Source organism: Prionailurus bengalensis, chromosome E2, assembly GCF_016509475.1.
Source record: "Prionailurus bengalensis isolate Pbe53 chromosome E2, Fcat_Pben_1.1_paternal_pri, whole genome shotgun sequence".
NCBI classification, from domain to species: Eukaryota; Metazoa; Chordata; class Mammalia; order Carnivora; family Felidae; genus Prionailurus; species Prionailurus bengalensis.
This window is the reverse complement of record NC_057352.1, coordinates 44,540,757-44,652,495: the sequence shown is the minus strand read 5'-3', so window position 1 is coordinate 44,652,495 and position 111,739 is coordinate 44,540,757. Positions and strand designations below refer to the sequence as shown.

At 44.8% G+C, this 111,739-nt stretch overlaps 1 protein-coding gene and 1 pseudogene across 1 annotated transcript; one reads left to right on the top strand and one right to left on the bottom strand.

The window, feature by feature from the left end:
* Nucleotides 1–948: 948 nt before the first annotated feature.
* CDH1 (cadherin 1) lies at nucleotides 949–82,986 on the bottom strand. The gene is made up of 16 exons (XM_043600934.1): nucleotides 82,817–82,986; nucleotides 81,817–81,931; nucleotides 24,327–24,544; nucleotides 22,566–22,709; nucleotides 22,311–22,466; nucleotides 21,410–21,554; nucleotides 19,880–20,055; nucleotides 19,491–19,619; nucleotides 17,300–17,482; nucleotides 15,781–16,025; nucleotides 11,652–11,797; nucleotides 8,415–8,639; nucleotides 7,870–8,100; nucleotides 5,204–5,334; nucleotides 3,458–3,601; nucleotides 949–2,530 (listed from the first exon to the last, which is right to left on the bottom strand). Exons 1-16 carry the CDS (start codon nucleotides 82,862–82,864, stop codon nucleotides 2,321–2,323), a joined length of 2,646 nt encoding a protein of 881 aa, XP_043456869.1. The 5' UTR covers nucleotides 82,865–82,986; the 3' UTR covers nucleotides 949–2,320.
* Nucleotides 82,987–92,276: 9,290 nt separating this feature from the next.
* LOC122495149 lies at nucleotides 92,277–93,041 on the top strand (annotated as a pseudogene).
* Nucleotides 93,042–111,739: the final 18,698 nt, after the last annotated feature.

The following is a 111,739-nucleotide window of genomic DNA, read 5'->3' as shown; positions in this document are numbered from 1 at the left end:
ATTTTACTAAACTATAGGCTAATGTTAAGTATTCTGAGCACATTTAAAGTGGGTTACGATCTCATGTCTGGTGCCTTAGGCAAATTAAATGCACTTTTGACATATTCTCAACTTATGATGGTTTATTGGGATATAACCACATAAGTCAAGATCTGTATATTTATTTGACCACCACTTAAAAAAATTTATATATCTATCTCAAGTCCTACACTCCAGCAGAGGAAAGTGACAGAACTGTAAGAGGGTTTCTCAACAGCAGCACTACTGACATTTTGAACCTGATGATTCTTTGTTGCACATGGCTGTCCTGTGCATTGCCGGATGGTCAGCAGCGTCCTTGGCCTTGACTTGATGTCATCACAATCAAAGTATCTCCAGAAATTGCACAAAGTCCTCCGGGAGAGGGAGCCATACTCTCCCCCAGTGGTGAACCACTGGACTACACAAACCTTTTGCTGACTGACTGAATTTGTCTGAAGCTCTACTAGGTCCCTCAGCAATGTGCACAGTAGTTTTTCCATTAAGAAGAGAATGTTAATGGCTCCTCCACATACCATATGGATAGTTTTCAAGTAAAGTGAATTTGTAAATGCAGTTTCCCACACTCTGCCCGCAATAGAAGGACACAAAGTTCTGGAGGAGTCATTTCAACATGAAGCTTCCTTCTCCATGTTTTGAGTAAGCCCAAGTATCACTGGTCTTGCATGGAATTGTGGCTAACCAAATAAAACATGTGTCTGACAATGTTTAACAAAATTCTTTAATAAAATTTATAAAAATGAATATTTAAGAATTCTCTCCGCTTGAATTGTTTTCCTTTTCCACTCCCAAAGAAAATACAAAATTATCAACACCCACACACATATATACTCAAAACTATAGTGACATTCTCTATACAGGACTACATTCGAGTTTAAATTGTTGAAAAATCAAGACAATTCCAAGATGTGATTGCAGGGATGATTTTCTTTTTCTTCAAAAAACACCTGACAGACAGTAAAGCAACTTAGATAAGATTATTTTCCATGGTTGTCAAAAGGTTCTTGAAGTTCACATTTCAACTAAAAGAAGATCCAAATCAGAGTTCTCCCCACACTCCCCTTACTGACACATTTTAGGGCCATATTTTCTTCCTGCTCCTAAGGAAAATAAATTGGATTTCCTGATATTGTTTTCTATGCATGCTTGGAATTTGGGGCAGATGTTTCCAGATCAGCCAGCATATCCTGTGGACATGAACAACAGCAGGCACTTGGGGGGTTCTGGGCTGTCAGGAAGAAACTCTGGTAGCAGGATCCTGATTGGAGTCACATGTTAAGATTCTTCCATTCTTTTTCAGGACTAGAGGCAGAGCCACCTCAACCATCCTCAGCCTCAGTTTCCTAAATTGCCAGGCTCCACAACTTGTCTCCTGCCACCTTCAAACCCATTTTTCATGTTGCTCTCCGCTGGGACAAACACCTTTTGTCTTTGGCTGCAGCACTCGAGGCACTACCGTAAGTGTTGGAACAGATCACTCTCTTGTTTGAGTGTTAGATGAACATTAGATGTGGAGTGGCACCTGAAAACTCACCACCCTTTCTGGTCAAGGCTTCCTGTTTAGAACCAGATCACCCCAGTAATGACATACACATAACAAACATTCTTATGCACAACAAGTAAGTGGATGGATACCTATTCAAGTTATATACTCAGAAGATTAAAGGTCTTAAGAGTAAATAATACCCAGTCACACTATGGCCAGACTAAGACCACACTTATCCTGAAAGGGCCCCCAAATTTCTGCATCAGAGAACCCCTGTCTGGGGCAATGTAGGTTCAGGAGTAAGAGTGGATAGTAGAACAAGGGGCACTGTGCAGTGATAGGATGAAAAAAGTACACAAATTAAAAATAATTACACACACACACACACACACACACACATACATACATACACGCACAAAATAATAGGGCAGTTGACCCCTCCCTTCCCTTAAAAAATGAGACGAAAACCCTTAAGGAAATCTGCAAGTTGCTACCAGAACCTTTTGAGGCTGAAGCTATTGTTCTGAAGTATTAACATATGGGGGTCTTTGGGACAGCATCACCACTTAAAGAGTGAGGAAAGAAAAAAAGATTCAAAAATTAGGGCGAAATCATTCAAACACACACAGATTAGATCTATAAAGTGGAAATCCCAACTATCCTAACTGCCATCACTGAGCAGACTCTCTTCTCCAGAAAGTCATCTCAAGTGAAGGGAGCTGAGAAACCATGAGCCCAGCATTTTCTATCACACGATGTAGGGGCCCATCTCCTTCCCCATTTGTCTCGAGTCCCCTAGTCATCCTCACCACCTCCGTACATGTCTGCCAGCTTCTTGAAGCGATTGCCCCATTCATTCAGGTAGTCATAGTCCTGATCTCGGTCTGATTCCGAGGAGTTTAAGGAGCTCAGACTAGCAGCTTCAGAACCGCTTCCTTCATAGTCAAACACAAGCAAAGAGTCGTAAGGAGGAGCAGTGGGGTCACTGTCTGCTGCCTTCAGGTTCTAAAGAAGAAGGAAGATGATAAGATCTTTCAATGCAAGGAATCGCAAACCGGTCATCTGAGGCAAGATGCCTCCTCCAGGTGCCTCGAGCAACAAGTCACACATGACCATGCAACCATCCTGTGACACCAATAAGGTAAATTTATACAAACAGTCAAGGAAGACAAATCTAATATATATTTCATGAAAAGAGAACATTACAGGTAAATTGCAGAATCTTTTCCTCTATACTAATGATAAGTTATATGTAGGCAGGAGACAAACAAGCCCGTCAGGATGGACAGAGGCTGAAAACAGTCATATTATAACATATAGAATAAACTCCCTACTTGGCAGTAACAGTTTGCTTGAATGAAAATTTTTGGCTTCTACCCTACCCTTCCTACTTCTTCTTGACTGGAATACACAGACCCAAGGCCTGGAAGTGTGGCAGCCATCTTGTGCTCATGAGGTAACAAGCACAAAAACAAGGTACCCTCTGTTATATGTGTTTAAGCTCCTGGAATTTAAAGCTGAATGCATTTCTGACATATACAAAGGGATGCTATTTTTCTGGCCCTTAGGTAGACTTATGATACACATTTAATATCACATCCCAACCAGGAATGGGATGCAGGGGCAAAAAGACTCATTAGTGAAACCAAACTGGATCTACTTTGAATTCCTTTAGCTTCATGTCTACTTTTACTAAATCCTTTCAAGTCATTCTTGGTTTTGCCATATGGACTTTGCAAATTCGCTAGGAACAATTTGAAGTGCTCTAAGTTCTGAAATTCAGATGAGACACAAATAAAAAATAGCAGTCAGGGATCAGACAAGGAGAAAAACATAAAGCAAAGTATCTAAAGACTTTTTCCTGACTTTCAACACAACTGTTCCTGAGTTTAGAGATGAATGGCACCATGCCTTTTGATTTTGCTAACTTACTTCATCAATAAAGTTTCCAATTTCATCAGGATTGGCAGGGCGGGGCCGGTACTGGGGCATGCTCAGGAGGGTTGGTGCCACATCATTGCGAGTCACTTCAGGCCGAGCATCCAGGCCCCTGTGCAACTGGCTCAAGTCAAAGTCCTTTGGAGAAAAAGGTAAAAATAGACCCCAGAGTAAAAAGAAACAGTCACAAATAAGGGGATATATTTGGATTATAGATTCTGGAATCAGAAAATACCCCGTCAACTGCATAATAGTTGCAAGCATTTGCCGGTGTAAACTAAAATGACAATTTTCAACCTAAGAGTTTTCACAATAGCCCTAGAAGGAAAGACATCAGGGGTGCCTGGGTGGCTCAGTCGGTTGAGCGTCCGACTTCAGCTCAGGTCATGATCTCAATGGTTTGTGAGTTCAAGTCTCACATCAGGCTCTGTGCTGACAGCTCAGAGCCTGGAACCTGCTTCAAATTCTGTGCCTCCCTCTCTCTCTGCTCCTACCCCACTCACACTCTGTCTCTTTCTCAAAAATAAACATTAAAAAAAAAAAAAAAAAAAGGAAAGACATCAAATGATCATGAGGAGCACCTGTGGTAAGGATGTAGGCTGTTATACCTTATTAACTAAGTCCTAGCCGATCCACAGATTCTTGTGAGCCTAGCTGCCATATACTCAATACCTGTGTCCTTCACAAAATTCACACGTTGAAACCTAATGCTCAAGGTGGTGGTATTTGAAGGTGGGACTTTTGGGAAGTGATTATGTCAGGAGGGTAGATGGAGCTGTCGGGAAGAGGACTGGTGCCCTAATAAGACACCCTGGAGATTCCTTTCTGCCGTGCGAGTACATTATGGCTGATTATGAAGGAGGAAGCAAGCCACCACCAAACACCACATCTGCTGGTGCCTTGATTTTAAACAACCCAGCCTCCAGAACTGTGAGAGTTGAATTTCTGTGGTTTTTAAGCAATGTCTATGGTATCCTGTTATAGAAGTCCACACAGACTAAGACAGTAGCTGAGACCAGCAGGTGTCCCACAAATGCCTGAAGGACATTTCTCTGTACCCCTTAATATGTTGTGCAAAACGGGCATTGAAATTCTAATCAATGGCTATTCTTCCAGACCACATCGCTCAGCAAATGTGCTCATGCATGGCGGGAGTCAAAAGCAGAACTCCGAGATGGGGCCCAAGGTTCCCTTTCTAGATAGAATACACTTTCAAAAACTCTCCAGAAAGGTGCCCGGCTGGCTCAGTCAGTAGAGCATGCGACTCTTGATCTCGGGTCCCTGAGTTTGAGCTTCACGTTGGGCATTAAGGTTACTTTAAAAAACAAAAACAAAACAAAACAAAAAAACTCCGGGGCAAGGTAAGATCATCTCCAAAATCAGGGAAAATAAAGAAGGCCTGAAGATTTAACATCTACAAAAAGAAAAGCAAAAGTTTAGCATACCTATAAACTCAAGGGACAAAATATCACAACAGATTAAGTGCTTTATGTCTAAATAATTTGAAGTTCATGTCCTGAGAACAGCCATGAGGAGAACAGGCTTGAGTCAGACTACTTGGTTTGACTGCTTCCTACCTGTGTGACTTTGGGCAAGTTATTTAACTGCCCCTTTGCATCTGTCCGTTCATCTGGGCGCTGAACAGAACAACGGTATTTTAAATGCCTACCTTCTCCTAATCATTGCTTCTTCCAAACAGAGATCACCACATAGCTTTTTGCCACAGTTTTAAAAAGGTACCTGATCCTCTTCTCCACCTCCTTCTTCATCATAGTAATAAACATTGTCCCTGGTGTCATCTTCTGGGGGTAGTAAGGGCTCTTTGACCACCCCTCTCCTCCGAACAAACAGCAAAAGCAGCAGAATCAGGACTGGTGTGGGGAAGAGAGAACAAGGAGAGCCACAGGTCAGGAAGGCCATAAAAAGCAGCTGTCACACAGCACCACTGCCTCGCCTTCCAGACAGATGGCTGTCAGACAACCCACATGGCAATGCTCACATACCTGAAGTTAACATATACAGTATAACATAGTGGACAATTACATGGGAATTCACGTGTGTCTTCAACTGGACTGTTTATCGTTTTTAATGTTTAGGGTGAGTGAGGGGGAAAGAAGCAAACAGAGGGGTGGCAGGGATATGTCAACTACTAGAAGGACTTTGGCTTTGATTCTGAGTTGGAACCATTAGAGGTTTGTGAACAGGGCTGAGTCACCCTAAATGTGATTGACAGGTGCACATTATTTTTAATCAGTTCAGAGGAATGGGACACAGACCATATAATCGCCTGGTATATTCCCTTATCTTAAGATAAAAATCATGTGGGCAAGCTCTACGATCTGTTTAATTTCCAAAGTTTTCATCTGATCATGGGATGTTTCTAGGGTATATATGATTAACAGCTGTTAAAAACTTTTAAACTACTTATTGTGAATGAAAAAATTATGATTCAATGTGTTTTCTTCATAGATGCTTGTGCCCAAGTACCTCTAAAGGACACCCTACAGGGGGAGGGAGGAGGGAAAGGACATCCTACTGAAACAGTATTATTGGACTGAAACAGGAGGTTGCATAGACTTGGGGAAAAGATTTCTTAGAAGTACCCAAACTCCCTATTGTTTCTGAAATCAGCAAGTTTCCAAGACTTTATTCAGATAAGCAAACTTCCTTGATCACAATCCATAAACAGGAACAGTGAGCACTTGCTGGGTCGGCCTAGACCTGCCTTGGCACCGAGGACACGGCCCTGAAGACCATATAAGATGCCAACAGTCACCATCCACGTGGAGCGTAGAGCAAGTAAAAGCAAGGAGCAGGTTATCATCTCCAAGAAGATGTTACTGATCAAACGTTACTCAAATGTTATACCTTTAGAAAAGTAACTACATATTTTTACTGCTTCAGGAAGTACCACCCCATACACTGTACCAAAACCTCAGTAATCCCAGTGGGATGCTCAAAAAGCCTGGCACAAAGCAAGCAATCAAATATTGAGGGATTACATGAACATCCACATGTCCCGGCATCTTTGTAGAATCACCTTTAGAAGGCTAAGTTCTATGTTTGCCCACAAGGAACAAGAAGCTAGAAGTGTGGATCCTGGCATTGCTTCTGCTTTCAATGTTGTTCCACCTTTAAGCTTTCTGCCATGTTGTCCTTGGCCTCTGTGTCTAATAAAATATACCCCAAACAAATTGAGGTAAGGCTATTACTAAAAAAATCGGTATATTAAGGGTAAACTGCAGTCTTGAACATTTTCCTCAGAATGAAAGTACTAGTTTGTAACTGCTGTCCCCAGAGCAGACTGGCCCGTTCAAATGTAATTGGAATGGGAATGAAGTGGGCAGGCAGGGCTTGTACTGTCACGCCTGTGCTGGTGACACAGGAAGGTGAATTAACCTCACCCCACGGTGGCAATAAAGCCATGTGAATTCTGAGGAACACAAGTCCAGAAAGCTCACTGAATTCTAAACAACACTCTCCTTCCTTCTGAGTTTTGAGACGACACAAGCAGCAAAGGGCAGGAGCAAATGAATATGTTGGAGCAGCAAGCGGCAGGGCAAAGAACACCTGTGCTGAGTCGAACTTGAAACCCCAGAGGTGGCCCCACTGCTCCCTCTAAGAACTTCCTTCTACTCCAGCCACGTTGGTATCCTCCCTGCCTCCCCTTCCTCTCTGTGCCTTCACTGGTGTGGGAACCGTCACGAATGCCACCAGTCCCCGTCCCAACAATCCTACATCTTCCACCAAACCTTCCTTGAGGCTCCCTCAAGAGGCCCCCTCTTCTGAATGCAAAGGCATTCATGACCTGGACCGCCCTTTTCAGCCCCTAATTATACACAGTCTTTCCCCCACTCTGTCCTGATAGTCATTGATACTCACTATTCACCCTACACTCCACCCCCACTCTCTGCCAAGTGTTAAATGGGCACATGGCCACTCAGTTAGGGTGGGACATTCTAGGTGTGGCTATGTTTGAGCCATTGGAATGGGAGTGAAGGTGCACTTTCCAGATACGTGCCTTCCACTTCCTCTCTCATCCCTTCTCCAGGACGGAAGGTGGGGGTGGTGAGCTGGTAGCTCCGACCATGCTGATGAGAATAGTACCCTAAAGACTTGCTGCTCCAGGTTGCTCTAAGAACCTCCAACATTTGCACCCCCTGGGAGCTGGTGACAAAGGTGGAATGTGAGGTCCCACCCCAGATCAGAATTCTCATGCAGGCGATTTGTATGCACTGCCCTGAAGGATTCAAAGAACAACAAAATAGACGGACTGGGCTCCTGTTGATTTAATGGAACAATGCTCCCTTCCAGTCCTGGCGAACTCAACTTTAAAATGCTCAGTAACAGATAAACCTCCCCCAGTTTAGAAGCCAAAGACTGAAACGCTTGCCAGGCATACTTACTTAGTAAGGCGAGGATTCCTCCGAGAATGCCCAGAATGGCAGGAACTTGCAACCCTGCTTCAGCGTAAGGCATGGTCCTCTTGCAGTTGTTGACGACCCCTTCGCAGTCACAAACGTACACATCTAGGGTGGTCACCTGGTCCTTGTTCTGGTTATCCACGAGTTTGAGATTTATCTTGTAGTCGCCCAACTCTAAGGTTTTCTTTGGCTTCAAAATTAGAGATTCACGGGCTGGAGGAAGCAACAAAAATAAATGATGGGACCAGGAGAAAAAGAACAAACAAACAAAACAACCTCATTCTAGAATTATTAGGGTAAAGAAAATGGAGCTGCTTGGGTGGAAGATCACTGTGCAGTATGTTACAGAGTCAGACACCAGGAAAGGAAAGGGGCCTTTGGGGGAATGCCTCAAATGCAGATGGGGCAAATAAACAAGCGTCAGACAAAAGAGGTGACATCTGAGAAGCTGAGAAGGGACTTTCAGAAGTGGGTGGGGGGCAGGAGCAGGGAAAAGCAAGGGGTCAGAGTAAGACTCCAGTTCCCACCTTGGTCACTATAGTCAATGGTCCAGTTGGCACTTGCCCCGTGCGTTAGTTCTGCCGTGAAGGGAGACGTGTTGGGGGGAAGATCTGGATCAAAGATGTTGATGATATGAGGCTGTGGATTTTTCTGGCAGAAATCCATACTTCGAGGTTCTGGCACGGGGCCATTGTCATTCACATCAGAGAGGATCAGGAGAAGGGTTCCCGTTCCAGTAGCAAGTGGAGAACCTAAGAGAAGATATGTAGGAAATACCACAGCTCAGGAACATTCATGAAGCTCTACCGCCTCGGATCAGACCAAATCCCAATCCTGGCTTAGCTCTTCAGAGATTCATCACCAGGCCCCACCCTCCCCATCTCAGGGCATCTTCACTTCTGGTCAGGCAGCTCTCCAACACGCTATTCCCCACTTTAACAACAATTACTCAAGTTATTCCTCACACCAAGGACAAGGCTCCCTACTCTTTTGCACGTACCTTTATGCATCCATTAAACTTGAACCACTCCAAGAATTCCTCTTTGCCCCCCTACCAGTTCTCCCTTTTCAAACTTCTCTGGCTTTAAGGTCATTATCAAAGGGTTGAGCTTTTGAAATGGCTACAAGTTGCAAGTTGATTTTCAAAGTAGACTTGGGGAAAAAAAGACTTGGACACTTCTGTGTGCATTTCTTTTACATTCTGACATACGTATTCTACCATTTTATGCTAGCATCTAGCATAAAATGGTAGAAAGAGTAGACACTCAAGCATCATCATTAATATTAGTGTGGGTTTTTTTTTTCTTAAGTAGGTTCCATGCCCACCATGGAGCCCAACGTGGGGCTCCAACTCACAACCCTGAGCTGAGATCAAGAGCTGGGCACTTAACCAAGTGAGCCACTTAGGTGCCCCAATATTAGTTTGTTATAGAAAAAAAATGCACAGGACTATTATCTCAAACCTCTAATCATGCTTGGGTGGCAAGAATGTGGTGATTATTTTTTCTTTTTACCCTTAAAAAAATGATGGCTTTAAAAAAAACCCACATAGCATAAAATTTACCATGTTAACCATTTTAAAGTTCATTTTACATTTTAGGCTCAACAGTATAAGTATATTCACATTGATCTCTAGAACAGTGTCATCTTGCAAGACTGAAACTCTGTAGCCATTAAATAACTCCCTGCTTTCCTTCTCTCCCCAGCCCCCTCCCCGCCCCTTACCACCATTGTACTTTGTTTCTATGAATTCGACCACTTTCACACCTTAAGTGAAACTATACAGTATTTATCTTTTAGTGACATGGCTTTTACTTAGCATAATGCCCCCAAGATTTATCCATGTTTTAATTTTCCATTGTATATGTATACCATATTTTATTTATGCATTCATCCATGAATGAATCCTTTTACCTTATGGGAGAGGAAAAAAAAAAAAAAAAAAAAAAAAAACAAACCCAAAAACCCAGCAGGGGCCATTTAAATTTTTTTCTAATTAGGGGCACCTGGGTGGCTCAGTTGGTTAAGTATCCAACTTTGGCTCAGGTCATGATCTCACGGTTTATGAGTTCAAGCCCCGCTTTGGGCTCTCTGTTGTCAGTGCAGAGCTCACTTCAGATCCTCTGTCCCCCACTCTCTGTCCCTCCCCAGCTTGTGCACGCTCGCTCACTCTCGCTCTCGCTCGCACGCGCGCTCTCTCTCTCTCTCTCTCTCTCTCTCTCTCTCAAAAATAAATAAACATGGGCCGCCTGGGTGGCTCAGTCAGTTAAGCGTCTGACTCTAGCTTAGGTCATGATTTCTCGGTTTGTGGGTTCCAGCTCCACGTCGGGCTCTGTGCTGACAGCTCAGAGCCTGGAGCCTGCTTCAGGCTGCAAATGGGACCCAGTCAAGGTCTAACTTGCCTTCCTCACTAACTCCCAAATGACAGCTCCAGGGACAGGCTTTAAATTCTAACAGGTTTATCTTTCCCCAGCACATTCACAATGTGATGGAGGCTGCATCATTCAACAGCCATCCGCCCAGCCCCATCATGGCCTTACTCGCTTTGCTGTGTTTTCTAGATTGTCAACTACTTCAGAAAGCTGGTAAGTTAGTGAGGGAAAGAGACTCATTCACAATGTCAGGAAGTGAGTAGGTTCTAACAATAATTCTATTTCTAAATATCTAGCCAGGGGAAATATTTGCACATAGAGGCATGTACAAGGATGTTTACGTATGAAAGTCTTGGAAATAATGACCAAGTAGAAACCATCCCAGTGTTCTTTAATGTGTGAATAATTAAATTATGCTAGATCCAGGTAACAGTTTATTATTTTTTAATTTTTTAAATTTATTTTTGATACAGAGAGAGCGAGCGAGAGCATGCGTGTACAGGAGAGGGGCAGAGAGAGAGAGAGAGAAAGAGAGAGAGAGAGAGAGAGAGAGAGAGAGAGAGAGAGAGAATCCCAAGCAGGGTCCACATTGTCAGGGCAGAGCTCATTGTGGGGCTCAAACTCACGAACCATGAGATCATGACCTGAGCCGAAATCAAGAGTTGGATGCTTAACATACTGAGCCACCCAGGCAGCCCTAGGTAACATTTCTTTATTACCAAGAGGTAAATCTATAAAGTGCCAAAGTAAATCTGTGTCTTAAAGACATATTGTAAATAATAATAAATTATATATCAAGTAAATTAAAAATTTAATAGAAATCAACATGTATAAAATAATGGTTTTTACAATAAAACCAGGCAATAAACTAGATAGTGGCTTTATAATAAACTATAATTCATATGCAGAAAAATGAATTCAAACACACAGAAACAGCCCGGAGGGAGTCACATTTCACTAATAATGATGATGATAAAAATAATGATAGTCCTTATAGAGTAGTACTATGTAGCAGCCACTCTTCTAGGCATGTTTACATAAATGAATTCATTAAAAATCTAGATGGGGTATTATCATTTTGTCAGATAGAGGAACTGAGGGACATAGAAATAAGCTTGTAAGTCCAAAGTCACATAGGTATTATGTCCTAGGCTCTAGACCCAGGCAGTCTGGCTCCTGTGGGGAAGGAGTGGGTTCATGTATAAAGAGGGAATGGTGAAAAGCACTTCTACTTGACCTAAATTATTTGCACCCTTGAAAATTGTACGTTTTTTTGTTTAAGGATAAAAGAGGAAGAATGAACTCTTGCCTCTAAAAGAAAGGTGGGGGGCAAAGAAGCAAACGAGCCGGGAGGGTGAGGCGGCCAAGGCCAAACCCTAAGAACATCCTTACCATTGTCGGTGGCGATAATGAGGGCCGTGTACGTGCTGTTCTTCACATGCTCAAAGTCCTCTCTGTCTAATTCAGCCCGAGTGAAAATGGCACCAGTGTCTGGATCAATCCTCAGCCAGTTGGCCGCATCCCTCCAAATCCGATACCTGAAAAGGCACAAGCTCTGGCTTAGAATACAAGAGTGAACGGCACATAGCTAAGAAGGCTAAGGCTCCTCTTTGTTCGTCGTTCACATCTACAGGAAAGTGTGACCATCCATGTCCCCTTCACCTGGATTCACCCAATGTTGAACCATTTGAGAAGAAGTTGCAGCCATCATGTTCTCTTACTCATAAATACTTCGGCGTATTATCCCCTCAGAACAGAGGCATTCTATTATATAATCACAATTGGATTTTTAATTTCAGGAAATGTAACATTTAATATATGGTACATATTTAAATTGTCGATTTCCCCAAAACTGTCCTCCGGAGCATCCCTGCCCTGATTCAGGATCCATCTACGCATGACATTTAGATGTCACGTTTCCTCAATTTGGAAACATTCCTTAGCCTTTCCATTCTTTCTCAACACTGGTATTTTTGAAATGTGCAGGCCAATTGTTTTGGAGAAAGCTCCTCAATCTGGGCTGGTATGATTATTCCCTTCTAAGTAAACTCAATTCATGTGAGGGAAAGGGAGGCAAGAGCACTGGATAAGTGATGACTGTCCTTCTCAGGAGGACATTAAGAGGCACATGACATCTGTTCTTTTCTTGGTTAACTTTGATCACTTGGATAAGGGATAGGGCACCTGATTTCTTCCCATTAAAGGTACTTTTTTCCTAAGGGGAAAAAAGACCATTAGTCTATGGTCTGAGGGGAGAAAATGTGACAATATCTTGTTCACCAACTAACTTTCACCCAATAGATTTAGTATCTATGGGTAATTTTTGCCTGAAGCAAGGAGTACTATGAACTTTAAGTTTTTTTTTTTTTTTTAAGTTTATTTCTTTATTTTGAGAGGGAGAAGCAGAATGTGCAGGGGAGGAGCAGAGAAAAAGGGAGAGACAGAATCCCAAGCAGGCTCTGGGCTTGATCCCACAAACCGTGACATCGTGACCTGAGCTGAAATCAAGAGTCGGACACAACCAACTGACCCACACAGGTGCCCCTCCTTATGTATTTTTAAAGCAGAGTCTTATAGGCCAGCTCCCCAAAGGGAACAGTACTCAAATGGTGGCAATATGCCACTCAAAACCCCCACCACAAACACTTGGAAACTCGTGCTGACACAGTGACTGGAGGATGTGCTGTACTACTGGCTTTTCATGGCAGGTGCCAGAGAAGCTCAAGTTCCTTCTGGCCTTACAAAGGGAAAGAAAAGTTTTATTCAAAATGCCAGAATGATCCATTAAGCTATACCTACTTAGGAGTACCAGAAGCAGTCAATCAGAGAAAACAAAGGCATGAAAAAGAGAGATACACTGCCCAGCTATCTGCTAGGGTCATGGCAAGGCTCAGAAAAAGAAGCAAAAAAGCTAAGGATAAAAGAGCCCTGGATACCTCCAGGCACATCCCCACTTCCTTAGGAGTACAAAGCCATGAACTTAGCAAGTGGTCTTTGTTCCAGGAGTAAGGGCCTCTACACACAGACTTGGTCCCCGTACTTGCCCAAAGAGAAGCTTTAAATGACCCTTACACTACTGCAAGCTAAGGCATCAACTGGCCTGGAAACCATACAGTCCAAGGCTTCATCATTCAACGAAAACCATACAACAGGTCTTTGGTTTCCCACTATAGTTTTCAACCTTGATTAAAAACACTTCTTGGGGCGCCTGGGTGGCTCAGTCGGTTAGGCGTCCGACTTCGGCTCAGGTCATGATCTCGCGGTTTGTGAGTTCGAGCCCCGCGTCGGGCTCTGTGCTAACAGCTCAGAGCCTGGAGCCTGTTTCAGAGTCTGTGTCTCCCACTCTCTGACCCTCCCCCGTTCATGCTCTGTCTCTCTCTGTCTCAAAAATAAATAAACATTAAAAAAAAAATTAAAAAAAAAAAAAAAACCAAAACACTTCTTACTAGCCCTAATAGTTTGGACCACCTAGAGGACTCCTTGGATTATGAGCAGTACATTGGATACATGTACAAATTCAACACATTTGAAGTATTTTAAGATTTTAAGTAATCTGTACACTTCACATAGGGCTTGACCTCGTGACCTCCAAGATGAAAAGTCATATGTTCTACTGACTGAGCCAACCAGGTGCCCTGAAATTAAGATTATTTTAAAGCAAATCTCAAATGTCAAAAGATTTTTCCTGTAAATATCTTAGCATACATCTTATATAGATAAGGTTTTAAAAAAATTTTTAATTTAATGTTTATTTTTGAGAGAGAGAGAGAGAACCAGTGGGATAGGGGCAGAAAGGGATGGGGACAGAGGATCCAAAGCAAGTTCTGTACCAACAGCAGAGAGATCCAATGCAGGAGTCTAACTCATGAACCATGAGATCATGACCTGAATGAACTGAAGTCAGCCACTTACCCAACTGAGCCAGCCAGGTGCCCCATATAAATAAGGAAATAAAAAAAAATAAAACAAAACATAATGCCACCAACACATCTAACAAAAACAGTAATAATTACTGTCATCTAATGCCACGTCCATGCTTAAATTTCTCTGACTCAAAGATATCTTTTGTAGTTGGAGTGTTGAATCTATCTTCAAGTTGTAGTCTACATATTACAATTGGTTCATTTGCCTCTTAATACTCTTTTGATCTAAAGCAGTCCTCCCTGCCCTTTTGCCACTTATTCCAGTGTCATTTGTCATACAGTTCCCACATTCTGCATTTGGCCAGATTTGTGGCATTTGTTTCTTCATTCTCTGCATTTCTGCAAAATCAGATTCTAACGCTTAACTAGGTTCTGCCTCAACTTTAGTTTACTCCAAAAAAAAATATTTCCATAGTGACGTTGTATGCATGCTACTGAATCATACATATCAAGTGGTACATTATGTTATATTGTCCTTACTTTTTTTTTTTTTTTTTTTTTTTTTTTAAGTAAATGTTAAATACAATCAGAAGGTTTGGGTGTTATCAGCCTGGTTCCTTCATTTAAAAATTCCCCATCACCCTTGACCTAATGACTCAGTGCTAGCAGCCTTTAAGATCTCTACCTGCACCTTTTGTATAGCTCCTCCTATACAGGGCACATGTGTGGTCCAAAGGTATTCAGGAGGCCTTTCACTTAGGACAGAATCAGCACTTCCCAAACTAACCACTGAGGCTGAAATCACACTTAAACTCTGTTTGAACTTCAACTTGAACCAGTCAAAAGCACTGATGCTAAAACACAAACATCCCACCAAACAAGAACACACTCAATTACTATGCAAGACGCTATTCTGGATTTGTATGTTTTTCTCTAAATAGTTGAGAGCCTGGGGCACCTGGCTGGCTCAATTGAAAGACCATGTGACTCTTGATCTCTGAGTCATGAGTTCAAGATTGAGGGTAGAGATCACTTCAGTAAACTTTAAAAGAAGATAGTTCAGGTGTCGTGACAGTTTCCCCTAAAGTACATGTTAACAGGTAGGAACCTACATCTCCAAGAAGAGGAAGTGGGCGCATTGGCGGAGGCCCGTTACTTCTTGGAAATCACGGTATTACTAACAAGACACATGTGTCCTCTTTGGATTTGTATTCTCATAGTTTTTTCCTAGTCAAATCCAGCCCTCAAAAAATTAAGAACATTCTTTATCATACATGGTTGTGGGGTGTTGTTGTTGGTTGGCAGGTGTGGTTTCAACATCTGTGGGTGTGATTTAGATTATGGAGTGACTTCAAGTTTAAAAGGAGAAGAAATACCGAGCTACTTCTAACACAATATCATGTATGTAAATTAAAACCACATTCTTAGTACACTGCATGAACTTGCAAACAGGAAGCAACAGTAAATCGGGAATGGCTGGCTATGGAGGGAACGGAAAAAGTGTGGAGAATGAGAGTAAAATGGAATTAGAAAAAATGGGGGGGGGGGGAGGCTTGCACAGACCGATGATGGTAAAATGCTATGAACAAAGTATTTTATACACACACATACACTCATACTCAATTGTTGCAAGTCTGTTAAAAAATCCTCACACTTACGTTATCCTCTGTTCCATAAACTGGTCCGGATCCTCAGCAGTGTAGGACGTGATTTCCAGGCCCACACCAAAGTCTTCAGGTATGTGCACTTCCTTTTGGAGAGGCACAAAGATGGGGGCTTCGTTCACATCCTCCACGTCCACGGTGACTGTGGCTGTGGAGGTGGAGAGAATAACCTCAAACGGGGACACATTCTCCACGGCCACATACAGAATGTATTGTCGCTTGGTCTCATAATCCAAGCCCTAAGGAGCAAAAAAAAAAAAAAAAAAAAAAAAAAAAAGAATTCAAAAATACATTTTATGTTAGTTAAAAAAATAAATAAAATTAAGTCCTTAACTATTGCTTTTGGTTAGCAATATTCTAGGGGTTCTCAAATCTAGCTAATCTAGTTAATTAAGAAGAATTAACTTGAGAACTTTTGAAGAAAATGGAGGCCTACACTCTAACCCAATAAATAGCAGTCTCTGAGGGTGGGGCCCAGACATGCGTAGTTTTAAAAAGCTCCCAATGACCACCATGCAATCATAATAAAGATGAGAACCCTAGGAGAAGAATAAAAACAAACTACGGGACATGTCAAACAGCAAACCCCAGTAAACAAACACTAGCACATAAAGTCATTCATTATTCAAGGCCAGTAAGAATGTTCACATCCCATGTGACATGCCATCCATGTGACAGCAGACGGACAGAAGACCCTGCTTGTCCACCTCAATGACCTCAATTAAGTTTACTGTCAACATGCAGTTCAGATCAGTCAGCAACAAGGTCAAAGCCCAGCTGGGTCATATCCTAGCTGTGTGATCCAGGCAACTTAACTTCTGGGTCTGTTTCTACATCTAAATATGTAGGAAAAGGAATATTTCATGGAGTTGCCATAAGGAAAAAACTGGGAACTTTGATGAAGGACTTTGTGTATGGTAGGGACTCATTTTACTAGCTTCTTTCTTTTGTTGGTAGCATAGACAATGTTGACCTTGGATGGTTAGGGGGAGATAAGATTATGTAGTAAGTAATGCATAAAGTAATACTGCAGAATGGTCTGCTCACTTGCTCAAGAGGAAGTCAAAGCCTTGGGGCTGATTCAGGGATCCATTAACTCTGAGTAACCTCAACAAGTAAATCACCCAACTTCCTAAGTCTTCAGGTTTCCAAAACATTTCTCAAAAAGTCATTTGTCCCACTTCTAAAATAATCCAGCAAAATGGCAGAGACCAGTAAACTATTTTCCCTTTTATTTGCAAAATGGATATGGAGGGGAGGAGTAGATAAATGTTTAAGGGAGCAAGCCTTTTAAAAACACATGGTATTTTCTTTCTCTTCAACCTCAAGGAGCTTCCTGAGTCTCACATGTGCTGGAATAGTCACTGCAAATCCCAAATGGTCCAACAGATCCTGGGAAAGCCTCCCACCCTTACCCCACCAATGCCATCTACTTCTACTTCTGAGAAGACACCAGTGGACAGGGGAGTTTCCAAGATGTCAGTTTCTGCATCTTGCCAGGCACCATACAAACCTTAGCTGTTTTCAAAATGCCATCGTTGGTTACTGGGTCTGTGGTGACAACAAATTGGTCATCCTTATTGTTCAATATGGTGTACACGGCCTGCCACGCTGGGGTATTTGGGACATCGGCGTCAGTCACTTTGAGTACGGTGATTTCGACATTAGCTTCGTTCTCAGGCACCTGCCCCTGGTACTACAGAGCAAAGGAGAAAATGGACCACTTATGACATCCTGAGACCCAATAGATGAGCCAGGGCCTAGAGGGCTAAAGGAGTCCTTTCTGAGCCCAAGATTCAAGGAGAAGAGTCTTGGAGGAAATGCCCACTCCATCAGTAGAGCCTCTATTTCTTATTGGTGGAGCAGCCAGTACTACTCAAGGAACATCATCCTTTATGACTACCTGAAGAAGCTTTTTAAGGACCTGGCTACCTGAGCCCCTCACAGCACACTCTGACCCAGTTGATGACTATGGTCTTAATCAAATTCAAGACACTGTGGCTTATCCATTACTCTCCTCTCCCTATCATTCCCAGTGGTACCAATAATTTTCTTACAACAGAAGTCTGGTCAGTAGAGTCCTCTGCTTAAAACCTTTGATGACATCCCCTTGCACTCAGGATAAATTCTAACATTCTTACCTCAGTCTACAAGGTCGTGCAGGACCCAACCTCATTTAGTTCACTACACTGACTGGTTTTCAGTTCTTGCTATGCATCAAGCTTTTCACTGATTCAGAGCATGTTGCATATGCTGCTCCCTCTGCCTGGAGCACTCTTCCATTGTCCCCTGTCCCGCGTTGGCCAACCTCCTGTCAAATCTTACTATAAATGTTACTCACAATGCCTAGGTTAGGGTGGCAGACACTGCTAATTGAATACTAATATCCATTCACCCCTTCTTCGCGAAATATATTGTTGGAGGCAGCAAAGTGCCCAGACAATGTATTTTACTTCCAGTCATCCTCGAAGACTGCAATTGCTAAGAGGTAAATGGAACTTGTATGGGTCTGCACAGAAATAAGAGGACTTCACTTAGCAGCAATGCCTTGTGCTCCCCGTGGCCTTGCTTCCTTCCTGAACGAAGCACAGACATAGCTGGAGGGCTAGCAGCCATCTGGGACCATAAGGGGACACCGAGGATGGAAGCTATGCACCAAGGATGGTGGCAAAGTAAGGCAAAAGAGGTTTCATTGACACCACAGATAATCTAGCTCTGGGCTTTTTGTGACACCAGAAAGTTTACCCTATTTGTTTAGGACGTAAGAGTCAAGTCTCTGTTATTACCCACTTTGAGCTGATTTCTAATTAATGTACTAAGATTTAAGGTTCTGGGGTGCCTGGGTGGCTCAGTCAGTTAAGCATCCGACTTGGGCTCAGGTCATGATACTGTGGTTCATGAGTTCAAACCTCACGTCGGGCTTCTGTGCTGACAGCTCAGAGCCTGGAACCTGCTTTGGATTCTGTGTCTCCCTCTCTCTCTGTTCCTCCCCACTCGTACTCTCTCTCTCTCTCTCAAAAATAAATAAAGATTAAAAAAAGAAAAGAATAGAAAGAAAATATTTGTTCAATGAATAAACAAAACCCGGTAGGACTTGTGACCAAGATACCCAAAATGAAAACATGAATTCAACAGGTGCCCCCCCCTTTTTTTCTTTTTTAAAGTAATCTCTATACCCAACATGGGGATCAAACTCACAACCCTCAGATCAAGAGTCACATGCTCTGTGGTGCCTGGGTGGCTGAGTCAGTTAAGCTTCCAACTTCAGCTCAGGTCATGATTTCACAGTGAAGTTCAAGCCCCACGTGGGGCTCTGTGCTGACAGCTCAGGGCCTGGAGCCTGCTTTGGATTCTTTGTCTTCCTCTCTCTCTGTTCCCCTCGCCCCCCACCCCAGCCATGCTCTGTCATATCCTTCTCTCTCTCTCAAAAATAAATAAATAAAAGCATCAAAAAAATATTAAAAAAATTATAAAAGAGTCACATTCTCCACTGACTGTGCCAGCCATGCACCTCAGGTGCCATTTATAATTTCACAAACGTGTGCCAATAGGGCCCAGGCTAATGATGGCAGGGACAACTGCCACCCCAACCTGCTTGCTTTCTGAAGTTCAGTAGTCTAGGGAAGGCTGTCAAAGGCTTCACCCATGAGCACTGTGAAACAACAGAGGACCTTTCTTTGAAAACCGAGGGGCTGCAAAATTACCGTGGTTGGTTCAAAGATGGGAGGGTTATCGTTGATGTCAGTGACCGTGATCACGGCTGTTGCGGTTGTACTTAAACCTTCGCCTTGCAGGTCAGCAGCCTGAACCACCAGTGTGTACATGGGGACACTCTGCAGAGATCAAACACATTGGAGTCAGGACCCAGAACCACATCAGGCCCAGCCCAGCCCAGAGCATCAAAACACTTTATCATTTGCTTGAATGCTAGCCTGCCTTCTAGGTATAAAACCTCTAGACAGATGTTTAGATGCAAAGCTCAGACCATAACATGCTACATGGCAACTGGCCTCTGCCGAGTTTTGCACGGTCCACGTGATCCAGCTGATGTCTATTTGCCCTCAACCCCCTCTATATCCTCTTGACCCCTGACCTCCCGGTCCAGCCCGGTGGTGACCACACTGATGACTCCTGTGTCCCTATTGATGGTGAACATTGTGCTCTGAGGCAGCGGGGGCTCTTGGGAGAGGATGGTGTATGCGATGGCGGCATTGTAGGTATTCTCGTCGTCATCTGCATCTGTGGCCGTGACCTGCATCACAGAAGTTCCTGGAAGTGCCAAAGGAGAGGAAGATTCAGTTAAGCTGCATTTTGGATTTTGGTCAACATTGCTCAGCTCAATTCTGTCCAGAATGTTCCAGGAAGAGCCTAGGGTTGGTACCGTGTCATGGCTCTCCATTTTCTAATTTCCAAAATTCTTACCAGTGCGGGGGGGGGAGGGTTGACGACAGCATTCCACCAAATGAGCAGTGTTCCAAGGACTCAGCTTTGCCACAAGATACTTTGGATTGGGCTGGAGGGGAGGACTACGGGGAATAAGTAACCTTAAACTGAAACAGTGCCATGTCTCTCAAACAGAGTGAATGAGGTGAAAACTAGGAAAAATCCCACAAATTTCCGACGTGGCTTTTAAGTCACGGCTTCACCAGAGAGGATGGTCACTTGAGATCACTGCCTTCAACGTAGAAGAGAATACTTAGAGCACCTGTGACTGACAAAGGACTAGTGCTGATCATATCAAAAAAAATTCTTTAGGGATCACTAGGAAAAGGAAAAAAATAGCCCAAGGGGGAAAAAAAAAGAGCAAAAGACGAAGAAAGAAGTCATAAGAAACCCAAAGGGCCGGCAAACACAGAAAATGCTTAGCCCATTAATAAAGCAGAGAAATGCAATTTAAAATTGTATGGAGATACCACCACACAGTCAACAGAGCTGAAAAGTCTAAAATTCCAGGATATATATGTTGCTGGTGGGACTGTAAACTGGTTCAACCCCTTTGGAAAACAGCTTGTCAGCAAGTATCACACTGAACAGGCACATACAATACAACTGAGCCATCTACCATTACGGATTTATACCCTAGAGAAAGTCTTGCATGTTTCCATCAGGAGATATATGCAAAGAAATACTACATGACAATGAGAATGAATGGCCTTGGACTGCTATAGGCACCAACACAAAGAACCGTATGTACATAAAGCTAAACGACAGAAGCATGCCACAGAAATACATGTAGAGTGTGGTTCCCTGTACATAAAGTTTGAAAACATGCAAAACAAACAAGAGCTTATATAGAGATAAATATACACACAGTGAAATAGACAAATGAAAGCAAAGGAATGATTACCACAAAAGTCAGGGCAGTGGTTACCTTTACAGGGGACAGAAAAGAATGTGGTCATGAATGGCATGCATCTGTTTCTTAATCACGGAAGGTTCTTAAAATGCTCCTATTTTATAATACACATTTCTGTAGAAAGGATGTTTTATACACATGGTGCAAGCTTCTAAAGAAGTTCTATCGCTATGAAGGGCCTGACCCCAAACACCAGCCCCAACACTCTTAAGTCCAAAGAATCTAAGTGTCTTTCTGGGAACTACGTGCCTTATGTATTGGTCATACCTGGAAGAGCACTTTCCATGACAGAACCTTCAAAGACCTGCTGGGTGAACTCGGGCTTGTTGTCATTCTGATCTGTCACCGTAATCACAATCTCCATTGGGTCTTCGACTGCATGCCCATTTGAAGACACAGCATGAGAGTACAGCTGAAACAGCCAAGTGAAGGTTACGTGGGTCCCAACCAGGGGGAAGAAAGGGAAGGAGTCATGTGACCGGCCTCCACCCCCCCCCCACCCCCCCACCCCCCAAGACCCAAGGAAGGACACCCTAGCAGAGAACTTTTCTCGGACATGTGCTGCTGCTTCAGTGGTGTCATGACAATGTTTGAGGTCATGATATGTAAAGATTCATGGGCTGGAGAACACAGCTACCAGGTCAGAGCTCCCATTTCCCATAGGAGGGCTAGGGAGCCAGGCCTAGGAGAAAACAGTAGAACCCTAAAACACTCTGATTCATTCCCAGCAGGCTAATGTTTGCTCTGACTGCTCCAGTCTAGTGTCTCCCCAGATTTTTCTACATTTGGCCTCAATGCATTACCCTTCAGCTCTCCAAACTTACTCTGATACCAAGGTCTAAGAATGGCTTTTGCTCCCCAATGTCATCACTGGCCTCTTCCTCTGGGTCAGGGACTTTTGGCCCCAAAAGTTGCTACCTTGGGTCTTAACTCATGCATAAGGACCCTCCTCTCTTTATTCCTAACAAAGAAAATATTAATGCTCCCCTCGCCACCCCCCCCAATTTTTCCCCAGCTCTCCTGTCATCTCCCTTTATTAACAGGTACAGAGCTATCAAATTAAGCCTCACATGTCCAGAGCACCTGATCTAGGGATCCAACATGGGTTGACCAAAAAATTTTGGGAGGATATGACCCCATTGTTAACAGGCTTCTGAGAGATACTCACAATGTACTTGGCAATTTGTTCTCTATCCAGAGGCTCCGTCACCTTCAGCCATCCTGTTTCTCTTTCAATAATAAACACACCAACAGGAGGTGTGTCAGCCCCTTGGCCAGTGATGCTGTAGAAAACCTTGATTTCTTTGTCCCTGTTAGATTTGATCTGAAGACCAAACAGAAAGAAACAGCATTATCCCTTTATCTTCTTAGTCCTTCTCTGACAAATTGCTCCCAGAGAAGGAAAGAACTTCCTGCTCTCTACCTGAACCAGATTTTTAGGAAATGGGCCTTTCTCATTTTCTGGGCAGCTGATAGGAGGGATAACCCAGTCTCTCTTCTGTCTTCTAAGACCATGCTGGGAGTTGCGAAATGTGAGCACTTCTGTCTGGGTTTCGGAGAGAGTGTCCTAAAAGGAAAGGAGATGAAGAACAAAATCAGGTAATTCAGGAGAAATAATACAGGCCCAACAGTTCCACCTACCCAGCCAGCATCTCCAGCATTCTGAGGGCAGTCGATGACTTTAACTTAATATCAAAACACAACCCAATGAACCTCTCTGCCATATAATAAAGATGGCATTCTCTTTTGATCCTTCTAATGTCCAGAGTTCAAGTAACCAGTATGCATACACAACTATACATTTGAGAGTTTGATATTATTTTGCAAGTTATTTCAAGCCTATATATATTATACCTGTTGTTTTTAAAAGAACATTACACTCTGATGATGTAATATCAGAGCTTATTCAACAACTGGATATTCAAGTGTTTCAATTTTCTTTTATGTTTTTCCTTGGGGTATAGGCCTCCAAAGTGGAGTTATCAGCCAAGATGAGGTAAGTTTTAGGAATTGGTGCTAAGAACTACTTTGTGATCAATACAAATTCTTCAACCTCATTGTGTTGTTTTATCTATTGAGTTTCCATTTGTTCTAACTAAAGCTGTTGGGATGGGAACCAAAAACGCCCTTGAGACTTGTATTGAACAGTTTTCATGTGTGATAAAGATAGCTTTATGCACACACAGGGAAATAAGATAGTTGAAGATGGAAGCAAAGTTTCTTCCAAATTGTTTAAGTGCTTTAAAGTGATTAACCATAATACTGTAAAGGTTCCAGAGGACAATTCCATCTCCCACTCCCCACATAATCACTGATCACTGTTTGCCAAATGTGATTTAAGCACTATTTCCTGGCTTTTCAAATTTGTTTCAAAATGCACAAGACAGACATGAGATAAGAAATCCTTCCCAGTACTGCATTCCTACATATTAGTTACTCACATACCCAATAACACACACACTCTCTCTCTTTCCCTGCCTCCCTCCTTCTCTGCCCTGCCCCTGCTCACGCTGTCTCTCTCTCAAAATAAATAAACGAAACTTAAAAAAAATGTTTCCCATTGAGTCTTCTCTTCCCCTCCCAAGACTCTCCCCACTAGAAACACAAAGAGTAAAATAAAAAGATCAGAGGATTGATCTCCTGTTCATTCTCCCTCCAAGAAAAAGACAGTTAACAATTACTGAGTACTTACTGTATGCCTAGCACAGTTATATCAATTCACATGTATTAATTCAGGCACTCATTATTATCTGCATTTACAGATAAGGAATTTCAAGCACAGAGGGGTTAAGTAACTCTCCTATATCTATTCAGGCAGTAAGTGGCAGGGCTATGATTCAGTCCCAGATAGTGTCCATGCTCTTACCCACTATTCTACACTTCCCACAGAAAATACAGATATTCACACTGCACCATCATTCCGGCTGATCCCTCCCCCCACCTACTCATAAAAATTCCCAACGATTAGTTCAGTTAGACCAATGGTTCTCAACTAGAAGTGATTCTCCAACCCGGGGGGCATTGGCTGTCTGGAGACATTTTTGGTTATGACAGCTAGGGGCATGCTGCTAAACATCACAACAGAAAACCATCCAGCCCCAAATGTGAATGGTGCCAAGGCTAGGGAACCTGCATTAGCCAGGACTGAAACAATGGTGAACTTCCAAGAAACGCTCCAACGTACGTGATGGTGGCGGTGATGGTGCACTGCTGCCTTCAGCGTAACTTTGGTGGACAGCTTCCTGCGGCTGGAGTCCCAGGCGTGGACGAGAAAACTCATCTCTGGTTTATGAAGCTGTAGAGGCCGTCTGACGCTAACCACACCATCGCTGCCCACTTTGATTCGCTTGTCATCAGAAAAATAGGCTGTCCTTGGTTGACCGGTGCATCCTTCAAAACTCACTGCAGGGCACACGTCACAGCGATTAGGAAATGGGGCAGATTAAAGACATGAGTGTTCCTTCTCTAAAAAGCAAACGTGGTTCACCCACCAAAAGCATGACTCACGCAAAACAAGCCATCGTCTGGAGACAGAACAGCAAAGATACCAAAGTAGTCAATATTATCATCATGTTCTTCACAATTACAGGAAGACTGTTCATTGTGGTCTGATTTTCTTTTTTTCTAAATTTTTTTTTAATGTTTATTTATTTTTGAGACAGAGAGAGACAGAGCATGAATGGGGGAGGGTCAGAGAGAGGGAGACACAGAATCTGAAACAGGCACAGGCTCCAAGCTGTCAGCACAGAGCCTGATGCGGGGCTCCAACTCACGGACTGTGAGATCATGACCTGAGCCGAAGTCGGCCGCCCAACCGACTGAGCCATCCAGGCGCCCCTGATTTTCTTATCTACCTGTAAACTACAAACAGTGACCTGTCTAGAAAGTAACTTCTTTTCAATAACAAAAGGGACCTCTCCTTCAGTTGGCTGTTGACAATATAAAAACAGACCGCTAAGATTACTGAGACAGAATGCTTGCTAAATCCAAAAGTTAGAGACTAAGGTACAGTGAGACATTGCAAAGTCTACATTTAAGTAGCAGGTGGGGTAACTGAGCCTGGGTGGCTCAGTTAGTTAAGCATCTGGTTAAGCATCTGACTCTTAACTTCAGCTCAAGTCATGCTCTCACAGTTCGTGGGATTGGGCCCTGAGTTGGGCTCTGCACTGACAGCATGAAGGCTGCTTGGGATTCATTCATTCTCTCTCTCTCTCTCTCCCCTCTCAAAATAAATAAAATAAACATTTTAAATAAATACATAAATGTTGACATTTCAAAACCAGTGGCAGACAATGAGAGAGGGACGTGGCATGATGATAACGAGTACGGACTCTGGGGGTGGCCCCCTGGGTGGCTCAGCTGGTTAAGCACCCCACTCTTAATTTTGACTCAGGTTGTGATCCCAGGGTCATGGCATCAAGCTCTGGGTCAGGCTCTGAGCTGTGCGTGGAGCCTGCTTGAGACTCTCCCCCCATCTCTATCCCTCTCCCTCGTTCACACTCACTCTCTCTAAAGAATATGGACTCTGGAACAGGCTACCTGGTTCAAGTCCCAGCTCTGCTTATTATTAGCTCTGTGACCTTGGGCAAATTAATCTCCCTGTGCCTCAGTCTACCCATCTGTAGAATGAAGGCAATAAAAGCAACTACCCACTAGGGTTGATTTAAGTTTGTTTTTTTAATGTTTGTTTGTTTGTTTGTTTATGAGACAGAGACAGAGCATGAACAGGGGAGGGTCAGAGAGAGAGGGAGACACAGAATCCAAAGCAGGCTCCAGGCTCCAGGCTCCAAGCACAGAGCCCGACGCGGGGCTCGAACTCACAGACCGCAAGATCACGACCTGAGCCGAAGTTGCACGCCCAACTGACTTAGCCACCCAGGTGCCCCTAGGGTTGACTTAAGTTACATCTCTATGTGCTTGGCACATAATAAGCACTATATTAATGTCTGTCCAATTAAGTTTTTGAAAACAAATGTGACTTTGGTTAATCATTTATTCAACCCTCATGAGTATCCCACAGAAGACACTGATAACTGTAAATACTTGTTGAGTGCTAATTCTATTTTTATTATCTCAGGCATAGAGAGGTAATACCTGCTTTCAATCTGATGCAGAAGAGAAACTGATCATTGTCAGGGGAGATAATGAAAGTTGCACAGGAAAGTCTTCAACCTGATCATACAGGGCAGCAAGACAAATGCAAAAGACAGGGAAGGACTACTTGGGTGGGGGAATGTTATGACCAATGACTTCCAAACTCTACTTAAAACTTCATAGCTATTAAGGTATTAAAACTTAAAGACCACCAATACCCAAAGATGGTGACGCTGGTGGTGAAAAATGTCCTAAAGGGCTCATTCTACAGGTTTCCACCAAGCTCTATGCAGAAGCTGTGCTGAGCTCTAAGGACAAACTTGTAGACAAGACAGACAAGGCACTGCTCCTCACTGAGCTTAAACTGTTGGGGAAAACATGGACAAATACAGAAATCAATCATCCCAGGAAGTGATAAATGCTAGACAGAAAGGAATTAAAGAGAGTAATACAAGAGTGATCAGAGGAGAGGGGGATTCAGAAAGGTGTAACTATTACTGGATGATGAGAGCAAGCCTCTTGAGGTGGAGGTGGCTGAGCAGAGACCTGAAGGAGACAGTCTTGCTGAAACCTGTCTCAAGAGCCAGCTAGACACAGGGAACAGCTGATAAAGCAGCTCATTCTGGGAACTTCTCAAGGTGGCCTGTTTTCATCCCTTTCAAATACTCGCCCTTCATTTCTCTAGTGTAATTTTTACTTTGTCCAAATAGATCTTTTATAAAAACTCCTGCTCGAGCCTATTTTACAAAGCTAGACACCTCTACATTCATGAGGATCACGTCTCTGCCACAAAGTCCTAAAGCCACCCCTAATTCCTGGGCTGCAGTTTTCATTTTCTTCCACCAGGGGCCACCCTTGCAAATGTTTCTGAAGCCAACAGCCACACCCTTTCCAGAGAAAATAAGACCTTACTGGTGTGGGTGAGTGAACACCATGATCATTTCCATTTTGAAGATGAAGATATTCAGAAGATGAAGAAATCCAGGCTTGGAGAGCTTAAGAAAATTGCTTGACATCCTATACTTAGTGAAAGCAGAGCTGGAACTGGCCCTTACCCTGAGTTACTTAGTCTTATGACCGCTGTTCCCTTGCCCTGAAGAGACTGTTAAGGCCCTGGTTTATTTTGCCCCCTAGCTAGAATCCAGGGATGACAGAAATCTGGGGCCACCTTGTACAAGTAACTGGGAGTCGCTATCCAGCCAAACAAAAAGATAGTTCACAGGAAGGGAACAGGGTCCTTCAAATAATCACCCACCCACCCCCCGTCCTCCAGGTTTATACAAAAAAAAAAAAACAAAAAACAAAAAAACCACAGCCATGGTCCCACCTCTACCCTCGCCTTATAGGCTGGCTCTATATCTACTATCTGTGACCAGATAATAAACCCAGATTCCACCATGTTCTTGCTGAGTGGCCTTAAACAATATGCTTAACCCCCCTGGGCCTCAGTTTTCTCTACTGGGACATGAAGGATACCACCATTGATGGAGCCTACCTCTTCAGGGTTTTTGTGAATATTAACCAAGAGAGCAAATGTGATCACATTTTGCAAGTGAAAGAGCAGTGAGAGCAGTAGATAATGATTATTTTTTTTGTGCATTTGGGTAGACAAGCTAGAAGTATTTGCTAGAAGCCAAGTATGTGCTACATGAACAGGGGAACCAAAAATGAGAAGAACAAAGGCAAAGTCCTTGAAGGATGGGCAGACACTGCGTTTTAAGTCTAAAATAGGATCTCCATCTCAAACTAGATGTTTCTCAAATAACCTTCCCTGAACCCATCCCAGCAGAAGTAATGGGGTGATCTGAGGGGGGGGGGGTGCTGTCACAGAAACAAGGACAAGAGCTGCTCTGGTTTATGCATGGATTTAATTCCTTTCCCCAGCTGGCCCAAATCTGGGCAGTGAAAGTTGGGACAAGCAGGACTGGACTTGCCAAGGGCGGCAGCCTGAACATTTTTAAATGGTTCTGCAAGTAACTTTGAGCCAAGGAGCTTAACCAGCTTGGGTCATCTTGTCTTAATGGTGGCTAAGCCCCACCCCTTGAGAAGTGACAAAGAAGTGTGTGCTGCCCCAACCTGAATTTCCAGGTGCTCATTAAGGCCCATTATCTTTCTGTGCAATCTGATCCTCTGGGCTGAGAAGCCAGAAATTACAAGAAAGATGAGGGAATCTCCAGCTTCAGAAGGCTCCTTGCTTCAAACTTGACAAGGACCAGGCCATGTCTCAGAGCCACAGTGACCACTAATGGCAGCATGGGGGACTCAAACAAGAAAAAGACAATCAGTCCATGAGGACAGGGTATATTTGAACGTTTCCACGATAAAAAATTAAACAAAAATAAACATAAAGCCAGCAAGGGATTAAGTAAGTGTTCTTTAAGTCAGGTTGACCTCCTTTCCTAAAACTGGTCATTTGGTCATTTGGTCTAGAAACCAAAATCCCAGTGACAAGAGCCAAGAACCCAGGTGGCCATCTCTAGATGTGGACATCTTTTCACTGCAATAACATCATCCCCACCACCACCAAAAACCACAGCCTCGACTAATAACTTCAACTACCTTTTATCTACTATTCTCTTAATATTTTTACACACTTGTAGAACACTAAGTGTCAGGCTCCATTCTAACCACTTTACAAATATTAACTCACTCCATTCCGGAACTCTGAGGGTGGTACTACCAGTGCTTCCTTTTCACATGTGGGGAACAAACCGAGGCAGGCCGTGAGGCCCAGAGCTGGGACTGGTACCCAGGCCGTCTGAGAGTTCTTGCTCCTAACCGCTTGGCCTCATGGTGTTCTCTACAAGCCAGACCCTTGCACTGTGCTCTTTGTGTTGTAATTCCTCCTCACCTTCTGCCACCCTTTGGGGTAGGGACCACTACCTCCGCTTTCCTTGTCCTCAATTATATGCTTGTGACTGGAGGGGCTGAGCTGTCTGGCTCCAAAGTGAGCATTCTTCACCACTGTTTCCATTTGCAAAATGGGGACATGCTTATCTAGCAATAATAAAAAGGAATATATATTAAGAAGAAAAAGTCTTTAAACATCCCCCAACAGTAGGCAACTCTACTCACCAGGAGCCTAATGGTAATTGTTGGATGGGAGGGGCAGATTCAAAGTGTGGTTGAAGTGGGGGCAGGGGGCGATTCTGATTTTTTTTTTTTTAATGTTTATTCATTTTTGACAGGGAGAGAGACAGAGCATGAGCGAGGGAAAGGCAGAGAGAGAGGGAGACACAGAATCTGAAACAGGCACAGGCTCCACGCTCTGAGCTGTCAGCACAGAGCCGGACGCGGGGCTCAAACTCACAGACTCCGAGATCACGACCTGAGCCGAAGTCGGATGCTCAACCGACCGAGCCACCCAGGAGCCCCGATTCTGGTTTTTTAAACATATTTTCCTTCTATATCTTTGTACATATTATATGGTGCATCAGAATTACAATGAATTCCTTTTAAAATGACGAAAAGAAAAGTGACTTTTAAAAAGCATTTTTAACACATTGTGACTTTTGCGGGCTATTTATCCTAAAAGGGCCCTATTTTCTAACTCACGTGGCACCAAGTAGTAGTTTTAATCAGAGGACCCTGGAAGAAGTGACTGAGGTTCAAATAAAAATTAAACCCAAGTTCATGAAAAGCTTCTGGTCCAGGGCAGGGCTTTGAGCACTGAGCAACATTCTTTGCTTGGAATTGCCACTGTGGCTCAAACAGTCCTGCTTTAAGGATTCCGTTTCTTCTTCCACCCCCACCCAGCCCCACAGCTGGAATGTGAGTGGGTGGAACCAGACAGTCTCAGAAGCCTTCATGTATTTCTGGGAGATGTTGAGATGTAAGGACAGGGACCTACAATCAAAGCCAGCTAACCATAGTTGAGTTATTTGCTAACTAGTGGGATAACCCAATCTCTCAGCGGCAACTACTTGAAAGCAGTGTTTTCCCCACACTATACACAAAGGCATGCATTATGGATTGTTTCTCTCTCATTGGAACGCATTTCCCACAGCCAACATCATAGAACCCTGCATTTAGATGTATTTCAAGGACCATTTGAACTTGAGCACTCAGCCTTAGGAAGACAAAGTCACACACACAAGATCAAGAGCCTCCTGAGGCCCCTGGAGCTGCCGGGGCGGGGTCATGTTGCCATTGCATATCTCCAAACCAAGAACTGTGGTTTCTACCTTAAATACTGAAGATACAAGACAAAAAGTTTAACCTGATGGGTGAAAGAAATCCTAGGGAGACAGACATGTTACCACTTCGGAAGGTAGGAGCCTCTTTTTGCTGGTTAGGCATGGTGTTTCTAATTCCAATCACAAAGCCGTAATTCTCCACAGATACCACCGCCTATAAAATTTCTTTCTAGGTTCCATTTTCTCTGATGCACTGGGTGATACTGGAACACTTTCCTTTGATGGGTGTCCATGAAATTACTCAACATTATGGGTTTACTAAGCACCCACGCTCAGCAAGAAAAAAAAAATGCACGTTTAAAAAATGGGAAGAAGGGGCACCTGCGTGCCTCTGACGGTTGAGGGTCTGACTTCGGTTCAGGTCATGACCTCATGGTTTGTGGGTTCAAGCTCCACGTCAGGTTCTGTGCTGACAGCTCAGAGCCTGGAGCCCACTTTGGATTCTGTGTCTGGCTGCCTCTCCCTCAAAAATAAAAAAAACATTAAATAAATAAAAAAATAAATAAATAACGGGAAGGAAAGGACTATCAGACCTCTATTTGAGATTCAAGTTGTACCAAGAAGACGATCTTCTTAGCCCCTAGACATCTCTGTATGTGTCCATTTGCTATAAAAGAACGAGCAACCCGATAGCCTTACTTGACACACTGGCCGTGGGTGGTAGGAATTTAGCAGCCTGGCTAATAAATGAGGAAACTGAAGTCTCAGTGGAAACACCTGGCTAAGCCACATAGCAGAAGAAGTGGCAGAACCTGTGGTCTGAGGCAGCTTTAGGACTTAACCACCTTAGTATCAGTAAGCTATGCGTCAAGTAGTTCCTAGCTGAATGGAGAACAGCAAGTTCCCACAGGAGAACAGGACAGGTAGAGTAACAGTAATAACAGGAAAGTGTCCCCTGTCTCCATCTTCCCCTTATACACATATACTCCCTCTCTCTCCTTGAAGGAACGCTATGCCTTGGAAATTCAGTCCCAGCGCCACAGAAAAACATAGGGACAGTCAGACAGCCAAGTGAAAGAGGAAGTTTTAAATTTCAGATCCAAGAATGTGCTGCTGTGGGTCACACCATTACAGAGCTAAAATAAGTCGAAGTTCCTCTCATCGGTTAGCTTACACCTCAAACATTTTTCTGGGGAAGATAAACAGCGTGGACTCCTGGTGGACCAGCATGACTTACAGCCTGTGCCCATAAAACCTGAGTGGCAATGCTCCATGAGAGCTGTCGGCTGGGGTGCCTGCACCCGCCCAACCTCCCGTGCTAACGGGCAGCTCCCATGGAATCTCAGGGGTGGGAAGTGTACTTTCATGAAATCTACCACATTCTTGCTACCGGCCTCTCGACACGACCTTGCCTGAACAAATTATAAGTAGTCTCAGATGTGGTGTGTGTACATATACATACACACACACAGACACGCGCACGCGCACACACACAGGTACACATACCGTGGAATATTACTCAGCCATCAAAAGAAATCTTGCCACTTGCAACAATGTGTATGGAGTTAGAGTGTATTATGCGAAGTGAAGTAAGTCAGAGAAAGAAACACCACATGATTTAACTCATGTGGAATTTAAGAAATGAAACAGATGAACATAGGGGAAGGGAGAAAGAAAAAAGAGAGGAGGCAAACCACAAGAGACTGTCAATGATAGAGAAGTGAGGGTTGATGGAGGGAGGTGTGGGGGGTGGGGATTAAGAAGGGCACTTGTGGTGAGCACTGGGTGTTACATTTAAGTGATTAATCACTAAATTCTACTCCTAAAACCAGTATTACACTATATGTTAACTAACTACAATGTAAATAAAAACTTGAAACAAAATACGAACATACATACAAACTGTAAAACTAAGTAATAAATAAGTGGACTCTGTCTTTATTTATTTACTTATTTTTAAAGTGCAGGCTTTGGGGCGCCTGGGTGGCTCAGTGGGTTAAGCATCCGACTTCGGCTCAGGTCATGATCTCATGGTCCGTGAGTTCGAGCCCCGCATCAGGCTCTGTGCTGACAGCTTGGAGCCTGGAGCCTGCTTCGGATTCTGTGTCTCCCTCTCTCTCTGACCCTCCCCCATTCATGCTCTGTCTCTCTCTGTCTCAAAAATAAATAAAACATTAAAAAAAAAATTTAAAAAAATTAAAAAAAATTAAAAAAAATAAAGTGCAGGCTTAGGGGGGCGGGGGCACCTGGATGGCTCAGTCAGTTAAGCTGCTGACTTCGGCTCAGGTCATGATCCCCTAGTCCATGGGTTCAAGCCCCATGTTGGGCTCTGTGCTGACAGCTCAGAACGTGAAGCCTGCTTTGGATTCTGTGTCTCCCTCTCTCTCCTCCCCTCCCCTGCTTGCATTCTGTCTCTGTCTCTCAAAAATAAACAAACATTGAAAAAAAATTTTTTAATGAAGGGTTTTTTTTTTAATGTTTATTTATCTATTTTTGAGAGAGAGCATGAACAGGGAAGGGGCAGAGAGAGAGGCAGAGAGAATCCCAAGCAGACTCCTTGCTGTCAGTGCAAAGCCTGATGTGGGGCTTGAACCCATGAACTGTGAGATCATGACCTGAGCAGAAGTCAGATGCTTAACCGACTGAGCCACCCAAGCGCCTCTCTTATTTTTTATAAAATTTTGAAAGTTATTTATTTATTTTGAGAGAGAGAGATAAAGGAAGAGACAGAGAGGATTCCAAGCTGCTCCACATGGCCAGTGTGGAGCCCAATGTGGGGCTCAAACTCACAAACTGAGAGATCATGACCTGAGCAAAAGTCAGATGCTTAACTGACTCAGCCGCCCAAGCGCCAACTGTGTCTTCATTTAACTAACACCCTAAAAACAGACGTCAACAATGATCCTGGCCTGGGTAGGAATTAAAGAGCAGGCTCCTTCACATCTGTTTCCATCAAAACATATTGAGGAATGGAGTGCCTGCCTGGTTCAGTCAGTCGAGTGTATGACTGTTATCTTAAAGTTGTAAGTTCAAACTCCACATTGGGTATAGAGATTAAAAGTTAAATCTTAAAAATATAAAAACCATAAAACAGACTGAGGTGGAGAGCAGGGTATCATTGCACGGACAAAAAACAGTGAGGTTACAGATCAAGGAACAATTAGCCCAGGCCCCTCCTCTCCAAAGGGGAGCCAGCAAGGATAAAGGGGTGACCCAGCACCCTTGATTCCCCTGCTTTAAGGTTACTCATGCTGACTGGGTCACTCTGGTGGTGGATTTTTGCTTCCCAGTTGTGTTTCTTCATAGGCTAATGCCTTGTTCGTTCTCTGGAGAGCAAACACCAAGGATGCTGATCAGAATCAGCAGAATAAAAAAGTATCATCAACAGCACTTTTTTCTTTTTTTTAAAACCAACTCCAACTGTGGAAGTGGTAAAAACCAATTACACACAGTTTTATAGTTGTACATTGTGTGAAGGGGGTCAAACTGAGTCAGGTTCAAATCCCCACTTTGCTTCATATGTGCCACTGTAGGCAAGTTACTTTGACCCCCCCCACCCTTGAGCACCGGTTTTCCTGTTCTCTAAATGGAGATGTCCATCTATCTCCTTGGAGGGACTGTTTTAAGGATTCTTTGTTCAACAAGTATTTACTGAGCCCTTCCTCTTTGCCTGGGAAATCTAAAGACTGGGAAATACACTCTAAAGACTGGGAAATACAGCAAGTAGACAAAGTAAGGCTCCTGCCCTCATGGGGCTTACATTCTGGTGGAGAACAGGTCATTAACAATTCAGTTAACAAATGTCATGAATGAAAAGTGTTGAGAGAGAAAAATAAGCAGGTAAGGGGGTTCCAAGGCTTTATGCAACGGCCAGGGTGGAGGGGACAATTTAATAAAGGGCATCTGGGAAGGCCTCCAGAAGGGGCATTTGAGAAGCTTCTCCCAGCTTCTGGCTGCATACCAAAGCAAGGTAGCGAGCCATCTGGCAGTGTGGGGGACAGTTCCAGGGCTACTCAAGCCCTGCACACCCACCAAACACCTACTGTTCTAGTACTGAAGACGCAGCCATGAACACGACAGGGAAACAATCCCTGCCCTCCTGGGGCTGACTTTCCAGTGCAAAGAAAGTGACATTAGCATGTGGATCCCACACGGGCAGCAATGGCTCCTGCTTCCTCCAGTCCAGAAGGGCCAGAGCGCCTCCCCATCCCCCTTGTCCTTTTGATATCAAGGCCAGAAAACAACTGCTTTAAATCCTTTGCCTTTCCAGGCCTCCACTGGACAGTTCAGAAACAAGCCAGCACCCACTGATAAAACCTCACACAGCTTAACCTCAATATTCCTGCCTTAGTGGGGCTGCAGTGGCTCAGCTTGAGAAGCCCGAGGACTTGGATTCCATTTTCCAGGGTGGACACTACCAGGCAAAAAGGAATCCCATCTCACTTCATTTAAAAAAGGGAAGTGGGCAAACACTGAACTTCACTCTAACAGGAGCTGGCACCTTGCTTGTTGCAGAGGTGGAGCAGGGACTTCTTCCCTGACAGAGGGAGGGAAACTTGTTTGGTTTCCTCAAAAAGAACAAAGAGAATGGGGAGGCAGACCCTCTGGCTTCCACATTAAATTGGGAGCTTTACTGTCCCCGCTTCTGGCTGCATGTTAAGTACACAAACACCGACCGCCTGACTAAATACAGAGGCGATAATTGATCATTCCCACAGGCTGCAATCCAGGAAACATTCCTGTGGCCAGGTTGGGCAACTCCAGGAACTGTTTGCTTATTGATTAGAAAGAAAAGGCTCCCCCTCACACCACAGTTTCTGCCCACTTTTCCTTTCTATTGGTTTGCCTGCGGCCAGGAAGGGCACTCTGTTCCAAATTCCAAGGCAGCTGAACCCCTCCTCCCTCCAGCTCCTGCGGTTGCCTCACAGGTAAAGGCAGCTCACAGGCCTGGGGTAGGGGACTAGATCCTGGCCGCTAATGCAACAGGAAGGGCTCAAGTGTGCAATAAAGCACCTTGACCAAAATATCTCTAACATCATCTCCAACCAGGGTCTAACATGTTCTGCACATGGATTCTCTGGGATGCTTTTTAAAAATACCCAGGCCTTGGGGCGCCTGGGTGGCGCAGTCAGTTAAGCGTCCGACTTCAGCCAGGTCACGATCTCGTGGTCCGTGAGTTCGAGCCCCGCGTCGGGCTCTGGGCTGATGGCTCGGAGCCTGGAGCCTGTTTCCGATTCTGTGTCTCCCTCTCTCTCTGCCCCTCCCCCGTTCATGCTCTGTCTCTCTCTGTCCCAAAAATAAATAAAAAACGTTGAAAAAAAAAATTAAAAAAAAAAAAATACCCAGGCCTGAGCATATTTTAAATCTGCCCCAGGTGCTTAGAGCACCCAGTGGGGTGGAGAATGGCTCTTCAAGGGCTCCCTTTGTGCAAGGCCAGAGGTAGAGTAAGTACTTTATATTATCACAACCACTAAGGGAAGGATCACTCTCAATTTTATCAGTTAAGTGACTGATGTTAAGTGACTCTCCCAGGGTCACACACCAATGAACGGCAGGGCTGGAATTCTAATATAGGTCTAACTGAACCCCGAAATCCATAGTCTTAACCCTTACATACGCTATCTTCTCCACAGCCTGACTTCTTTTGGGACCCCCTCTTTTCTCCACCACTGTCTGGCAGTAAGATGAGCATACCCAGTGATTTCCCTTCCAATTTACCCTGGGCCAATGAATGCTGACACGATGGGAAAAACACACACCTCACATTTTCTGAGTCACTTTTTATGAGGGTGCTTTGTTACCCACACCAACTCCCTACCAAACCCTAGTTTTTTGTTTTTAATTTCATAAAGCAGCACCGTGTATCCATCAAAGGAAAAATGTAAGAAAACACAGATGCATAGCAGCCAAAAAGTGGAAACTTAAGTGTCCCTCAACTGATAAATGAACAAAATGCAGTCTATCCATGTAAGAGATTATTATTCACCAATAAGAGGAAATTAATTGCTGATACATGCTAGACCATGCATGAATCTTTTTAAAAAAAATTCTTTTAAATGTTTGTTTGTTTATTTATTTATTTATTTATTTATTTATTTATTTAAAGAGAAAGAGACAGAGCATGAGGTGGAGAGGGATGAGAGAGGGAGACACAGAGTCCAAAGCAGGCTCCAGCTCTGAGCTGTCAGCACAGAGCCCGACACGGGGCTCGAACTCACAGACCATGAGACCATGACCTGAGGTGTAGCTGGACGCTCAACCAACTGAGCCACCCAGGCGCCCCAGACCATGGATGAATCCTGAAAACATTCCCCTAAGTGAAAGAAGCCAATCATAAAAGATTGCTTTTTATGGTTTAATTTATATGAAATGTCCAGAATAGGTAAACCTACAGACAAAAAACCAATTAGTGGTTGCCTAAGACTGGTGGGGTTTGGGGTGGGGAGAGCTGAGGAGCGACAGCAATGGAGTGAGGGATTTCATTTTGGGATGATGAAAATGTTTTAAAATTGTCTGTGTTTGCACAACTGTAAATGTATTGAAAAGCCACTGACTCCGACACTTTATTTTTTCTTTAAATCCTACACTTTTAAGTTTATTTATTTACTTTTGAGAGAGAGAGGGAGAGAGAGAGAAAGACCAAGCAGGGAAGGGGCAGAAAGAGGAAGAGAGAATCCCAAGCAGACTCTGCTACAGCCCAACATGGGGCTCAATCCACAAACTGTGAGACCATGACCTGAGCACGACCTGACCCAAAATCAAGAGTCTGACACTCAACTGACTGAGCCACCCAAGCACCCGTGAATCCTACACTTTAAATGGGTGAAATATCTGATGTGAGAAGCATATCTCAATATAAGCATTTAATTAACCAAAAATAAAAAATAAAAGAACAACCCAAAAGCACAACGTCCTCAAGTTCCCATTCATACAGAAAAGCCACTGTCTATGCCTGTAATTTGTTCCCTCAGATTTCTATAGCCCTCTCCTAATTCACTCATTTCCCCTGTCCTGCAATCCCTTGATAGCCTGTTTTACTTTTTTTTCTTAAAGTTTATTTATTTTTGAGAGAGCACGAGCAGGGGAGGAGGGGCAGAGAGAGGGCAAGAAAGAGAGAATCTCAAGCAGGCTCTGCACTGTCAGCACGGAGCCTGATGCAGGGCTCGAATTCATGAACCGTGAGATCATGACCTGAGCCGAATCAAGAGTCCCATGCTTAACTGACTGAGCCACCCAAGATGCCCCTGATAGCCTGTTTTTCTAAAATTAGGGTATGGGGGCACCTGGCTGGCTTAGTCATAAGAGCGTGTGACTCTTGATCTCAGGGTCATGAGTTGGAGCCCCACCTTGGGTGTAATTACTTTAAAAAAAGGGGGGGGGGTGCCTGGGTGGCTCAGTCGGTTAAGTGTCCAACTTCAACTCAGGTCATGATCTCATAGTCCATGAGTTTGAGCCCCACATGGGGCTCTGGGCTGACAGCTCAGAGCCTGGAGCCTGCTTCAGATTCTGTGTCTCCCTCTCTCTCTCTGCCCCTCCCCCACTCATGCTCTGTCTCTCTGTCTCAAAAATAAACAAACACGTTAAAAAAAAAAACTTAAAGGGGCGCCTGGGTGGCTCAGTCGGTTAAGCGTCCGACTTCGGCTCAGGTCATGATCTCGTGGTTTGTGAGTTCAAGCCCCGCGTCGGGCTCTGTGCTGACAGCTCAGAGCCTGGAGCCTGTTTCAGATTCTGTGTCTCCCTCTCTCTCTCTGACCCTCCCCCATTCATGCTCTGTCTCTCTCTGTCTCAAAAATAAATAAACGTTAAAAAAAATTAAAAAAAAAAACTTAAAAAAATAAAAATAAGATTAAAGTATGGACACTATAATACTCTTAAGAACCTTCTTCCCTAAGTTTCTTCTTTCTCTCCATTTACCCATTAAAAAACAAACTTAGGGATGCCTGGGTGACTTGGTTGGGCACCCAACTCTTGAATCTTGATTTGGGCTCAGGTCCTGATCTCACAGTGAGATTAAGTCTCGCTTAAGATTCTCTCTCTTGCTCTGCGCTGTCCCCAACTTACGTGAGTGTGCTCTCTTTCTCGCAAAAAACAAAACAGAACAAAACAAAAACATTAACCTATGCAGTTATTAGGATAGATATAATATAACTCAACTACTCTGCAACAAAAGGAAACAACATACCGCTAAGGGCAATAGCACTGATGAATATTATGCTCAGTGGAAGAAAAGGACAAACACTGGAAAAGATTGCCAGCTCTGGAAGATCAGATTCAGTTAAGTCTGGGGCATGGCCCAGGCTTGGTTATTTTATTTATTTATTTATTTATTTTTACCAGTGCAGTAAAGAGTACCTTCTTATTTATGCAAAAATTCTAGAAAACTAGAGACAGAAAGCAGCAGCGGCAGGCTGGAGCTGGGGGGTGGGGTGGGCATGAGGCTTGATTGCCAGTAGGCAGGAGGGGATTTGAGGAAAGAAAGCATTCTAAAAGTGGATTGTGGGGATGCCACACAGCTGCGTACATTTATAAAAATTATCTCTCTGTATTCTTGCTGTGAGTAAATTGTGTGGTATGTAACTCACATCTGGATGAACCTGTAACAAAAATAAGTTACTTGGGTCTCCTCTGAGTCAAAGTCCCATGGTTCAGAAAAGATACAATCCACGCACCCCATAATGCCAAGGTTAGGGTGTTAAAGTGGGGAGGGAGAAGAGAGGCGATAAATAATTCCTAATTAACAGCAATTAGAAGAATAAATATCCAATATAAGGATACTCATTATGCGCAAGCTTTATGCTGAGCACGTGAAAACCTGGACTCTCAAGCTGGTATAAAGCAGGTGGTGCTCTTTAAACCCTGGATGCTGATGAGCCAGAGGCCCAGAAAAGCCTAAGTCCTTTGCTCAAGGTCACAGAGCTAGTCGTTCTCTGAAGCAGAATTCACACCCAGGACCTGCCACCACAGGCTCTGACTTGAGGAAGGAGAGAAGCTCCAGGGAGAGGTAAGAGCAATGTGAAACGGAGGCAGACCCATCCTGGCCACAAAGATAGACCACCAAAGCCAGACCAATTCTCTATAAAGAACACAACCCAGATAGAAATATCCGCCAATCTGGGGGCAGCAGTTCCCAAGCCCTGGCTCACACAGAAATGTGCTGACGTTGGCTGCGGAAACACGGAAATCTGCTGCAGAGTTCGGAATTTGGAATCATTCAGTAAACTCAGGAACAAGGTCTGGAAACCTCTTTTGCAACACAAAGAAGGCTTGCACCTTTTCCAAGTGTGGGTTGTGCTGGAAAAGCTTGGGGCCTCCTGCCTCTGACATTTGCAACAAAACTCCTAAAACTCCAAAGAACAGCTGGAAGCCAAGGCTGCAGAAGTGAGGCATTTCCCACAGAGTCTCTGGGTCACATGCATTTGCAGATGACTCCGAAACAAGTGCTCACTTGTCCAATAGAGCTTACAAGAGGAGGCTTTCTCTTCTTTAATAGATGCTAGCATCATTTTTCATTATCAAGAACAAATAAGCATTGATGCGAAAGTGAGTTGCTTCCAAGAGCGTTTGCTAAATCCACTCAGCTGGCTCTAAAGGTAAACCCTCAGACCCCACGTGTGTGCCCTTGCACAGGCTCCTGAGAAATGAACCCTGCAACCAATCCTACATCCCTCCAAGTACCAGGAAAAAGGAGAAATATCTCAGATTAGGGTGCTCACTCCAAGAATTCCAAGTAGGATAAAAAAAAAAAAAAATGACATGAAGACCAGGTCAAGGTTTGGAGACATGGACTGTGCCATATGCTGGGGCAGAGCCACAGGCCACATGGCCACTGTTGCAAGATGCAACTGTATGTTTGCTGCCACCACAGTATCTGTGGACCCTGTCCCAGCAGCAGCTCCCCAACTTCTCATTTTCCTGGTTTCAACTCTGACAAGACTCCTCGGTCCTTTTACCCAGACTCTCACCATTTTCCCATGGGATCAAAACTGGAATATTGCACCATGCGAAATGAACTATGTACAACGTTATCCATTAAGGCAGTTTGTAGTAGCAAAATATGGGAGACAATTCAAGCATCTATCAAGAGAAGGTCAGGGGGCGCCTGAGTGGCTCAGTTGGTTAAGTGTCCTACTTCAGTTCAGGTCATGATCTCACAGTTCGTGAGTTCAAGCCCTGCATCCGACTCTGGGCTGACACAGCCTGGAACCTGCTTCGGTTTCTATTCTCCCTCTCTCTCTGCCCCTCCCTCGCTCGCTCTCTCTCAAAAATAAGCAAACACTTAAAAAAACAAAAAAAAAAAAGAGAGGTCAGTTATAAACTATGGAATTTCTTTAGTTTCCAAAAAAATACTATTGTGGCTACAAAACAAACAAGAAAGCTCTTTATGCACTACCAAGGAACAAAACTCAAGACATATTGTCAAGTGGTAAAAGGCACAAAGCAGTACACAGGATAATATATATTCATACTTGCTTATGTTTGCATATACAAATTTGGAAGAAACCATTAAGCAAGATTACAGGGTGGGGGTAGGGCTGTTATTGGACCAAAAAAAGGACAGTGTGGGACTCAACTTTTCGTTGTGTATGCTGTTTGTACCGGTCACTTTTTCAGCCATGTGAACATATTGCTCATTCCTAGGTTAGAAAAAAGGAAAAAAAAAAGAATCGTAGGGGACACATGTAGGGTGTTTTCTGTTCATTCTACAGGATAAAAATTTATATTTTTGCAAAAGCTCAGAAGACTTGTCCCCAGGGGACCAGGACCCCTCTGAGAATCTCAGCAACCCAGGATGCAGGAGATCATAGGGAGGGGTCCACATGGGTGGCATGAAGGAAGGGGATGATCCACACATGACCAGACAAGGAAGGGGTGCTGCTGGGGAGGACTCTAGTCTGCCGGTCTAGTAAGAAAAATGCTGGATGCCGAGTTAGGTGACCAGATTCTCTCAGGGGTTTGTCAGGAAGATGAGTAGTCAAGTCCTTTCATTATTCCTGGGTTAGTTTTCTCATCAAGACACACACCATCTGAACTGTATCAGCAAAGATGTGGGCTCAGGGGTCTTCTTGGACATCATGGCAAGTGGAACCAGTACACCTTTTTTGGACGGCATTCTGACCACATTTAGAGATTTTCCATTCTTTTTTTTTTTTTTTTTCAACGTTTATTTATTTTTGGGACAGAGAGAGACAGAGCATGAACGGGGGAGGGGCAGAGAGAGAGGGAGACACAGAATCGGAAACAGGCTCCAGGCTCTGAGCCATCAGCCCAGAGCCCGACGCGGGGCTCGAACTCCTGGACCGTGAGATCGTGACCTGGCTGAAGTCGGATGCTTAACCGACTGCGCCACCCAGGCGCCCCTAGAGATTTTCCATTCTTAACACCTCTTGTCCAGCAAAGCCCCCATCTACAACCTCATCCCACAGCCAGACTCACACAGGTAAAGGAGGATACGTATTTAAGGAGAGTCACTGCAGGCGTGGGGAAGTGGCAAAAGACAGAAACGGCATCGACAGAAGACTGGTTAAATAAACAATAAGCATCCACTCAACAGAAAATAGTGCAGAAATTACAAAGAATGAAATGGTTGTGAAAAAGAATCACGTAGGGGCGTCTGGGTGGCTCAGTCGGTTAGGTGTCCGACTTCGGCTTGGGTCATGATCTCACGGTTTGTGGTGAGTTCAAGCCCCACATCAGTCTCTGTGCTGACAGCTAGGAGCCTGGAGACTGCTTTGGATTCTGTGACTCCTCCCCCCCCGCCCCTCCCCCACTTGTGCTCTGTTTCTCTTTCTCAAAAATGAACATTAAAAAAAAAAAAGATTCATTCTTTCTCTCCCCCCCCCCCGCCTTCTCTGCTCACTCCCAGGCACCCTCTCTAAAATAAAATTTAAAAAAAAGAATCAAGTAAATCTATGTGTAATAATATGGAGGAACTTGTCTTTAAATAAAATCAAAAAGCAAAATGGGATGAAGAACACACTTAGAATATCTTCAGAAAGAGGGGCACCTGGCTGGCTCAGTCGGTAGAGCAGGTGACCCTTGATCTAGGAGTTGAGTTTGAGCCCCATGTTGGGTGTAGAGATTGCTTAAGTGAATAAATTAATCTTTAAAAAAACAACATTCAAAAAGATACAAGAGACTGGTAACTTGGGTTGTCTCTAGAGGCAAAGTGCTGATGGGAAAAGTGGGAGGGAGACTTGCTTTTATATCTTGTTGTACCATTTGAACTGGTTCATGTTTGCTTTCTATCTTCACATAAACTGACAGTTTTTTCTTTAATGACAGAGTTAAACTGAAGGAGGGATAGTGTTTAGCCAACTAATTTCAATAGGAAAGCCCTGCATTCAGGCTTCCAAAAACTCCTAACGCAGACGTCAGTTGCATTATCAGAAACAAGACACTCAGGATATGAGAGGCTATCTGGTACTGTTCTATCCAATTCCATCTGTGGCTTGAGAAGTACATTCTCAGGGTCACAGTCTAATGAGCTAAAGGATGAATGCTTTTTTCTTTCCAAAAGTCATGCTTTAAGAGGGACACTGACCCCTGGAACTAGTCCAGAGGCAGAGGGGCAAGAATGGCACACTGCCCTCTACAGAATGAGGGACAGGCTGGGAGAAGAGACAGACTGTACAGGGCTGACGCCTAGAAACATTGGTAACGATGGCACCAGAGGGCAAGATAAAGGACAGGGGGGGAATCGAAATAGTGAGACCACTTGGAAAGGAAATGTCTTATGCTAAGATCTACCCTCAAACGGAACTGGGCTGCCAGGCCTCCCCAACACCCCTCACTCGCTCAGATGGCTTCAGCAGGTGTAGCCCCCATGCAGCTGAGCTGCATAAACTTGTAGGTGCATGAACTTGGGAGTCCAGATAGATCTGGATTCTAATCTCAACTATGCCTCTAACCAGCTGTATGATCAACATCAACCCTTAAGTCTCAGTTTCGTCCATTTTAGAAAGAATGGTCCCTACACACCATGGAAATCTGTTGGTAAGATCAGAATTCTCATCAAGCACTCAGCCAGAGCATCCCATGTGGCGGACCCTGTAAACTGTGCTGCAGTTACTGTCACATTATAGACATTCGGAACTGGAAACTTGTGCAGCTGCCTCTGAGGCCACCCTGCAGGAGAGGCAGGGCCACGAAGGTGGTACAGGCTCTATGGCCCTCCAGTAGACTAAAATCCCATCAGTGCCTCCCTCTGGACTCACCCATACCCCTCAGGACTTGCCACTCCTACTTTTGGGTGTGGTGGCCCCTTGCCTATGGGCAAGATCTAAATGTGAGGAAGTCAATGCTTTCCCACTTCTTCAGATCAAAGTGAAGGCCAACACAGGGAACAGTGTCCTCCCTTCTCAGGCCACCTGGAAATAACTCCATGCCTGTGAAACGAAGTTTCCCATTACTCTTTTCCTTTTCTGTGTCCCTCCTGAGAACTTATTAGCAGTGAGAACCTCGGAACCAATGCAAGGTCTATGGGGGAGTCCATGGAATTACCAGTAAAGATGTAGACGCTGGTAGGAAGCTCCATGGCCTTTGAGAATTTCCTGAAGGGGCCAGAGATTCCAAAAGCAGAGCTCTGGCCTAAAGACACACTGAGCGTGTGACTGCTGGGAGGGAGAATGAGAACGAAGGGGCTCAAATGATGCCACAAAGATTGGTTTCTTCCGATGCCACCCCAACCTTCGAGCACCAGCAAGCAGAGAAGTAACTCCAAACCTCCTGCTGGCGTGTTTTGAGGGCTATGAATAATAAAAAACAAAGCACAGGTAAGGGGTTGGGGCAGGGAAATGAAACAGGAAGCGAAGAACATGGTGACAGTTAAGCACTGGACACTTATTTCCCCAGACCCACCCAACTTATCTCTTGATGCTCAGATCATTGCAGTAGCCTCCTGAAGGTCTTCCTAACCCTGCCCCAGGTCCCCTGGGCCTCTGCTCCACACAATGGCCTGGTACAACCAGTCAGATCAGGATCTGCCTGTGATCCACTCAAAGTCCTCCAAGGATCCCCATTTCTTCCCGAATAAATGCCCAACTCCCTATTGTCAGGCCCCAGCTACTTCTCTGACCTGTCACCAACCATCCCAACCTCACTCACTGTTTAAAACCAACATGCTAGAAATGCTCCTAAGTCATCCATATTTGTTGTTCCCTTTACCCAGAGGACCATACTCTTCATGGCTCCTTCTCTCCTTTCCTCCACTCAAAGGTCAAGGTGAATGTTACCTTCGATGCAGTTCCTGAACGTTCTAGTTAAAACGGCACCCCACTGTCTCTAGTATTCCCTCCTCATGCTTCTTCTGTTTTTTCTTTATGGCATTTACCACCTCATTATAGATTTACCAGACCTATTTACTTACTATTTACCTACTATTCCTAAGTTCCATGAGAGCAGAAGTTTTGCCGGTCCCTGAAATGTTGTGTTTATTACTATATATCCACAGCATACTCAACACTGCCAAGCATTTAATAGGTACTCAATAAACATTTGTCAAGTGAATAAATGGTGCCTTTGTCTTCCCTAAACATTGGTAAGATATTATGGGCCAGACGGCCCCAAAGTCAATCCAAGAGCAAATAAACTCTGAACAAGTAGACCAACAGAGGTGAACATACTTTCCAGAGACCATGGTGGAGCCTGCAAATGACCAGGAATTGAAGGCTCCGAATCCCCAGTTTTAGACACTGACTAAGGGACTTGGGGTCAGCCCCAACAGAAGGGGGACAAGGATACTCATGAGTCAGGAGTACCCATCTTAACTTCATGAGTCTTTTCAAACAGGCTAGTACGCTATGTTATAATGATCTCACACCTATGATTACTAGTTAAGTGTTCAAGTATTAACCATCACAAGCACCTTGCAGATTCTTAATTAATCCTCACAATCCTAGGAGGTAGGTACTGTGGTCCCATTTTACAGGTGAAGAAACCAAGACTGATAGGAGTGAAGTGACTTCCCCATGGTCACACAGCTAGCAAACATGCAGAGATGAAAACTGAACTCAGGCCAGCCTGACCCCAAAGCCTTTATAGTCTCCACTTTGCCCTACCTCTCTCATCTGTTCTGTAGACTCTCTTCCCTGGTTCTATCATTTCACTCTTCCTGCACAAGATCACCTAATGGGAGTGTCAGGTTCCAGACAGGAGAGGTTTTTTTTTCTCAGAGAAGCCACTGGGGCATTTCATTAAAGTTTGGCACTCCAGGTAGAAAGCTAAGTGCTGATGGGGCAGGCAGTGTGTTGACATCTGACAAGGCCCATTTAGAGGAGATCTTTGGAGATTTTCAACAGCACAAGAACTAGCTCTAAGAGCTATAAGTAAAGTTGGCTCAACACTTTGGCTGATACTGGACCTCACTGACCCTAGTGAAACCGGAGTGGCGACCTGACCATCCCCAAAGGCCTTACTTGCTTAGATAAAGGTGCAACTTTTGGGTGTTAATTCCCAGAGAACTTCCTGCCTTCTGACAAAGGAGGCATGCCAGAGGAGGCAGGGAGAGAAGGAAAACCTTCTGTCGATCAGTTAAATGGGAAAACAGTGCACTAACCAAACTCCATACAACAAGGCAAAGACCTGCCAACGATCCCAGTTTTAAATACTTTCCCCTCTTAGTCTCAATGTTCCATTTCTGCTGACTGGGCAGGAGTTCAGACCAGTCAGGATGCAATGTTCTCCTTTAAAACACCCTTTTAAGCCATTAGCTTAGGCTCATCTGGAGAGCCTGCCTGCCTTTGCATTACACAATACATCAAACTTATCTTGGGTGTTCATTTTCTTCAGCAGGTAGGTGGCTGTGGTTTCCCAGAATCCCTTCAGGGTTCTTCAGGGAGTGGGGCCGTGCGGAATCACCTACATTTCAAGGTTGTTTCCTGAAAGCTCAGATAAAGCTCTACTACTCCAAACAGGAACTGTTTCACTAATAACATATTTTCTAGCCCTTGGCATTTTTAAAAATCAAGACATAATTCACATAACACAAAATCCACCAATTCAAAGTGCATAATTTCAGTGATTTTTAAGTTATTCCCTATGTTGTGCAACCATCACCACAATCCAATTCCAGAAAATTTCCATCACCCCAAAAAGAAAACCAAACCCATCAGCAGCCCAATTCCTCTCCTTCCCTCTCCCCCCCAGCAGTCACTCATCTGTTTCCTGTCCATATGGATTGGCCTATTCTGGACATTTCACATAAATGGAATTACACATTATGTGGCCTTTTGAGTCTGGCTTCTTTTACTTAGCCTGTTTTCAAAGACATCCATGTTGTACCATGTATCAGCACCCTGTTCTTTTTAATGATTGAATCTCATCCCATTATATGGGCAGACCATATTTTGCTTACCCATTCATCAACTGATGAACACTTGGGTTGTTGTTTTTGTTTGTTCGGTTTTTGGCTAATAGAAATAACGCTGTGAACATTCACGTACAAGTGTTTGTGTAGACATATGTTTTCGAGTCTCTTGGGTATATACCCAGGAGTGGAATTGCTGGCCCACATAGCAATTACGCTCAACTTTTTGAGGAAATGCCAGACCGTTTTCCACATCTTTACATTCCCACTAGTAGCATGTGAACGAACTCCTCCACATCCTTGCCAACAGTTGTCATTTTCTGTTTCTTTGGTTTTCAAAGATCTTATTTATTTAATGTTTATTTACTTATTTATTTTGGAGAGAGAGAGCAAGAGAGCATGAACAGGGGAGGGGCAGAGAGAGAGGGAGACAGAGAATCCGAAGCAGGCTCCGCACTGTCAGCATAGAGCCCAATGTGGGGATTCCACAAAACAGGAGATCATGGCCTAAGCCGAAGTCAGACACTTAACTGAATGAGACACCCAAGTGCTCCTGAAGACTTGATTTTTATTTACTTATTTCTTGTCTGAAGACTTTATTTTTTAAGTAACTTCTACACCCACTGTGGGGCTTGAACTTACAAACCCGAGATCAACACTCACAGGCTCTACCCAGTGAGTCAGCCACTTGCCCCTCTGTTTTTCATATGACAGCCATCCCAGCGAGTGGGTGCTAAGTGCTATCTTATTGTGGCTTTGCTAATCATCTTTTAAGGAAACATGTCACCGCCCCTAGAAAATCACCACTTGAGACAGAGTTGCTTTGAAGACAGCCCCGGCTGAAGCCTTTTGGTGATGGTAATTACAACAACTACTATTTCTCCCACTGACCTTTTCTACGCACATACTATTATTGCCACTAACACTTTGTATAGAGCGTACTATGGGGCAGGCTCACGATATCAGACATCTGATCTTCACAGTAACTATAAGAAATGCTAGTATTATCTCCATTTACCAGATGGGAAAATTGAGGTGCGGAGGAGTTGAGTAACTTGCTCAATGTCCCACAGCTTATAAGTTACTGACATGAAACTGGAATCTGAGCACAGGCTGTGTGGCCCCAGCGCTCTTGACCACTATGCTTTCACAGATGGTTTCTGAGCACACGGAGTTTGTGGAGAAACCCTGGAAGTGGCACAGGAAGGTGACATACCTGAACACCACGCTCTATAAGGCTTATCAACACCAATATCACATCTGTGACAGGGCTATCCATAGGAGGTGGGACCACCTGGTAGTAATTAATCACACACACACAGACCTCCAGTTCAAGTTAACTCGTTTGTCCTCCGCCAGGCCTCAGTTTCCTCATCTAAGAGATGAGTCTAATGGCAACCTCTTAATCTAAGGACTGCGGAGACGATTAAATGAGAAAGTGCAGACAGAAAAAGACTCTAGCGGACCTACAAGTCCGTCACACTTGCATTTTACACACAGGTTGTTTTGCTAAAAATGGTGCGTAAATTGGGGGCGCCTGGGTGGCTCAGTTGGTTATGAGCATCAGACTTCAGCTCAGGTCATGACCTCGTGGTTTGTGAGTTCAAGCCCAGGATCAGTCTCACTGCTGTCAGTGCTGAGCCTGCTCTGGAACTTCTGTCTGCCCCCCTCTCTCTGCCCCTTCCCGGCTCGCTCACACACGCACTCTCAAAAATAAACACTAAAGAAAAAAAGGACATGAAAAAATACTGCCTAAATCAAAACGTGTTAAGTTTTCCTGTAAAAGTAGATGTGAAGGATTCCTGTTCTTTAAAAGCTGCAAACAAGGGGCACCTGGGTGACTCAGTCACTTAAGCAGTTAAGTGTCCGACTTCAGCTCAGGTCATCATCTCACAGTTCATGAGTTTGAGTTTCCTGACAGCACAGAGCCTACTTCAGATCCTCTGTCCTCCCCCCACCCCGCCCCTCCCGGTTGCACTCTTTCTGTCTCTCAAAATAATAAGTAAACTTAAAAAAAAAAAAAGGTTGCAAACAAAATGAGACTTTACTATGTAAAACATTTATAGGCAAGTTCAAGTCTGAGTGAGTCAAATCCGCATGTGAGTACACGGTAGGGTGGCTAACACTGAACTCAGTGCACATCAGGCATAATACTAAGCACTTTTTGTGTTTGTAGAGAACATAATTATCCAAAATAGCAAAATTACAGGAACTGTCCTTGTTATCTGTTACTACATTAAAAGAAATCCAAAATAGCTGTCTTTGGGGACTTTATGACTTTCACTGCTAAATTTCCTCTCTTTGAGGAGCCTGTGGAATATAGATAAAAAGTGGAAATGGGGTATTCAGCTCACGCTGAACACCCAAGCATCATAAGTCAGTGTTCTGGAAAATGCTTTCCACCAGAGTTTATACTGTCTTGACCTTGAGGTCTAACTTCAGGGCCTATTAAATCATAACCTTTTATTCCTTTTGAAAGCAACATGCTGACTCCACCAGCTCTGTTTACTTCCCGAAGCTTCAGATCTAGAAGTCCCAGCTATGCTTTATTACAGGGGAAGGAAACAGAAGACGTCTTTTAAAATTACAAACTTGAGTTCCATGTGTGGCTGCTATGTACATGGATACAGCTTACATGAAACTCACGTGCTTACAAACACAAAAACAGAAACTTCCATTGCCTCCTTGCAACCAACAGATGCTCTAAGTCCTATCCCCAAAACGGGAGAACAGAAGAAGGCCAGCGGCTCTGATCAGAAGGGAAGAATGCCACCACTTCTCATGTCCCCTACCGTCTACATGGTGATCAGAGAAGCCAACATTTTATAAATGGCTTGCAAGATTCTATAATCAATAAAAGACATTCCTGGGAGAGTTGGGGATATTTTGAACATGGAATGGCTGTCAGAGGAGACTGTAAATTTTCTTTGTTGGGACAATGGTGATTTTTAGTTGTGATTCAAAAGGAGAATGCCCTTGCTCCTAAGCTACAGGCTAAAATATGTAGAGGTGATAATCCGTAACATGCTTTCAAATGGCTCACAGAGCAAACGTAAATACACGGACGGTAAATCTGACGGTGCTGATTGTAAAATGAAAAGTATTCAAGTGTTCACTGGACTATTTCTTAGCTTTATGTATGTTCTAAGTTTTTCGTAATGAGAAGTTGTGGGAATGGGGGAAGAACTAACCAAACTAACCAACCACGTACTTACTGAGGATGCAGTGAGGACTGACCTTCAGCTCAGCTTGGAGGCACGGACAGCTGCACCAATGGCTGATCCACTGAACAAGTCCCCTGTCAGCGGGTGAGCGGCCTCCTCCCGGAACCATGGGGTGATGTGAGGTGAGGTGAGGTGAGGTGGGGTGGGGAGGGCTTCCCCCATGCCCACAAACCTCCCCCGCCAGCTGCTGCTCAGGACCTCAGGACCTGTTTGAGCACTTGATGCCAGGCATCCACACTTTGATTGCAAAGGGTCCATGCTAGACTGGACATTTTAATAACATCCACTCCTGAATATTGGTAACTCCTGGCCATTTGCCAAAACCCTTCTTTCTTCTTAGGTATGTCCCAGAGTCTCTGCTCTTGGCCAGCTCTGCTAGCATAACTTGCTTCCCCCGAATGAGAACAGGAAGAGCACTGTGGCATTGAGCATTCAGGAGAACTTGAGTTTAAACCCTAGCTGTGCCATCTCCTAGCTGCATAAGCCTGGGCCAGTCACTTTGCTTCTCTAAGACTCAGTTTTACTTCACTGCAAGATACAAATAATACAGTCAGTTCTATTATACTTGTTTCAAAAATGCAAATGTGTTCCAACATGAATGACTTATTAGGGAAAAATTTGAGCATAACTCCAATTTCAAGTTTGCTCATGTGTGTAATTTTGTCTGTGAGAAACATAGGTGAATACGGAGCAGTATACTCTGAAGGGTAGGAATGCACAAAACACACAGATCTTCCAGCCACACCCATCTGCATCTGGTGTTACCACTTTCCATCTGACTTCCGATTATCCTCCTTCCACAAGAACTCACAAGACGCAGCCCCATCATACCTACTCCCACAGGCAAAACTTTTTTTTAATGTATCACAATGAAGTATTTGAGTGCTGTGCCCCTAGCCATTTCCCTTTAAGTCCTGTGGTTTTTATTGGGTGATTTTGCAGTGTGGTGATTTTTAGGAAGGCCTCTGTCCTGTTACAATGTAGTAGTAACAATAGTTGCTACCTCACAGAGTGTGGGAAGATACATGCAAGGTACCTACATGCAGGGAGGCTGGCTCCATGGGTGGAGCATGCGGCTCTTGATCCTGAGGTTCTGAGTTCGAGCCCCACGTTGGGTGTAGGGGTGTAGAGATTACTTAAATACATAAATAAACTTTCAAAAAGGGAAAAACTTAAAAAAAAAAAAAAAAAAAGAAAAAAGACACATGGTGGGAAAGGCGAGTCCAGTGCTGGGCACACTGTAAGTACTCAATAAACATTGGCTAACATCGATCTCTCGTTCTGAATGCAGAGCCTGGTGCACAAAAGATGCTCTGAGAACGCTTATTGAACTTTCCCTGAAAGGTCTATGGTTTATTAACCTCAGTGGACTAATTAAAGAGACTTATCCTTCTCTCCCAAGAGGTTGGGAGGAGTAGTATCTGTCAAGCCATAAATTAAAGAGGAGGCATCACAGAACTAATGGGGCCCTTCCCTTCCATGCCTGGCCAGAGGACAAGAGTCATGAAGACAATGATCCTGTCTGCAAGGAGTCCAGGACACAAACTCTTGGCCATCATGTGGCAGTATGAGGTCGACTGTGAGACAAGTATCCTAGAGTCCTACCGGAAGCCCCACAGTATAGTATTAAGTGGTTAAGAGCCCATGTGAGAGGTCAAATGACTAAGTTCAAACCCTGGCTCCATCACTTAGCAACCACCTCCTCCCACGGTACTTTGCTTATCTGTAGAGCAAAGATCACAATGGTCCCTGTTTCCTCAAGGGGTGAGATGATTCAACAGGTTAATCCATGTAAAGCCCTTAGCGCAGGGTCAGACACAAGAGAAGTTCAGTGAACATTAGCTGCTATTTCAGGCCTGGAAGAGAAAACCACATGCTACCTGCAACAGAGCTGGAGCGGGAAACCGCACATATGTACAGCAGTCAGGGGAGGGTAGATCTAGCTGGAACTGAGAGACAGGATACAGGGGGTAGGAGCTCATTTTCAACTGTCCATTCCAAATCCTCTGACACATAGCCTCCACTTAGCTACCTATATTCATTGAATAAACTTCATGTTCTGGTTTCCTAAACAAACAGAAAGAACCGCCTCCAGTTGAGGGCAAAGGTGGTTCCCTGATCTACCAGAAGGATAAATCAGCCGAATGGAATGGTTCTATCATTTCATCAGGGTGGAAGCTGACACGGAGGTATTTACCTATCTTTCAGAAAAGACTATCTTTACACAGCCATAAAAAAGCATGAAATCTTGGGGCACCTGGCTGGCTCAGTGGGAAGAGAGTGTGACTCCTGATCTTGAGGTTGTGAGTTTGAGGCCCATGTTGGGTATAGAGATTACTCAATTAAAAAAAAAAAAAAAAAAATCTTGCCATTTGCAACAACATGGGATTTAAATATCTGTATATAAATATAAATATAAATACAAATATACAAATACAAATATAAATATAAATATAAATATAAATGAAGGGACCATCTAACCCAGAGACAGGATCTGGCCTCTGCCTACCCCTTCCATGCAGTCTCCTACCTGTTACCACACCACATCCACCAGGCCCTTGCCACAAGGGCCTCTTCTTCCCCCCATACACTGTGCTCTCTGCTGTCTTGGGCTCTGAGTCTTGGCTTTTCTCTGCTTCTGACAGTTCTTTTTCTGGCATCCTCCCCTCCATCACTACACATAACACGCACTCCCTCCTAAAACTTGCCTGACCCACTCTTCCCTACATGAGGTCCCCTCCTCACTCCATTTACTCTCTACCCCATTTCTCTGCTTTATTCCCTTCATAGAATGTGCCACTCCCTGAAATCCTATTCATTTACATGTTAATGTCTATTCAGACACTAGAACGGAAGTTCCTTGAAGGCACGGGCCTGGCAAGTTGCCCTTTCTGCAGTACCCTGGTGCCAGCAAAAGGCAGGCCCCGAAAAACATAGATTGACTGATGTCCGCTTGACAGAACATGAGGAGTCATCCATCCATCCATAAACATTCCTTGAGTGCCTACTCAGTGCCAAATTCTATGTTTGGGGCTGGGGTCAGGGTAGGATAGAAAAGAGATCCAAATTCTTACCTGTGGGATCCTTCCAGTCCCAGGGGGAGAATGGAGGCAGAGGGGACCTGGCCAGGGTTGGCATCCATGGGAAAGAGGCCTGAGTCCAGAAGGTGACATTTTGAGCATGTGAGGCAGAGCTCCCTGGAGCTCACACCAGGTGGTGGTGAGCAAGACTCTCAGGATGGCAGGTAGGAAGCTAAGCTTGACCATCTAGGCCAGAGAAAGGGGTGGAACAAGTGTCCTCCAGGAGCCCCTCCAACTACTGATTCTCAGACAAAGGTGAAGAAAACATAATAGTGGCGAAGACAGTCCTAAAATTTGTGTGGAACCACAAAAGAACCCAAATAGCCGAAGCAATCTTGAAAACGAAGAATAAAACTGGAGGTATCGCAACGCCAGATTTTGAGATATACAGAAAGCAACAGTAATCAAAAACGTACTGGCACAAAAACAGACATATAGCTCAATGGAACAGAATAGAGAGTCAGTTAAGCGTCTGACATCAGCTCAGGTCATGATCTCACAGTTGTTGAGTTCGACCCTCATGTTGGGCTCTGTGCTGACAGCTCAGAGCCTGGATCCTGCTTTGGATTCTGTGTCTCCCTCTCTCTCTTCCCTTTCCCCATTCATGCTTTGTCTCTCTGTGTCTCTCAAAAATGAATAAACGTTAAAAAAAAACTTAAAAAAAAAAGAATATACAATGAGAAAAAGACAGTCTCTTCAACCAATGGCATTGGGAAAACTGGACTACTTTCTCACACCATATACAAAAATAAACTCAACACGGATTAAAGAACTGAAACCACAAAATTCCTGAAAGACAACACAGGCAGTAATCTCTTTGACATCGTTTGTAGAAACATTTTTCTAGGTATGTCTCCTTTGGCAAGGTAAACAAAATTATTGAGACAACACCAAAATAAAAAGCTTCTACACAGAGGCACCTGGGTGGCTCAGTCGTTTGAGCATCTGACTTCGGCTCAGGTCATCATCTCGTGGTTTGTGAGTTTAAGCTCCGCATCGGGCTCTGCACCAACAGTGAAGAACCTGCTTGGGATTTTCTTTCTCTCTCTCTCTCTGCCCCTCCCCAATTCATTGCATTCTCTCAGTCTCCAAAATAAACATTAAAAAAAAATAACATCCAAAATATATAACTGAACACCAAAAAAACCCAATTATCTAATTTAAAAAAGGGGAGAAGACACAAACAGGTATCTCTCCAAAAAAGACATACAGATGGCCAACAGATACATGAAACGTGCTCAACATTACTCATCATTAGCGGAATACAAATCAAAACCACAATGAGGGGCACGTGGCTGGCTCAGTTGGTGGAGCATACGACTCTTGATCTTGAGATTGTGAATTTGAGCCCCATGTTGGGTATACAGATTACTTAAAAATAAAATCTTTAGGGGCTCCTGGTGGCTCAGTCAGTTAAGCATCCAACTCTTGGTTTTGGCTCAGGTCATGATCTTGTGGTTCGTGGGCTCAAGCCCCACGATGGGCTCTGTGCTGACAGCTTGGAGCCTGGAGCCTCCTAGGGATTCTGTGTCTCCCTCTCTCTCTGCCCCTCCCCTGTTTGTGCATGCGCACTCTCTGTCAAAAACAAATATTCAATAAAATAAACTTTCAAAATGTTTACTCACACTCTCTGTAATTAAATTAAATCTTTAAAAAACCCCACAATGAGCTATCACCTCACATCTGTCAGAATGGGTAAAATCAGAAACCTAAGAAACAATAAGTGTTGGCAAGGATGCAGAGAAAAAGGAAACCTTGGGCACTGTTGGTGGGATGCAAACTGGTGCAGCCACTGTGGAAAACAGTATGGAGGTCCTTCAAAACATTAAAACTGTAATTGCCATATGATCCAGTAATTCCACTATTGGATATTTCAAAGATTACAAAAACGCTACTTTGAAAAGATATATGCACTTCTATGTTTATTGGGTTATTTCCAATAGCCAAGATACAATACAAATTTACATAGCAATGCAAGTGTCCATCCATAGGTGAATGGATGAAGAAATGTGGTATGTATACATACGGAATATTACTCAGCCATAAAAAAAGAATGAAATCTTGCTATTTACAATATGGATGGAACTAAAGGGTGTAATTCTAAGTGAAATAAGTCAGACAAACACCATATGATTTCACTCATACTGGAATTTAAGAAACCAAACAAATGAACAAGAAAAAAGACAAACAAAAAAAGACTACAGAGAACAAACTGATAGTTGCCAGAGGGAGGGATGGTGGGGGCAAGATGGGTGACATAGGTGAAGGGAATTAAGAGTATACTTATCATGAGGCACCTGGGTAGCTCAGTCAGTTAGGCGTCCAACTTTGGCTCAGGTCATGATCCTTGGTTCATGGGCTCAAGCCCAGTGTCAGGCTCTGTGCTGACAGTATGGAGCCTGCTTGGGATTCTCTCCCTCCCCCCCCCACCTCCCCCCACTCACACTTTCCCTCTCTCAAAATTAACTTAAAAAAAGTTTTAAAAATAATTTTAAAAGAGAGTATACTTATCGTAATGAGCACTGTGTATAGAATTGTTAAATCATTATGTTGTACACTTGGAACTAATATAATGCTGTATGTTAATTACACTTGAATTTAAAAAATAATAAAAACAGGGGCACCTGGGTGGCTCAGTTGGTTGAGCGTCCGAATTCAGCTCAGGTCATGATCTCGTAGTTGATGAGTTCAAGCCCCGCATCAGGCTCTGTGCTGACAGAGCAAAGCCTGAAGCCTGCCTCGGATTCTGTGTCTTCCTCTCTCTGTCCCTCCCCCACTCATGCTGTGTCTCTGTCTCAAAAATAAATAAACATTAAAAAAATGTTTTTTAATAAAAAACAAATAATAAAAATAAAAAATAAAATAGCAGCCAAGACAGGACATGGAACTGACTGGGAGGAAAGGTCTCCAAGATGGACTAAGACTCGAAAATAGCCAGGTGTACAACAGTGCTCCTTGCCAACAGGGGCACCTGGGTGGCTCAGTTAAGCATCGGACTTTGGCTCAGGTCATAATCTTACAGTTTGTGAGTTTGAGCCCCATGTCAGGCTTTCTGCTGTCAGCACAGGGCTCACTTCAGATCCTCTGCCTTCTCTCTCTGCCCCTTCTCTGCTTACACACACACACACACACACACACACACACACACACACACACACACTCTCTCTCTCTCTCTCTCTCTCTCTCTCTCTCTCTCTCAAAAATTAAAAGACAAAACAAAACACAAAAAGGGGGGGGGGAAGGAAGCAGCAAACAGATGTTAAGTATGTATAAATATATTAAGTAGGTATAACATAGCAAGATCATGGTTTTCAACTGTACATATGTACATACATCTCTATAAAACATTTACATAGCTTCTGTAATTTTTGATATAGATCACATATGTAATAAACACAGAAATAAGAGCTATGTATAGGAATTCATTCAAATACCTGAAGACCTACTATGTGCAGGGTGGTGTTCTGAGCCCTAGAGGTATGGATAAAACAAACTAAGTTCCACCCTCAAGGGGCTCACATTCTAAGAAAAGGAGACAAGAAAATAACATACAATATAAAATTGACAGTATTGAGGGCCATGAGAAACAACACAGGGTAGCGGGGTACAGTGACAGGGTACAGGCGTGCACCATTATACCAGACAGACTCTGATGGGGGTGAAATTGGAGCAGGGACCCGGAAGGAGTGAAGGTGAGAGCCGTGAAAAACCTGGCAGAAGGGCGTCCCAGGCTCAAGGAACAGCAGACACAATCACCCTCTGGCAGCAGAGTGCTAGAGAAACATGCAAGAGTAAAATCTCCACCGTTACATTATTATTGCTATAGTATGCATTTAAATTATATTACTGCCTAAGAGATATAATAATAGGGATCTTACTTCTAGGAGGATACACACCAAAATATTTCCCATTCTAGTATCTAAGCAGGGATAGTATGCACAATTTAAATCTTTTCTCTCTTCTTAGTTGTCCACATCTTTTATTATTTTCCCGACAACAAACAAGTATCAGTTGTATAATAAAGACAATTACAAATGGGAAGTCTGAGGTATAAGGGGTGTTGCTAGAAGTGCAGGAGAATGAGCTCTCTCCAGAGCATCTGAGTTCCCCACTAAGGGACTGATTTATGCTTAATACACAAAACACCAATCAAACAAGGGATCTTATTTCCCTCTTTACTTTGGTAGGAAACTCAAAGCCAAATGTGTAGCCTTTTAGCAGGGATACAGCCTTTAGAGCAAGCATGTGGCTACTCAACCCTCCTCCTATCTTCATCTTTTATCCTGAATTTTCCTCTGTTCATTTCCTAATCCCTATCTGAGACAGGAGATATTATGTTATCTAGGTAACCCATGCCTTCAAATTCTTCAAGAAAGTGAAGAAATAAACCAACAGAAAGAGGAGGTTCTTAATGAAGTCTTAAAGGAGAGAACATTGTTTCAAGAAGTCTTGGCACCATGGGAGAAAGAATCCCCATCATCTGGGGGATCCCAACTTCCCCATTATTGGAATATCATTGTCTAAAATGTGGAAGGGGGGTGGTTCAGACAGTGGAGCCTGCGACTCTTGATCTCAGGGTCGTGAGTTTGACCCCCAGAATATTTGTAAAACTTACTTAAAAATAAAGGGGCACTTGAGTGGCTCGGTTGGTTGTGTCTGACTCTTGGTTTCAGCTCAGATCATGATTTCACACTTCGTGAGATCTAGCCCTGCATCAGGCTCTGTGCTGACAGCCAGGAGGCTGTTGGGATTCTCTCTCTCCCTCGCTCTCTCTAAATAAGTAAACTTTTAAATTTTAATAAGTAACACACTTTTAAAAAATAAATAAAATGGGGTGCCTGGGTGGCTCAGTCGATTGAGCAACCAACTTCAGCTCAGGTCATGATCTCACGGTTTGTGGGTTCAAGCCCTGTGTTGGGCTCTGTGCTGACAGCTGGGAGCCTGGAGCCTGCTTCAGATTCTGTGTCTCTGTCTCTGTCTCAGAAATAAATAAGCATTAAAAAAATTTTTTTTAATAAATAAATAAATAAATAAGGGGGAGCCTGAGTGGCTCAGTCAGTTAAGCGTCCAACTTCAGCTCAGGTCATAAACTGGTAGTTCGTGAGTTCGAGCCCCACGTCAGGCTCTGTGCTGACAGCTCGGAGCCTGGAGCCTGCTTCAGATTCTGTGTCTCCCTCTCTCTCTGTTTCTCTCTCTCTTTCTCTTTCTCTCTCTCTCTCTCAAAAAACAAAACAAAACATTTAAAAAAATTTTTAATAATAAAATAAAATTTGGAAGGGACGATCCAGTTCATCATATCCTACCATGAAGAGGTCAAAAATGGCCTTAAGACCTTCTAAGCAACAGATCTACATGTCATGGTGAACCACAATCTAAATGAACCTCTCTGGGGGCGCTTGGGTGGCCCCGTTGGTTAAGTGTCTGACATTGGCTTAGGTCATGATTTCATGGCTCATGGGTTTCAGCCCCATGCCAGGCTCTGTGCTAACAGCTCAGAGCTTGGAGCCTGCTTCGGATTCTGTATCTCCTTCTCTCTCTGCTCCTCCCCTGCTGGTACTCTCTTTCTCTCAAAAATAAACATTAAAAAAAATTTTTTTAATAAATAAATAAATGACCCTCTCTGGGCCTCTATTTCCTCATTTGAAATCGGGTGGAGAACCTACTACTCCCACAGAGTGATTGGGGGAGTTCTATGTTATTATACAAATGCTCAGCACAATGCCCGGCGTATGTTAAGAGATTTATCACTGTAATAATAAAAATAGGGGCACCTGGCTGTCTCAGTTGGTTGAGCATCTGACTTTCACTCAGGTCATGATCTCGTGGTTCGTGGGTTTGAGCCCCACGATGGGCTCTGAGCTGACAGCTGGGAGCCTGGAGCCTGCTTCGGATTCTGCATTTCCTTCTCTCTCTCTCTGCCCCTCCCTCGCTTCACACTCTGTCTCTCAAAAATAAATAAAATAATAATAAAAATAGTGATTATGTTTTACAGTTATCAGCAATAGCAATAACTACATTTCAGAATGTCCAATGCATGCCTGACATTCTTTATTGTTCATCTCATTTAATCTCCCCAGTAACCTTATAAATAGGTACTACTAATCCCATTTTGCAGAGGAAGAAAACAGAAAGACAGGACATCCTTGAAAACAAATCCTTTTAGGAATGTCCCAGGACTGGACTCCTGAGACCTTGGACAGCCTGAGTTAGTTACCTCAGTGAGGTACGCAGCTGTGCGTCCTAGCACTTAGATCCAACTGTAAGTCCTCACCCTGCCACAAAGTAGCCAAGGGGACCTCCTAGAGCCTCATTCTCGTCTCTAAAATGGAAATGATCATCATGGGGTTGGTGTGCAAACTAAATGAGCTTACAAATGTAAAGCCAGTGCCTCTCAGTGACTGAAAGATTCTTGGGGCACCTGGGCAGCTCAGTAGTTTAAGCATCTGACTTCATGCCCAGGTTATGTTCTCATGGTTCAGGACTTTGAGTTTCACATTGGGTGAGCTCAAGACCTGCTTCAGTTCTCTCTCTCTCTCTCTGCCCCTCACTGATGTATGCCCTCTCTCTCTCAAAAAACAAAACAAAACAAAACAAAAAAAATAATAAAATAAAATAAAATAAAATAAAAGTAATAATAACTGAAAGGTTCTTAGAAATGGCCTTCAATTATTTGACACTTATACTAAGGATGATTAGTTGAGAACAAGTCACAAAATAGAAGGAGAAACCAGATCCAACTATAATAGTGAACTGCCCCATGAGAGAAAAATAAATCTTTTAACAAATGTTAAGTGTTTGAAAGCCATGACATGTCCAGGAAAAAAAAAAGAAGAAAAAAAAAATATATATATATATATTCTTTTTTTAAGGAGATAACTCAGGGGTGCCAGGGTGGCTCAGTTGGTTAAGTGTCCAACTTCAGCTCAGTCATGATCTCACGGTGCTGACAGCCCAGAGCCTGGACCCTGCTTCAGATTCTGTGTCTCCCTGGCTCTACCCCTCCCCCACTAATGCTTGTGTGTGTGTGTGTGTGTGTGTGTGTCTCTCTCTCTCTCTCTCAAAAGTGAATAAACACTGGGGGAAAAAAAGGGGGGGGAGATAAATCACCTGTCTCAGAGCAAATCTTTTTAATAACCCATGAGTCCTCAGGTTCATGATTAGTAGCCCTCTAAAATCTCAAAAGCGCATTTGGAATCACATTTCCAAAATGCCTTACACATTCGCTGATTCTGTTATCAGACTCCAGGTGGATTACTCATAACCAAATCCCACCCCCTGTCCCCCCACCCAGAAAAGTAGAAAAGCAACTGTAGTCCCTGTTCACAGGGAGGAAAGTCCCTAAAATTCTTACTTGGCCCAACCTTACAACTGAAACTGCAGCTGCCTTATCTCCATGTTGAATCTGTTTTCTGCTCAGCTTGAGTTTCATGCTGGCTTCTCCAGGACGGCGGCAGGGCTTGGTGATGCATTTTAATGTTGACTGGGCAACTCCTAACACCTCAGTCCAAAACCAAGTAAGTTCAAATCATCTACTCATGTTGCCCTTCCTGTACTAACAGCATGGATCACTGAGGATCCTGGAGACGGCAGATGCCCAAAGACTACCTGAATGGAAGATGAATAATGGAGGAAAGAAGGACGGAGGGAAGGAGAGAGGGAGGAGAGAGGCAGGGAGGGAGGGGAGGGAGGAGGGAGAGGAGGGAGGGGAGGGAGGAGAGAGGGAGGAGGGAGGGGAGGGAGGAGGGAAGAAAGGACCAAAGAGAGGAAAAGCCCATTGGCCATCTAAGCTCTCCTTTCCAAACACAATAGAATTCTTCCTCCACCTCAATTTTTGTCATTAGGCCACATGATTTGCCTATTTTGTTCATATCTGCTTCTCCAAGAAAACATGCAAGTTCACAGTCCTCAATGTAATTTCTCTTCACCTCTGACTTGATAGACACTGGGGTGGGTTCCCACTCTGCTCTGCTGCACAGAGCCAAGCCTTAAACGTCTCTTTTCAGGGGAGTTGGATGTCTCAAAGTCTGATGAAAGCTGTGGACCCACCGAACCCATCAAAGGCTTCTAAGTGCACTTGTGCACACAAACCCACTTGGTTTACATTCAGGTGGGTTCATGGATTCCCCACCCCAACTAAGCCCAATCAAGAATCACCAGAAGAGAGTACATGTGTTTTTAAATGTGCCAGTTCCCCTCCGATCTCTAGACTCTGGATGTCTCACGGGGAGGTTCCTCCAAGTCTGCGCTTCAAGCTGTAACCCAGGTTTGGGTGAGACAAACTGTAGCCCAGGTTTGGGAACCAAAGCTGTGCACCAGCTTCCTTTGAAGTGCAATCCCAGAACCTCCATCTAAGCACAGAGTAGGGTTTATTTTAAAATGCAGATTCCCGAACCCCTCCCAGATTTATAAATGGGGATCTCTGAGGTGTAGGGCCCAGTAGTCTGCATTTTTAATTAGTTACACTGGTGGTTTTGAAGCACAATAAAGACTAAGCTATTTCCCAGAATTACGGCTGAAGAGCTGTAAACAATTGCTAATTAACTAATCACCATTTCAAATGGAAGAGCATTCAGGGTGTGCACCTTCCAAGGAGTGGGGACAGGAGCCTGAGACATCCCCCCCATGAATATTAACTTCCCTCCTTCACGTCTAGGTCCTTCCTTTCCTCACCCTCCCAGCCACTTCCTCAACTGTCTCCACACCCTCCACCCTCAGGATTGCCAGTAGTTTCCCTCTCTAAACTCATCATCTGTGTAATGGGAATGGGAATGGCCTAGGACACCAAGGACGTGGTGGTGGCAATGATGTGATTACAGATGCAACCCCTACCCCCCGACACACACCCTGCTTTACACGGGTCTTTTTCCCCCAACTTCCTAATAACATTGTACTTAGTTAGTTGTCCCTCCCACTTCTAGAATGGAAATTCTGCAGAGGGGGTGGTGATTTTCACCAGCAGCCCTGACCTCCCAGGAGTGTCTGGTAAAGGGCAGGCTCAGTAGGTTAAAGAGTGACTTAAAGTTCTGAGCTAAGTGGCTGGCTGACGCTAAACACTCTAAAAAGTAAGTAGCCATCACCCTAATTTCCCTCCAATGTAAAAAGCAGAGAAGATGAATACTTTAAATTAAGCTGCTTTTTACACCTGACTTATCTTTAGGATACAAATAGCCATGAGTGGAGGGGCAGATAAAACTTTTTAAATTTCCTATGATAGTAAAACCTTGGATTGCGAAAACTTGTTCTGCAAGATTAGCAAACATTTCTCATAAATGTTAACTTGAGAAAGGAGCGACATCTTGCAATAGAAGTAGTACGTGAGGCCGAACGTCACAAGATCACAACTGAACCAATGGTTCTTGAAATTCGCATGGTACTTGAGTGCTTTGGATTACAAGCATGTTTCCAGAATGAATTATGCTCGCAAACCAAGGTTCTACTGTACTGATTAAAAGAATGGCCAGAGGAATCCCATCCAAGCTCAGCTATAAGTGGTTTTTTGTTGTTTTTCAGAAGAGGAAGAGCAAAATGTGACTAAAAAAATAAGAAGTCCAGGAATCTGACTTTCTCCTCTACATTATAATACACTTCCCCCTAAGCCCTCAACAGATGGAAACAGGTCACCCCAAGCTCCAGGGACCCTAGACCCATAGCCTAATTCTCCCCAGTGAATAGCCTCTCCTCAAACACTACTCAATTGAGTGCCAACTACATTTTAGGTGCTGTGCCGGGGACCTTCACAGGCACCCGACCTGCGGGGAAGAGAGAATTCAGGGGATCCCAAACCTGAGAAGGGGCTGGAGGGTAGATGCCCTGACCAAGGCCTTGAGAGCAGAAGGTCAGGAAGCCTTCCTGGAAGAAGCACCAACTGAGCTAGCCCTGAGAGATGAGTTAGCCTGGCAGAAAGCACAGAAGTGCTGCTGGTGGAGGGTATAGGGTCTGGCTACCCTGGGGATGGACCACCAGCAGCATCAGAAATGTGAATGCATGGGCCTTACTCTGGACCAGGGTCTTAAACTTGAGCAATCGGGGGCCAGGACCCAAGCTCTTAACCACCAGCATGATACTCGCCCATTGAAGAGCCTTTCTCGTCAAACAAGTACTTATGAATCTTCCACTGCCTAGAATGGAGAAGGGAAGAGATAAGGCAAAGAGACAAGAACTGGTGTCGGGGGGTGGGGGTGGAATCTGGACTAAAGCAGGGAAAGAAGGGGCACCTGGCTGGCTTAGTCAGTAGAGGATGCAAATTTTGACCTCAGGGCTCTGAGTTCCAGCCCCACTTTAGGCATGGAGCCTACTTTATAAAAAAGAAATTGTGAAGTCAACGGGAGAGAGGAGCCAGGAGTTAAAGACAAAGTCCTTACAAGGCCCTTGACCCTGGGTCATCCCCCTCTGCCCTTCTATCGCCCCCTCCACTTTGGTCACTCAAATCCATGCACACTGGCCTTCTTGCTCTTCCATTCCACCTCAAGCCCTCTGCCCTGCTGTTCCCTTAGTCTAGAACACCCTTCCCCACATAGCCTATTCCATCACCTCTCTTGGATCTATGCTTAAATGACCTTCAGTGAGGCCTTCTCAAACCAACCCACTGCTTCCCAGCAATTCTTCGCTCAGATTCACCTTTCCTCAACATTTGTCACCATCCCAAGCCCCTAAATGTTTTACGTGTTTATTATGTTTACAGCCTGTTCCCATCAACATACGAGAACACAAATTCCACCTGGGTGAGGTGTACATGTCTGGTTTTCTGCTGTATCCCAGTCCTAGAACAGTGCTTGACACAGAATAGCTCTTAACCACTATTTACCAAATGAATGAACAAATGAATGAATGAGTAATGAACAAATGAATAGATAGGATGGGTGATGCCATTTGCTGAGATGGGTACCTGGAAGCAAGGCAGGGGACAGAGGTGGATTTTAGATAAGCATTCAGGTGGCTGTGGGACAGCTGGGTGAATGCCCTAGATATGATGCCCCAGGCCAGACCATGCCCGCCTCTGAGGGCCTGTGGTTCATGCTATGGCCCATTCCAGATTACTCCAGCAGAGCCTGGGACTGACTCAGCCCACTAGCCCCAGGGCAGGCAACCTGCTGCTCCTGTTCTCCCAGCTTGCCCCGGTCTCTGCCAACAGGGCCCCACCCGGTCAGCCGGCAGCAGTCACATTACTGTCCTTCAATGGTCCTGTTAGGCCCCATCAGCCCTAGAGGACAGCTAGAAGGGCCAAAGGGGGGGGGGGGGGTGCCGAGGGACTTTCCTCTTAGCCCCACACCATCCTGCTTTGACTCCAGAGCTGGGAGCTCAGTTTCACTTCAGCTTCCTGAGACACCATCCAAACATCCCCTTTGTCATGTTGTACCCCCAGAATCCCCACAGGTGGTCTCCTCCACACCCACTGGCTAATGGCATCCTCCTCTCAGCCAACAACAGACTCCTCCCCACTTTCCTGCTCACATGCTACCCAATACCGCAGGCCAGGCTCCACCTGACTCCCCCTGGAAGAAGCTTCTCCAGCTGCTCCAGCCCACACAGGTCTTACCCCACCTGGATTCTGAATGCGCCCATTGTCTGAAAACCTGGCATCTCAGTGTTTTCCAAAGCTCTGACCCGTCGCCAAACCCCACAAGACAGGAGAAAACTTTGTGACTGACACAGAGCACACAGTAGGCACTCAAACACTGTACTGAGGGGAACTCAATCAGCTTCTAGGATATTAAAAACACCTTCCTCAGGTTAAAGAGATTGAGGGGGAAAAGTTCAACCACTGATGTGCAAAACTGCCCAGGACATATTATAAAGGAGGGGCAGGAGATGGTTACATTTTGCAGAACAATTCATACTTCCATTTACAGAAAACTCCAATTTAGCAAAAGAAAACCACAAATATGGACACACATGTTCTAAAAATGCTTAGAAAAAAGTCTGGGAGGATACATGCCAAACCGTTAACAGCAGCCACCTGAGAAGGGGAGAGAATTTTTGGAGGATGTTTAAACTTTCTATTCAGGTTTTCTTTGTAGAATTTAAGCTTTATAATGGAGAATATCAAACATGTCCAAAAGTAGAGGAAACTGTGTAATGAGCCCCACATATCCATCACGCAGTACCGACAATATCGAACTTGTGATTTCATCGATTATATCACAACCCATCTCCCTACCCATCCCAGGCGCCTCCTTCCATCTGTAAACATGTCAGTGTCAACCTTCAGAGGATTAAGACCAGTCCCCCACTTAAAAAATAACCCTAATCCGGGGCGCCCGGGTGGCTCAGTCGGTTGAGTGACTGACTTCGGCTCAGGTCATGATCTCACAGTTTGTGAGTCTGAGTCCCGCATGCATCGGGCTGTGTGCTGACAGCTCAGAGCCTGAGGCCTGCTTCAGATTCTGTGTCCCCCTCTCTCTCCACCCTACCCCTGCTGGTGCTCTGTCTCTGTCTTTCAAAAATGAATAAAGATTAAAAAAAATTTTTTTAAATAATCCTAATCCACTACTACTATTAAATTTTTTTAAAAACAAAGTATGTTCCCTCTGATCCTGCTTGGGAGGGAGATCAAGTAAGCTGAGGCATTCACACAGTTAAATAGTTTAAAACCCTCCACCCCCAAGTGATTAAGAACAAACTTTAAGTGTTAGTTTAGAAAAGAAAAATATAATAATTAAAGGAGACTATGAAGCTCTGAAATGGCGGCTTGCAAACTTTTGTCTCTTGCCACACTTCACCATTCAGATTTAAAAGGAGCTTGGGGGCGCCTGGACAGCTGAGTCAGTCAAGCGTCCAACTCCAGATTTTGGCTCGGGTCATGATCCCAGGGTTGCGGGATCAAGCCACACTTTGGGCTGTCCTGAGCGTAGAACATGCTTAAGACTCACTCTCTCTCTCTATCTCTATCTCTGTCTCTCTCTCTCTCTCTCTGCTCCTACCCCCCACTAGTGTGCGTGAGCTCTCTGACAAAAACAAAAAAAATTTTTTTAAACACTAATAATGAGGGGTACCTGGGTGGTTCAGTTGGTTTAGCATCCCACTCTTGGTTTCAGCTCAGGTCATGATCTCATGGTTCGTGGGTTGGAGCCCTCCATGGGGCTCTGTGCTGAGGGCTCAGAGCCTGCTTGGGATTCTCTCTCTCCCCCTCCCCTGCTCACTCACTGTCTCAAAATAAATAAACTTTTTAAAAAATAAAAAAAGAAGGGGGGTGGAGCTCAAGGGCACCAGTGCCACCCCTTTCATTCTGGGTTTTCAAAGGGGCAGGCCATCTTGAAGCCCCATTTACCCCAAGGGCCAAAACTGGTCAAGGACTTCAAAGGCTGTATTGGGTGGGCCTTAAACCTCATTTCTAAGCCAAAGTGAAGAATCTGGAATACAGATAGTCCCAGAAATGGAGCTGCTGAGCACAGGGATGGTAAAAAAAACCAGGCGAGGCAGAGAGATGTGCCTCTAGGTGTGGGATCCTGGGTTGGTCAATAACCTCTAGAAGCTTCCATCTTATTCTGAAAATTGAACTGTCATACTACCTCAAAGGTTAGTGCCAGAATTAAAAAATGAGATCCTATATGAACACTTGAGTACTCAATCAATAAACGGGTGCAATGATTATTATGGTGCAGTTTAACAACATTCTTTTTTTTAAAAAAATTTTTTTAACGTTTATTTATTTTTGAGGCAGAGAGAGACAGAGCATGAATGGGAGAGGGTCAGAGAGAGAGGGAGACACAGAATTGGAAACAGGCTCCAGGCTCTGAGCGGTTAGCACAGAGCCCGACGCGGGGCTCGAACTCACGGACCGCAAGATCATGACCTGAGCTGAAGTCGGACACTTAACCAACTGAGCCACCCAGGCGTCCCTAACAATATTCTTATTCTAACATCTACCAGTTGTGTGACTCTGGCCCACTCACCTAACCTCAGTGAATGAGCCAATTCATGTATAAACTAAGAAACCAGATTTATTTTGAGAGAGGGAGAAAGCAGGAGCAGGGGAGCGGCAGAGAGAGGGAGAAAGCAGGAGCAGGGGAGCGGCAGAGAGAGGGAGAGACTCCCAAGTAGGCTCCACACTCAGTGTGGAGCCCTAAGTGGGGCTTGATCTCACAAGAGCCAGACACTTAACCAACTGAGCCACCCAGGTACCACAGAAACTAGATGATTCTTGGGGTGCCTGGCTGCTCAGTTTGTAGAGTATGTAACTCTTGATCTTGGGGTTGTGAGTTTGAGCCCCATGTCGGGTATAGAGATTACTTAAAAATTAAAAAAAAAAAAAAAAAAAGAAAAAGAAAACGAAGTCATTCTTAAGGCCCCTTCTAATTTTACTCCCAAAGAACGGATTTTTTAAAAACATGCTCTTTGAATTTAATATTGAACAATTCTGAATCTTTCTCTGGAGGGAGGGTCTGAGGGCTACGGAGACCTTGCAGTTCACGGTCTGGAACAGGGCTACAGATGCAGGGTGATGCTGGGGTTAACCACAGATGTTTTCAGGGGCACAACTGGAAAAGGAGCTATCAGTACGCAGAACATAGAACATACGTTTCCAGTGCTTCAAACCAATCTCAGAAGTCTCCCTCCTGGCTGCATTTCTGCCCCATTGCCGTTCAGCCCATTCTCCATGGGGCCACTGGAGGATAGCCTTTACAAGTATTTCAAAGCAGATTAATTGGTTCTCCGCTTTCTCAAAAGGCCAGCAGTAGAGACCATGGTAGTTAGTCATCCATAAAACTTCCCACTCAGGGAGGCTTAACGATCCTGGGCACGGGGTAAAAACAGTATTACTGAACTACTGATAGGCACCGTGGGAGACTGGGCAAGAACCCCTGGCAAGACTAAAGTCCTCAGTTTCTGCCCTTGGCTCAATACTAAGAACAACCCTATTTCATGCATCATCAGGAAATCCTGAAAACCCAGTACTTCTCCCATGACAGGACTGGCGTGGGGAGGAATCTGTCTCCTATGATCCATGACCATCCCAGGGGCCATAAATACCTCCATATCACAAGCATCCTGCACACAGCATCTAGAATGCTCTTAACAGGGGTGCCTGGCTGGCTCAGCCAGTAGAGCATACTACTCTTGATCTCAAAGTCGTGAGTTTGAGCTCCATATTGGGCATAGAGGTTACAAACAAATAAATAAATGGAAGGCTCTTGACATTACTTGTAAAAGACCAGAAACAGTCAATATCCATCAAGAGAAGACAGGGGTGCCTTGGTGGTTCAATCAGTTAAGTGTCACGGGTTTGAGCTCTACCTTGGGCCTCCTGCTGACAAGCCTGGAGGCTGCTTGGGATTTTCTCTCCCACTTTCAAAATAAATAAACTTAAAAAAATGAGGACAATCTTTAAGAAATATCAAGTAAAGAAAACAAAGTACAGAACAATGTATATATAATATGCTATCTTCATGTTAATGGTGGGTGGGGGGCGGCAATAAGTATCTAAACATACTTAATTCAAGAAACACTGGGGAATTATATTAAATAGTAACAGCAGGTTGAAAGGGACCTGAGCAGTTGGAGTTCACAGAACAGCACCAGCCAGGTAAAGGTAGCACATGGAGGTGGTGGCATAAGCTTTGGTTTAGCAGCCCAGGGTTCAAATCACTGCCATTTCCTAGCTCTGTGGCCTTGGACAAGTCACTAACTCTGGGTCTGTTTCCTCCTCTGTAAAATGGAGACAGTATTACTGTCAGGTTCATAGGACTGTTGAACCGATAGGTTTGACTACAAATTAGCATAAAGTGGCTTCATGACAGTGTACCTGGTTGGCAGTGGTTGACATATGGACAAACAATGTGAACTTGAATGGGTGTTGGGTAGAGCGCATCTTAGATTTGGGGAGGTCAGGAGCAAAGACACAGGGGATGGAGCCCTTCCTCATCCGTAATCCTCCTCTCTGGCTCCTTTGGTCTCTAATATCTAACCATTTTTTTCACCCCCTTGACACAAATCTAAAGCAGAAACATCTCATAATAAAAACTGAATACTTAAGGGGCACCTGGGTAAAGTTAAGCCTCTGACTTTGGCTCAGGTCATGATCTCACAGTTCATGGATTCAAGCCCCACATTGGGCTCTGTACCAACAGCGCAGAGCCTGGAGCCTGCTTTGGATTCTGTGTCTCCCTCTCTCTCTGCCCCTCCCCTGTTCATGCTCTGTCTCTGTCTCTCAGAAATAAACATTGAAAAAAATTAAAAACAAAACAAACAAACAAACAAACACCTCAATACTTAAAAGCGTTTGTTATGTGCCAGGCACTGAAATCACTCTAGACATGCTAACTCACTGAATCTTCTCTCAACCCTGTAAGGCAGGAACTACAATGTATCCCCTTTTTAAAGGGGAGAGACCTAGGCACAGAAAGGTTAAGTAAATTGCCCAAGGTCACATGGCAAGTAAGAGTCGGAATTTGAACCCAGACAATTCTGCTCCTCCTACTGCCCTCCCCAATTCATCTTTACTCTCTGAGGGAGCTCAAGGAGACTCTTTCCTTCACTTTACAGGATAAAAAAGAAATAAATAAGCGCTAAAGATTAAAGGCACAACGTTGACATCAAATCTGTTGAAATTGGGAGTGCAACCTCACACCTGGTAAAGTTTCCTGAGCTGAACCACCTCCCAGGTATTTCATTCCCGAAGTTTTTAAGTACTCCCATGGTTTGGGTGAGAGGATTAGCAGAAAGGAGGAAGGAAAAAAAGAGAGAGAGAAATTACAACTAAAGTCCAAAGAAAAATCAGCACAATTTACATGAAAAGTTTCCAATTCAAAGATTTTAATGACAAGCTCTGAAACATCCATCTGCAAGGCATACGAGAGCATTTCTTTACCGACGCAGACTTAAATCAGAAGGTACAGGAAGTACACCCACAAATTCTAATTTCTCCAGAAAGTTTAGTCATTATAAGCCCAGGAGCGGAGGTGCTAATGAAATCGGCCACGTGAACTCCACCAAGCAGCTGCTGAGCCCTGTCATTTCTGCAAACTCCAGGCTTCTGGCGAAGAGGAAAGAGATCTTAGGGCCAGTATCCTGGGACTTATGACTAAGAGCAGTCACCTAAAGTACCTGTTACTGTGAATATGAGGTCAGAGTGGATTCAACCTGATCCTGATAACCTCACCAGGGGAGGCCTCTCAGCTGGTGATTCAGCGCTCCACCCCACCTGTCAATAAGAGCTCAGGCTATTGTCCCATGGCTGACTCAAGGGATGACGTTTCCTACAAAAAAGGCACAACTTTTCCCACAAACAACTTGGTCATCTTGTTCCCTTTTCAAACACTCCCACACAACTGTGATGAAGAATTTGAGGAGGAGGAAGTTTGCAGTCTTTGAAAGTCCTCATACTTCATTCTGACCAAAGAGGTCCTGGGACACCAGGATACATGTAACTCAACCCCCCACCCCCCAACACACCCAAATATGCCCAAGAATCATGATGCTTACAGGACAATCCCATCCCTCCTCCATGAGAAGGTTAAGAAAACCAGACTTAAACCCATATGCCTCTTGGGCAACACGCCAAGGGGCGGGTGGCTTGGAAAGCACATTAGATCCTGGTTTGAATCTGATACCTTTTAAAGGAGACGTTAGCTCTCAGGATCATTCCTCTAAAAAAAAAAATACCTGCCCAAAGAATAGCCTTTTTTCCTCCTCTGAGGTGTAGCCAGCCTACAATGTATTAATTTCAGGTGTACAACATAGTGATCCACGTTTATACACATTACAAAGAGATCACCAGATAAATCCAGCTACCATCTGCCACCACATAAAGTTGTTCGCTACTGTTGACTGTATTCCCTATGCTATACAGTGTATCCCGTGTCTTAATAATTGGGAGTTTGTACCTTATAAAGAGAATAATCTCTATTTTATTTTTAAGAGAATAGTCTTTAAATGGCACCAACTTGGGCTTAAAAGAATGTGGCAGGGGCGCCTGGGTGGCGCAGTCGGTTAAGCGTCCGACTTCAGCCAGGTCACGATCTCACGGTCCGGGAGTTCGAGCCCCGCGTCAGGCTCTGGGCTGATGGCTCAGAGCCTGGAGCCAGTTTCCGATTCTGTGTCTCCCTCTCTCTCTGCCCCTCCCCCATTCATGCTCTGTCTCTCTCTGTCCCAAAAATAAGTAAACGTTGAAAAAAAAAAATTAAAAAAAAAAAAAAAAAGAATGTGGCAAGTCCAATCCCCTCAAAGACACAGTCCAATTCTAACATCTATTGAGCACCTCACCTCCTCAGGTCTTTAAGTAAATACGGTTCTTAGTGATGATTCCCCCAAATGCCTCCACTCCACCACACACAGTTCTTTCTATCCCCTTTCCTGCTGTATTTTTCTCCTTCCGCAGATCACCACGTTGCCTTCTCCCGCCTCCTCTGATTAGAAGGGAAGGGGCAAGGGGGCAAGGATTTTTGTCTGTTTTGTCCCGTTATAGCCTCGGTGCCTAGAAAGCACAGTACTCGTGTTGGCAGGTGGTCCACACAAATGTGTTCAGTGATCAGACAGAGGTTGCTCATCTAGAAGGATTTCCCTCCCCCTGAGACCTTGAGAGCAGGAGTTACCCATCCCCTTCACTTGGTCAATCGCAGACCATCTGGTTGGCTGTCTTTTCCTGCCGTGAGGGGCACGGGCTTTGCTGTGCTCTGGAGTCCAAAAGCCACCAGAACATACCTCCAGGCTCTCCAGTTTCCTGTCGGCATGAGCTGCACTATCTTACAGCCTCTCAGAGCCACAACAGTCACTTCTCACTGGTTGTTGTGAGGTCTGAAGGGGAGAGACAGCATATGGAAGCAATGCTGTTTACGGGAATGCAGGTTGAAACAATAATGATTCTTTCTGAGAGACAGAGAGCATGCGTGTGCGTGCAAGTGGTGGAAGGGCATAGAGAGAGAAAGAGAGAGAGAATCCCAAGCGAGCTCCATGCTGACAGTGCAGAGCCAAACTTGGGGCCAGGTGAGATCCTGGAGATCGTGACCTGAGCCGAAATCAAGAGTCGGTCACTTAACTGACCGAGTGAGCCACCTAGGTGCTCCAATAATGATTTTTTGGTAAGTATGTCTCAACTATTGCATGGGACATACTAATAAAAAATTAATCACTGTGTATCTGAAATTCAAATATAAATAAGTGTCTGTATTTTTATTTGCTAAATCTGGCAACTGTGCCCATTAGGCAAACCCTAAGTACTTCCTGAAGGCAGGGTAATGTATCTTACATAAATTGCCATATAGTACCTTCTCAATACTCATCAATCAGATGGACTTTGGAGTTGTGAGATTTCTCTCTTGGCCATGAGCTGCTAATTAAGTCGGCTTTAAATTTTTGTCTTGGGAGTTTTTTGCATCTCACAGCAAATTCCTTCCAGGCTTCTGTGCATTGCCAACATCTGGAAGAATGGATACCAGGTCTTGAACAATTAATGGCCTTGAAGGATGCTGCAGATACCCAGGAAGGTGTTGGGTGTGTCTGGGAGTCTTGCTCAAGGAAGGTGTTACCCAGACAATAGGAAACCCAACAGATGGCCCTGGCTGGCTCAGGTATCTGTTTAGATTTTGATCTGGTGCTTCCTTACACCAAGAAGTGTGGGCAGAAATGGCTCCTCTGACCTTTAGACTCTAGACTGCAAGCTGTTTTGTGACAAGACAATTAGGTAAGGTTACACCAGAGGTGTGCAGGGCTCCGAGAAGCTGGAGAGGGCCAAGTTGAGACACATGCCCTGTGAACGTCCCCTCCTCCTCATGTCCTTCTATGGCTCACACTGACAAAGTTCTAGCTTTTCTTAAATACAAAAACCACCCTGGGATATCTCCTAAATACAAAAAATATATAGGTCTACACACACACACACACACACACACACACTCTGAAACCGCATTTATTCATTCAACAAATACCTGTTAAGCACCTATTATATGCTAGGCACTGCTCTAGACACAATACAGCCAGTAAAATATACAAGATGAAATTCCCTGGCCTCCTGGGTGGCTCAGTTGGTTAAGTGTCCACCTTCAGCTCAGGTCATGATCTCACAGTTGGCGAGTTCGAGCCCCATGTCAAGCTCTGTGCTGACAGCTTGGAGCCTGCAGCCTGCTTCAGAGTCTGTGTCTCCCTCTCTCTCTGCCCCTCCCCCACTAATATTCTGTCTTTCTCTCCCTAAAAACTAATAAACATTAAAAAAAAATTTTTTTTAAGAAAATGGACAGGAGATGGGGTGCCTGGGTGGCTCAGTCGGTTAAGCGGCCGACTTCAGCTCAGGTCATGAGCTTGCGGTCCGTGAGTTCGAGCCCCGCGTCGGGCTCTGTGCTGACAGCTCGGAGCCTGGAGCCTGTTTCCGATTCTGTGTCTCCCTCTCTCTCTGACCCTCCCCTGTTCATGCTCTGTCTCTGTCTCAAAAATGAATAAACGTTAAAAAAAAAAATTTAAAAAAAATGGACAGGAGAAATAAGTGGAATACATAGCATGCTAGATGGTGAAAAGTGCTACAGAGGAAAATAAGGCAAAAAAGGAAGGGGAGTGCAAGAAGGAGTAACTATCTTAAATAGGGGCTCAAGAAAGGGTTCACTGAGAGGGTGACATGTAGGCAAAAACATGGACCTAAATGAGTGAGCCATGAGAGACACCTGGATAGCTCAATCAGTAGAGTATGTGACTCTTGATCTTGGGGTCGTGAGTTCAAGCCCTACATTAGGCATACAACTTACTTAAAAATAAAGTAAGTGAGTGAGCCATGCAGGTATCAGAAAAGTATAATTGACAGCAGCAATAGCCAGTGCAAAGACCCAGGGGTACAAGTGTGCCTGGTGTGTTTCTAGGTAGAGTCAGGAAGAATTGATAGCAAGAAGTAAGGGGTAGGGGAAGTGTTTGGGGGTGGGGGGCAGATCACGGAGGCCTTACATGTCATAGAAAGGACTTTGACTTACATTCTCTGTGAAATGAGGAACCACTGGCCAACTCTGATTTTTAAGTTAATTTTTCTTAAGTATATTTGACAGACATTTTATTGATTTCAGGCATGCAATACACTATTCACTATTTGTATTAACTTAAATTTTCTTTCTTTCTTCCTTTCAGTAGGCTTCATGCCCAGCACAGAGCCCAACAAAGGGCTTGAACTCATAATCCTGAGATCAAGACCTGAGCTGAGATCAAGAGTTGAACACGTAACTGACAGAGCTACCCAGGAACTCCTCAAATTTTAAAAACCATCACTGGTGGCTGCTGGATGGAGAAAAGACTGCTGGGGTAGGGGTAGAGGAGAATGACCTAAGATGCTCTCCAACAGCCTTCAGGAGAACTCTCCTGGGAACAGAGAAGGTGTAGAAGTGTGTCTGAATGCCAAACCACAGAAACAGGTGTTCTCCGTAGCCTTCAACTTGCCCAGGTACCATAAATCTGAAAGGATTTCAGCTTGTTACACGTTTTCCTAATTACAAGGCCCACTAATTATTATCTAGGCCTTGGCCAATTATCCCACGGGGGCCTGTGCTGGCCACCGTTTATGATTTTGCTCATGGTGAACAGGTTCAACCTTTCCAGACAGGCCCCATTAGATTTCAGCAGTAATGCCTGAGCTCACAGGGATCCAGGCCCAGATCTCTCCCGCACCTTGAAAAAGTCCCAGTTTGGTGGGGGAGGGAACACTTGGGTGGCTCAGTTGGTTAAGCATTCTGACTTCAGCTCATGTTGTGATCTTGGGATTAGTGGATTCGAGCCCCACATCGGGCTCTGTGCTGACAGCTCAGAGCCTGGAGCCTGCTTCAGATTCTGTGTCTCCCTCTCTCTCTGCCCCTCTCCCAGTCACATTCTGTTTCTCTCTCAAAAATAAACATTAAAAAAATATCTTTTTTAAGTCCCAGTTGGAACCTCATTATACTACAGTTTCCCTCCCAAGCTCTAATTCTCAATGCCAATAGAATTGCATTTTCAGGGACTCAGAAAGTTGAAGACAGAGAGTAAAAGAAGTGAGGTTCATGGATGCCTGGGTGGCTCAGTTAAGGGTCTGACTTTAGCTCACGTCATGATCTCATCGTTCGTGGGTTCGAGCCCCGCATCGGGCTCTGTGCTAACAGCTCAGAGCCTGGATCTTGCTTCAGATTCTGTGTCTCCCTCTCTCTCTGCTCCTTCCCTGCTCACACTCTGTCTCTCACAGATTAGAGAGAGAGAGAGAGAGAGAGAAAGAAAGGCGGTTCAGCTAGCATTTATTTGGAAGTGAAGGTAACAGGCAAACAGGCTAGAAGTTACCCACCCATATAAGACAAAAGAGGCCCTTCAAAAGCAAAAGAAGATGAATTCCAGCATCACAGTTAAAATCAGTGAGACACAAAAGGTATAAAGACATCTTTTCCAAGGAGAAGGCGGGAATTCCTTTCCCTCAGAAAGGGGACTCAGCTTCCACTGGAGATGCAGTTTGGCAACAAGGCAGATGAGGGGCACAATGAGGGCACAAGTCTTAGAAGATTCAAGTGCAGGACTGGAGCCCCAGCTCTGCCACTTCCTGGGTCGGGGTGGGAAGGAGACTTTCTCAATATATATATATATATATATATATATATATATATACACACACACACACACACACACACACACACATATTTTTTTTTTTTTACTATATATTTTTAACCAAGTGAATGATTTCTACTAAAAGAAAAGGAAGGAATGAAAGGAAAAAAAAAAAGAATAGAAAGAGAAAACCCGGGGCCCCTGGCTGGCTCCGTTGGTGGAGCATGCGACTCTTGATCTCACAGTCATGCACCCAAGCCCCACATTGGGCATAGAGATTCCTTAAACAACAAAGTAAACCCTCTATTACCTGCAGACTAAAGTCCAAGGCCCTGCGACAGCCTGGTTGTGGTCTACACCTAGGCACTCTCTTCCTGGGACCATCTCCTGCAAGCACAGCTCCAGCCTGACTCCTTCATGCCCCGCCATGCCTTTGGGCACCCCGTTTCCCATACCTGGAGAGTCTGTTCACCTCTGGCTGGCTGGACCTTATCACTCACCAAAGCCCAGCAGGTAAAACTGAGCGCTCATTGAATCCTCTGAACATTTTCCCACCGCAGAGCCCTTCTCAGAATGTACTGAAATTACCCCCTGCAAGGGTCTCAGAGATTTCTGGAATCTCCCTGAGATCGAAGGCTGGGTCTTAAGTCAGTGCCCCAAGCAATAGGTGTATGGTGGGGAGGCAGCTACTTCTCTGGGTCCCCCATTCCCACCCCATGTGCCCCACCCCACACCCACAGAGCACTCCTTTGCCAGCATGGCAGAAGGACCAGCCTTATCCCTTCCAGATCAAGGGTGCCCTTGGATCCCTGGCCTCAGGCTGAACGAGATGTTCATACCCCACTGGCACCAGGTATTTACTCATCAAACATTGTGACCTAGCTACTGGAGTTGTCCAGGACAACAAATCTGGTGGCAGCAGACACCTGGGGAGCTTTAAAAACTACCATGTCCAGATCTCCACTCTCAGAAACTGTAGTTCAGTGATGTGCAGGAGGGCAAATGTGCATCTTTGAAGTGTTCCAGGTGATCCCACACGAAGCCATGCAGGTAACCCATACTCTCAGGAGCTAGGGCGGAGCATTTCTGGCAATGGGAAAACACACAGTATCCTACAGCATGTGTATTATAAAATAATTTAAATTTTTTAAAGATTTTAACTAATCTTTACACCCAGCGTGGGGCTCAAACTCACAACCCAAAAGGGCACCTTTGTCGAACAAGCATCTGACTCTTGGTTTCAGCTCAGGTTGTGATCTCCCGATGGTGAGAGTGCGAGTCGTATTCTCTCTCTCTCTCTCTCTCTCTCTCTCTCTCTCTCTCCTGTCTCTCTCTCCTGTCTCTCTCTCTCTCAAAATAAATAAATAAACAAACAAAAACCCACTTACAACCCCGAGATCAAAAGTCTACCTCCGTACTCTACTGATTGAGCCAGCCGGGTGTCCCATGAAATAATTTTAAAAACCAGGCAGAAGCTGACAAGTTCAGGGTCATCTTGTTGTCCCACCCCCAGCTACTCCTTGCCCCACCCCTCCCACTCCATCTGCAAACAATATTCACAAGCAGGTCCACAGGCAGCCCCACCGCGGAGTCTGCTGGCAGAGGCAAACAAGAAGACTGTCACCAAATTCCCTCTCCTAGCAAAGGGCACTTTGGTCTGTCACTGTTTGCAGAGCAGTATTTGCTTTAACACAGAAGCGGGGAGAGTGAGGAAACTGGTTTGGCTGGTTTACGGGGTGGGAAGGAGCACAGGGAAAAGTTCTGAACCACAGGTAAAACACATGGGAGAGACGCAAGCAGAAGGCACCAAATACTTCGGGGCTTTAATATTTAATATTCATTGAGCACCTGGTACTGTTAGGCCCACTTTACAGATGAGGAAACTAAGGATTAGAGGATAAGGTCCTTGGCCGACCTCCCCTCAGGTGGCAAGGGACATTCCCTGGGTTTCAATCTAGGCAGTGTGACTCAAGAACCTTCTAAATGATGGAAATATGCCACCAGAGCCTTGGCAGGGGGGGTGGAGGATTAGATGCAGAGAAGAGGAAGGAAGGCGAAGAGGAAATGTGTAAAAACAAGGTGGCTAAAGCCCTCTGGACAGCAGCAAGCATGAGCTCAAGTGTATGAAAGATAAAGTTGAAGTAGCAAGAGAGAGAGGCAGAGAAAGGACGAAAGGCCACCACAGGAATTTCTTTCAATTGACCAAAGATGAAAAACACTTAAAAATGGCTGCCTTTCCCCTTCCAGATTCAGGTTTGAGGGCTCCCGCCTCTGCCCTCTGGCATTCAGAAGGAAGCACTCAGCACGCTGTGATCCTGGGACACACTTATGGGGCAGCCCAGCTTCTAGAAGCACAGACTGGGCGTGCAGTGCTCACGTGCATCTTAGAAGGTTCTGACAACTCTTCTGGTCCATTTAGATCTAGGACGGGCCTGAGGCCAAAGAATTTGAGAGGGGGAAAAAATAAGCCAATATATGAGGGGTAATAAACATTCATTCATTTCTTCAAAATAATATTTGAGTGCCTACTCTGTGCTAAGAATATGAGGCACCATTTAATATTTCCTGTTTCTTTACATCATCTCTCTTCTTTACGTTCAGCCCAGATCTGCTTTATTAATTACTGTAACCCCAGAGTCTAGCCCAGTGCTGGCACTCTTACTTGTTGGCTAGCCAAATTAAAACAAACATGCCTTTTAATCCTCACAACAAACCGCTAAGTACTACTACCCCCCCCCCCCATTTCACAGGTGGAGAAACTGAGACCCAATCAAATAAAGTGTTTTACCCAATGTCACATAGCTAGGAGCTGAAAGACAAACCTGGACCATTGATGTGCTTACTCACAAACTCTCCTGACCAGCCATACAGACTTCATTCCCCTCCTTGAAGGCCTAAAGCCCTAAAAAGAGATGGGAGTTGAGGCAGAGTAGAAACTCAAAGTCTGAATTGTGACAGGTGCCTCTCGGGGATTTTAGGATTTTGGCAGCTCCTGGGAGATGTGAGAGGTGATTGCTTCAGCGTCTGGCTTATCTGGGGTTACACTTGGAAGGGAATGTGTAACAGACACCAAGGTGAGCATTTCGGAAGAAAAGTCTCACCCAATAAAAAGCTCCAGAGAGCAAACAGGGATTTCCATAACCATCTGGCAGAGGCAGGACAGGTCCGGCAGGCAGGCCCCAGGGGGAGCAGCAGCCAGACTTCCTTACATAGCCTTGCAGGGCCCAGGACCTGGGAGGACCCAGATCTCCTTCCCCGGTGAGCTTGACATTAACCTTTGTCACAGATGTGAGTAATCATGAACTGAGTGAGTTTGAGGGACAGGGGAGTGGGTGTCTGATGATGTAAGGAGATTCCCAAAGCAGGTTTCCGTATTTGTTTTTTTTTTAAGCCCAGTTTAATTAGGAGGCCTGCACCCTGTTTCTACCACCTTTCAGCACATCTTTTAGAAAGGGGGAAATGGATGTATTTAATCCACACAAGTGGGTGCTTGTGAGCTAGGTCAATCCATCAAGGAGCCAGAGCTCAAACCCAAAACAGAAGCCCTGTACACCTGAAACCAGGTGGTGAAGCAAAGCAAGAAGCCATTGGTTTCCAAGCCTGTCTGCTTTTTGCAGCTTACCCCTCAATCAACTTAAAGCTGAAGGCAATATGAAATAGCCGGGGTTTCTCAAACCAGTTTATGCCGGAAAAAAGAAAAATTCTCAAACTCTAGAGAACCAGTTTAAAGTTGTTTGTTTTTTAAAACATTCTCTATTCTAGAACCTGGAGAGTTACCAAAGACATAAATTCAAGGCCAAGGCCGTGGGGTCGTCCATCTCACAGAGCACAACAATCACCCCAGCAAACCACTCCAGGGTCCCCTGAGTTTGGTCAAACCCTATTCGTGACACCCTATGGCAAACGGTGGACAAAAAGCAACAGGTTCCTTATTTTCAAACTCCCGTGAAGCGAATATTTAAACCTGGTGCTAATGTCACATCCTTCCACTTCCCTGGAGGGTCCAAAGAGAGTGAGGCCACCACCCTAAATCCTAACTGCCTTTTTAAGTCACGAAGCCAGTCTTCTAAGGTCACATGTGTGATTTTACCAGAAGGGCACTTCCGTCCTGGGGTAATTCCACACTGGACTCGGAGGAAGGTCTAAACGGTAAAATGTCAGCAAATCTGCTGATGGGACGGGTCTTGGACATAAAGGACACTGAACCCAGCCACACAGGCGGCTTTCAGAAGCTGCCTCTCCCACCAAGCTCACCACCACAGGCCTCTCTCCACTTCCCACCTGTTGTGACCCATCTCCATCACCACCTCCTCCTGTTCTCGGGGTCCTGCTATATCAACACCTCTGCTCTCTCAGGCACACAGGGAAGACAACGTTTACTGCACAATGGACACTAATTCTCCAAACACCTCTTTTTTTGAAATGATTGAGAGGGGGAGAGAACAGGACAAAGACCAGCTGTGGATCTCTGAACAGATTACTAAATTTCTTTACGTTTCAATTTCCTCCCCTGCAAAATAAAAATAACAGTGCCTACCCTCATAAGATTCTTCGGAATAGATATATTTTTTAATGTTTATTTTTGAGAGCAAGAGTGCAAGTGGGGGAGGGGCAGAGAGGGAGAGCAGGCTCCACACTGACAGCACAGAGCTGGATGGGAGGCTCAAACCCACAAACTAGGGAATCATGACTTGAGCCAAAGTCAGACGCTTAAGCGACTGAACCACCTAGGCGCCCCAGTTCTTGGGAATATTAAGTGGGATAAAATCGAGCACTTGCCCCAGAGTCTGGTTCAAAAGGAATAGGCTGCTATTAATAATAATGGTAATATTTATATTATTATGCAATAATATTCTTGGTTAGACCAAGAGCTTGTCTGGGGAGGAGGGGTGCAGGAGTGATAAAAGCAGACTAACTCACATCTGGACTTACCAAAAGCCTTGGTACGGGAAAACAAAGTGACCGGCGCTTGTCTTGGAACACCCCCATATACATAGGCACACCCCCAATTTCTAACTCCTGCCCCAATCTTCAAGGCCGGGTCAACTTTGCCTCCTCCAAGAAGCCAGCAGCCCTCACTGCCAACTGATACTCATCAAAACATCCCACACCACCCACATTCTTTGGCACCTGAATGCCCATGTCCCACAGTGCCCTCTAAGCGGGTCCTGGGGCATTCTCCATAATCTGCTGGAACGTGAAATACCAACAGCAGGCTGGAGTGTCTCCATATCTCTTCAATTCATTCCTGAGTTACCCAGCACAGGGCTGGGCAAGCTGTCAACCATCGACTAATGGTGGACCCACTGCAAAATCAGACACTTCCTTTCTCACTTCATAGAAAGCTCCACACAACACAGGCAGGCCTCAGAAAACCAAGTATGTTTAATCAATGGAGCTGCAGTTTCTCTGTTTGGGTGGGGGTGGGGGGGCGGGAGGGAATGCCACCCACTATTGGAACAACTTCCAAAATTCAAACAATTTTCACACAACAGTGTGATTGCTCAAGTTTTCATGTGGCCAAAGATTGGAAGAATAAACGCAGTGAATTTCCTCAGGGGAATTGTGGGTGATTTCTCATTTTAAAAAGTGTCTCTTTTATACTTATGATACTTGCTCAATCAACTGAAATCAAGAGGAAGAAATCGTTTGGTAGGAAATAAGCATCTGGGAATCAATGAAACCAGAAGAGAAACCAAGCTTCCCTTGCTCTCTCATTTCTGGGCAACAGTGAAATAAAGCTAACTCTAGAATCCTGATTATCACAGTGATAAGGCCCAGAAGTACATTGTGTGTGTTTTCATTCCTGAGTCACAGCTACTGGTTTTTTGGTTTTTTTTTTAAACCATTATTCATTGGGGGAATAGTAAGTGTATCAAAATGTTTTCATCTCTTTGAGCAAGTCATCCCAGTCATCCCAGAGATGGCACCTCAGTCATCCCAGAGATGGTGCAGAATGGGGCCTGGGAATCAGTCCTAGTTCAAATTCCTGCTTGGCAGACCTGGGGCAAGTGGACTCCACCCTCTGAGCCTCCGTTTGCTCATCTGCAAAACGGGAATTACTGCCGCCCCTCACCCCACACATCAGGTTTTAGCAGCCTGAAATGACAGACTCTCAAGTGGTCAGGACAATTTGACACACATTAAAGGCCTCTAAAAAATGCCCCCCCCCCAACATAATTACCAATACCATAGCTCTCTCAATCACAGTAAAAGTTTAGATCGTTACATCTGTGTAAATTCCAAAGGGGTGCCATTTGAGCCAGGAAAAAAGGATTTGCGCAGTCCAGCCCAGAGCCGTGGGAGCAATTTCTCGGACCCTTCCCACTCCCACCGCACCCAGCTCGGGACCCCAGCAGTACGTCCTCACCTCTGCCCAGGACTCGGCCTCTCTCCAAATGTCGACGGGGCACGGTGAACGTGTAGCTGTCGGCGCCAAAGCCAGGACGGCAGGGCTCGGGCTCCTGGCAGAGCCCTGATATGACCTGGAGTAGGGGAAAGGTATGGAACCAGGGTGATCGGGGGAGGGGGGTTCCCCCCGGCGAGGAGGGGTCGCCTCCTGCCCACACCGAAACCAACCGCGCCGCCCCTCCCTTGCTCCCAGCGTCGGCCTGTGGGAGGGATCCACCCTCACCCCCAACCCCCAGGGCAGGCAGCCACGCCAAACTCTTTCATTCCGAAACTTGCTGCCGCAAAGCTCCCAGGTACTCCCGGGAGAGGGGGGCTGCTGGGTCAACCTCCTCCCGACCAACCACTCCTTTCTTTGCATTCTCCTTTTTAATTTCACTAGAGGCAACTTTACTGTTCCCCACTTCACTTTCCTTATGCTGGGAACACTCCCACTCCTAAGTCTAGTTCCTCACACCGAGGGGCGCCCCAACACCTTTTGAGCCCTTTATTAACCCACGGCGCCCCAAACCTGTTTACGAGCCTTTCTTTATAGGCAAGTGCTTTTATTTCTGTTGATTTCCCTTTCCTTACCTCAGGGGTCATCTCCACTACTCCTGGCTCCCCCGACTTGCAGCGGGACTCCCCTTTTCTGTACCCCGGCCCCCACCCTGCCCCACGCCCCCCACTGCCCGCCCCCAGCCTCTACCGCCGCCAGCTCGGAGTCCCCAGAGCCCGCAGCGAGGCTCGCCCCCCCACCTCCAGTATTTGCGCGAGGGAGTGGGCAAAGCCACGCGCTCTCCACCCGCACCCGCTCCCACTCCCACCTCCGTGGAGCCCAGAGCGCGGCGCAGCTTCCAGGCCATTCCTGGACCTAAACTTTCTTGGAAGAAGAGGGGACGAGAGGAGAGAGAGGAACGGGGCCGGGCGCGTGATGGTGGGGCCGGAAGGCGTCCCCCGCAAAACCAAGGGACGCGACGTACCTGTAGCAGCAGCAGGAGCGCGGAGACGCTACGGAACGGAGGGCCCATGGCGGGCCGGGCAGAGGTCGGGTCGGGCTGGGTCCCGCGGAGCTTGGCCGGGCTAGAGTACGGCAGGACTTCCGCGAACCCACAGGTGCTCTGCGGTTCCCGACGCCACTGAGCCGGGCAGCGTCGCGGCCGCCAGGTGAGCCTGGAAGGCACCGCCCCCCACAGCGCTGATTGGCTGAGGGTACACCTGCGGGCCGCAGCCAATGAGCGGCGCGGCTGGGTCTCGGCTTCCCCCGCGGGCTGGGGGCGGTAGGCCCGCCCCTGACCCCGCCTCGCAGCCTCCAGCCGACCGGGTGACCGGCCGGCCAGCGATGGATTGCTAGTCCGGGTAGGGAATAGGGGCTCCAGGATTCCTGTTCCCACCAAATTCCCTCCCAGCCGCGCGGTGGCTCACTAACACCTGGGGGCAGAAAGGACTTCTCTCTTTATCGGGGCCTGTCTTCTTAACTGCAGATCTCCACAGGTTCGTGAGTGTACAAATCAATCCACTGGGCAGGACCTACCTTTCAAGTCTGTTTCTCCACCCTCCAAATGGGAATACTAATCACAAAATCCTCCCTATGTTGTTGTGAGGTTGCCAACCAATTAATAAAACCAATGTTTTGGGGCGCCTGGCTGGCTCCCTCGGTAGAACATCTTGATCTCAAGGTCGTGCGCTCAAATCCCACATGGGGCATGGAGCCTACTTTAAAAAAATAAATAAATAAATAAATGAAAATAAATAAGGGGCAACTGGGTGGCTCTGTCGGCTCTTAGTTTGGGCTCAGGTCATGATCTCACAGTTTTGTGAGTTCCAGCCCCGCATGGGGTTCTGCCCTGACAAGTGCTGAGCCTGCTTGGGATTCTCTCTCTCTCTCCCTCCCTCTCTCTCTCTCTCTCTCTGCCCCTCCCCAAGTCGTGCTGTCTCTGTCTGTCTTGCAAATAAACAAACAAACAAACAAACAAATAAATAAGACCAATGTTTCCTGCACCATAAAAGCTCTATACAGATGTGAAGGATAAGGATAACAATAGCAACAACAATAGGTGCAGAGCATTGAAAGGTACTGAGCCAGGCTCTATGCCAAGCATTTAACATTGACCCTCTCACTTAATATCATCTCCAAAACAGCCCAAGAGCTTTTATTATTCTCATTTGCTAAGCAACTGAGGCATAAACATTTGGAGGCAAGGAGGTGAGGGAGGTGCTCTGATTCCAGGACCCTTCTTTCTATCAGCTTCACCGCGTGTAGACCCCAGATTGTCTTGGAGCTAGAGCTGGAGTTTTCAATCTGTCCTTTTTTTTTTTTTTTTTTTTTTAATGTTTGAGAGAGGTAAAGAAAGAGAGAGTGTGAGTGGTTGGAGGGGCAGAGAGAGAGGGAGAGAGAATCCTAAGCAGGCTCTGAGCTGTCAGCACATAGCCCTATGTGCTCTCACAAAGCTGGAGATCCTGACCTGAGCCAAAATCAAGAGTCGGATGCCTAACCAAGTGAGCCACTCAGGTGCCCCTCAATCTGTCTTTTAATGTTGACCTGGAAGAGACCATTTAAAGATCATCCAAACCTGTTATTTGCAAATAACTTTCTTTTTTTTTTAATGTTTATTTATTTTTGAGAGAGAGAGACAAGAGTGTGAGCCGGGGAGGGGCAGAGAGACAGAGAGAGAGACAGAATCCAAAGCAGGCTCCAGGCTCAGAGCTGTCAGCACAAAGCCCAAGGCAGGGCTCTGGCTCGTGAACTTGAAGATCATGACTTGAGCCGTAGTTGGACACTTAAGCAATTGAGCCACCCAGGCACCTCTGCAAATAACTTTCAATGTCCCATAGCAAGTTAACGTCAAAGCCAAGACTAGAACCTGAGATCTCCAGATCCCTAGTTTGGGGCTCTTAACACCACGCTCTTGCCACCACTGTCTTCTCTAGAGAATTCTGTCCTTAGTGAAATAATTTTAGGGTAAAAAAAAGAACAGACATGCAAACGTTAGGTCAGATAGCTTCCCTGTCCGACTGCCAGAGGCCAGCCGTGTCAGTGTGCTTTGGCTACCCTGACAAGGACACTATGTTTCCCTTCACCCTCCTAAGCACAGTCAGAACTACAAAACAGTGTGGAGTCAGCCGCTCACCAGCGGTAGGACTTTGGGCAACTCGATGCTCTCATCTGTATAAATGGGTCGATGGAAGCCATGCAGGAAAATCACTAGGGAATACTTGGCACCAGGTAGCAACTGCTCGGTAAATGTTTGGTGTGGTGGTTGTTCTTTAGGAGGGATCGCCCCGTGTCCCCTTTCCTCACTGGGGAGGCCCCGTTTAGAATACCTCACGCAGACCTAAAGGTGAATCTGAGCTCACCAAGGCTACTTTCTCAGCCCAGAGGAGAGGTATTGTTGCCAACCAAGGCGATCTTTGGAATCAGCCCAGCTCCCCTCCCCCACCCGGCCCCTCAGTTGTAATGGGTTTCCTCACCTGTCCCCACAGTTTTAATGGGTTTCTGAGCACCGGCCCAGGCCATTTGGATTTCTGCATCTTGGCTCTCTCTGCCTCTTAACCCACCAGGAGGCTCATAGAGAAAAGGCTCCAGTATTTCCTTTCCCACTGCGGCTCCTGGCCGACTGTGCATTACACAAGATAATGGAAATACGGAAAGAGGCGTTTCCCCCACGGGGTGGCTTGTCCTTTTCTTTTTTTTTTCTCCCAGTTATGTAAAAATACATATTTTATACCATTGCTCAGCCCAGGGAGCCTTTAGGGCTTTGCTTTTCTCCACCCAGCAGGCCCTGGCCTTGTAACTCTGAAGCGACTCTCATCGACTCTTCCATTACACTCTGATAATTCAATAAAAAGGATTTTAGAAAACAATTAGGGGCAGTGAAGACAGGTCAGCATGATGCTCTCTTCAGACTTCTCAGCAAGTCCTTCAAGCTCCAGGGAACGGTCGTGAAGCACTGCCCGCTCTCAGCTTATTGGAGTGAGGAGGGGACACATGGGGGTTGGAAGTGGAGCACTGAGTGACTGTGGCCCTCAGTGAATTGCCTGTTTCCTCTTCCATTAAAAAGGATGGCCTTTGATCTTAGGCTTATGGAGGCCTCAAATTCCCCCTCTGCCACTAACTGCATAGCATGTCACTTGACCTCTTCTAGTCTCGGCTTCCTCATCCATAAAATGGGGATGCTGGTAGCACTTAATTCACAAGATTCCTGTAAGTGCTCTATAAAGTTAGCTATCAGCACTCTTGGCTCACTACATTCCCTTCCCAGTGCTAGGCAAAATTGTGAGACCTGTGCAGCCTCCCCACCCCACCATTAAAATCTCTTATGCTATCTCTGGCCAAGCTTGGAAAAACTCTTTCAAACAGGCTGGTTAGTCTTTTCAACCCTCCCAGGGATCATTTGCATTTTAAAGAGGGCTCTTGGGTGTGCTCCTTTCAAAAGAATGAGAACTTTGGAGCTAGTAAACTCCACCCAGGGTTCTTAAACTGGTGTCTGTGGATGGGCTTCTGGGAGGGCCATGTACCCTCTGAGATTGTATCCAACCTTGTCAGTACAGGTGGTAAGGTCCACTGCGTTCATTAGCTTCTCAACTGAGGGGAAGAAAAATCAAAATCTTGGAGTTAGATCTCTCTGAAGGCCAGTCCGCTGTTAATGGTAGAATTTCGAGTATCTACAGTGAAAAGAAATGTTGACCAGAGGCCTTGCTGGAGCCGCTCCAGGTGGATGACAGACCCTACCGCCAGTGTTCACTGGGCATCCATCACTGGGACAGCAATAAAGTTTCCTTATTGCAGGGTGTGACTCCGATGAACTTTCATTTCCTGGGTGTCCTCGCCACTGATCGGCCATGAGGCTAATGATTAATTCCTCAGGCACTCTGGTTGCTTTCATCTTCTGGCAAAGCGGTGGTAATACTGGTACTCAGACTGAGAGGGGCACCCCCTCCCCAAGCCTCTCTGACAGGAGCTTAACCCCCCGCTGGCTGGAGAGGAATCCCAGGGAAATTGAAATTGCTAGAAATTCCAGCCAGATCAAGCGCCCAGCACTGTGGAGAGAGGAGGCTCTGTCTTAGGGGCTCCTGGAACCTCTGCTGGGCCAGGCTGCCTGCCAGCACACATGGGAGGGGACTGGATATCCAGCTTCAGCCTCCTGTTAAAATAATGGTAACCGATAGGGGTGCGGCCCTTGCCCTTTGCGGCTCAACCACTCACGTCTGCAAAAAACATTTTTGTTTCAAACACAAAGTAAAGAAGGTAGTATACTGCATACCATGTAGAGTGTAATGAAATACCATGTATCTATCATCTAGGTCCAATCATTATTTTTTGCAATTTTCATAATTTCCTAATTTGTAAACTTTATAGTTGTACCAAGTCTTGTTGCATCTTTCACCCCTCTTTAAAAAAAAAAAAGACTGTTTTACAGCAGTTTTAATAATTAAAAAAATTTTTTAATATTTGTTTATTTTTGAGAGAGAGAATGAACACAAGAGGGGGAGGATCAGAGAGAGAAGGGGACAGAGTATCAGAAGCGGGCTCCATGCTGACAGCAGAGAGCCCAAAGTGGGGCTTGAACTCACCTGAGCTAAAGTTGGATGCTTAACTAACTGAGCCACCCAGGTGCTCCAAAAGCAGTTTTATGTTTACAGCAGATTTGAGAGCAAAGTACAGAGATTTCCTAAATACCCCTTGACACATCCATAGCATCCCCTAACACACCCCACCAGAGTGGTACATTTGTTACAGGTGATGAGCCTACATTGACACTTACAATCACCCAAACTTTACATTACAATTCTATGAGTTTGAACAAATGTCTAACGACCTGTATCCCCCATTATAGACTCACACAGAGTCACTTCACTGCCCTAAAAATCCGATGTGCTCAAAACAAAACAAAACAAAACAAAACAAAACAAAACAAAATCCTCTGTGCTCTGCCTGCCTGTTCATCCCTGCCTCACTGCTAACTCCTGTCAACCACTGATCTTTTCACTGTCTCCATAATTTTGCCTTTTCCAGAATGTCATATAAGTGTTTGGGGGCACAAGTCAACCCCCCCCCCATATGCCATTTTGGCATATCGATTATTTTGAATTATTTAAGAAATAGCCAGTGCAAAAAAGACACTTGGACCCTCCTTTGTCCGCCTGAAAGTAGGAAATAAATCTCCCATGTGAAAGGTACCCTCCCTGTACCAGGAGGTAAATAGACATCCATCCGTATGGTGAGACACAGAGAAGTGAGAGCCAGGGAAGCTTATATAAATAAACCTTGTTAGTTGTACTCATTTACTACCCCAGCCCAAATTCTGTTTAGAATTCCTTATTAATTGGAGCTCCCAACCTAAATTTTCTTTATCCTGTCAATTCCTCACAGATTATATTTCTTCATGTAAAATGTATGAAAGCTCTGTGGGGGATGCCCAGCTGGCTCAGTCAGAAGAGCATGTGACTCCTGATCTCTGGGAGTTCAAGCCCCACACTGGGTGTAAAGATTGCTTAAAATAAATAAAAAAAATTTAAAAAGGGGTGCCTGAGTGGCTCAGTAGGTTAAGCGTTCGTCTTTGGCTCAGGTCAGGATCTCACGGTTTACAAGTGTGAGCCCCGCATTGAGTTCTCTGCTGTCAGCACACAGTCTGCTTCTGATCTTCTGTCACCCTCTCTCTCTGCCCACACCCCACCCCTCTTGTGCTCTCTCCCTCAAACAAACAAACAAACAAACCAATAAACATTAAAAAAAAAACTTAGAAAAAAAAAGCTCTGTAGAAAACAGTATGGAGTTTCCTCAAAAAATCGAAAATAGAATCGGGGCTCCTGGGTGGCTCAGTTGGTTAAGCATCTGACTCTTGATTTCACCTCAAGTCATGATTTCCTGGTCTCCTGATTGTGAGATCAAGCTCCACATCAGGCTCAGAGCTGAGCATGGAGTCTGCTTGGGAATTTCTCTCTCCCTCTCTCTCTCTCTGCCCCTTCCCTGCTCTCTCTCTCTCTAAGTAAATAAATAAACATTTTAAAACATAAAAATAAAAATAGAATCACCATGTGATGTAGTAATTCCACTACAGGGTATTTACCCAAAGGAAATGAAAACATTAGTTCAAAAAGATATATGCTCTACAATAACCAAATTATGCAAGTGTTCCAAGTGTCCACAGATAGATAGATGGATAAAGAAGATGTGGTATATATGCACAACAGAATATTACCCAGCCATTAAAAAGAATGAAATCTTTTCATTTGCAACAACATGTATCTGGAGGGCATAATGCTAAATGGAAATAAGTCAGAGAAAGACAAATACCTTATAATTTCACTCACATGTGGAATTTAAGAAATAACACAAACAAACAAAGAAAAAAAAGACGCAAACAAAAAACCAGACTCTTAACTACAGAGAACAAACTAGTGGTTGCCAGAGGGGAGGTGGGGGGGAGGGGCTTAAGAGTACACTCGTTATGATCAGCACTGAGTAATGTATAGAATTGTTGAATCACTAATTGTACACCTGAAACTAACATAATACAGTATGTTAATTATATTGGAATTAAAATTTTAAAATGCATAAAAGCTGCATGCCTTGATCATTTCTTTGGGTCTCAATTTTATGATTCGGCCTCCACGTGCATGTAATTAAGCTTTTTTTCCTTCTGTTAATCAGACTCATGTCAATTTTATTCTTAAGTCACCTAGAAGAATTTTGAAGAATAAAGAAAAATTTTCCCTCCCCAACTGTTGGAATCATAAGGTTTGTAGACTTTTCAGTCGGCTTTATTTATGTATGTATGTATGTATTTATGACTTCTTTTATTAATATAATTTAAGATTTCTCCATGGCTTTTTGTGGCTTGCTTGTTTGCTTGGTTTTTTTGGGGGGGGGGTGGGCACTGAATAATATTCTACCGTCTGGATGTACCATCATCTATCTACTCACCCCTGAAGGGCATTTTAGTTGCTTCCAAGTGTTGGCAATTATGAATAAAGCTGCTATAACCATTCATGTTCAGATTCTCGTGTACATTTAAGTTTTCAAGCCCTTTGGGTAAATAAATACCAAGGAGCATAGTTGCTGGAATGGATGGTAAGAGTATGTTTAGTTTTGTAAGAAGTTGTCAAGCTGGCTTGCATGCCACCAGCAGCGAGGGCTCCTATTGCTCCAGGGTGTCACCAGCATGTGGTGGGGTCATTTGGCCATTTTAACAGAAGTGTACTTCTGCATTTTATTTTATTTTATTTTTTAAGTTTATTTATTTAAAAAAAATTTTTTTTAACGTTTATTTATTTTTGAGACAGAGAGAGACAGAGCATGAACGGGGGAGGGTCAGAGAGAGGGAGACACAGAATCTGAAACAAGCTCCAGGCTCTGAGCCATCAGCACAGAGCCTGACGTGGGGCTTGAACTCACGAACCGCGAGATCATGACCTGAGCCAAAGTCGGACGCTTAACCGACTGAGCCACCCAGGCGCCCCTAAGTTTATTTATTTATTTTGAGAGAGAGAGAGAGAGAGAGAGAGAGAGCACGAGAGGAGGAAGGCAGAAAGAGGGGGGAAGAGAGAGCATCCCAAGCTGGCTCCTGTGCTGTCAGCGTGGAGCCCAATGGGGGGCTCGAACTCATGAACTATGACATCATGACCTCAGCTGAGACCTGAAACCAAGAGTCGTACACTTAACTGACAGAGCCACCCAGGCACCCCTACCTCTGCATTAAATTTTTTTATTTTTGCAGAATATTTTTTTAAATCCCAGATAACATGTCACTTCTCCTATAAATATTTCAGTCTACATCTCTGAGACATTTTTAAAACATGACTATCATCCCATTATGTAATGATGCCTAATAAAATTCACAATAATTCCTCAATATCATCCAATGGCTAGGCCATATTTTTAAAGATATCTTTTTTACACAGGGCACCGGAGTGGCTCATTTGGTTAAGCGTCGGACTTCAGCTCAGGTCATGATCTCGGGGTCCGTGAGTTCAAGCCCCACTGAACTGTGCTGATAGCACAGAGCCTGGAGCCTTTTTCAGACTCTGTGTGTCCCCCTCTCTCTCTCTGCCCCTCCCTGGCTTGCACTCTCTCTCTCTCAAAAATAAGTAAACATTAAAAATAAATGTCTTTTTTTACAATTAGTTCATTTGAATCAGGATCCTGGCAAAAGTCACAGTTCACATTGGGCTGTTATGTCCCTTAAGTCTCCATAACAGTCTCCCCACCCCTTTTTGTTTAGCTTTTTGAAATAGAACTGTACATATTTATTTATTTATTTATTTATTTATTTATTTAACGTTTATTTATTTTTGAGACAGAGAGAGACAGAGCATGAACGGGGGAGGGGCAGAGAGAGAGGGAGACACAGAATCGGAAGCAGGCTCCAGGCTCCGAGCCATCAGCCCAGAGCCTGACAGGGGGCTCGAACTCACGGACCACGAGATCGTGACCTGAGCTGAAGTCGGACGCTTAACCGACTGAGCCACCCAGGTGCCCCTAACTGTACATATTTAATTTTTTTTTTCAACGTTTATTTATTTTTGGGACAGAGAGAGACAGAGCATGAACGGGGGAGGGGCAGAGAGAGAGGGAGACACAGAATCAGAAACAGGCTCCAGGCTCTGAGCCATCAGCCCAGAGCCCGACGCGGGGCTCGAACTCACGGACAGCGAGATCGTGACCTGGCTGAAGTCGGACGCTTAACCGACTGCGCCACCTAGGTGCCCCTAACTGTACATATTTAAAGTATACAATTTGATGATGAGTTTTGGCATATGCTGTGAAACCATCAACACAAACAAGATAATGAACAGATCCTCTTTTCTCTAATTTGATATAATCCCATTCTATTTTGATATATTTTTTTTAAGACACTGGATTATTTGTCCTGTTGGAGGTCTTATGTTTTGTATTTGGCCAAATGCATCCTCACCGTGTCATGTAACATGTACCTCTATCCTAGATGTGACACAAACTAGTCCTCAGATCCAGAGGCTTGATTTGATTCAGGTTCATTTTTTTTTTAGGCAAAATATTTCATATGTGGTACTATTTCCTGCAACATCATATCTGGAAGCAAGAAATTCGTCAGCTCTATTAGAATACTAAGATTCAGTTAGTGTCACCCGATCCCCCATTATCAAGTTCTCCAGCAGCCTTTTACCTTGTGGTTTTAGCACCATAGATGACGGCTGCCCAGATCCATAACATTAGGGCAAACAACAAACATTTATGAAGCACTCCCATGTGCCAGGTACTCTGCTCAGCACTGGGGACACAGAAATAAATATGTTTCCTGCCCTCGGGGTGCCTGGCTGGCTCAGTTGGTAGAACATGCAACTCTTGATCTTGGGGTTGTGAGATGAAGCCCCATGTGTAGTGTAGAGTTTACTTAAAAAAATTAAGGCGTCTTCTTCCTGATTGGTCTTCGGTGAGTTCTCAGAGCTGCTGACAGCAAGATGTCTTGAGGAAATGCCAAAACTGGGCATCCCGCCCCCAACTTCAAAGCCACGGCTGTTATGCCAGATGGCCAGTTCAAAGACATCAGTCCATCTGACTACAAAGGAAAATACATTTTGTTCTTCTTTTACCCTCTTGACTTCACCTTTGTGTGCCCCAAGGAGACCATTGCTTTCAGTGACAGGGCAGGAGAATGTAAGAAACTTGATTGCCAAGTGATTGGTGCCTCTGTGGATTCTCATTTCTGTCACCTAAAAGGGAGCCATGCACCCAAGAAATAAGGAGGACTGGGACCCACAAACATTCCCTTGGTATCAGACCCCAAGGTAACATCGCTCAGGACTATGGAGTCTCAAAGGCTAACGAAGGCATCTCGTTTAGGGGCCTCTTTATCATGGACGATGAAGGTATCCTTCGGCAGATCGCCGTGAATGACCTTCCCATCGGCCTTTCTGTGGATGAGACTCTGAGAGTGGTTCAAGCCGTCCAGTTTACTGACAAGCATGAGGAAGTACGCCCAGCTGGCTGAAAGCTTGGCAGTGCTAGCATCAAGCCTGATGTCCAGAAAAGCAAAAAATATTTCTCTAAGCAGAAGTGAGCACTGGCTCATTTTAGGGCCGGGCTGCAGTGGGGGGCCATGAAAACAGAATCTCTTTTGTATTATTGTCATGCTTAAAACACAAGACTTCAGACTCAGTGCAGAAGTGGTAGGAGACAGGACAGGCCTTTCCTTCAGGGGTTGAGGGGGCCCGCCTTTCTTCCTCTGGAGAGAATGGCCTGAACTGTGCTATGAGGGTAGGCCAACTGATCTGTATGGTAGTGGGGGCATCCCTTTGGATCTTTTGCCATTTCTATTAAACTTGAACCGAGATGATAATATAATAATAATAATAATAATAATTTTTTAAAAAATGTGTCCTGCCCTAAGAAGCTCAGAGGTAATGAGGGATGCAGACAGGTAAACATTATCCATTTATTTATTAAATATTTATTGAATGCTAACTATGTACCAGGCATTGTGCTAAATGCCCGTCATTGCAATATGTGGTATCATCAAGAAGATAGCTACCATGTTTTGAAGCTCAGCATACTCTGCATGCCTTCTCTCACTGGGCCTCGCACCTCCCTTTGGGTGTTATCACTACATCCATTTCACCGACGTGGAAGCAGAAGCTCAGAGTAGTGACAAGATTTGTCCAGGGTTACACAGTACAAGTGACAGAACTGGAATCTGAACCCAGGACCACTGGCCTCCAAAGCCTCTTAATCTCCATGCTACGCTGCTAGGGTCAGGGCAGGCTTTATTTATAGGTATCATTTTAACTGAGAGGCAAACCTTGCTTAATTGAGCAAGGATTGATCTGTCAAGTTGACCTGAAATTCCGGACCCCAGGGCAGCCGGGAGAAGGTGGTAAGGGCATGGCTGGAGCTGGTGATTGTTCAGCCAGGCTGGGGCTTCAGTGCATCAAGGGGTGGGGTGGGGTAATGATGAGAGCTAAAACCAGAGGGGTGGGCCCTAGTGGGGGTGGGGGTGGGGGTCATGTGGTTCTCCAACCTGCCTACAGAGCAGAATGTATTATACCCATTTTCCAGAAGAGGTGACTGAGGCCCAGAGAGATGAACAACCAGGTCATAGCAGAGTAGGCTTGAGGCTGGTGATCGGGCTCCAACACCAGTATGACAAAATGGTTCCCAGCATGGAACTGGCATGGATAGGTGCTCACTGCCTGAGCCTGAATCCTGCTCCTCCACCGGCTAGTTATAAGCCTTTGAAGGAGTCAAACTCTCTTTGGTTCTCAATTTTCTCATCTGCGCCAATGGGGATAACAGCAGCACCTACCCGGTTGGGTGGTCGTGAGAATTGGGCGAAATAACCTAGGTAAATGTGGCAGACAAGAGGTACTAAATGAACCTTAACTATTACAATTTCCACATTTCACGATGCTCAGGGTTTCCCTCAGTGCAGTCTGTGGGCAGCGGGCTCCCGCCAGCCTCTCACGCTCTCCCAGGCCTGCTGAAAGCGGGGGAGCTCCATAGCTGGCTGTGTGCCCTCTGTTTGCACTGATGTCTTTTTACCCGGTAACTCAGGAATGACAGATAAGCTGCTGCAGAACTGCTGTCCAGGCGGGCCCCAAAGACCTGTCTCCCACCTTCCAGCAGAAAAGGCCCCTCGCCTCCTCTCAGAGCCAAGGACACTACCCAGAGGGGATGGAGAGAGAAATCCCCTCCTACTCTTACCTTCCCCTTTGACAAGGCCACCCTCCAGGCTCTGCCAATGAAATCTTGTCTCTAAAATGACTCAGCTGGCCTGGAAGGATTCTTTAGTTTCCTTCTGCCTCTAAAAACCATGACTTTGGGGCGCCTGGGTGGCTCAGTCGGTTAAGCATCCAACTTCAGCTTCGGCTCAGGTCATGATCTCCAGGTTTGTGAGTTCAAGCCCTGCATTGGGCTCTCTGCTGTCAGCTCGAACCACCGTTTCAGATCCTCTGTCCTCCTCTCTCTCTCTGCCCCTCCCCCCTCGCACCCTCTCTCAAAAATAAACACTAAAAAAAATAAAAATGAAAATAATAAAAACAATGACTTCTTGAGATAGGAAATTGGGTCATGGGCCAGGTTCACATTTCCTTCTTTTGGAGGCCAGGGGTTCTCAAGTGAGTGACATTTATGGAATGGTGATATTGCCTTTTGCTTTCAGTTTTTAGATTTAACCTCCAGACAAAGCACAGAAGACTTAATTATAGTCACAGAACAAAATATAAGTATTATGAATAATATATAACTATTAAAAATTGGGTTGGCGTGCCTGGGTGGCTCAGTCAGTTGGGCGTCTGACTTCGGTGCAGGTCATGATCTCACAGTCTGTGGGTCTGAGCCCCATGTCGGGCTCTGTGCTGATAGTTCAGAGCCTGGAGCTGCTGTCTCCCTCTCTCTCTGCCCCTCCCCTGCTTCTTGCACTGTCTCTCTCTCTCTCAAAAATAAACATTAAAATCTTTTTCAAAATTGGATAAAAAAATTGGGAGTTGTTTGAGAGGGAAGCTGGGACGGTTGGGAGGACACCAAATCCTCATCTTCCCACAGATATTTCTATGAAGAGGGAAATTTGGGGTGACTGGCGAGTGCACAATTACCTGTTATATTATGTTTTGTAACATATATATATTTCTTCTTCTTTTTTTTATATATTTATTCTTCTAAAAAACATCAAATATTATCTCTTTAAAAGATAAAGAAAATATAAGGGGCACCCGACTGGCTCCGTTGATAGAGCATGTGACTCTCGATCTTGGGGTCATAAGTTCATCTGGGGCATCTGGTGGCTCAGTCGGTTATGCATCTGACTTCGGCTCAAGTCATGATCTCACGGTTTGTGCTGACAGCTCAGAGCCTGGAGCCTGCTTCAGATTCTGCTCCCTCTCTCTCTCTGCCCCTTCCCTGCTTGCGTTCTGTCTCTCTCTCTCTCTCAAAAATAAATAAACATTAAAAAAATTTACAAAAAAATTATAAAAGTAAAAAAATAAAATAAAATCTGAGGGGGGGGGCGTGCCTGGGTGGCTCAGTTAAGCAACTGAGTCTTGGTTTCAGCTCAGGTTATGATCTCACAATTCGTGAGTCTGAGCCTCACGTGGGGCTCTACACTGACAGCACAGAGCCTGCTTGGGGTTCTCTGTCTCCCTCTCCCTCTGCTCCTCCCTCCCTCTCTCTCAAAAATAAACATTAAAAAAAATAAGCAAAATAAAGACAAAAAAGATTTTAAAAATCAATAAGGAAGGGCAAAAGAAAATGTAAGATATAATGAATAAAAGAAACAGATATAGCAAAAATAAAAAATGATTTGGTCTCTGTCTCCACAAGCTCAAACTTGTTCTGACTTGCCGAGTGTCTAACCCTTTCTAGATATATCTAAAATGTATTGAAGGAGGGCGGTGGGGTGTCAGCATGAAAAGGATGAAGGTCTGATACACACTACGACATGGATGAACCTTGGAAACATGGTGCTCAGACAAAGAAGCCACATAGTTTATGGTTCCATTTTTATGAAATGTCCAGAATAGGCCAACCTATTAGAGAATAGGTTAGGGGTTGCCTAGGGCTGGGCAGGACCGGGGAGTTGGAGGGAAAATTGCGAGTGACTGCTAACAGGTACGGGACTTCTTTTAGAGAGGGAAGTATATGTTCTAAACTTAGATTGCGGTGATGACGGCACAACCTTGTGAATACACTAAAAGCCACTGAACTGGATGCTTGAAATGGGTGAATTGTGTGGTTTATGAATTTTATCAGAAGAAAGCTTTCTTTTTTAAGTGGGGAGGAGAATCTTGCTAAGAGCAAGCTTAGCCGAGGGGTGACTTTTGTAGCCCTATACCTCCTACATTTTCTGTTTCACAAATGGAAAAATCCAGAAACCTTTCATCCATGTAATATATAATTGTAACAACAACAACAAAAATGGCCCTCATTTATGTAATACTCATTGTGTTCCAGGTACTAGTACCAGGCACTTTTCATATTATTGACTCATGCACATCTCTGAGGAAGATACTATGCTGTCCCCTCTTGAGGACGCCAAGAGGTGAGGTGATTTTCCAAGACTAGTAAGTGGCAGAGCTGTGGCAAACCCACCACGTGCCTGGTCCTGGGCTGAGCACCAGCAACACAGAAGTCCATCACCCCTCCACTGTCCATGAAGAATGACCCAACCAACCTTCAGTGCTAGAGACCAATCATCCCTATTTGCCAGGGATAGTGGATGTTCCTGGAGTATAGGACCCTTGGTGTTAAAACCAGGAAAGTCCAGGGGCATCTGGGTAGCTCAGCTGGTTGAGTGCCTGACTGGTTTTTTTTTTAATTTTTTTTAATGTTTATTTATTTTCGAGACAATGCAAGAGACAGAGTGCAAGCAGCGGAGGGGCAGACAGAGGGAGACACGGAATCTAAAGCAGGCTCCAGGTTCTGAGCTGTCAGCCCAGAGCCCGACACAGGGCTCGAACTCATGAACCTGTGAGATCATGACCTGAGCGAAAGTCGGACGCCTAACTGAGTCACACAGGCGCCCCTCTTTTTTTTTTTTTTTAATGTTTATTAACTTTTGAGAGAAAGAGCACTCACATGCAAGCAGGGGAGGGGCAGAGAAAGAGGATCTAAAGAGGGCTCAAATTCACAAACCATGAGATACTGACCTGAGCCAAGTCGGATACTTAACCAACTGAGCCACCCAGGCACCTAGAGTGCCCAACTCTTGATTTGGGCTCAGGTCATAATCCCAGGGTCGTGGAATTGAGTCCTGCGTCAGGCTCTGTGCTGAGCATGGAACTGCTTAAGATTCTCTCTCCCTCTGCCCCATGTGTTCTCTCCCTCTCTCTCTCTCTTTCTCTCTCTCTCTCAAAAAAAGTAAAACTAGGAAAGCCCAGGGCAAACCAGGCTCAGTTAGTCACCTTACCACAGTCAGTGAGCATGCTGACTGTCCCCTCCTGTCCTTGTGCGTGTTTGCCTGTGTATATGGACACACGTGTGCTTGTCTATTCATGGGCTCATGAAAGAAAGGGATCCATCTTGGTCCTCTCAGGGTCAGCAGTTCTCAGTGACAGTCCATGTTTTATAGGAAGGGAAAGTGAAGCTGAGAAAGACTGTGGCAAGTGGACGGAGCCTCCTGCAGGGGTGGAGACCAGCACAGAGATAAAACCTGGGCAAAGAGCAAGGTCTCCATGGCAGGAAGGAACTCCAGAGTCCAGACGGAAGATGAGAGGCCTGTAATTTTCCGGAGTGACTCTCCAACTTTTCAGGCTGCATTCATTCCTCACTCACTCATCCATCCATTCATTTGGTAAACACACGTCAGGCACTTAGCATGTGCCAAGAGTTTTGCTGGTGAAGGGGGTGGCTTCCTGCCCTCAAGGAGCTTTCCATTTGGTGGAATAAACAGACAACATAACCAGGTGCTTACAATCCAGGGCAATAAGCAAGAATGACATTAGTAATATTTAACAACTGGCAAACCTAGGCACCACTCAAAATAATAAACACCAGCCCTTAACACCAGAACAGGGACCCCAGGCCCTTTACCCTTTTGATTACTGGGTGGTAGGGAGGTTTGGGGGCCATGGGGCAGGCAGCAGGTGTGGGGAGTCCTTGAGGGCCTCAGGGAAGCAGTTGATTATGAACTAATATGAAAAAATTTCAATATAGTATCTTAGCAACTAGAATAGCCGTATCAGTGACCCTAGTTGGAGCATGTGACTCTTGATCTTGGGGTCGGGAGTTTGAGCCTCATGGTGGGTGTAGAGATTACAACAAACAAACAAACTTTAAAAATAATAATAATAATACAAATTAAAAAGTAACTTTCTGGGGTGCCTGGCTGGGTCAGTCAGTAGAACATGAAACTCTTGATCTCAGGGTTGTGAGTTTGAGGCCCATGTTAGGTGTAGAGATTACTTAAGGTTACTTAAAAAAAAAAAAAAAACTTAAAAAAAAAAAAAGTAACTCTTCCTCTCTGGTTCCCCAGCTACTCTGTTCCTCTCCCCAAAGGCAAGTACTGTTACCATTTTTAATGTATCCTTCAGGAATAAACTACCTAATTCTACCTGTTCTATAAAGTAACCTGTGTTTTACTCAACAGCAGTTCGTGAGCACCCTATCACATCAATAAATAGAGATTTCCAATAGCATTTTAATGACTGTATACTTTTCCACTGTTAGATGCCTATAATTTATTTTTTTTTTAACATTTATTTTGAGAGAGAGAGCAAGCATGTGCACGTGTGTGAGCAGGGGAGGGACAGAGAGAGAGAGAGAGAGAGAGAGAGAGAGAGAGAGAATCCCAAATAGGCTCTGTGCCATCAGCTCAGATCCCAATGCAGGGCTCACTCTCATGTACAGTGAGATCATGACCTGAGCTGAAATCAGGAGTGGGACACCTAACTGACTGAGCCACCCAGGCACCCCGATGCCTATAATTTATTAAACGAATCCCTTTTCTGGTAGACCTGGGGGGTTTTCCAGTGATTAGTCTTATAAACAATGTTATGAGGAACTCCTTTATATATACACTTTTTTTTAATTTTTTTTTGAAATGTTTATTTATTTTTGAGACAGAGAGAGACAGAGCATGAACAGGGGAAGGGCAGAGAGAGAGGGAGACACAGAATCTGAAACAGGCTCCAGGCTCTGAGCTGTCAGCACAGAGCCCGACGCGGGGCTTGAACTCACGACCGTGAGATCATGACCTGAGCCGAAGTCAGATGCCCAACAGACCAAGCCACCCAGGCGCCCCTATATATACACTTTTGATGAATCTCATGGATAGGTTTTTCCGGGGGAGTTACCAAGTCAAAGATAATGTGCATATTTCAGGGGGTTGAGCCATATATTGTGCCCACCAGCAAGAAGAGAGGGTATTGTCTTCAACGTTTATTTATTTTTGGGACAGAGAGAGACAGAGCATGAACGGGGGAGGGGCAGAGAGAGAGGGAGACACAGAATCGGAAGCAGGCTCCAGGCTCTGAGCCATCAGCCCAGAGCCTGACGCGGGGCTCGAACTCACGGACCGCGAGATCGTGATCTGGCTGAAGTCGGACGCTTAACCGACTGCGCCACCCAGGCGCCCCGAGGGTATTGTCTTTAAGAGATCTGGCAGCAGACCTGGTACTGTGAGGTCTTTTGTTACTAAAGCTACTTTAGAGGTTATTCATCAGCAAAGCAATGTTAACCATTCCCAGGACCTCCCTGTGGGGTAGCAGGAAATGGGGTGGCTTCTCTGGCAGAGGAAAACAAGTCTTTATTAAAATGCTATACAGCAAGAACGCTTTATTAGTACAGATCTTGGCCTTGCATTTGGGCAACTCCCTGCAGTCTGGTATGGGACTATGTCTCCTAGGAGAAGATGAGCAGGAGTTCAGGGTGTACCAGGCTCCTTACCATCAACCCTACTTCCGTTCATCACTATGCAGTTATTATCATGCAGTGGGTAAGAGTTCGCACTGGAGCCAGATGGCCTGGATTAAAATCCTTGTTCCTCCACTTCCTGGCCGTGTGACTTTGGGAAAGTTTAGAATCTCTCTAGCTTCAGTTTCCCCTTCTGGAAAATGGGGCTAATGATACCCACATCCTGGGATTGTTCTGGCATTTAAATGAGTTAGTATACAGGGGTGCCTGGCTGGCTCAGTCAGTACAGCATGTGACTCTTGATCCTGGGGTGGTGAGTTTGAGCCCGACATTGGGAGGAGAGTGTATTTTATTTAAAAAAAATTTTTTAGGAGCGCCTGGGTGGCTCAGTCGGTTAAGCGGCCGACTTTGGCTCAGGTAATGATCTCGTGGTCTGTGAGTTCGAGCCCCGCATCAGGCTCTGTGCTGGCAGCTTAGAGCCTGGAGCCTGTTTCAGATTCTGTGTCTCCCTCTCTTTGATCGTCCCCCGTTCATGCTCTGTCTCTCTCTGTCTCAAAAATAAATAAACGTTAAAAAAAAATTTTTTTTAATTAAAAAAAATAAAAAATAAAAATAAAAATAAAAAAAATTTTTAAAAATATTTATTTATTTTTGAGAGAGAGAGAGACAGACAGACAGAGAAAGCACAAGCTGGGGAGGGGCAGAGACAGAGAGGGAGACACAGAATCCGAAGTAGTCTCCAGGCTCTGAGCTGCCAGCATAGAGCCCAACGTGGGGTTTGAACTCAGGAAATGCGAGATCATGACGTGAGCCCAAGTAGGAGGCTGAACCGACTGAGCCACCCAGGTGCCCTGGGGTAGAAAGTACTTAAAAAATTTTTTTTGAGTATGCATAAAGTGTATATGTTAAGCGCTCAAAACACACTGGGCATGCTGAAAGTGCTCTGTAATTATTAACTATCACCAGGTACCTGCCCTGGGCTAGACCCATAGTCCCTTACCCTCAAGGTATCCTCAGACTAGTGAAGGAGATGGTTAGGTAAAGAGGCATTTATAATTCAGGGTGATAAGTGCTAATGCAGGCGCTAAGGAAATGCTCATAGCAGGGAGACTTCAAACCTGGAAGACTTCCTGGGTGAAGTGACATTATGGCAGGAGCCAAGTCACCTGTAAGCTAAAGGTGGGGCAAAATGGTATTGAAAGTTGAGAGGCCAGCTGTTAATTAACTCCCTTTACTGGAAATGTGAAGATGGGATTCAGAGAAGGTTTTCGGTCTTGGATTTCAATTCAGCATTTCTTAGCACCTGCCTGGGTCCCAGGTACAGTGCGTGGGGCTGCAGTGAGAGTGTGGGCTGGAGGGGCACCTGGCTGGCTCAGTCGGTGGAGCGTGCTACTCTTGATCTCAGGATTGTCAGTTTGAGCCCCATGTTGGGTGTAGAGGTTACTTTAAAAATAAGTAAAAATCTTAAAAAAAGAAAAAGAAAATGTGGTCTGGGAGTATTAAGGCAGAGGCCCTCAGTGAGCTCAAGACATGGAGGAGATGGACACAAAACGCCTAAGAGTTAGACTCTCATGGGGCACCTGGGTGGTTAAACCTTGGACGCTTGGTTTCAGCTCAGGTCATGATCTCATTGCTCATGAATTTGAGCCCCATATTGAGCTCTGTGCTGACAGTGGAGAGCCTGCTTGGGATTCTCTTTCTTTTCCCCTCTCTCTGCCTTTCCTGTTCTCTCTCCCTCTCTTTCTCTCTCAAAATAAATAAGTTTTAAAAAACTTAAAGGGGGCACCTGGGTGGCGCAGAGCCTGGAGCCTGCTTCAAATTCTGTGTTTCCCTCCCTCGCTCGCACTCTGTGTGTGTCTCTCTCTCAAAAACAAACATTAAAAAAAATAATAATAAAATAAAATAAAATAAAATAAAATAAAATAAAATAAAATAAAATAAAATGTTTAAAGGAAAAAAGAGAGCTAGGCTCTCATGAGCTCTACTAGCATAAGGAACAAAATGTCAAGGGAATAGGTAATTCTGACTCTCCTAGGATTACATGGAAGGCTTTGCAGAGGAAATGCTTGTAAGAGTTTACCAGATTCAGGGACAGATGGGGTGAGAAGGAAAGACTCTCAGACAGGGGAACAGCACAAGCAAAGGAGAATAGGAAAGCATATGTTCTGGAAGAGTGAACTGCCCAGTGTGGCTTGTGGGGCCTGTACCTGGTGAGAGGTGATGAGCGGGCAGGCATTAGGCCTGTAAGGTCAATTCAGGCCAGGGTTTTGAGAGGGCTTCACATGACATGTTACTTGGACTTCATCTAGTAGGTCATGGGAACGGAACTGAAGTGTTTAAGCAAAGAAGGGACATGATGAGATCTATGTTCTGAGAGGTCACTCTGGCACAGAGGGGGGAGGGGTAATCCTTGGGAGGTAGCGAAACTCAAAAGCAACAGTATTTGTCTTAAGCAAGAAACCTGGTAGGTACAGGGAGGATGGGCAGAGTGTTTGTAAGCAGCCCTCTGAAACACTTGAAATGAAAAATCTGAAGTTATTCCCTGGTGGCTCCTGAGTCAAGATGCCTAATATCTCTGGAAAAATAAACTTGCTCCTGACCCCAGCCAGTAGGAGCAAGAGCAACCTGATTAGCATTAGGGAAACTTTTCCTCTTTAATTGTGGGTCAACTGAATTACTAGCGGAAATAAAAAAGAGTGACGTATAAGAATGAATTGACTTGGTTTTATTGTTTTTTCCTTAATGGAAACAATATATGAGATCCACATTTAAAATATTTCTCAAGGATCATAAAGTGCATTCCACCAAAAACAATCTTGACTTCACTTCCATTGAGACATAGGGAGGGAGGGAGGGAGGGGAGGGATGGAAGGGTGGAGAGGTATCAGGAGGAGAAAGAGGAGGAAACACTGGCCAAGGGCCAATATCAGTGGGAGGGAGAAAATGCCACGCCAGGGAGGATGATGTGTTGGGCCTAGAAATGGACTGCATAAGGACCTCAGAGCTAAGAAATCCTGAGTTCAAATCTCAGCTGTTTCCCTACCTATCTTATCCCCATTTTCTTTTTATTTCTTACTTATTTTTTTAAAGATATTTTTTATTTTTATTATTTTTTAATTTAAATTTGCTTTTTAAAATTTTTTTTTACAGTAAAACCTTGGTTTGTGAGCATAATTCGTTCCGGAAACACGCTTGTAATCAAAAGCACTTGTATATCAAAATGAATTTCCCCATAAGAAATAATGGAAACTCAGATGATTCTTTCCACAACCCAAAAATATTCATACAAAAATGATTATAATACTGTAATATAATACAAAATAACAAAGAAAATACAAAATATAAAGAAAAATAAACAAATGAATCTGCACTTATATTTAAAATACTTCATGGCTCGTGTGAGGGAAACAAGAGAGAGGACAGTTATTATGTAGGACAGATTTTCCTATCACTAATGGAATCACTGCTATCTATTGGCTCAATGGAATCTTCTTCTGCATGGGGGCCACTGTATACACTCACATGCGTGTTGACTACAGTAAAGTATTAATAAACTCTTGTCATATACTGTATTTAACGTAACCGGCAATAAGGCAGCAGAAGACAGGATCTATATCTGCAGGCAGCCTGACCTAGAATGAAGCAAAGCATTCCTAAGCTTACTCTTGTTTGGAAAAGCAAAGGACTGTCCATACGTGCTTTGAAGTGACAAAAAATAGGCCAGTGCCAGTTGTGGGCACCTTCTAATGTTCTGGAAAAGTCACCGATTTCTGCCAAACACCGGGCTGAGACAGAGCATTGGAGCATAGCAGACAATCACCCACAATCCCGCAGCAAGAGAGAGAAAGAGAGAAGAACCTCTGGCTTAGTTGTGATCATGTGACATTCAGCATCACATACTACTCCTATTGTAAGACGTCGCTCGTTCATCAAGTTAAAATGTATTAGAAACGTTTGCCCGTCTTGGGGAACACTTGCAGAACAAGTTACTCCCAATCCAAGGTTTTTTGTATTTACTTTTTTATATTTATTTATTTAAGTGTTTACTTATTTTTGAGAGAGAGCACAAGCAAGGGAGGGGCAGAGAGAGGGGGACAGAGGATCTGAAGCAGGCTCTGTGCTGACAGCAGTGAGCCCGACGTGGGGCTCGAACTCACCAACTACGAGATAATAACCTAAGCTGAAGCCAGAAGCTCAACCAACTGCTCCACCCAGGCATCCTTGTATTTACTTTTTTAGAGAGAGCATGAGCAGGGTAGAGGCAAAGGGAGAGGGAGAGAAAGAATCTTAAGCAGGCTTCATGCATAGCACGCAGGCTCGATCTTATGACCCTGGGATCCTGACCTGAGCCAAAATCAAGAGTCAGATGCTCAACCAACTGAGCCAGCCAGGTGCCCCTCCCCATTTTCTTACCTGTCCAATGGGGGTCATAATATCCTTATCATAGAGCACAATGAATGTTATCAGATCTATATCTTAAAAAGATTAGATTGCTCTGGCCACCTGATTGGAATGGGTTAAAAGAAAAAAAAAGTATTCTGCAAACTACTTGGCTTTTACAAGTTTTCTTAAGCTCTTGAGACAAGGGGGTTATTATTATTATTATCATAGCTTTACTGTATTATCATTTCCTTTGAAGTTCTCATTGGCTACTTGTTATTCAGCTTTTCAGCTGCTCTTGTTGAAACTTTCATAGACTCGTTGATTCATGGGGTCATCCAGGATGGGGGTACTCTCTTAGATTTTCAGTACTGGGGTTGGCCCAGTGACATCCTACTTCCCCCATCCCCAAGCTTTCTCACTGCTGGGCTGCCAGGAAGCACAGGGGTAGACTGGGTACCTTGTTCCTCTTACTGCCCATTCCTCCCAATTGCCTGGCAAGTCATGAGATGATAGAGCAGGGTCCCTGAAGCTCTGTCTCTCCTTCATGCCCTATACTTGGGTCTTGTCCCTCAGCTTTTACTTCTTTCCCCAGGAAACCACTTCATAGAAATGAGAATTATGACATAAAGATCTTGAAGGGTCTCCCCACTTCTCCTTTAGTCTTCTTCCTTCCTCTCTATCTGGTGGCCACTTCCTTCTTCCATCTCTAGTGGGAAGCAGGATGGAGGCTGTGGGAAGCTAGCACCAGTGCCCCTCCCTTCCAAGGTCCCCTGGCCTGGGTGTGGCCCAGACCTCTCTCCACAGCCTGATTCTCATATAACTGTAATGCATCTGAACATCTGCACTGACATGTCCCATAGGCACCTCAAAGTGTTCAAAATACAGGCATGTCCAAAACCAAACTCATCACTGCCCTTCTCCAACCTGTTCCTCTAATGTTCTTCTTCATTTCAGAAAATGGCACCATTATCAACTAGTTGCCTAAACCAGAAGCTTGAACATCTAGTCTGTAACACCTTCCTTATTACTTTTTGTCTTTTCTTTTTTTTTTCAACATTTTTATTTATTTTTGAGAGACAGAGAGAGACAGACAGACAGAGCACAAGCGGGGGAAGGGCAGAGAGAGAGGGAGACACAGAATCAGAAGCAGAATCCAGGCTCTGAGCTGTCGGCACAGAGCCCGACGTGGGGCTCAAACCCACCAACTGTGAGATCATGACCTGAGCTGAAGTCAGAGGCCTAACCGTGAGCCACCTGGGCATGCTCCCTGCTTTTTTTTTTGAGTAAATCTACCCCCCATGTGGGGCTCCAACTCACAACCCTAAGATGGAGAATCACATGCTCTACTGACTGAGCCAGACTGGTGTCCCCGTAAGTCTATCCTTTCACTCACCTATCAGCCCACATCCAATCAGCCATCCAATCCTCCCGAATATCCCTGAATCTACTCACTTCTGTCTACTCCTCACTACCACTCTTGCCCCACCCATCATCACCTCTACTTGGGTCACAGCAATGTTTTCTGTGCTGGTTAGTTCCCCTTTCCACATGTGGCTATTTAAAGTTTATTTATTTTCTTATTTTTAAGTAATCTCTACACCCAATGTGGGGCTCGAACTCACAACCCCAAGATCAAGAGTCGCATGCTCTTCTGACTGAGCCAGCCAAGCATCCCTCCACATGTGGCTATTTGGATTTCAATTTAATAATTAGGTAAATTAAATGAAAGAAACATTCAGTTCCTCAGTCACACTGGCCATATTTCAAGTGCTATGTGTGGCTAGTGGCTACAGTGTCGGTCAGCACAAATACAAACATTTCTGTCATCACAAAGAGTTCTTTTGGATGGTTATTCTATTCTATCTTAGAGTTTCTCTCTGCATGTTTAGGTAAACAAAAACAAAAACAAAAAAACTCATACCCTCATCCCCCCCCCCTTTTTTTACACAAAAAGTAGCACACTTTACACATTGTTCTCTAACTTGCTCTCTCACTTGGCAGATACCTTAGAGATCTTTCCACATCAGTCCTTAAAGAGCTTCTTCCTTCTTTGCTTTCAGTTGCAAAATATCCATCCCAAGCCATGAATGTGGCAGTTTATTTAAGCAGCACCCCCCCCCCCCAAAGTAAGGGTTGTTACCAATCTTTTGTTCTTACAGACAATGCAACAACATTGAATGGCTTTATCCATCTGGAATTTTGCATATATGCAAGTATATCTGGGACACATGCTAGAGGGATCATTCTAGAGTACTAATTTAGTCATGCCCCTCTCCCTGCTGATCACATGCTGTTCCTCCTGATCTCCTTCTCCAGCTCCTGACAAACTTCTACACAGACCTCAGGTCTCAGCTTGGGTGTTACCTCTTCTAGGAAGCCCTCCCTGACTCCATCCACATCAGGTCAGGCTAGGTTCCTCCTGGTCTGCATTGTAATTGCCTGGTTCCTCCTGGAGCTTTATGAGGAAGGCATGGGGTGGGGCCTTCTTGTTTTTCCATATATTCTTAGGGCCTGGCACTCAGCGGCTCAATAAATATTTGCTGAACGATGAGGCAGGCACCAAGTTCTAGTAGTTGTTCTTCCCTGTACTCCATGGGCTCCCACACCTCATGAAGCTGGAAAGGAGAACCCCCAGAGAGCAGGTGATTCAGATGAGAAACTGAGACACAGAAGTGGTAGCCTTCTTATCAGCATCCTTTTTTAAAAAATAAATTTTTTTTAAATTTTTTTTTTCAACGTTTATTTATTTTTGGGACAGAGAGAGACAGAGCATGAACGGGGGAGGGGCAGAAAGAGAGGGAGACACAGAATCTGAAACAGGCTCCAGGCTCTGAGCCATCAGCCCAGAGCCTGATGCGGGGCTCGAACTCACGGACCGCGAGATGGTGACCTGGCTGAAGTCGGACGCTTAACCGACTGCGCCACCCAGGCGCCCCAAAAAATAAATTTTTAAAAAAATGTTTATTTAGGGGCGCCTGGGTGGCTCAGTCGGTTGAGCATCCGACTTCGGCTCAGGTCATGATCTCACAGTTCATGGGTTCGAGCCTCGTGTCGGGCTCTGTGCTGACAGCTCGGAGCCTGGAGCCTGTTTCAGATTCTGTGTCTCCCTCTCTCTCTGCCTCTCCCCTGTTCACACTCTGTCTCTGTCTCAAGAATAAATAAACATTAAAAAATATATATTAAAAAATATTTATTTTTGAGGGGGAGAGAGAAGGAGTGGGGGAGGGGCAGAGAGAGAGAGGGAGACAGAGGATCTAAAGTGGGCTCTGTGCTGACAGCAGAGAGACCAACGTGGGGAGCCACCCAGGCACCCCAACACATTTTTTTTAAGTTTATTTACTTGAGAGAGAACAAGAGTGAGGGAGGGGCAGAGAGAGAGGGAGAGAGAAAATCCCAGGCAGGCTCAACACTGTCAGCTCATAGCCCAATGTGGGGCCTAAACTCATGAACTGATAGATCATGACATGAGCTGAAATCAAGAGCCAGACACTCAACCGACTAAGCCACCCAGGCGCCCCTTGATCAGCATCCTGACTCCAACGTCTTGTTTTTTCCAGTCCACCCTATAGTTATTAATAACTATAAGGATTAATATTTATTGAGGACTTGCTAAATACTAAGTGCTGTTCTAAGTTTGTTACATGCATCAACTTATTCAATTGTTATAGCAACCTTGTGAGGAATGTACCCTCATCATCCCCTTCTTAATGAGTAGAGAAATGGATAACTTGTCGTGAATGACAGAGAGTGACTTGAACCCAGGCAGTGGGGCTCCGGAGCTTATGCTCTTATGCACTCTGCCTACCTGTTTGCTGTTCTTAGGGGTCTCTCCCTTTTTCCAAAGCCCACTGGGACTCCTTACTGCCTCAAGCCCAAAACTTCTCTTGTCCTCTCCTCCCCACCCCCACTGCCACCCTCGTCCTTGTTGTCCCTCCTTTCCCTGCCACCCCTGGTCCTACCTCCCCTGGCTTGGCTTGGTTTATTTTCTACTTCATTGGGTTCCCTCAAGACTTGAGCTATAACTACTCTCTGGGCCTCTGTTTTCTTACCTTACTTGATGGCAAGTGAAAACAGGGGACTCTTCTTTTTTTTTCAGCCCTTATCTGACTCCTATATATACTTAAAAAAAAATTTTTTTAATGTTTATTTACTTTTGAGAGAGAGAGAGAGAGAGGGAGAACGAGTGGGAGAGGGGCAGAGAGAGAGAGAGGGAGACACAGAATCCAAAGCAGGATCCAAGCTCCAAGCTGTTAGCACAGAGCCCGATGTGGGGCTCTAACCCATGAACCGTGAGATCTTGACCTGGGCCTAAGTCAGATCCTTAGCTGAATGAGCCACCCAGGCACCCCTAACTCCTATGTATATTTTAAAGCCAACTCAAAGGGCTTCCTCCTTCAGGAAGCTTTCCTGGATTTCTCCAGTCCCTAAAGTTCCCTCCCATTCTCCTCTGAACTGTAGGCAACTTACTTATTTTTGAGACAGAGAGAGAGAGCATGAAAAGGGGGGAGGGGGATCAGAGAGAGGGAAACACAGAATCTGAAGCAGGCTTCAGGCTCCGAGCTGTCAGCACAGAGCCTGACGCGAGGCTCAAACACACAGACGGTGAGATCATGACCTAAGCCAAAGTTGGACTGAGCCACCCAGGCGCCCCTGTAGGCAACTTTTAATACCCAGATTAGCACATAATTTTTCTTTTACTTTCTGGATGTAAATTGCCACCCCCTCCAAATAAAGTGAATACTCTTTGAAAGAACATCTAAAACGTAGAGCATGGATTTTAATTTTATAGCTTCATTCTTTGAAATACCACCTTCACTGCTTATGGCTTCCCTGAGTTCTACCTTCACTAATGTTTACTTAATATTGTTTCTTTAAGTGGATTCACTATTTGTTTATTTGTTTAAAAAATATTTATTTTGGGGGAGAGAGAGAGAGTGTGCTCATGCGCATGTGCAAGTGAGCAGGAAAAGGGCAGAGAGAGAGGGAGAGAGAGAATCCCAAGCAGACTTTGCACTGTCAGTGCAAAGCCCAACACGGGCCTCAAATGAGATCATGACCTGAGCTGAAATTAAGAGTCAGATGCTTAACCGACTGAACCATGCAGGTGACCTTAAATGGACTATTTTTTTTTAATTTTTTAATGTTTATTTATTTCTGAGACAGAGAGAGACATAGCATGAGTGGGGGAGGGGCAGAGAGAGAGGGAGACACAGAATCTGAAACAGGCTCCAGGCTCCAAGCTGTCAACACAGAGCCCAACGCGGGGCTCAAACTCACGAACCGTGAGATCATGACCTGAGCCGAAATCGGATGCTCAACCAACTGAGCCAAACAGGCGCCCCTTAAATGGACTATTTAAAATCTAAGGAACTTTCATTTATTTATTTATTTATTTATTTATTTATTTATTTATTTATTTATGAAATATATTTTGTTTTAAAGTTTTATTTAAGTAATCTCTACACCCAACATGGGGCTTGAACCCATAACACCAAGATCAAGAGTCACCGTGTGCCCTTCTAACTGAGCCAGCCAGGTGCCCCAAGAAAATATATTTTATTTCATGAAACCTCATTCATTTATTTTGAGAGAGAAAGAGAATGCAGAAGGGGCAGAGAGAGGGAGAGTGAGAACCCCAAGCAGGCTCTGCACCATTAGCACTGAGTCCGATGCAGGGCTTGAACTCATGAACTGTGAGTTTGTGACCTGAGCTGAAGTCGGTCGCCTAACCGAGCGAGCCACGCAGGTGCCCCAAGGAAATATATTTTGAACGCAAAACATTTACAGTAGTGTAAATGGAAAACCAGCATCATTTGCCATAACTAGAAAGTAAATATAAATATAATAATGACAGAACAATGCCGTTAAATTCTAGGCCTTCTAAAAAAATTTTTTTAATGTTTATTTATTTTTGAGAGAGAGAGAGAGGTGAGGGGAGCAGAGAGAGAGGAAGACACAGGATCAGAAGTAGGCTTCAGGCTCTGAGTTGTGAGCACAGAGACCAACCTGGGGCTCGAACCCAAGAACCATGAGATCATGACTGAGCTGAAGTCAGACACTCAACCGACTGAGCCACCCAGGTACCCCTAGGCCCTCTTAACCAGAGAGAGAACCATAAGTCTTAAGTCATTAGACTTGCTAAGGACAAAAAAGGAGGACTCTTTCCTTGATGCAAGCAGGATTGCAGGAAAATTGAAAATAGAGTAACTTTCTATGTGAGTTAGGATCATTTAATACTTCCATACCTTCCTGGTGTATTGGTCAAAGTCATCTCAAATCCCGCCACAGGCAAGAAGCCCTTATTACACAAAACAGTGGCTTGGTCAGGACAGAACCAGCTTCATCTCCCACCTGTGCCACTCTCCGGCCTCGGTTTGCTCCCCTGTAAAATGGGATGATCATAATCATTCCTGGGACTGCTGTCAAGGTTAAATGAGATGTCACACATGCTGTTCCTGGATTCTCTCAGCTCTGCTGCTTGTCTGTATACGACCCCAGGTGACTTGCCCTGCCTCCCTGGGCGTCAGTTTCCTCATTTCCGAAAAGGAACTTCTAAAACCTGCCTTGAGAATTTAAAGCACCTTTATTCAACAAATATTTACTGAATACCTGCTATGTTCCTATCCCTATTTTGTGGGTTGAGGATGTAGCAGTGAAGAAAAGGGACAAAAATCCCTGCCCTCACAGAGCTAACCTTCAAAGGGTATGGGGAGGAGAAAAACTAAATAGGACAAGAGATAAAATATAAAATATAGTATGGTGGGGAACAATAAACACTATGGAAAAATAAGGTGTGGTGAGGGGGCAGCGTTGCCAGTTCTAAACTGGGTAATCCAGGGGTTGAATCTCTGACAGACTGACATTTGGATGATGTCTGAAGGAGGTGAGGGAGTCCTGAGATATCAAGGGGAACGGCAAACCAGGCAGAGGGCACAGCAAATGCAAAGGCCCTGAGGTGGGAGCCAGCCTAGAATTTTTCAGGACAAACAGGAGGCTGATGTAGTCATAACAACAGTGTGAATGAAGAAAAAGAGCAGTAGGAGGGGATGTCCCAGAGGCAAAGGGGTCAGATCCTGTAGACATAACTCTGTTTTTGATTTGGAGTGAAACTTTAGCATATTGCCTGGTACATGGTAAGTATCTAATTCACACGAGCTTTAACGATAATAATTCCTGTAATCACTTAGCACTGTCTTCC

Excerpts from the sequence above, each read along its gene's own strand:
- CDH1 (XM_043600934.1), bottom strand. The coding sequence starts at position 82,864 with ATGGGCCCTCCGTTCCGTAGCGTCTCCGCGCTCCTGCTGCTGCTACAG. Across the intron at positions 81,932-82,816 it reads CGCTCCTGCTGCTGCTACAG|GTCATATCAGGGCTCTGCCA; the intron begins GTACGTCGCGTC and ends CCCCTACTCCAG. Across the intron at positions 3,602-5,203 it reads GAGGTGGAGAAGAGGATCAG|GACTTTGACTTGAGCCAGTT; the intron begins GTACCTTTTTAA and ends TTTTCTCCAAAG.